The sequence below is a fragment of the Saimiri boliviensis genome, chromosome X, assembly GCF_048565385.1.
Source record: "Saimiri boliviensis isolate mSaiBol1 chromosome X, mSaiBol1.pri, whole genome shotgun sequence".
Taxonomy (NCBI): domain Eukaryota; kingdom Metazoa; phylum Chordata; class Mammalia; order Primates; family Cebidae; genus Saimiri; species Saimiri boliviensis.
In genome coordinates this window covers 75,431,674-75,575,852 of record NC_133470.1, presented here as the reverse complement: position 1 = coordinate 75,575,852, position 144,179 = coordinate 75,431,674, and the positions used below count along the sequence as shown (strand labels likewise).

Genomic DNA, 144,179 nt, shown 5'->3' with positions numbered 1-144,179 from the left:
TACTGATATTAAAATTTTTAATGCAGCAAATATTTTATCACATAAATTAGTACTAACAATCAAAATGCCATTAACATAATGCAACACATTTAACAAAATGTATGTTATGCAAATAATCATTAAAAAATAGACATTAGGGACTTCAATAAAATTGTCTGGTAACTTTTCAAAACATTATTTTCTCTTTTAAAAAACACTTCAAAATCAGTAAAAATGGCTAACTTAGAATTCTAAGAAAGGTATAGGTAATAGATATTGTAGGTTAGCCAAGGGGACAGTTCTTCTTTGCCCTGTTAAGGTTTGCTGAAAATCACTGATATAAGACAGGTTGATTAGTAAGAGAAAATACGTACAAATTTATTTAATGTTTATACAGGAAAGCCTTCATAACAAAGATTCAACTCCCCAATGAAGTAAAGAAGCTTATATACCGGCTCTAGGTTACAGAAAGAATGGGGATTTAGATCCTGGCAAGACAGATTATGAGATGGGGAAGAGGAATTACGGTGAGGGACAATAAATTAATAATAGGGAGAGTGAACGGATGGGGAACAAAGATCAACTGATAAATAGTTCTCTTTGGAATTTGAATACATTTGAGAGACAGCCATTATCATATACAAGACTCTTATCTTGTACAAGAGTCTGTTCTGCATGTGGTTACATCCTTGGTCTTCTTTTCGGTAATATATAATTTTATAACAAAGAAGAGAAAAACAACAACAATTGTTCTCCCTGGTGAGTCTGGACTTTGGGCTGGTAGAGGAACTTCAGATAACAACTTTGCCCCATGCTTTGGGCGAGACTGTAGTGGAGGTGAGGTCAGTGGGACTTGAGGCTTTTTTTTTTTTTTTTTTTTTTTTTGAGACAGAGTTTCACTCTTGCTACCCAGACTGGAGTGCAATGGCACGATCTCGGCTCACCACAACCTCAGCCTCCTGGGTTCAGGCAATTCTCCTGCCTCAGCCTCCTGAGTAGCTGGGATTACAGGCACGCGCCACCATGCCCAGCTAATTTTTTGTATTTTTAGTAGAGACAGGGTTTCACCATGTTGGCCAGGATGGTCTCGATCTCTTGACCTCGTGATCCACCCGCCTTGGCCTCCCAAAGTGCTGGGATTACAGGCTTGAGCCGCCGCACCCGGCGGAGGCTTCTTAAGTTCAGCACATTAAAAGATCATATCTTTGGGATATCTGTATCTGAGCCCACAAAATACAGAGGTCTATAAAAATGTCCTGTATTTATGTAATGCCACCATCATTTCTGCTTAGTTGCACTCTAGCTGTTATATAAGATCTATTTAAACAAAAAATAATAAATAATATGTTAACTAATTTTCTGTGGGGGGTACAGAATTGGTGATTTCTTTCCTCCCCCTAAGGGTCACAACTGACATCCTTATTACAAAGACAGGTTAACAAGAGAGAAGCAAAATAATTATATTTAATTACAGTTTTATGTTACATGAGAACCTTCAGAATAACGACCCAAAGACATGGGTGAAGCTATCAATTTTTATGCTTAGGTTTAATGAAGAATGGTCGACTGTGCAGAGCAATGACTGAAAAAGAGCCGATAATAGCTAATGCTAATAGACTAAGTAGGGAAACAGCAAGGCCTGTCTACTCATATTTGTCCTGGCCTGTCTGTGCAGCATTTCTTACTTCTGGGTGTGGGTAAGGACCCTTTTTTAAAAGGGGATCTTAGGATCTACAATCAAACAATGTAGGTCAAATATGTTCTTTACGGCAGTTAGACAGGATGAGTAATGCAGGAGAGGGCTCTTTCTCCACCCATTAGGAATGTTGGGTGATGGTTCAGCAATTATCACATTGAAAAAGTGATAAGTTGACAGCCATTGTCAGGGAGAGGTCATTTCCTGATGGTCCACATCTGTTGCACTAAAGTATTAATTGCAAATACCACAGAGATGCAACTTCCTGGATATACGCATTAAGAGACAAAATGGCAAAATATGATCTTCCAAAGGCACTCCACCAGAAAAGGGAAGGAAGTCTCAGATAAGCACCCATACAACTTCCTAAAAATACTGTATGTGCTCATCTCCCAAGGATAAGGAGGGCACTGTGCATGCAGGAAGCCCACTCTAAATGAAGAATCATGGGAAAGGGGCCAGTCTATAAAGTTCTAGCATAGTGGTTAAACATAGCACTTGACCTTCACATGCCCTTCTATGTCTATTCCAAACGTACTTTCCTTTCTTTCCTGTTCAAAAGACTTTTAAAATAAACTTCCACTCCTGCCTTGATCTCTTTTTCTGCCTTATGCCTCTCAGTCGAATGATTTCTTCTAAGGAGGCAAGAATTGAGGTTGCCGCAGACCTGTACGGATTCACCACCTATAATTCGGATACCTTCCGCCCCTAACATATTTGGTGTCATGAGACTCAGATATGTGCCACCAGTAACATATCTGTTGCTGGAAGACACAGATATTTGCCACCCCGACATTTTCAGAAGCCCATCTACAGCATCTCTTCCAGAAAGGAGACATAGTGTTAACTGTCTCATATGGAAAAGGAATTCTAGTTTCTATGGCGTATCTTGAAGAAAAGGGGTTTTAGTTTCCATGGCTTCCCTTGGGAAAGAATGAGGGTGTAACAGACAGGAGTGCAGTGCAGAAGGAGGACAGAGGAAACCTCTGCTTCCGAAGATCTGCTTCCGAGGTCTTCATTTTGGGTTATTGTTTTATGAACCTCAATGTTCTCCAATTTGAAACTTCCACAAGAGGATTTGAAGACCAGAGATTGGGTTGGTGGGTTGTCTCATAAGCCATTGTCTCTGTCTCTTAATCCCAAAATAGGCCAGTCCAGTTAAACAGTTAACATTTAGGTCTCGTTTCAGGAAGTGGTGTTGTAGATGGGCTTCCAGAGAAGTCAGGCCTCTATATGATTTCAGTAATTAAACATTTAGGAAGAGCAATTTCTATGGAAACAAAACAAAACAAAAAAAAAAAACAGTTCCTCAGATATTTTATGATTATCTACTACTTAATTTAACATAACATGACTTTAAGATTTTAAATAACTGAATTCCTGAAACTCTGACAAATTCCATTTATAAATATATAAATGTTTATTTTGTTTATATTTGCTTAATTCAATTTTTTTATTCTTGGCTTGGTCCACTTTGTTTTATTAATTTATATTTTATTTTAATACATTTTGGGGTACAAGTGATTTTCTGTTACATGAATGAATGATGTAGTGGTGAATTCTTTTTTTTTTTAAATCTCAATAGAATTTTTATTTTATTTTATTTTATTTTATTTTATTATTGCATTTTAGGTTTGGGGGTACATGTGAAGAACATGCAAGATTGTTGCATAGGTAAACACATGGGAGAGTGGTTTTCTGCCTTCCGTCCCCTCACCTGTATCTGTCATTTCTCCCCATGCTATCTCTTCCCACCTCCCCACCCCCCCGTCCCTCCCCCATTTCCCCCCAACGGACCCCAGTGTGTAGTACGCCCCTCCCTGTGTCCATGTGTTCTCATTGTTCAACACCCGCCTATGAGTGAGAACATGCAGTGTTTGATTTTCTACTCTTGTGTCAGTTTGCTGAGAATGATGGTTTCCAGGTTCATCCATGTCCCTACAAAGGACATGAACTCATCGTTTTTGATGGCTGCGTAATATTCCATGGTGTATATGTACCACATTTTCCCTATCCAGTCTATCATCGTTGGGCATTTGGGTTGGTTTGGGCATTTGCTATTGTAAACAGTGCTGCAATGAACATTCGTGTGCATGTGTCCTTATAGTAGAATGATTTATAATCCTTTGGATGTATACCCAGTAATGGTGTAGTGGTGAATTCTAAGATTTTGGTGCACTCATCACACAAGTAGTACACATTGTAACTAATGCATAAGTTTTTAGCCCTAGCTGCCCTCCCACCCTCCCCCTTCTGAGTCTCTGAAGTCCACTACATCACCCTGTATCCCTTTGAATATTGACAGCTTAGTTCCCAATTATGAGTGAGAACATACAGTTTTTGGTTTATCATCCCCATGTTACTTAATTTAGAATAATGGCCTCCAGTTCCCTACAAGTTGCTACAAAAGACATTATTCTCTTCCTTTTAATGGCTAAGTAGTAATCTAAGTGTATCTACCACATTTTCTTCATCCACTCTTTAGTCAATGGGCACGTAGGTTACTTGCAAACCTTTGCAATTGTAAATTGTGCTGCTATAAACGTATGTGTGCAAGTGTCTTTTTCATATAATGACTTTTTTTCCTTTGGGTAGATACCCAGCAGTGAGATTGCTGGGTTGAACAGTAGATCTAGTTTTAGCTCTTTAGGGAATCTTCATACTGTTTTCCATAGAGCTTGTATTAATTTACATTCCTACCAGCAATGTGTAAGCATTCCCTTTTCCCCAAATCCATGCCAATACAGATTTTTTTTTTTTTTTTTTTTTTTACTATTTAATAATGACCACTCTTGTAGGAGTAAGGTAGTGTCTACAGACCTTTCAAAGTCCTGTTTAGTACCTGCATTGCCTCTTGAAAAAGTTCACAATGTGATTCTGTACTCACTACTTTGTCCTTTCAATATGCTAGCAATGCTTCTAGTGTGCCATCTTGAAAAAAGTCAAAAATAAATTACTTATTTTTGACAATTATATTTTAATTGCCCATAGGAAAAAAAAAAGCTAGCTTTTTAAAAGTTATTTTCTTTCAAGCAAAGCAAAGTTTACCCTAAATCAGCCAATTCATCCTAACTCATGCATGTGAATCACTGGAGGCAGGATATGGTCACACTGAGCTTGATTTTGCCCTGTTGCTGGTGGCCCAGCTGGTTTAAACACACACATGTTCCCAGGGTTTACAATTGCCATCTGTCTATATCCCGGAATACAGAGGCTCAGATCTAAGTACATAAGCTCATAGGAAGTTGTATAATGTTCTCTGGGAGCCCAGCATCCAGCCTCCTCAGGTTCCTCCTCCTCACACAAACCATGTATCAACAATATAAAAGCACAGATAACAAAAAGCTAAAAGTTAAACATGGTTTTTCCCTCTCCTTTAAATATCTAGGAGGTAACAAGCTTGTTTGAATAGAAACTCTAGGCTTGAAAAAAATATGCTTGTATAATAATACATTCTGACTCTTCCGAAGATATTTTTACTTTTATTTCACAGAGTTTTAAAGCTAGGTTTATTCACCTAAGGTTATATCAGATCACTTAAACTAAAATGCATTTGAGTTCGTTTTTATTTTTTATCTTTACAAAAGACTAAGATATGTTGTCTACTACTAAAAATAAATTTATGTAGGCTGCAGACTAGATTTTAGGTTTGAATGTTTCTACACTCATGTGGGCGGACAAAATATTCATTACTGCTAAAACTAGATTTGTTGCATTTTTTTCTAACTTGGTCTTCAGGTTTTTCTCTGGATGGTGGTTATAAACTCTAACCCTGGCCTGGCAGGTTTATCAAGAGTGTAACTGAATTGTTTGCAACTCAATGGATAAATGCTGTGGAGATGGATACACTATTCTCTATAATGTGCTTATTTCACATTGCATGCTTGTATCAAAATATATCATGTACCCCATAAATACATATACCTACTATGCAGCCATAAAAAATTTTAGAAAAAAAGCTATCAACTCTCTAGGAAAGCCCTGATAGAGGGCCAGGTGAGTGGGATAATTAAATTCAAGTATTTCAGTTAGATGAGACAGATGAGAGACAGGATAATTAAAAAATGGTAACAAAAAATCGTAGGAATTTAATACAAGATTTTACACATAAATACACAAACGAGCCTAGGAGAAAATTAAGATATCATTGCCATTTACTGCCAATTTTGATCTGACTTGATCAGACATCAGACATCTGAGACTTTTTTTTTTTTTTTTTATCTAAGCATGTGAAGAAACTAAGAGGACAGGAAGCCAGAGATTTCCCTGGAGTAACACCCATTTTTTGCAACCAGTGTCAGTTACCTTGGAAATGGCAGCTCTTGACAGCGACTTTTTAGTGACTCTAAACGCAAAGTTCTGGTGTTCTGTCACACTATAAAGTAACACTTGTTACTCCCAAAAGCCAGAGATCACGGAACTCCAGGCAAAAGATAAAAGAGCTTCACACTTTAGAGGAACCCATCTATGACTCTTGGGACTCCATGAGAAAGACAGGATCTCCAAAGAGGGTTTAATGGTGTCCATTTTGTGTTCCTCAAACGATCTCAAGGATGCTACAAGTCTACTTGAATTCCCTACATATGGTAGCCAGGACTCTAACGTTACCCATTAGAGTTCTTATTCATTGACCACCAAATGGAGAAAGCAGGGGCTGAAAAAAGCCAGTGAAAGGAAAAAAGGAGGAGAATCAAATTGAATTAGTCTTAAAGGAGTCAGGTTAGGGAAAGTCCAAGTTTTCTATAAAGGCCAATGAAGTTCCAGTTAGCAAGGTTTCAAGAAAAAGGGGTTCACTTGACTTAGACGTTCCCATGGAAGAAATATAATTCAAAATAGAAAGAAGAGAAAGGCGTTCTTTTTTTTTTTTTAAAGTATAACTTGAACATCAGCTTTTAATTAAGCTTACCTTTGACCATAGAGATCTTTTTGAAAAAAATATTTTTTAAATCTCTTAACATATTTTAGCAAGAAGGAACATACAATATTTCCGGTTTTCAAAACATTTTTTCTTCTTCTTTTTTATTTTTATTTTTTTTAATTTGAGACACAGTCTCAGTCTATCACCAAGGCTGGAGTATAGTGACACAGTCTCAGTTTATTGCAACCTCTGCCTCCCGGGTTCAAGAGATTATCTTGCCTCAGCCTCCCAAGTAGCTGGGACTACAGGCATGCAACACCACGCTGGGCTAATTTTTTGTATTTTTGTAGAGACAGAGTGTCACCATGTTGGACAGCCTGGTCTCAAGCTCCTGACCTCAGGTGATCTGCCTGCTGCAGCCTCCCCAAGTGCTGAAATCACAGTCGTGAGCCACCACTCCTGGCCCCCTTTTTTTTTTAAATTGAAGGTTTCTATGAATTGAGTCAGATACAAAACCAATAACACTTTTATGTCTTAACCAAGAACGCACAAAGTGTCTCCAAAGAGGATTAAGAAGCAGGGCTTAGAAGATCCAGTGCCACTCCCAAAGACAATTAAAAGAAAAGAAAAGGCTTAATTAACTCCTTGATAGCTGGCAGTAAGCAATATGCTAGCTCAAAATGAAATCCAACTCATATTCTGTAGGGCCACATTATTTTAATGAGGGCCACCAACCTTTTGATTGGCTGCTTGGACACACAGGCCCAACAGTCTGCATGCTCATAAGGAACAACAAACCAAACCAAGTTCTTAGGACACAAGATGAGACAAGCAGGAACGCAATAGCTCTTCATGGAAGAGAATGGATCAATAACAAATGGGTGCCTCAAAACTAAATGTACAGAAGAAGAGTCACAATACAAATGCTTTTCTCCTGCTAACCTGAGTTTGGAAAGGAAGAAATGAAGAAAGAATGAGAGCTTCTCTTCTTAACTGGGCACTACAGGCAGAGATCCAGAACTGACCCTGGTAGAACTTCTAACCTTACTTTGCTGGCTTTTTGTCAGTTCTCTCAGAACCTCATTTTTAGGTTTCTGAGCAATCAGATGCCTAACCATCTCATCATCATCATCATCAGAGCTGTAGAAGTGGAAAGGGGATGATTCTTTTCCTATTTGTCATAAAGGTCATGGCCAGCACCCCTATAACAAAGACAGGTTAACAAGAGAAAAGCATAACACAATCATTTGAACATAGTTTACATGACACGGGAGGCATAAGAATGAAGAAAACACACAGGGGAAACTATTCATTTTATGCTTAGTTTCAATAGAGAAATGATAGCTGTGTAGACTGGACAAAAAAAAATATTATCTAACACTAATAGACTGAGGAATGAAACCCAGCAAGATGTGTCCGGCTTCTTTGTGGCCTCTCCGTGCAGCATTCTTTCCTTCCATTTATGGAGCAGGACTCTTTTATTCTTTCTTTCTTTTTTTTGAGATGGAATCTCGCTCTGTTGCCCAGGCTGGAGTGCAGTGGCATGATTTCAGTTCACCACAACCTCTGCCTCCTGGGGTCAAGTCATTCTCCCTCCTCAGTACCTTGAGTAGCTGGGATTACAAGCACTTGCCAACATGCCTGGTTGACTTTTTGTATTTTTAGTAGTGGCCGTGCATGGTGGCTCATGCCTGTAATCCCAGCACTTTGGGAGGCCGAGATGGGCAGATCATGAGGTCAGGAGGTCGAGACCACACTGACTAACATGGAGCAGGACTCTTTCTAGAATGGGGTACCTATAACCTAAAATCAAACAAGCTAGGTCAGAGAATTTCTTTATGGCCAATTCTTATGCCAAAATTAGGGGGAAAGTTAAGGTAATAGTTTTAGGTTTTATAGCTGGCTTTGGAGAAAAGTTCTGGTTTTGATGTCCTACCTTGTGGAAGAAGATTCTAGTTTCTATAGCTTGCCTTGGAGGAGAATGAGGTAGAGAGATGGCAAGGCAGGAGACAGAGTTTCTGAGGCTTTTACTTTGGAGTGTTGTTTTCTGATCTCTTACACTCTATTAAAATTTGGTTAGAAAGATACATTATGGTCTTTTTTTTTTTTTTTTTTTTTTTTGAGACAGAGTTTCACTCTTGTTACCCAGGCTGGAGTGCAATGGCGCAATCTCGGCTCACCGCAACCTCCGCCTCCTGGGTTCAGGCAATTCTCCTGCCTCAGCCTCCTGAGTAGCAGGGATTACAGGCATGTGCCACCATGCCCAGCTAATTTTTTGTATTTTTAGTAGAGACGGGGTTTCACCATGTTGACCAGGATGGTCTCGATCTCTTGACCTCGTGATCCACCCGCCTCGGCCTCCCAAAGTGCTGGGATTACAGACTTGAGCCACCGCGCCCGACACATTACTGTCTTTATACTAACCATCAATGTGCACTCAAATAAGTGGTGTCATTCTTCAGAAGGGTCCTGCATTGTACAGTTGTGAGCATTTGGACACAAAATTTAAAAGGACATTTTTCTTGTTGGGTCCTATTGTAGTGCTTATGTGAGTCACAGAAAAACACAATTCCAATCTATCACTGTAGTATTTTCTGTTTTTGGTGTATACAGTCTGGTTTAGGTTGATTTTAATTTTTTCGGTCTATGAATGTCCAATTGTTCCAATACTATTTATTGAAAAAAAAAAAACCCTCCTCCATTAGGTTGCATTTGTGCAAACAGTTGGGCAGTCTCCAACTGCAAGATCCACTCTTCCCTTAGTCTTCAGCCTGCCAATTTACCTTTCAGACTTTCCAGTTTCTATAATCACATAATCATGTGAACTGATGTCTTAAAAGTCTCTCTCTCTCAGTAGACATATAGATAGATAGATAGGTATAGATAGATAGAGACATAAAAGGATACAAATATTATGTATATTTTCATGCATCTATACTTGTAAATATCCTGTCGGTTCTCTTTCTTTGGAGAACCATGACGACTATGGATTTTGTTACCAAAAACGGTTCTAGAGGAACAAAGTTTTAAGGATGAGTTTTCTGAATAGCTTCTGGAGATTTTTGAATTAGTTCTCTAATTGATTTAAATTTATAGACACTGCTGTGCTATCAAATAGTAATGAGTCTATTTCCAAAGGTGAAGAGAGTACTGAGAGTCCATGGCATATTGTGGCAATAAAGGTACACAAAATATCACAATTGGATACTCCTAATCAAATACTTATAAGTGGTAAGATTTTGAACAACTATGTATCTGGTATTTTAGAACATTCTTAACAAACTAATGACTCTAAGGAAACAGGCTGATTGTTCCTATTCTTGCTGAAGAAAGTGGAGAAAACAGAGTATAAGCTCAGGTATTCCAACTGTCAGCCCAAGTGCCACATAAATGACCTGAAAGTTTCGATGTCTGCCCTGAAATAAACCTTTATTGTTCACACCCTCAGAGATGAGATTGCTGAAAACCAAACCCAGAGTTTCATTTGGTGAGTGACTGAATCCACAACCCAAATTGAGTTTCTGACCTCAGAAAGTGTCTGCTGTTAAAGTGTGATCATTGATTGGAAAGAAATGAAGTCCTAAAACTTCAAATGGGATATCTGGGCAGACTGTGATGAACCTAAGGGCACTGAGTCCTTGAATTTTCACGAGCCTTCTCTGTAAGTAGAGAAGCCTCTGGAACCCCATCTAAGGAGATTAATCCTACATTGCCCAAGGAACCTGTAATGGCTCCCTTAAGGTTATTGCCTTGCAAGATACTCCCGATTCTTCTCAGGATCCACCTTCAACACTACTCTTTGCTTCTACACCTATAACTAGACTCAAGTCCCAAAAGGGACTGAAAGGTGAAATACAAAGTGTGATTCATGTGGTGTGTTACACTTCAAAAAAACTACATTTTTTTTCCAATTTACATATGTGATATCATAGTGGAAGAAACTTAAGGTTGGAATATGCTACATTTATTGATAGAAGCCCACTAAGCAGTGAATCTCAATTTACGTTTGTAGTCCAGGAGTTTACAAAGTGCTCCAGTAGTTTATTTGATTGGTTGCCTGAAACATGGATCAAAAGATGGTCCTCAACAAATGAAGGAGAGATGTCAAAACTTTTTTTGGTATGCTGTGGGTGAAGGAATTAAAGCACTTAGAGAGATTGGCAAGTAATTTGTCTTTTAAGACCTGCTAATCCATCTCAGTAGGGTCCAAATAACAAACCTTTTACCATGAGAAAAATGTTAGGGGACCTTTAGCATCCTTGAAGAGCTCTATAGTCATCCTTCTTCGTGAATCAGAACTTACAGTGGAAACTACTGTTACTGAATTGGGAAATCTAAATGCAATAAGGGAAATTGGATCTTAAGGTGGCAGGGGCCAAGTGGCAGCACTCGATTCCCCCCAAAAAGTGGGCATGGTTATCCTAATGGACAACATAGTCAAAGAAGTAATCAGAATAGTCTGATTTGAAGAGACCTATGGCTCTGGGTATTTAATCACAGTGTTCCTAAAAAGTGAAATTCATAGAAAACTTACTAAATTCTCACATTATCTGTACAAACAGAAAATGTTTAGGTAAAGTGAACAAACATCTAGCTTGAATCATAAAAAGAGATAGTAGTTGTGACCTTTTAACCAATTCCCAAATATGAAGCCAGTTTACAGACTCAGAACCCCTTTGATAAAAGAAAGACCAGATCCACTTGAGAAAGGAATCTGTTACATTGTCAAAATATTTCACAGTTAATCTTACTACGAACCTTCTCCCAAGAGATATATGTCCTTTCACCATGATAACTGTGCAGTGAGAAAAAGGATATAATCAGAAACTTTCAGGAATTACCACATATTGGCTCTGAATTGACACTAATAACATCACTCTGTTGCACCAAAGTAAGAACTTACGGAGATCAATGATGTTTTAGCTCTGGTCCATCTTCAGGGTCTAGAGGATGCCCCAAATCATTCTGTGGTTAATTTCCTATTTCCATAATCTACAATTGGTATAGATAATCTCAGGAACTGGCACAGTCTCCAGATGAGTTCCCTGACTTGTGAAATAAAAGTTATTATGGTAGGAAATGTCAGGTGGGAGCCAGTATGTATAAGTACATTCTTACACTGCTATAAAGATATCACCAAAGATTGGGTAATTTACAAAGGAAAGAGGTTTAATTGACTCACCGTTCTACATGGTTGGGGAGGCCTCAGGAAACTTACAATCATGGTGGAAGGTGAAGGGGAGGCAAGAATCTTCTTCACATGGCAGCAGAAGAGAGAATAGTGAGCAAGGGAAATGCCAGATGCTTATAAAACCATCAGATCTCATGAGAACTCACTCACTATCGCAAGAACGGCATGGGGGAATTATAGCCCCCATTATCATGTGGGGATTACAATTCCCAATGCTATTTGGGTGGGGGCACATGTGGGGATTTGACATGTTGGGATTATAATTCCAGATGATATTTGGGTGGGGACACAGAGCCAATCCATATCACAGTGGAACTGCCACTACCCGGGAGAATAGAAAACAAAAAGCAATGTCATACTCCTGGATAGATTCTAGTAACTAGCATTACCACAGTGGGCATTAAGGATGCAGGAGCAGTGATAATCACCATATCTCTATTCAAGTCACCTACTTGGTATGCACACAAAACAAATTTTGGATGATTACAATAGATTATCATACTCTTAACCTCGTGCTGACTCCAACTGCAGCTGCTGTACCAAATGTGATTCTACTGCATGAAAAAATCCATATATGGATTTATAATTTCACCTGATACGACCAACAATCAAACTTCACTGTCCTAACTCAGGAGTATATTAACTATTTGGTCTTAAGTCATAATTTTTTCAGAGATTTTGACCACATATTTTTTCAGAGATTTTGACCACTACGAAAGTCACACTGGTCCAATACACTGATAACATTATGATGATTGCATCTATAGAACAAGAAATAGCAATCATTCTGGGTTAATTGGTAAGATATTTGCCTGTAAGAGAGTAGAAAATAAATCTCAATAAACATCAGAGACCTTTATTAGAGTGAAATAGCTATAGTACTGTGATTGTATCAAGTAAATATGTCCCTTATAAGCTAAAGAATAAGTTTTTGCATGTGACCCCTCCCACAATCAAAAAAAGTGGCACAATGCTTATGGATCCATTTTGGACATTAAAGGCAACGTATTTCTCATTCATGTATACTATCTTGGCCTATTTATTGAGTAACCCAAAAAGCTGTCAGTTTTGAGTGGGGTTCAGAGCAAGAGAAGACTCTGCAGCAGGTGCAGGACGCTGTGCAAGCTTCTCTGTCACTTGAGCTATATGATGAAGCAGATAAAATGAAGTTTGAAATGTTCGTGTCACAGTTGCTGTTTGGAGCCTTTGGTAGGACCCTATAGCTAAATCACAGTGCAGGGCCTCAGGAATTTGGAGGAAACTCTGCTATTTTCAGCAGATAACTACTTTTCTTTTGAGAGACAGCCCTTGGCCTACTATTGGGCCATGACAAAATCTGAATGCTTAACCACAGGCCACCAAGTTACCATGTAGCTGAAGCTGCCCATAATTAACCAGATGTTCTCCGACCTACCAAGCCATAAGGTTAAGGAATTATAGCAGCATTTCATTATGAAATGGAAGCAGTAACTCCAGACTGAGCTTCAGCAGGCTCTAAATGCAAAGATGGGTTATATGAAGTGGTGACCTAAATGCCTATGGGCCCCACTCCTGCTGCATTGCCTTGTCTCTCTCAGCCTGCACCTATCGCCTCTTTGGAAGTTTCCTGTGATCATCTGACAGGGGAAGTGAAGATCTGGACCTAGTTTGCAAATGGTCCTGCTTGATATGTAGGCATTAGCTAAAAGTGGATAGTTAGAGCACTGCAGCCCCGTTCTGTACATACCTGAAAAACAGTATTGAAGAAAAATCCTCCTAGTGGGCAGAACTTTAATAAGTGCACCAGGCTGTTTACTTTGTTTAGAAGAAGAAATGGCCAGATTTGCAGTTGTATGTCAACCCATGACAATAGTTTGGCTTAAAGGTTAGAAAATTCATAGAACATCATTTGAAAATAGTTGACAAGGAAGTCTGGGGAAGAGGTACGTAGATAGACCTCTCTGAATGAATGAGAATTTGAAGATATTTGTATCCCATATGAATGCTCAACAATGGGTGACCTTAGAAGACAAAATTTTTAATAATCAAGTGGATAAGATCACCCATTCTGTGGAAGATACCAAACAGCCTCTTTCCCAGCCATCCGTATAATTTCCCAGTGGGCTCATGAATAAAGTGGCTCTGCTGACAAGGATAGAGTTTATGCCTCGTCTCAGCAACATGGTCTTCCATTCACCAAGGCTGGCCTGACTATAGCCACTCCTGAGTGCGCAATCTGCTAGCATCAGAAACCAACACTGAGCCTTTGATATAACACCCTTCTTTGCAGTGATCAGCAAGAAGATTACATTGGAACACTTCCATTATGGAAAGTGTAGTGTTTTTGGTTTTTTGTTTGTTTTTTCTTACTGGAACAAAAACTCATCTGGAAATGGATTTTCCTTTCCTGCACGTGCAATGCTTCTGCTACAACTACCATCTGTGGACTCACAGAACACCTTAGCATGCATTCCACACATATTGCTTCTTATCAAGGAATCCACTTCACAGAAAATAAGGTGTGGCAATGGGCCCATGTTTATGGAATTCATCGATCTTACTATGTTTCTCACTATTATAAAGCAGCAGGCTTAATAGAACAGTGGTATGGCCTTTTGAAGACTCAGTTCCTATGCCAACTAGGGTTACTATCTTGAAAGGCTGGGGTAGGATTCTTCAGTACACTTTTTATTCTCTGAATCAGCATCAAATTTGGTGCCATTTTTCCAAAAGCTAGGATTTCTGTGTCCAGAATTCAAGGAGTAGAAATGGTAGTGGCACGATTAGCTATTACGCCTAGTGATGCTCTTTGCATCCTGTTGCCATGACCTTATGCTCTGTTGGCCTAAAAGTCTTATTTCCAAAGGGAAAATTCTTCTTCCAGGAGACATTATAATGATTACTTTGTACTTGACTTTAAGAATACTACGTGGACACTTTGAGATTCTTATCCCATTTAATCAACAGGCAACTAAGTGAGTTATTGTGCTGCCTGAGGAGATTGATCTTGATTACCAAGTGGAAATTAAACTGCTGCTTAACAATAGCATAAGAAGTACAGGAGTCTGAAATACAGGAGATCCCTTGGAGTATCTCTTAGTGTCACCATTCACTGTGATTAAAGTGAGTGGAAAACTACAACGACCCAATTCAGACAAAACTACTAATAAAGCAGGCATTTCTGAAATGAAGTTTTGTTTATGCCACCAGGTAAATAGCCATGACCAATCAAGGTGTTTGCTGAAGGCAAAGGAAATGTTGAATGGGTAGTGTAAGAAGGTAGTTGTAAATAGAAATGCTTCTCCAGTTACAATGGAGTTTCTTCCTGATAAACCCATTATAAGTTGAAAATATTGTAAGTCAAAAATGCATTTAACACAGGTAACCTACCATACATCATAGCTTAGCTTAGCCTACCTTAAACATGCTCAGAACAGTATTATGAGACAGTATCGTACAACATATTGCTGGCTTGGGAAAAGATCAAATTTCAGAATTTAAAGCATGATTTTTACTAAATATATATCACTCTCACATCATCATCAAGTTGAAAAATTGCCAGCAAAAAATTGTAAGTTGGAGATTGTCTGTATATACCATGACTATATGATGAGTTACAAAAGTGAGGATGTAATTATAAAAAATATTTTTTCTTATTTTACTGCAAATATATTTATATGTATTTGTAGAAATATATATACATATATACATATATACATTCAACTATCTCTACAATGTTGAGTAAATATCATTTTTATTCTATCTCTTATTCTCTTTTTATATAATGTAAGGCATTTTTACTTAATAGCATAATATTTGAGCATTTTAACTGTATATTATAATAACTAAATTCTGGAATATCAAGAAGAAAAGTGAATATTAAAGATTTTGCATCCTTTTCTGGAGAAAGTGTTGGTGTATTTTTGGTTGTATGAAGTAAAATGTATCATGTTAGGCAGAAGTATAACTTTTTAATTTTGTGTATTTTGAGATTATAGTTTGATATGCATGTGCATGCCAGATGGACAAAGGGTAGACTTGTGATGGTTAATTTTATGTGTCAATTTGGATAGGCTATGTACTAGCCTATTTAGTGAAACATATTAGGATGTTGCTGTGAAGGTATGTTTTAGGTGAGATTAACATTTAAGTTAGCAGACTTTGAATAAAGCAGATTACCCTCTATAATGTGGGGGAGCCTCATGCAATCATTTCCAGGATTTAAGGAAAAGGCTGATCTTCTCTGAGAAAAAGGGAATTTGCCCACTGACTTCCTTAGCATTTGGGCTGCAACATAGACTCTTCCAAGAGTCTCTAGCCTACTTGCTGTTCTACGAGCCGGGACTTGCCAGCCTCACAATTTTGTAGACAGTTTCTTAAAGTAAATGCTTTCTCCTCCCCTGACCACCCCCACCCCCCACCCCCCCCACACACACATTCTATTGGTTCTATTTTTTTTTTTCTAGAGAACACTGTCTACTATAGGAACAAAATGCCATAATCAGATTGCACCAATCACAATTTATCCCTGAAACAGGAAGAAGCCTAATGTCTTCTAATGCCTGGACAGAACTGGGGATTTGTTGGCAAAGAAAAATATGGAGAGTGTATATTCAGTGGAAACAAATTGTGTCTGCTACAATCGTATTTTTGATGTCTGCAATCTTGACTGTGAAATTGAATATTTTTACTAAGCACAACTTTGTACCAAAAAAGAATACATCCTTCAATGAGGAAACACAAATGATCAGACTGCTTTCCTTATTTCTTTTCTCCTGCCCCAATTTTAGGGATATGCAGAGGGAAAGACTATAGTGAAAGAAAACCGTCAATTCTATGGGAATTTGTCCAGTTAAATAATGTGTACTGGCATAATTGTACCAACAGTTAAAAAACAAACAGTAACAGATCTTTATTGAGCACCTCTTGTTTATAGGTTCTGGAGACATAATATTTGATAAAACAGGAAGAAAAGAATAGCCCCCAGAGATTACATTCTAGTGTTGTGCAAATTCATTGTATTAATCCCTAATGTGCCAAGTAAATACGTCTCTTTCCATCTGATTCTTAAAGTATTTTTAATGGCTTTATTAACACATAAATCACATGGATAATGGGTACAAAAAATAGTTAGAAAACATGACTAATATCTAGTATTTGATACTACAACAGGGTGACTATCATCAATCATAATTTAATTGCACATTTTATAGTAACTACAAGAGTATAACTCGACTGTTTGCAACACCAAGGATAAATGCTTGAGAGATGGATATTCCATTTTGCATGATGGAATTATTTCATATTGCATGTCTTTATCAAAATATCTAATGTATCCCACAAATATGTATACCTACTATGTACCCACAAAAATTAAAAATTAAAAAGATGTAATTTACATGCCATACAATTTATGCATTTAAATTTTATAGTTTAATTTTTTTGTGTGTATTCAATAATATGTGAAACCTTCATCACAGTCAATTTAGACCTTCCCATCAGCCCCCAAGGAAACCTCATTCTATTACATTTTTGTGGATTCGTCTGTTTCTCTATTCAGCTCCATCGGTTTTGATTTCATTTAATTTTAGGTTATCTTGTTTTGTGCTTACCCATTTAAAATCATCATAACATTTTGGTTTGTTGATCTATTTATCATTATCTAATGTTCCTCATTGTCACTAGTAATTTTCATTGCACTAAAGTTTTACTGTTGCCACTGTGGCTGTAAACCCAACCCCTGCATCACACCCACTGCTGCATACTGGTGTGATGCAGGGGATGAGTTGGCCCCTGGATCTCTGGTGGTGACTTAGCCATAGGCAGTTCAATCATCTTGTTCCAGCAGGTACGGGTTTTCTCATTAAGTCCCAGCTAGGATTCTCATTCCCCTCCACCACATGCCCCACCCCCCATTAACTGTTGCCCCAGAGCTAACCTCTTGGCAGTTCTGGGTTTCAGATATCTGTGATGTTCCATCCAGGATATACGGAAGATAAAAGAAAGAAAAAAAAAACCACAAAATTCACCATGATTATGTTCTTCAAGTCCTGATATCCCTAGGCATTCCACCTTTCATTCCACCCTTCAGAATTCTTCATTTTGAATTATTTCTAGGGCATTTGGTTTTATTAAGTGGGAGAGAAAGGAAAAGGAAAGTCTAGGCCATCTTGTCTCAGAACCAGACCTCTACATCCATATATAAAATATGTATCTAAGGTACGCATGCAGGAGGTTTACTGAAAAGTGTTCTTGTGATTAACACCTGTAATAGTGAAGGAAGCAGGATTGGCAGTGGCAGAAGTTCAATAGCAATGCAACCACTACAACTCCCTGTTGTGTATACAGGGAGTGCTGGAGCTGAAATCATCTTTCAGAGTTTCTAGGTGAAGCAAAGGATGGAGCATTTGGAATCTAAGCAATAATCATTGGAAGTAAGCTACCTGCAGGATGGAAGTACAATCTTGGGAGAGGTAGTTTACTTTCAGAGGGTGATTTTTTTAGAGTGTCTAAGCTGTGAGCCATTGGCAACCAACATTCCTGACAGTTTAGGGAATGAATTCCCAGATCTGCCAAATAGATGTGAGCACCCACTACACTTAGGAAACTTGCAAAACTTTCAGAATGAGACTCTAAAACAGGATATTCTGATTAGGAAAATCTATACTTGAACATGGGATATCTGCAATTTAAAAATCTCCACAAGTATTTCTGGTATACAATCAGGGTTGAAAACTGCCTGTCTATTTGGTTAATTACCAGCATGGTTCTGATGGATACAGGCATGAAGGAGATGGAAAAGAAGAAAAAGATAAGTATGAAGTGGGATGAATCTGTGAACATGTTTAGAAAGCGTTCATCTTTTAGTGAGTCATGAAGGAAATATAATGATTTAATTGATGGTGATAAAGAGAATTTTCAGTGAATGTGTAATCAAGCAGTATAAGTGAAAACACAACATGCACAGAAAATTCCAGAAGTAGTAATCATATAGTGATTTTAATTATATGCTTTATACACAGATCTGGGACTAGATTTCTGAGATGTGAATCATGTGCTGTGTGACATTCTATAAGACAGTGGTCCCCAACTCTTTTGGTACCACGGACCTGTTTTGTGGAAGGCAATTTTTCCATGAATGGGTATAGGGTAGGGCTGGGGTTCTACCTCAGATCAAATCATCAGATATTATATTCTCATAAAGAATACACAACTTAAATTCCTCACATGTGCATTTCACAATAGGGTTCACACTCTTATGAGAATATAATGCCACCACTGATCTGACAGGCAGTAATTCTCACTAGCCTGCTGCTTACCTCCTGCTCTGCAGCCCAATTCCTAACAGGCCACAGAGCAGTACCAGTCTGTGGCCCCAGGGTCAGGGATCCCTGCTGTAAGATACTGAAACTTTCAAAGTCTTCCTTCTACATAATGAAAAGTTCCTTCATTCAATAATGATTTATTGAATGCCTACCATATATGAATCATATTTTTAGGTACTGGTGTACTGTGTTGAACAACACAGTCATAGTCTCTATTCTTGTAGGCATAATATGTACCTCTTAAAATTGTTGCCTGGATATAATATATTGCATATACAAGGACTTATCATGCTGCTTAGCACATATGAGCTCAGTGAATGCTAGCTGTTTTTTGTGTTAATAGTATCATTATAGCTGGAGCAGGATGTCTAGTGACCTGTAAATAGATAGTAAATATGAGGTACAGTAAGATATTTCAAACCAAATTTAAGACTTTTGACTTAAATTCATAAATTACAGAAAGGAGTTGTGGCTTACTTTTCTTTTTTAAGTTATATTTGATTTCTAATTGCAAATAATAATTTTACGTGTGTATGGGTACAATGCAATGTTTTGTTACATGTTTACATTGTGGAATAATCAAATATGGTCAATTAACGTATTTATCACACACAAATACTATTATTTATTTGTGGTGACAGCATTTAAAATCCTTTCTTTAGCTGTTTTGATATAAACAATACAGTATAATCAATTACAACTTAAGTATAGTAGAAAAGTTCCTGAACACAAGAAAATTCATGTATGAAAAGCCAACAGCAAACACCATACTCGATGTGAAAAGTTGAAGGGTTTTCCTCTAAGATAAGAAAAAAGACAAGAATGTGGCCTGTCTTTCTAAAACTTTTTTTTTAAACATGGCAAATACGTTTAAAATTTAACTTACTGTCCAAGACACCAAAATAGTTAAATGGAGATAATTTATTTAAGAATGGAAGATGGAAAAATTGCACATTTATATGAAGAAAAGAAATTCCACATCCTCACATCATATGTAAAAAATAATTCAAAATGGACCACAGAGTTAAAGGTAAAATTTCAAAATACAAGGTATGAGAAAACACTACAATACATCCATTAATTAAGTGAAGGTAAGGAAATCTTAAGTCATAAGAAATAATAAGCATAAGAAAAAATACTGAAAAACTAGACTTCACCAAAATGTAAAACTTCTTAGCAAAATACCTTGTTAAGAAAATTAATACGTGAGGTGCAGTGGCTCATGCCTGTAATCCTAGCACTTTGGGAGGCTGAGGCAGGTGGACTGCCTGAGCTCAGGAGTTCGAGACCAGCCTGGGCAACATGGTCAAACCCTGTCTCTACTAAAAATACAAAAAATTAGCCGGACATGGTAGCATGCACCTGTAGTCCCGGCTATGTGGAAGGCTGAGGCAGAAGAATTGCTTGAACCTAGGAGGTGGAGGTTGCAGTGAGCCAGATAATGCCATTGTACTCCAGCCTGGGCAACTGAGTGAGACCCCAGGTCTCAAAACAAAACAAAAAAACAAAAATTAATAGGCAAAACAAAACTCAAAAGTAGCAGAAAATATTTAAAAAGTATACATATGACAAAATACTGGTATTGCTCGTATATTTTAAACAAACAAATCTATTTAAAAACAACAATTTTTTTTTAAATAGAGAAATATTATAACACAGTCCATTTAAACAAACCTTTTTTTTTTTAAGAAATAGGGAAGGATTCTAACAGACACTTTACAATTAACATGAAAAAGTCATCAGAAAGATTTTTTTTCATATTGAATATACAGTGTGGTACATTCAGCAGAGTGGCTAAAATTACAAATAAAGACTAACAATACTAAACACCATTTGAGTATGAAGCAAGTGAACTCTGAGTGTTAGTGAGAGTGTAAAAAACCACACTGCATTTGGATACATTTAGCAGACTCTTAAAAATCTAAATAGTACCTATTATTAACAGTCAAGAACTGGACATATAGGCATCCATCAATAGGAGAGCAGATTAACATTATGTGGATAACTAATATTATTAGATCTATTAAAATCTTCATCTACCCCTAAATCCTTGTCAACCATGGGTCTTTTCAACATCGTTATAGATTTGCCTTTGCTGGTGTCTGGTATAACTGCAATCATATGGTATGAAGCCTTTTATGACTGGCTTCTTTCACTTCACAATATGAATTTTAAATTCATCTATGTTTTCTGTGGTTCGATAGCCCAATTTTAAAAATCAATAGACTTTTTTAAAGCGGTTTTTGACTTACAGAAAAATTGAGAAAAAATTACAGAGAGCTTGCTATAAGGTTTCACCCCTTCCTCCAGTTCCCATTATTATTGGTGTCTTACATTAGTGTGGAGCATTTATTACAATTGATGAGTTAATATTAATGTGTTGTTATTAACTAAAGTCCGTCATTCCCATTAGGGTTCACTCTTGGTGTTGTATATACTATGGATTTTTACAAATTCTCATATACAGTGATATGCATCCACCATTATAGTTTCATAAAGACAGTTATTGCCCTGAAAATCTACCATGATCTGAGTATTCATCTTCCCTCCTCCTCCCTAAAACCCTGGAAATCACTGATCTTTTTATTATCTAATTTTAAATTTTTCCAGGGTGTTAAAAAAGTGAAATTACATTCTATGTATCTCTTCCAGACTGGTTCCTTTCAATTAGCAATGCACATTGAAGACGTATCTAAACATTGACTGTCAAAACTAATCACCTAGATTTTGTGCTATCATCCTGAGTTCTATAGTTTTGTATTCCATATTTCTATCTATTATCCATTTTGAGATCTATGATCCATTTGTGTGTGCAAGAGAGAAACATGTAAAATATGTGTTTCGGTTCATACTTTTTGCATATGGGAGACCAAATATTCCAGCATCATTTGTTGAAAACACTATTCTTTCTCCAGTTAATTGACTTTGCTCTCTTGCCACAGGTCAGTTGAATATGTTAGCATGGTTGATTTATGGAATTTTTATATTGTTACCTGGATCTATGTTTCTGTTATTTGCTAATATTATGTAGACTTAATTACTGTAATTTTATAGTAAGTCTTGTCATCATGTGGTGTGTGTCCTCAATTTTTTTCTTCTTCAGTATAGTGTTGTCTATTCTCTTTTGCTTTATATATAAACTTTAGAATCCATTTTTTAATATATACAAACAATTTTCTGAGTTCTAAAATGGAGTGCATTGAATATACAGATGAAGTTCAGAAGAATTTGAGGCATGATAAATAAGATTAGGAGCCTATACTGGCTTGTCCCCTTGTATATAGCCTGGTGGGCTCAGTATCCCTTGCACACTCATGCATCAGCACCTAATTCTTTTGCAAGGTAAGCAGTCCTACAGGATACCAAAATACTGCCAAATGGTTACATGTTCCTTATACCTAGTACAGCCAGAGAAAGAGAAAAAAAAAGATCCCTTATTCCTCATGTAACTTCCCCAGTCTCCAATCAGTCAGCACCAAAAGTCCAAGAAATATTAACTACAAATTCCTGCCTGGGTAGGGGTGGGGGGTAGCAGGAGATTCTCTGGAGTCCCATATGGGCAGCCAGGCTCAAGGTTTAATTCAGTAAACTTTTCCTCATTTTTAACAGTAAAATAATGTGCTCCCTAGGTGGAGATTGTATACCCTAATAATGCATGTGATGCATTTTAGAGCACATAGTAAGCACATTTACCAACTGCAGGCCCACCTTTACGTACTTGATCTCACCAGTATTTGATGAATGTATATGTACAGTTCACATAAAGAGAATTCCCCTGAAGACACTGGGGCTGTCTGTCTTTTTGAGCAGCGCGCTCTGCCTCTCAGAGTGTAATTTTGCTTTGCAATTAACTTATTTGCTCACTCTTACTTTGGACTTGCAGTGAACGCAATGACTTGAACCAGGTGACTGACAACAAATGGACATCTAAATACTGAGTCTTCTAATTCATAGACACAGAGCAATGCTCCATCCATTCCTTTTTTGATTTATTTATTTTTCTCCATTTATTTAGAGGTTTGATTTCTTTCATAAGATTTTTGAAGTTTCCCCGCATAGATCCTGTATACATTTTAATAAATTTATATCTAAGTATTTCATTTCTGAGTACAATAGTGGTGGCATATTTTTTAAATTACAGTTCTTATTTCTATAACGAATTGCTGGTATATAAGACATCAATATATTTTTATTTATTATCCTTTTACTCTGCAACCTCACTATATTTATGTATTAGTTCCAGTAGTTATTTTGTCAACTCTTTGGGATTTTGTTAATTCTTTGGGATTTTCTACATAGAGAACATGTCATGTGTAAATAAATACTGTCATCTTATTTCTTCCCAGTCTATACATATTTTCTGTACTTGTCTTGTACAAACTAAGACATTCCAATAGTACGATGTTGAGTAAGTGAGAAGAGAGGACATTCTTGACTTATTCTTGATGGTGGGAAAGCATACAGTTTCTCCCTTTTAAGTATGATGATAGTTATTTGTATGGTGAACAGTGTTTTGTTAAGTGTTTTTCAACAAGTATTCTCTATTTCTTCTTTGCTGGAAGGGTTTTTTCTTTGGATCTATTGATATAATCATAAGATGTGATTCTTTTTCTTATTCTGTTATGGTAGACTATATTCTTATTAGAATGCTGAAACAGACTTGCATACCTAGAGTAAATTTTAGTAAATTTTACTGAATTTAGATTTTTAGATTTGCAGGGTTTAAAAAAATCACTTTAAATATTTTATTACACTCTCTTCTTTCTTACAAAGTTTTTGATGAGAAATGACTGTGGTTCTTATCTGTATTTCTCCATAGTAGGGTACCAGTTTTTATTATGGTTTCTTTCAAGATGTTCTCTCTTTACTTTTCTATAGTTAACATACATGCCTACGAGCTTGTTGTTAAGTTTTCCAGCTTGGTGTTGTCTGTGTTTCTTGAAACTATGGTTTGCTATGTGTTATTAATTTTGAAAGTCTTCAAGCATTATCAGTTCAAATATTCTGTTCTCCTTTTTTCTTTTGCTATTAGAATTAAGCATATGTCACACCTTTTGAAGATGTTCCACAATTCTCTTCGTTTTCTGTTTCATTATTTTGTTTAATCTTTGCACTCTAGTATGGAAAGTTTTTATTTCCTTATCATCAAGCTTGCTGATTCTTTCCTTGTACATATACTGATAAGCCTGTCAAGGGCCTTCATTTTGATTTTTTTTTTTTTTTTTTTTTTTTTTTTTTTTTTTGAGACGGAGTTTCGCTCTTGTTACCCAGCCTGGAGTGCAATGGCGCGATCTCGGCTCACCACAACCTCCGCCTCCTGGGTTCAGGCAATTCTCCTGCCTTAGTCTCCTGAGTAGCTGGGATTACAGGCATGCGCCACCATGCCCAGCTAATGTTTTGTATTTTTAGTAGAGACGAGATTTCACCATGTTGACCAGGTTGGTCTCGATCTCTGGACCTCGTGATCCACCCGCCTCAGCCTCCCAAAGTGCTGGGATTACAGGCGTGAGCCACCGTGCCCAGCCCATTTTGATTTTTAGAATGGTTTTTATTTCTGGCATTTTCTTTCTCTGTTCTTTTGTGCTACTTTTTCTTTTACCTTTAGTATCCTTAACATTTTAGTCATAGTTATTTTTATATTGTCTATCTTGCAACTCCAGTATCTATCCTGGATTTGAGTCTGGTCCTGATTCTTCCTTTGATTCTTAACATTGTGTTTCACTTGCCTTTTTGCCTGTTTTATTTTTCTTTTTCTTGAAAAGCGGGCATTGTACCAGGTAATAATATTGTGGAACTTTTTCCTTAGTTCAGCTAAAGACGGAGTCCTTATCATAGGGCCATGAAAAATTAGGCTTGCTGATAATTTGAAGTGTTATACCCAAGCGAGTTTAAACAGAAGCGACATGCACTGAGTTTGCTGAGAGTCCATCTTTATGCCGGTATCTGAGAGTCAGCTAGAGCTCCAACATCTCGGACAAGAACAAAGGGTGGTCCACATTTTTATACCAGTTTAGGGTCAGGGGGCGGTAATCAGATTATTACAGAAGCAGAAGGAGCAAGTTAGGGGAGAAGAGGGGGCCTAACAAAAAGTTCTACTTCAAATTTTTTTTTTTTTTTTTACTCAGGATGTGGAGCAGCAGTGTGGAGTAGCAGTTACACGGTTACAGATACAGGATGTACAGGGCCGGTGGGCCCTGTTTCTCAGAAAATTCGTTACAAAGATGCCAGGTGTCTCAGATCACAAGCTTTCGGAACAGAATGCCCTACTTAACTCAGGGTGGGCAAACATAGCTCCGGGTGGGCAAAATGGAGTTGGCAGGATTATTTAAAATGTATTCATTATAGCCCAACTCAAGCTAGGGTATTTCAGAAGCGTGAGGAGGGCAGGGTTTATTAGGTGAAAAGAAAAAGAAAGAAACAGGGACTCTCCGCGAGGCCAGAGTCCCTGCTAGAGTCCTTCCTGCCTGGCAGATTGAACTCCGGATTCCACCCAGGAAGAGGACGGGCCGAGCTCCTTCCCTTGGCAAACAGCATGAACCTCCGTGGCTCCACCCCAGCACACTCCACCCAGTGTGCAGGCGGGCTGGAGTTTTTCTGGGGACCCCTTTCACCTGGCTGTCTCAATAAGAACTAAGGTAAGTACACCTTTAGAAACTGGCCTTTGCGTACTGTTTGCTGTTTGTGCAGGTGCCAGAGGCTTCAAATTTCCCCACTATCCTTGTTTTTATCTTCACTGTTGTCTTTTGCTCAGAGAAAGCCTGTGCTGTTGAACTCTTTAAAATTAAACCGTTACTGTACTGTAGGCTTTTGATACGGTGGTAAGTTATGAGGAAGTGCATTGTTCTAGAATCATCGGGCTAAACTTTAGTCTTTAAGCGGGCCTGTGTCTCAGGTCTACAGCTTCACAAGTGTGAAGTTTCTCCTGTGGTGTAGCCTTTTTCCCTGCTTGGCCCCTACTCCCTTCTCTGGTTGCAGTATTCTGAATTTATTTACTACAAGCACTGTTTAGTATTATGTCATCCTCTTCGGTGTGAGATAGTAAGTCTGGAGAGGACTGGAGTGGAATCAAAACCCTTGCCCCAGTTGGGATAAGGTTCTGGCAACGTATTTCTTCCTGGAGAGTATGGCTTTGTCAAGGAGAAGGCTTTGGGATTATTCTAAGATGATTATTTTTCTCTCCTCATGCCAAAGCCATAAGCAAATATTTCTCAGATCTTCTCCTTGTTAACCTGTTTTATTTCTTGTAGGTAAGGCCTGAGAAAGTGCAGGGGGTTCTAAAAATGTGGTCCGTCAAAAGATTCTAATTTTTTAAAATCTATACTTAGTTTTCAACAATTCAGTAAAATTACCATATAACTGCCCCTAAGAGTTTATGGCTCCAGCAGCTTTCCTCCTAATTCACCATACACGGTTTGTCTCTTTGGGGTCATCTAATTCTCTAGATTTCAAGTTGGCAGTTTTTCCTGGGACCTTAGTTCTATCATTGATTTCCAGTTGATTGAACTTTCTCTTGTAAAGACTGAAGTGAGGACTCTAAATTTTACATGTTGAAGCTGAAATCAAAAGTCCCTGAAGACTTCAAATATATTTTTTAATCCTAAAATATTTCATATTACATACAGTTACTTTAAGTACATTTTAAAATACTCATATATAAGCAAAAATTTTGTTTGTAGTAGTCTATTATAAACAGGTCATTAAAGTAAAGGACTACCCAAATGATGGCTAGTACAGTGTCCTTTTTTTCTTCTTTTTTTGAGATGGAGTCTTGCTCTGTCACCAAGGCTGGAGTATAGTGGCACGATCTCAGCTCACTGCAACCTCTGTCTCCTGGGTTCAAACGATTCTCCTGCCTCAGCCTCCCGAGTAGCTGCCATTACAGGTATGTGCCATCACAACCATGCTAATTTCTGTATATTTAGTAGAAACGGGGTTTCACCATGTTGACCAGGCAGGTCTCAAACTCCTGACCTCAGATGATCCACCCGCCTTGGCCTCCCAAAGTGCTGGGATTGCAGGCATGAGCCACTGTGCCTGGTGCCATTATTTTTATAACAACTTTTTCTTCTCCTAGACTCCATTCTTTCACACACTCATACACACAAATATATATTTTATATGTATATATTTGTACACACATGTCTAACATATAATTTATTTAATAAATGAGAAAAATAATGAATAGGAGCAGCACAGATTTAAAAAAAAAAAAAACAAAACCAATACATGTTAACTGAACCCTGCTATGCATAATTGTTTATGTATTACACAAAGCAGTATAAGACACATTATTGTCAACTGAAGAATTTCAATATAATTGTGCCAAAAAACACTTATGAAAAGGTGAACTCAAGAGTTAACAATACATTTACACATATAACTAAGATCTTCATTTTTCCCTTCATTTTCTGACCATTTTGGTCCTAGTCAGTATGCATAGCAGAGAAACGGAGGAGAGTGCACCAGGGATAAGTGCTTCTGGGACATAGGTGGGATTTGAGAGCCCCAGCAACGTGAGGAGGGCATTGTCCATCCAGCGTGCCTTGCTTGAAGTGTCAGAACCTGACAGTAGTGAGGAGAGTGATTATGCTCAGAAAGGGACAGTATGGCATAAAGTTTAGCCTAAATAGGTTTAGAAGGATTCTACACAGATGCGTGAGCTACTATGGGGAGTTGGAGTCCATGTATAGCGAGAAGTGCATCCATGTGGGTTGCAGAGAATAAAAGTGGACAGAGATGGGAGACTATTCCTATGTATTATTGTCACAAGTTTTATTTTCTTGAATGGAAAGATAGTGCCTCCTGCTGCTTTGTATAGCACATAGCAAGTAAATATATTAAGAAGAATGGGAGACTGAGTTTTCATCGTCAGAAAAGATAATTACTGATATAGAAAAAAAAATTACTGCAATGCACCAAGTACCATTAATATGAAATTAGAGATATTAGTGTAAACAAATTGTTTTTACCCTATAAAGGTTGATTAAAAGCTAATTAATATATTTGGATGTGCATATATGTAGATGGACGATGCTCCCATAACAGTGAGTATACAGATCACCAAAATCTATGCTTTTAAACACTATTCTTCACCAATGGGACCAGGTTTCTGTGGGGGAAATGGCTCATTTCAAGGATAAGGAGGAAAAATACAAGATGCATCTAAAATATCTTGTGCCAGGAAGCAAGGGAGTACTCAAAGAATATTGGGGCATATAAAAATAACATATAAAATGGACCTTCATTGGCCAAACTGGGGAAAAATTAATAATCAGATAATGCCTCATTATGTCACCAGCCACTATCAAGTTAACAAGTGTTTTGTGAAAATAAGAGTAAAATACAGCTTGAAGAGTTATAAAAGACAGGTTTTCTCTGGGGTACAGAAAAAAAAATAAAGACGCAGAACCAAAACCCAAATAGAAGCAGACATTGAGAAAATAACTTCTGGTAAACCACTCAACCTTGTTAACACAATATATAACTGAAGGAATTTACAGCCTAAGATGCAGTTGGCATGACCTTAAAAATACCAGCTTACTCCTTATTAACACAAACTTCAGCAAAAGTCTAGCTGAAGATGTGTGTTCATCAGTAAGCATAAAAAATATTTACCTCATTATTTACTTCCCTTCCTAACATGGCTGGTTTTCACAAAAATTATAAGAAATATTAAAAATGAAGAAAAACACACTTTAAAGTGCTATGACAATTATTAAAACAAGACTCAGATATGGCAAAGATGTTGACATTATTTCACAGAACATATTTAAAATAATAATGAAATGTTTGTCTCTAATGATAAAAGTAGATGACATGAAAGATCAGAGTACTTTCAAAAAGCTCATTGATAACCTGAATATAAATGAGGAAAGCATTCGTGAACTTGAAGATAGATCAACTAAAATTGCCCAAATCAAAACACAGAGAAAACTGTGTGTGTGTGTTTGTGTGTGTGTGTGTGGACTGGGGGATCATAACAGTACCTTTCAGAAATGTAGTGTTAACAAAATATTATTAGACTTGCAGAAGAAAAAAGAAGGACTTTACTTTCTAAATTAAAAAACAAAGGAGAAAAACAATAACGGAGACGTGCATAGGAGAAAAAACAATCTGAAGATTGAAGAGGCATAGCTTTCATTACAAATGAAAGTGTGCTCTCTGAAGAAGAGAGATCTGGCTTAAATAGGGAAAGTTCTTGTCTTGTTCTCAATCGGGTTCATTTATGTAAATAAAGGATTCAAACTTGTTCATCTATGAATGCTCAAAATAGTCGAGCCCTGATTGGGTGGTTTTCAAGACCCAAACCAAAGCCTTATGTCAGATGTTTCTTTCAAACAGCAAGGAGGAGGAGAAGAAGATTCTGGCTGTAGTTTATCTTGGCAAAAACAGAGACTGGTTTGGCTTGATTGTAAAAAGGGAGGTGCTGCGGTGACTGTCTGGTTCTGTTTTAACTTGGAATGCCTCAGTTACCCATGGAGAGTCTATTTTGTCTGTTGGCCAGGAGAACATTTTAACAATGAGAAAATGTAAAACATTCTAAAATAGGTACAATCAGAAGCCCAGATGTAAAGAAGAAAGATAACAGAGGATAAAAATAAATATATTTGATTAAAAATAAACATACTGAATAACTAAAATTTCACCCAAATTGATAACAGTCTCCAAAATCAGGAAATAACTGTGACGAGCAACCAGCAGCCCTCCAGGCTACTCTGCCTATAGAGTAGCCATTCTTTTATTTCCTTACTTTCTTAATAAACTTGCTTTTACTTTGCCCTATGATCTGGCCTCAAATTCTTTCTTATGCAAGATCCAATAACCCTCTCTTGGGGTATGGATTGGGACCCTTTTTGGGTAACAACTTTCTGGTGAACGCTGAAGGGACAATTTAGTGAGGAGACCCCCGTAACCCAAAAGAAATAGACTGCAGCACTGATTGGTCAACTTCGGGTAAGTGGTGGGGTATCCGGGTAGGGGATGGGATTGGGTTAGAGACCCACTTAGGGGAGTAAAAGTCTGTCCTAAGACAGAGAGGGTTAAAGGCCTATCTTAATAAAAGGCCAGGATGCTTAATCAAACATGGATTCAAGGCTCAAGGTTTGAGTTATTCCTAAGATTTACGAGGTTGGATGTTTGTCTCAGTAAAGTTCCTCTCAGCTAAGAACAGGTTTGGCACTATGAGATGCTAACTGCTATTCTCTTTGGATTAATCTACCTTACACTCTTTGTTGACAGGTATGGGTGACAGGATTAGGCATATACAGGATCACCAGACATGGGGAGATTTTTTTTCTCTCCCCAAAGGAAGAAACTTGATGGCTGATAGGGTTGTCAGAAAAGATCCTTTCATGACTCACAAGCAGCTGCCTGAACGTTTGATTCAGCATCACTACAATGGTGGGTCTTTCAATGGCCTCTCTGAGCACCTCACCTTCCCCATTCTGCTACAGACAATCTTTTGTCTCTCTCTTTCTCTCCTTTCCTTTTCTTATCTTTTCTGTTACTCAGGGCAACCATTATTGCCAAGAAATCCCATGCTGAAACTCCTAGTAGGAGGTTGAATTAACAATGATGGGGCCCAACCTAGAGCAACTTTGAGCCTTACCAGTTTGATATTGAGTGCTTAAGCAGAGTGGCTAATGTCTGTGTTTTTTCACATATATTTTACTCTGGCCAAAATGGAAAATGAGAATTTTCCTTTGTGTTGCTGCTTGTCCCCCAAAGCTATGGTGCAACTGTTGTAACTGAGAAAGTTGTAAGGAAAGCACCACACTCTGAGTTTAAATCAGGCATCCTTTATTGCCGGTGACCAAGAGATGGCTAATGCTCAAAAATCTCTTGGCCCCGAAGAGGGGGCTTGATTCCTTTTTATGCCTTGCTTAGAGAAAGAGGGTGGCAAAGCAGAATTTTACAGAAGCAGAAGAATGCTGATTAAGGGGAAATGGTTGTGGGCAAGGGTATTTCCATACAATCACCAGGGGGGGTATTCACAATAGCAGGGGAACTTGCCAAGCAGCATGTTGTTACAATGGTTACAAGGTTCTGAGTACAGCGTGACCCAGCTGTGCACTCAAAAGAGAAATGGTGGGGAGGGAAAGGCTAAAATCGGGTTGTCTGGCTCACATCTAAGATGGGGTCTTTTAGGCCAGCACATTCCCCACTTGCATTTTTGGGGAGTCAAAGCACTGACTCTTCAGTTACAACTAGGGGGTTATATTGGGTTCTAAGGTGCATGAATTTGACGAAGGCTGTGCGTTGTCTTATGAAATTAAGGATCCAATTTACTATACAGGGTCCAAAGATTAAGGCTAACAGGAGGAGAAAAAGAGGTCCTGCTAACCCTGTTAATAATGTAGTTAGCCATGGACTCCAATTATACATGTTTTGGTACCACGGGGTGCCATTTTCCCGTTCCTGTGTATGTGTATCTAAATTTTCTTGAACTCTTTGAAGAGTATCTTTTATGACCCCAGACCGGTTGGCATAAAAACAACAGCTTTCTCCCAAAGTAGCACATAAACCCCCTTGGGAGAGGAACAGTAGATCTAGGCCTCGGCGGTTTTGGAGAGCAACTTCAGCTAGAGAGTCCACCTGGGTGTGTAACATATTTACGGTTGACTGGAGATTTCCTAAGTCAGCATCTACTTGTTGAGATAGGGACATTAGCCCAGTTTCTCCTTTGACCAGAGCTGCAGTGCCAATAGCAGCTGACCCAGCTACACTAAGGCCGACCAGGACAGGCACAAAGAGTGGAGCAGCTCGGCGGAACCTGGAGTGCAGTCCAGGGGAAGCGATGAGATGTTGTCCTTCTGGTCCACTGTACACGTAGACCTGGGGAAGCACTTGAACCAGCACGCACAGGACAGGGCCAGGTTCAGTTCCATTGATGCAGTGGGTGAGGCCTGAGGTGCAGGCCAACCAAGTATTGTTGGGTGCCTGGTAGGAGACTGAGGCATTTAAGGAAGTAAGTAGAGACTGGTTACAGGTAGCCTGAAAAGGAGAAGCAGATAGATTATACCCAGTGCTAATTAGGCAGGAGGCATTTCCTGAAACATCCCCTAGCGTAAGGGAACGGGGGAGTGTCTGACAAGAAAGAGGACTGATGTTGAGAGTGGCTTCAACTCCCAGTCCAATGTAGTATGGGGGTTTGGCCTTTAGGCATAGCCAACAATCCTCGGCCAGTTTAGGCTGAGTAACATTAAGAAGTTGATGCATTCCATTTAAAATGGACATTAGGCTGGGTTGGAGGTATTGATGCTGAGGCTGAGATGGAGGAGCTGGAATTGGCAATAGGACAGTTGAGCTGACTTTGTCTGGGTGTTGGTGGAACATGGGGTCGCCTAAATCAGTTAAAGGTCCAATTGGCTTAGGAGGGCTCCATGGGACCAGAGCTCTCTTTTGGATGGTGAACAGAGTGCCATGATCAAACCCTGTGACATAGAGTCTTAATCCCCATGTCATACCAAAGTACCAATGAGCTGAGTTAGGGTTATGAATAGTTATGGTAAGAGGATTGCAAGTTCCTATAGTACATGTTTTAGGGAGGGAATTGCGAGCTATGGAAAGACTTGAGGACTGGGTTGGTCCTCCAGAGTAAGTGGCCAAGGTTACACAAGTCCAGTAAGGGCAGAAAAATTCGTAAACTTGCTGGCAGCTAGTATCGGGGTGATCTCCTGGACAGAGGTAAAAGTCAACAGACTGAAGTCTCTTTTCTGCGTTTGTAGATTCTCCACATCCAGTTTGGCCTTGGGGGTATCCAAAGTCGGTGGCAAAGTTGATGGTGCCCATTCTGGAAATAACACCGGAGTTGTGGGTAGCAACACTGGGGCCAGGTCCTGGGAACAGAGCACACAAATCGACCACCAGAGAGGCCTTATTGGAGACACCTGTCTTCCAAGCCCAGGTGGTATTTGCAAACACACGCCCAGACTTAAAAGAAGTGAGGAGAAAAGAGTAGGTAGGGGTAGAGGACATAGCTGGAGGAAACAGATAAAAAAGAGAAACAAGAAGCATTAGTTGGAGGACTTCAATCGACTCAGGCGTAACTTTAAGGGGCCTGGCCCAGGTTTGGGGACCCATGTTTCTTGTTGGGTTTTGCTGGGCTTTTTGATGTGGGAGTGGTGGATCCAAGCAGGAATGCCGTCAACCTTTAGGGCCGTTGGTGTGGTCAGGATGATGGTGTCAGGTCCTTTCCAGGCAGGAGTGCGTCCTTCTTTTTGAAACTTTTTGACATACACCAGGTCACCAGGATGGAAAGTGTGGCACAGCCCGGTCTGGTCAGGAACTGGATTAGGGTTCACTCCCCAGACAAATGGCTGGATGATGTCTTGAACCTGTTGGGAGAGACTGTAGGTACTGTAACAAGCTTGGGATATTTCTGCTAGATGGGTATCTTTTAGTCTGGGCAAAATAGATGGGGCCCTTCCATACATGCTTTCAAAAGGAGAGAACCCTGCCTTGTAAAGGGTGCATCTAACTCTAAGAAGGACTAAAGGAAGTAGGTTTGTTCAACTTTCACTGGTCTCCAAGATCAATTTTGTAAGAGTACTTTTTAAGGTACAATTCATGTGTTCTACCTGTCCAGAGCTCTGGGGTCGATAGGCACAATGGAGGTTCCATTAAATGTTTATAGCCTTGCTGACTACTGAGCTATGGGGGAGGTGAAGGCTGGCCCACTATCAGACCCTATGGCAAATGGCAGCCCATGTTGAGGGATGATTTCATTGAGGAATAATTTAACTACCATGGAGGCAGTTTGGTTTCTGGTGGCAAATGCCTCAGTCCATCCAGAGAAAGTGTCTACCATTGCCAGGAGATATTTATATCCCACCTGGTGTGGTTTTACTTCTGTGAAGTCTATCTCCCATCTTTCTCCTGGGTTGCATCCTCAGAGATGGCAGCCCAGTTCAGGCCTCAGATCTTACTTGGCGTTTACCTGTGCATAGCCGTACATCAGGAGGCCACTTGGTTACACCTCATCATGGAGGTGAGGAATTTTGAAACAGCTTCTCAAAAGCTGGGCTAGCTTTATTCCTCCAAAGTGGGAGACAGAGTGGAGGTGACCAACCAAGGCTTTTCCAAGGGCATAGGGCAAGAAAATTCTGGAATCTGGGAGAATCCACCAACCATCTGGATTTTAACTGGCCTGAAGATCTGATGTTTGGTTTTCTTCTTCTAGAGGGTATGCCGGGCAGTCAGGTAAGTCAGGCTGCGGGAAAGATATGGTGGGTAGTAGGATTAAAGGTGTGACTGGGAGCCGGGCTGCCTCTCAGGCAACAGAATCTGCCTTTTTGTTTTCTTGGGCAACTGCTATATCTTCCTTTTGATGTCCTTTGCAGTGGATTACAGCCACCTGTGGAGGGAGCCAAACAGCCTCAAGAGGGGCTAGAATTTCTTCTTTGTTTTTGGTGGTCTTTCTAGCTGAGGTGAGTGGTCCACGCTCTTGATAAATGGCTCCATGAACATGTACAGTGGCAACAGCATACCGGTTGTCAGTGTAGATGTTAATACATTTGTCCTTACACCACCGGAGAGCCTGAGTGAGGGCAACTAATTCAGCCTTTTGTGCAGAAGTTCTGGCTGGTAGGGTCTGGGCCCATAGTGTCCGTTTCTGTGGTGATGGCTGCACCAGACTTTCACACTCCTTGCTCAAGGAAGCTGCTACCTTCCGTAAATACGGTGGCATCGCCTTTTCCAAGGGAACATCCTGGAGGTCAGGTCGGACAGTTTCCCTAGTCTCTAACAGCTCTTGGCAGCCATAGACAGGTACAGTTAAGTCTGGATCAGGGAGTAGAGTGGCTGGATTTAAACACCTTGTTGAGGAGAAAGTTAGGTGGGACTGGTCTAACACCAAACTTTGGTACTGCAATATACAAGCATTTGACATCCATTTGCCAGAAGCACTGCACAGCAATGTTTCAATGGCATGAGGAGCTGTGAGGGTTAAATTTTGACCAGGGTTAGTTTATCAGCCTCCTGCACCAGACTTGCTGTTGCTGCCATGGTTCGTAGACAATTTGGCCACCCAGAGGCTACAGGGTCCAGTTTTTTGGGCAGATAGGCCACTGGGCATCACCATGGCCCCAAGGTTTGAATGAGTATCCCTTTTACCTGACTCTCATGAACAAATATATGAAATGGTTTTGAGATATTTGGAAGGGCTAGGGCAGGGGCCTCAGTTAGTACCTTTTTTAGGTTTTGAAAGGCTTGTTCTTCCGTGTCAGTTCAAACCAGCAGGCCATTTCCACCTGTAGCTGCATACAGAGGCTTGGCGATTTCTGTGAATGCCAGTATCCACAGACAGTAGTACCCTGTGGTCTCCAGAACTTCATGTACCTGTCTTTTGGAGGTGGGAGTGGGGACTCGCAGGATGGCCTCCTTTCGAGCACTGGTGAGTGCCCTTTCCCCCTTGTTTATTTCGAACCCCAGGTAGGAAACCTTAGAGAGGCAAAGCTGGGCCTTCTTGGCCAAGACCCAATATCCGAGCTACTGAAGGAGGTGAAGTAAGTCTCTAGTGTGCTGCAGACAGCTGTTGGTAGTTTCAGCGGCCAGTAACAGGTAATAACAGGCCAGTAACTCTACATACTGGAGTAGAGTACAGTTAGGATGGCTGGCTTGAAAAGGTATAAGATCTTGTTGAAAGGCCTCTCCAAAAAGGATGGGGGAATTTTTAAACCCCTGGGGTAGCTGAGTCCAGGTGAGTTGGGTGGTATCACCTGAACTGGAATCTGTCCATTCAGAAGCAAAAATCAGCTGGCTATGGGGAGCCAGAAGGATGGTGAAGAAAGCATCCTTTAAGTCAAGTAGAGTGTACACTGTATGTTCTGGTGGGAGCAGACTGAGGAGTGTACAGCTTAGGGACAGTCAGATGGACTGTGACTGTCCACTTGTTGACTTCCCACAGGTCCTGTATGGGTCAGTAGTCCTTTGTTTCAGGTTTCCGGACTGGCAAAAATGGAGTATTCCAGGTGGGCTGGCAAGGTGTGAGTATATTGGCCTGTAATAGCTGTTGAATATGGGGATTGATTCCCTCTCGAGCCTGCTGACTCAAAGGATATTGTTTTACCTGGATGGGTAGAGCCGTGGCCAGGAGTTCTACAATGGCTGGTGGATAGTGTTTTGCTACCCCGGGAGGATCTGACTCTGCCCAGACTCAGGGGAAAAGAGTTTGCAGATTCAGTAAGAGAGGGTTAGTTTTACCCTCCAGTGGTTGGGAGGATGAAACTAAGACATACTCCTCTGACAGGGGGACAGTTAGTAGGTGCTGAGCAATAGGAGATGTTGTGGCCCCCAACATGTGATGGGCTTGTTGGGCCAAGAAAGAGATGGATGCTTGTAGTTTATGGAGTAGGTATTGTCCTAGGAAGGGGAAAGGGCACTCTGGAACTACAAGAAACAAGTGGGTTGACCCAAATTTACTTCTCATGAGTGGCTGACAGGGTATTCCTGGATAGTTCTGGTAGCCCCTTGCATGGCAACCTTTTTGTTAGAGACGCTACCCAAGGGTGTTTGCAGTACAGAGTGTTCTGCCCATGCTCCAGTGTCAATTAGGAAGCATACAGGCTGGACCCCCACAGTAGCAGTAACCATGGGCTCCTGGGGGCCAAGGGAAAGGGAGCCCCAGCCCCATCAATCTTCTTCAGGATCCATTGTTTTTGGAAAAATGAGAACCTTTTTCTCTGGCTTCACTGGGCATGTCTTTTTACAATGTCCGATTTGTTTACAATACGCATATTGAATTTTGGAGAGGTTTTCTCTTTTCATTTTTACGGGAGTCTTGAGTTTTTGAATCAGGCTTCCCCCCAGTATAACTTTTTCATTTAGTATTCTTGCTTAGTTTCCTGGAGTGCGGCAACTAGGATTTTTGCCTGCCTTCTTGAAGCCTTTTTAGCTGCCAGAGCAGCCTCCTTCTGTTTTTCATGATCTCGATTGTCAAAAACCTTTTGAGGTATTTCTAGTTGGGCAATATTCATTCCAGCAAATCCCTCAAGTTTTTGTAACTTTTTAGGAATATCAGGAGCTGCCTGGGACACAAATGCCAAATTAATAGCACAGCTATTTTGGGGAGCCACTGGGTCAAATGGGGTATAAATTTGATAGGCCTCCTGGAAGCATTCTAAAAATGCTCCAGGTGACTCATCAGGCCCCTGGATAACTTAAGTCAGGCTTCCCCAAACTACCGGCCCCCCCGCCGCACTTCAGGAAGGGGCACCTCTTTCATTGGTGTTCAGTGAGAGGAGCACAGTATGTGGCAGCCCTCCAATGGTCTGAGGGACAGTGAACTGGTCCCCTGTGTAAAAAGTTTGGGGACGCCTGACTTAAGTTGTCTTAGACAGATTCATGGGTTTCTAAGCGGCTCCTTTGATACCCACAAGGAGAAAACGGTGGAAATTGTCCAAAGCTCTCCTCCCTCCTGAGGTATTTGGGTCCCAATCAGGCCAAGTAGAAGGAAAAACCTCATCTCAAGCCTCCTCCTGTGGCCTACTGACTGAAGTCAGGAAAAACGTTCTGGCTTCCCTTCGAATATGGTCCCTCTCTTCAGATGTAAAAAGAGTCAGAAAAAGCTGCTGACAGTCATCCCAGGTGGGCCAATGAGTCTGGAGTATGGACTCAACCAGTGAGGTTAGGACCTGAGGTTTCTCAGATAAAGGTGGGTTTTGAGCCTTCCAGTTGTACAGGTCAGAAGTAGAAAAGGGAACATAGACTAAAAATGGGACAGAATTCTCACTACCTGGTGGGGATGGTGCCTCCCTTGAGGGGAGAAGTGCAGCAGCCTCCTCTGGCTAAGGCCATAGTCAGGAAGCAATAGGCAGAGAGGCCACAGGAGATGAGGATGAGGAGACAGAGGGGGATCCCATGGGAGTGGGAGGATTATAGGGTGGAGGCAAGAGGTGAAGAGAGTTTTCCTCCTCCTCAGAAGGGGCAGAACAGGAGGAGCAGAGGGTGCTGAGGGTCATGGCAAAGGAGAAGTCCGGCTCAGAAGAACCTTGGATGAAGGACTATGAACTCAGGGCACAAGACCAGAGCCAAGTGGGAGGGTTCTGGACTAAGTCTAGCTATTGATCAATATAGAGAAATTGATCAGGGTGTCCAGGCGTTCCAGTGATGACTCGCCAAACAGTCTGGACCATCAGGGGATCCAAGGACCCCATCGAGGACCATCCAGTTCCAAAGTTTGGCCATTCCACTTCCCAGAGAGTCCAGAGTCTACCTTTTGTAAGGCAAACTCCATAGTCATCCAAAAAACCTTAGGAAGAAATTCTTTAACATACATTGAAGGGGAGAGGAAAGTCAAGATGAAGACGTTCCCATTACTGAGTTAGAACTTAACAGACAAAATAAACGGGAGGGAGACTAAATTTAAATAGATAGAATGTTTTGTCACTAACAGGTGGGTGTTGAACAATGAGAACACATGGACACAGGGTGGGGAACATCACACACTGGGGTCTGTTGGGGGGAAATAGGGGAAGGACAGCAGAGGGATGGGGAGTTGGGGAGAGATTGCATGGGGAGAAATGCCAGATATAGGTGAAGGGGAGGAAGGCAGCAAATCACACTGCCATGGGTGTACCTATGCAATAATCTTGAATGTTCTTCACATGTACCCCAAAACCTAAAATGCAATTAAATAAATAAATAAATAAATAGAATTAATGACAAGACTGGGACTCTGTCCTCCAGCATCCTGGAGTGTTGACAGACTCATGAGGGAGGACAGAGCCAAGTCTTGGAGATGCTGGACTTATTGGGACATGGGGAAAAGAGTTGTTAGGGGTAAAAGATGGAGAAGAGGAAGATAAGGACTACTCAAGTCTTCCTGAAGATTGGAGAGTTGCCACGAGGGATGTAATGTGAGTGTAGAAGGTGTAGGGCTATATGGTCATAGGTCTCCCGGCACAGTGCCTTATTTAAGGGCACGGGGAAAGTTATAGGATGACAAAAAAGGTGGGCAAGGAGGTCAAAAGGATGGCTATTTTGGTTCCACCACTGGTCTAAGGAGAAGTCTGACCAGTCGTTGGGGTGTGAGGTATGACAATCTAGTCGCCAACAACCTTTATGATGCCAGAAATCCCAGACAGGCGGATGTTTTGTACAATTTTCTCCGTAACAACACCTGATTTGTTTTTGACAGAAAAGACAGGACTGGGATGGCCAGCCAAAATGACTAACGAGGGATCTCCGTTCTGTAAAAGGAAGTCTGTACTGAGGACCTTAAAGAAGTTCTCTCCTAATTGTCTCAGGCAGTAAGGACGACAGGACATACAAATTAAGGCATTAGAGACAAACAGGACAACAGACACTGGAATAGACAAACCATTATGGCAGTTTCAGAGACAGACAAAAAGAGGGGGGGTCCCATATAGGAACACTCAGATGTCCATCTGGCTGTACCCCCTGCAGGGACTTTAGGCACCTCATGGCATAAACAGTTTGGTATAAACCCCCGACTCAGATCAGGCCTACCCCCATGCTGTTTTTAAGCTGTATGAGGTCACCACAGAACCACAGGTTAGGGCCCACTTGGACTCCGTAGTTTTCACTGTGGAGCCACAAACTGGATCCTCAGAGGCAAGCCTCCAAGGTCCCCATGCACTCACGCATACACTCAGAGGCTATGGAAGTTTTTACAATTTTGAGAATACAGGCTTGCAATTTATTAAGCCAGTCAGAATACAGGAGTCATTCTCGGTGTCCCAGAGAATTGATTGACTCATTTGAAGATTGACCCTTATCAGGGTTTGCCACCAGAAATAACCTGGGCAGATCTGTCTTACCTTCTCCGCAGAGCAGGACTGAGGACTTGAAGGAATAATTTGGTTGGGTGCACTGGGAATTGATCTGCTCTCCTCCAGAAAGTGGTGGCCTCTGGGGCCCTGGAATGTCTCGGTGTGCCTCCCGTATAGCCCACCTCTTAATCTGGGGGAGCATGCTGCAAGTTCAGTCCTGGTGGCAAATCTCTCTGGGGCCTCCAAATGTTGTAACCAAGCAAGTTGTAAGGAAAGCACCACACTCTGAGTTTGAATAAGGAGTCCTTTATTGCCGGCGACCGAGAGACAGCGAATGCTCAAAATTCTCTCGGCCCCAAAGAAGGGGCTTTATTCCTTTTTATACCTTGCTTAGAGAAAGGGGGTGGCAAAGTGGAATTTTACAGAAGCAGAAGAATGGTGATTACGGAGAAGTGGTGGCAAGTAGGGTATATCCATACAATCACCAAGGGGGATATTCACAGTAGCAGGGGAACTTACCAAGCAGGATGTTGTTACAACGGTTACAAGGTTCTAAGTACAATGTGACCCAGCTGTGCACTCAAAAGAGAAAGGGTGGGGAGGGAAAGGCTAAAATGGGGTTTATCTGGCTCACATCTAAGATGGACTCTGTTAGGCCAGCACACAACAAGCCAGGTCACTAGGGCCACTCAGGGAAAGGGAACAGAGCCTAGCATGCTAACAAAAGGGTAAGAATTTCTTACCAGTTAGACTTCTGGCCTCTCTCTCTCTCTCTCTGTTCAAACTGGTTAAATAAATGGTAACAATCACTGTTTCCTGTGTAGAATTTTGATTAATGGGAAAAAGGATTTTCAAGGCTAGTCTTAAGCTGTAGCAAATCTGGTGTGACTTTCCGTATTGTTTTGTCACAAAGACTAGTACCTTAGGATAGAATGTGAGCCTAGGACACCTGTAAGCTTGCTGATTAAGATGGCCCAGCAAACTAGTCAGTCATGTCCTTGGGAGCTCAACCTTGTAACCATGTGGCAGTACTTTCTCTTGGTCTCCACCACTACCATGGTAGCCTGGGTTCAGGGTTCAGTTCCCAGTTTAAAGAATGAGTCCTTTCTGGTTTGACATCTGCGTGATCTTTAACATTTGTTGATTCTCCTCCCCTCCACAGACTGTCTTGAATTTCCTTTCTCTGAGCACAGAATAAATACTATTTGGCCTGACTAAAGTCAGGTAATAAAAAATTTAAAAGGACTTTTATAAACAGTGCTATATTTAAAAGTCAGCTTAATTAAAACCAGATATTGAAGCTCTAATAGACTTGGACTTCTTGGAAAAGACAGAGGAGGCACCACAGACCCAGTTTTGGGGAAAAACAAAACACTTCTCTTTCCCTCATGAAACCCTAGGAATTTGAAGTGGACAGATTCCTTTCAAAATCTAAAGTTTTGTTTTGTTTTGCATTACATTATCTGACCTTTCTGACTTTTGGGAATATCAGAAACTACTTCAAATTATGAGAGAACTTTGGTGTGTAATAAGTAGGTAGGGAATACAGTTTGGGGGATTGTTAATGGCAGTTATGGGGTGAAACTCAGCTCTTTCCACGTTTGGATCAGAGAAGCATGCTCTTGACTACCTGGAAAGTATAGAAATGTACCGACCCCACATTGAGATACATGACTTCCATGGAAGATGGTCTGATTTCCTCTTTTTGGGATCCAGAATCTGGTATAACTATGGGACCCTTAATTTCTAGAGATCTGTTTTGCCTTCCAGTTGTGCCTGACTATTAGGCTGTAGAAACTGCATGCTTTCCTGGCCCTTTTCCTCCAAAGATTCCACCCTAAAGCCAATAATCCAATTAGGAATCTGGCAAATGAAAAATCTTACAAGCACTGGCTCTTCTTCTGTACCTGTATTTATATGTGTTGTGTGTGGGATATTAAAAAAAAACTTTAATTGGTTTTAAAATAGTGTTAAAGTACATATTTTATCAAAAAATTAAAAAGTGCAATGCATTTTAGTTCACATGACTTAAATAATCTTTGAGAAATAAAAACAGCTTTAAAGATTTTTGGTAAAATAAAGATATTTGGTCTAAATCAGGCAGGCCAGATATTAAGTTTACTAAATGCTTTAAAGTCATAAACTTCTTCTTTGACTCTTGACAATTGTTCATTTTACTTACTGTGAAGCATTAGATTCTTGATAACGCATAGGGACATGTGGAGAGTCATGTGCCCTAGCAATACTGGAAAAAGTAAGCCTTTATCGGCTCTTCTTTCTGATGTCCTAAGCTCCACACCTGGGACATAATTACAATCACCTACAAACCAGGTTTTTCACCAAGAGTAAAAGTTGCTAGGAGTTAGCAGAACATGTGTTTGAGACTACCAAAGAAACAGCTCTACATGCAAGGCATGTAAGGAATACAGAATACATTTTTGGTGAAAGATTATAAGAAGGCATGGGAGTGTGGATTTCTTGCTTAAGTTTAGAGGTTTAAATGATTGTTTTAAGTTGGAATTGTGGAAAATAAACACTATGTCTGAACATATTGGCTAAATTTAAAGGGGTGTACAGTTTTCCTATAAATTCAAGATTTATTGAGCAATTGAAAAAGAATAAAAGCACAACAGGTTCTTCTTAACACTGATCTGCTTTTTAACAAAATCTTGCAATATGTTACAAAAGGCTTATGAGAATCTCACCTTATGGTCAAACATTAAAATTGGATAGAAATGTCTGTAAAGTTGTATTAAGGATAAAGTTTAACATTAATCATGCATTTATGCAAAAATGACCTTTGGCTTAGTTGGTATAAAAATCATACAGAAAGCATTGTCAAATATGAAATGTTGTTTGGCTTTCTTTGGGCTGTATTTGTATAAAAGCGTTATTGGTATGTGTTCCAAAATTATGAGAAACTCCCAAAATTGTGATATGGCTTAGTGTATGTTATTAATAGTTATAATTGTTATGGGAAATTGTTGTATGCCACAGAAGTAAACAGAATTCCCAGTCAACTGTGGCTTTAATAGAGGCTTTCCTAAGGCATTTTTTTTTTTCATCCACAGACAATTGTTTTGTTTTAGTCCTCTTTATAAGGTGGTTTTACAGTCAACTATAGGATTTTAACAGGTCCTCTTGAATGGAGGTTTCTGATAGCTTTGGAGACTATAACATCAGAGGAAAAACTTTCAGGACTCTCATGGAGAGCTGAAATGTTCATGAATATCAAGAAGAATAGGAGTCAACTGCATGAACTAGACTAATAGAAGATGGAAGTAACTATTTTTTTACTTTGCTTAAAAACATTGCCCATCGTTTGTTTTGTTTTTAAGAGTCAGGAAAACTTTTGAGTTATTTATGGCCTTTAATAACTGTGTAAAGTATACTCCTGTGAACAACATTTAGAGCATATGTTTCTCACTACCTGATTTCTCTAAAATTTGGAAATATGTTTGTGAGTATCTTAAATTGTGGCAATATAGTTATTTGCATAAGCTCCCTAAGAATGTTTTATTTTGCAACAGGACACAATTGGATAAATTGTTTATTTCACCAAGGCTTTGACTGGAATAACATGCTTTCTTTTAAGGAATCCAATTTTACCTGTAGAGCCAATAGAAGCCCCTTAGGAAAACTGGCCTCATATCTTGTCTACAGAGTTCCTGTACAGGGTTCTTGACACGAGATAAGAATGTCACTTTCTGACAAGCCCAGGAGCCCCAGATTGTCTTGAGACCTCAAGAGGAGAGGAATTTACCCAACTCACAGGTATTTGACCGTACAACTCCATGGCTGGGCTCAGCTTTAAAAGAAAACAGTCTTGTATGAGATTCCTTATGGAACAGAGTTCAACCAAAACCAATTTTAAAAGCCTATGTGAAAAATAATTGTTCTTGCTCCACTTTATACAAATAATCAAGCCACGTATAATAAAGCAAGTCAGTCTTACTATGATTTCTTTTTAGTGAAAATGGAAGACTGGAGAAATAAAGTATGTCTCAAGAACTGTAGTACACATGTTATTAGATTCTAGTCTCATCAGAGGTTTTTATGGTTTTTTTTCCTGCATTTTAGATGGACTTTGCTTATTCCTGTGACCCAACCAATGATCTCTGGCTGCTGCTCAGAACAAACAAAAGAGATGGATAATGTAAAAACCTGGATCGATATTCTAATTCTGGGCATTTATTTGAACAGCTAGTGACCCCATTTGAGCTTGGTTCTGACAGTTGCCCAGTTCATGGAAAGCCTTCTAATTTTAGTTTACCTGGGATCATTTTGCTTATTTTACTTTACTTTAGTGGAATATATTTGCCATTGTGCTCTTTGTGCAGGAATGCAGATAAGCTTACTCAGTATTTTCTTAAATTGAACACTTATTAAAATATCATCTTTTGTAGGAATTCATAGTTATGAATGACCTTCACCACACTGATACTTCCTGACTGGGCGCCTATCTATCTGTAATACAAGAGACCCTAATAGCTAAGCAGGAATAACATCACCCCTATTCAGCCTGAAGAAGTTACAGAAGATGGATCTTTGCTCCTCTACAACCCTTAAGATTAAGGTATGTCTTATAAAAGAGATGAAGGAAATGTCAGAGGTGTTTGAACCAGAGCAATCCCACCTTAAATGGGGTTTGGGCAAAATAAGGCTGCGGTATAGTGGGCTGCATTCCCAGATGGTTAGGCATTCTAAGACACAGAATTAGATAGGAGGTTGGCACAAGGTACAGGTCATAAATACCTTGCTGATAAAACAGGTTGTAGGAAAGAAGCTAGCTAAAACCCAGCAAAACCAAGATGGAGATGAGAATGACCTCTGGTTGTCCTCACTGCTACAATCTCATCAGTGCCGTGATTATTTATAAATGCCATGGCAATGTCAGGAAGTTACCCTATATAATCTTAAAGGGGGAAGAACCCTCAGCTCCTGGAATTGCCCACCCTTTTCCTGGAAAATTCATGAATAAAAGAATGGGTATAAAAGTGGGCAACCATTTTTATGGTTATTTCTTGATAAGCCATTCTTTTATTCATTTACTTTCTTAATGAACTTGCTTTCACTTCAGTTTATGGACTCGTCACAAATTCTTTCTTGTGTGAAATCCAAGAGACCTCTCTTGGGGTCTGGAGTGGGATCCCTTTCCAGTTACAGTATCAGTTCTAGTCTACTTCAGATGGTAAAAAATCAGGAAGAACAGATATAAGAAAAGTCAAAGACTTGATTCTGTACAAATTAATGAAGAACGCAGTGAACAGATTAAATAAAAGTAGAATTAAATGGGCTATCTTAATTTTAATTGTTCTGAAAGATAACACAAAAATAGAAACATTTTATTAGCATATTAAAACTAAAATATATGACAAAAATAGCACAAAGAAAATGTGGGAAGAATTGAACAAATATTGTAATAAGTTTCTTCACAATAAGAAAAAAACATTCAAAATCAACAAATCTTTGATCTATTAGAGAACTGAGGTCATAAGACAAACTGCTGCTCAGAACACTGCAGAGACAGACAGCTTACTGGACGAAAGTTTAGGAGCAGAAGCCCACAACTGGATTTAATATTAGTAGGAACACTTGAACTGTAATTGACATATTGCTGGAGGTTAGATGTAAACAGACTTGACAGGAGGCCCAGTGGGTATAATCAACTTTGACTTTATGAAATTATGCCTAATTTTTCCCTAAAGTAGCTATATCTCTTTATATCCCTACCATATGTGTCTGAGAGCACCCAGGATTCTACATTGCTGCTAACACTTTATACTATCAAACTTTGTTTTGCTATGTTCATAATAAACAAGACATGGCAACAGTGTGATTTTGAGTTTACCTGATTATCAGTGAGGTTGAGAATTCATCCATACTTTTCAGTCATGTAAGTGACTTGTGTAAATTGACTCCCTATATCCTTTGCTTATCTTTCATTTTTAAAAATACATTGATTTGGGCTGGATGCGGTGGCTCACGCCTGTAATCCCAGCACTTTGGGAGTCTGAGGCGGGCGGATCATGGGGTCAAGAGATCAAGACCATCCTGGCCAACATGGTGAAACCCTGTCTCTACTAAAAAATACAAAAATTAGCTGGGCGTGGTGGTACACACCTGTAGTCCCAGGTGCTTGGGAGGCTGAGGCAGGAGAATTGCTTGAACCCGGGAGGCAGAGGTTGCAGTGAGCTGAGATCACACCACTGCACTCCAGCCTGGCGCCTGGTGACATAGCGAGACTCTGTCTCAAAAAAAAAAAAAAAAAAAAAAATTGATTTCTAGAAATTGTTTATACGTTCCAGAAACTAATCACTTCATGTATATAAGCACTATATTCCCTAAGTGTTGTTGGTTTATTGTTAAATTATGAAAATAATGTCATTATGCAAACTTTTAAAAATACTTAAATTTGTCAGTACAACAGTGCAATTATCAGTCTTTTCCTTTATGCTTATACATTCTTTATGTCAGGAAATTTTGACTTAAACCAATTCAACAAAATGCTTACTAAAATGTTCTTAAAATATTTTAAAGTTTGCTTTTAACATTTAGGTCTGTGATCTTTTTGCTGTCACTGATTTCTTATTTGTTTTGTTTTCTGTTTGTTTTTATGCTACAATTAAAGGCTCAGATATTTTCCCATTTAGAGAATCTGTAGTCCCAATACCAGTTTTAAAACAATTTTCCTGTCTATTTAAAAAATATATTGTATGTTGAAAAATTACAGTTGTATATATTTATAAAGTATGAAGTGGTACTATAATTTTAATACAATGTGAGGTAATTAGCATATATGTAACCATTCATATTTTTTGTAATGAGAATGTTAAACATTTACTCTTTTAGTGATACTGAAATGCATAGTATTCAATTATTAGCTATATTAAGCACATTATTCTATTGATCAAAAAGATAAGCATTCTTCATATTTAACTGAGACTTCGCACTCTTTAATTATTATCTGTTCATTCCTGACCTCCTGGCCTTTGGTAATCACCACTCTATGTTCCTCCTCAATTAGTTTATTTTAGACTATACATATAAGTAAGAACATATGATATTTATCATTCGGTATTTGACACATTTTGCTTAGCATAATGCTCTCTAATTCTAATTCTGGGATTACAGACATGAGTGCGGTGGCTCATGCCTGTAATCCCAGCACTTTGGGAGGTTGAGGTGGGTGGATCACCTGAAGTCAGAAGTTTGAGACCAGCCTGACCAACATGGTGAAACCCTGTCTCTACTAAAAATACAAAATTAGCCGGGTGTGATGATGGTTGCCTGTAATCTCAGCTACTTGAGAGGCTGAGGCAGGAGAATCACTTGAACTGGGGAGGCAGAGGTTGCAATGAGCCAAGATCATGCCATTGCACCCTAGCCTGGGCAACAAGAGTGAAACATTGTCCCAAAAAAAGGAAAAGAAAAGATTTTATTTCTTGTTTAAGGCTGAATGGTATTCTATCATGTGTATATTTTACATTTTCTTTATCCAATCATTGTTTTTGGACACTTAGGATAGTACTATATCTTAGCTACTGTAACTAGTGCTGCAATAAACAAGGGAACACAATATCTCTATGATATACTGATTTCAAATCATTCAGGTAAATAGACATGGGATTGTGGATCATATGGTAATTCTACTTTTAGTTTAATGGAAAACCTTCACACTCTTTCCCATAATGGATATGCTAATTTATATTTTCACCAACAGTGTCCAACTGTTACATTCCCTACACATTCTCACCAATACTCTTTTTTTAACTGTAGTTATTCTAACCAGTAAAAGATTGCATTATGATTTTAATCTGTAATTCCTTAATTTGTAGTAACATTGGGTATTTTATTATCTGTTAATGATTTGTATGTATTCTTTTGAAAAATGTCTACTAATGTCTTTTGCTTATTTCTTTACCTTTTTTGTTGTTGTTGTTGAGACAAAGTCTCATTCTATTGCCCAAAATGAAGTGCACTTGGGTGAACATGGCTCACTGCAGTCTAGACTTTCCAGGTTCAAGTGACTGTCTCACCTCGGCCTCCAGAGACACTGGGACCAGACACTGGGAACACACATGTGCACCACATTGCCTGGTTGTTATATATATATATATATATATATATATGTATGTATTTTGTAGAGACAGAGTCTCCCTATGTTGCCCAGGATAGTCTCAAATTACCCAGCTGAAGTGATCCTCCTGCCTCTGCTTCCCAAAGTGTTGGGATTATAGACATGAGCCATCATACCAAGCCTTGCTAATGTATTAATCATATTATTGTTTTATGTCATCAAAACATTGAATTGTCATAGTAGAATAAAAATAATGCCTTAAGGTAGCTTTTTTGTTCTTTTGAAAAAATATTATTTTTTCATGTGATTAAGGAATATTAGTGTTTATTTCTATGTATTATGTATGCATTTATAATTCTCTCCTTGCACAATTTATGTGTCTGACTTTTTAAATGTTGTTACTTTCTTAATTTGTATAAGCTCTTTCTATACCAGGGATATTACATATTGCTTGTGATACAAAAATTGTAACTTTTCCAGTTTGACATTTCCATTGATTATTTCAACTATGTTTCTTTTTATTTTTAGATAATAGAAGTTATAAAAATAAAGCAAAAGGTAGTGACTAATAAGCATGGGGATAGAAATAAATAAAAAAAGACTAGAAAAATAATAGACACAAATCAATACAACCAAAATTTGCTTATTTGAAAACATTAATCATTTGGCAACTATGGCTAGACTTACCAAAAATGAAAATAGAGACGACTCAAATGTGTTAAATTTAGAATAAAAGAGGGGTATTTTTTTACTGATGTTACAGAAATAAAAAGGATTATAAGAAATAACGTGAACAACTGTATGAAAGCAAATTCGACACCTTAGATGAAATAGGTTACCACAAATACAAAACTTCTAAAACTCACATAAGAAGAACCAGAAAATAGAAATCAATCTGTAACAATAAAGCTTTTGTAATGGCAATTTAAAAACTTCTCATAAGTAAGAGTCAAGGAGGAGGTTCTCTTAACGTCTAATTTTACCAAACTCCTGGGTGGGCAGTTGGGGAGGGATAACATGGGGAGAAATGCCAGATATAGGTGATGGGGAGGAAGGCAGCAAACCATAGTGCCATGTATGTACCTATGTAAAAATCCTGCAGGTTCTTCACATGTACCCCAAAACCTAAAATGCAATAAAATATATACTTTAAAACGTGTATATTTTTTCCAAAAGCTTAAATAACACCAATCTTAAATAAACATTTACGAGATAATAAAAAAGAAAAAAATAATAATCCAATTATATATGGCCTGATGAAAAAATAGACAATGTCGTCTCAAGAAGAGAAAAACAGCTACATACCAATATTTCTTATTTATATATAAGCGGTAATCTTCAAGAAGATATAAGCAAACCAAATCCGACAACATATAAAAAGATTAGAGGCCACTGGCATAGGTGCAAGCAGGAATGCTGCAGCCCCACTCCCTGCAGTATGCCACACCAGCCCACGCATGTGTACCCTGCCACACTGCTGGCACACGCAAGCAAGCATGGATCCCACTGCCACTATGCCAACAAAATGCTTTGGCCAGCACGGCCAATCTAAGTGTTGTAGCTAGTAAACTGGGGACACATCGGACCCTCCAGCACAGCAGGTTTTTCAACTTGAGGGGCCACAGAACAAAGCAAGGAGCCATATAGCAGCCGCTCAGAATTAGCACACACAGCCTAAGAGTGCTGAGTTGAGACTTATCCCCTTAAAATCTTCCAGATCTGAAACTAGTTAATTGAACCTACTTTATACCACAATCAAGCCCCCGAAGGCATCAAAGAAGATAAAAGCAAAAACCCCATCCAAAGGAAGACAACTTCAAAGACTGGAGGAACAACAGTCTACAATGATAAGAAAGAATGAGCACACGACCTCTGGTAACTCAAAAAGACAGTGTCCTATTTTCTCCAAACAAACCCACTAGTTCCTCAGGAAGTTTCTTAAACAGGCTGAAATGGCTGAAATTGAGGGACTGTGTTAAGGGAAAAAACACTTCTCTTCCTAGGTCCGTGAGGGGCATTGTTTCAAAGGCAGGACTTTCCCAGAGCCACACCTCCATTTACGCCCCCATCTGGGAACATAGAGTTCTTTGTTTGGGTTTCCCGGGAGCAGGTTAGGTAGAGGAATCCAGGTGGGCTTCTTTGTCCAAAATCCCCCGAAAATTGAGGAGGGGGCTGTATTGCGGATCAAGTAGCCAATCTGGTATCAGAGTCAAAGATCAGTCACTCCAGAGGATGTTTGAAAGAACTCCTCTCATTGGATGAGAACATGAATGAGGAGGGAGTAACTCCAGGGTTAAAACTCTGCTGCTCCTTACCTATATGGATATCCCCTCCAGATTCCCCTCCCGCAATAGCATGGGATCTCTCTCTCTCTCTCTCTCTCTTTCTCTCTCTCTCTTTCTCTCTCTCTGCCTAACAAATTGCTTTTCTGCAAAACTCCTTGAGTCCACTATATTTACTTGAACAATAAGCTCACCACACCTTTGAGGCCCTTTTCCCCATTTTGGGGGTAAGAGAGGCCAAGGACCTCAGATTGGGGAACTGGGAGCATCTTTGGGATGCCCTGCTCCCTCCCTGGTTGCAAAATGACAGAATTCAGAGAATGGATAGGAATGAAGATCATTGAGATTTGAGAAAATTTGAAACCCAATCTAAGGAATCTAAGAACATGATAAAACAATGAGCTCAACTAAACTGACCTAATAGTTGAAAAACTCATTTCAAAAATTTCGTAATACAATCTAAAATATTAACTGTAGAATCAATCAACTGGAGGGACAAATCTCAGAGCATGAACACCAGATCTTTGAAAACACCCAGCTAAAAGTAAAGAGAAAAGAATAAAAAAGATTGAACAAAATTTCTGAGAAATACAGGATTATGTAAAGAGACCAAATTTATGACTCATTTACATCCCCGAAACAAGAAGCAAAAATAAGTAACTTGGAAAACATATTGGAAAATATCAATAAAAATTTCTCCAATTCCGCTAGAGAGGCCAATATGAAAATTCAAGAAGTGCAGAGACCCCCTGCAAGATACTATACAAGACATCTATCCCTAAGACACGTTGTTATCAGATTCTTCAAGGTAGAAATAAAGAAAAAATGACAAGGGCAGCAAAAGAGTAGGAGAGGGTCACCTAAAAATGGTATCCCATCAGGTTAATAGTGGACCTATCAGCAGAAACACTGCAAGCCAGAAGACATTGGTGGCACATATACATTATTCATAAAGGACATACATTCCAACCATGAATTTTATTCCTGCCAAAATAAGCTTAATACATGAAGGAGAAATAAGATTATTTTCAGAAAAATAAATGCTAATGAAATTCATTACCACCATTTCTGCTTTACAAAAAGTCCTTAAGTGAGTGCTAAATATGGAAAGGAAAGATCATTACCAGCTACCAGAACAACACATTTAAGTATATAAACCATTGATATATAAAGCAAGTACACAATCAACTCTGCATATTAGCCAGCTAGGAACAGGATGACTAAATCAAATCTGTACCTATGAAGATTAACCTTGAATGTAAATGGGCTAAATGCCCCAAATAAAAGGCACAGAGTGGCAAGTTGGATAAAGAAAGGAAGACTCAATGGCATCCTGTCTTCAAAGCATCTTTCTCACATGGAATTACACCCATAGGTTCAAAGACAATGGATGCAGAGAAGCCCAGCAAATAAACAGAAAACATAAAAAAGCAAGGATTGCTATTCTAATTTCAGACAAAACAGATTTTAAACCAACAAAGATCAAAAATGCCAAAGAAAAGTATTACATAATTGTAAAGTATTTACTTCAACAAGAAGATACTACTATCTTAAGAATATATGCACCCAAAACAGGAGCACACCAATTTACATAATTAGTACTTAGAAACCTATAAGGAGACTTACACTGCCACACAATAACAGTGGAAACTTTAGCACAAAACAGACTGTATTAGACAGATCATGGCAGCAGAAAAATAACAAAGATATTTGGGACCTGAACTCAACCCTTGGCCACATAGACCTATTAGACATCTACAGAACTCTCCATCCCCAAACAACAGAATATACATTATACTCTAGCACGTACTCTAAAATGGAGCACAAAATCAGTCATAAAACAATTATCAACAAATTATAAAAAAAAATTATACCAAGCATACTCAGACCACAGCACAATAAACATACAAATCAATACTAAGATCATTGCTCAAAACTGTACAATAATATGGAAATTAAGCAACATGCCCCTAAATTACTTTTTGGTAAATATTGAAATTAATGCAGAAATAAATTCTTTGATACTAATGAGAACCAAGGTTCAACATACCAGAATCTCTGGTACATAGATAAAGTAGTGTTAAGAGGGAATTTTATATTGCTAAATGCACATGTCACAAAGTTAAAAGACCTCAAATTAACAACTTAACATCGCAGCCAGAAGAACTAGAAAAATGAGAGCAAATCAACTCCAAAGGTAGCAGAAGACAAGAAATAACCAAAGTAAGGGCCGAACTAAAGGAAACTGAGACACAAGAAACCATACAAAAATCAACAAATCTAGATGTTGATTTTTTCAAAACAATAAAATTGATAGGCCACTGACTAGACTGATAAAAAAGAGAAGATTTAAATAAATAAAATCGGAAATGACAAAGGGGTTGTTACCACAAATTCCTAGAAATACAAAAAAAAAAAAAAACACAAAAAACCCTCAGAAATTGCTTTGAACACCTCTACACACCAAGCTAGAACACTTGAAAAAAAAAATTCCTAGAAACATACAACATCTCTATATTGAACTATAAAAATATTGAATCTCTGAATAGACCAATAATAAGTTCCAAAATTGAATCTATAATAGAAAACTTACAAACCAAAATAAGCTGAGGACCAGATGGATTCACAGCTTAATTTCTACCAGTATAAAGAAAGGCTGATACCATTTCTACTGACACTAACCTAAAATATTGAGGAGGAGGGACTCCTACCTAACACATTCTGGGAGGCCAGCATCACTCTGATACGAAAACCTGGTAGAGACACAACAAAAAGGAAAACTTTAGACTAATATATTTGATAAACATATATGGAAATATCCTCAACAAATTACTAGCAAACCAAATTTAGCAACGCATCAAACAGCTAATCCATCATTATCAAGTAGGCTTTATTTCTAGGGTGAAAGATTGGTTCAACATATGAAAATCAATAAATGTAATTCATCACATAAAATGAACAAAAAACCGACACAATTATCTCAATAGATGCAGAAAAGGCTTTTGATAAAACTCAACATCTGTTCACCTTAAAATCCTCAACAAGCAAGGCGTTGAAGAAGCATAAAAACAAAAAAAGCTTTCTATGGCAAATACACAGTCGTCAGCATACTGAATGAGCAAATGCTGGGAACATTCCCCTTGAGAATTGAAACAAGACAAAAATGTCCACTCTCACCACTTTTACTCAATGTAGGATTGGACTGGATGTTCTATGCCAGGTAAGAAAAAGTAATAAAAGATATCCATATAGCAAGAGAGGAAGTCAAACTATCTCTTTGTACCTAATATGATTCTATACCTAGAAAATTTCATAGTCTCTTCCCAAGAGCTCCTAAGTCTGATAAACAACCTTAGAAAATTACGTGGATACAAAATCGATGTGCAGAAATTAGGAGCATTTCTATACAGCAACAACAACGAAGGTGAGAGTCTAATCAAGAATGCTATGCCATTCACAATAGCCAGAAAACAATAATAAAATACCAAGGAATACAGCTAACTAGGAAGGTGAAAATCTACAATGAGAATTACAAAACTCTGCTCAAAGTCAGAGATGACACAGATAAATGGAAAACATTTAATGCTCCTGGACAGGAAGACTCAATATTGTTGAAATAATCATACTGCCCAAAGCAATTTATGCAGTCAGTGCTATTCCTAATCACACTGCCAATGACATTCTTTACAAAATTAGAAAAACTAGCATAAAATTTATATGGAACTAAAAAGAGCTTGAGTAGCCAATCTAAGAAAAATGAACAAAGTTGAAGAAATCACATTGCCCAGCTTCAAACTAAAATACAAAGCTACAGTGACCAGAAAAGTGTGTTACCTGTTGAAAAATAGACACACAGAAAAATTGAACAAAATAGAGACCCTAGAAATCTGCATATCTACAATCACCTGATCTTCAACAAATTTGACAAGAAAATAGCAATGGGAAAAGCACTCCCTATTTAATAAATGGTGATACAATAACTGGCTAGCCATAAGTAGAAGATTGAAACTGGACTCATTCCTTGTGCCATATACAAAAATCAACTCAAGGTGAATCAAAGACTTAAATGTAAAACGTAGAACTATAACACCTTTGGAATATAACTTAAGAAATATCATCTTGTTCATAGGACCTGGCAAATATTTCATAATAAAGATGGCAAAAGCAATTGCAACAGAAACATAAACTGACAAGTGGGACCTAATTAAATTAAGAACCTCTATACTATGAACGAAACTATCAACAAGGAGACAACCTACCAAATGGGAGAAAATATTTGCAAACTATGTGTTTGATGATGGTCTAATATCCAGGATCTCTAAGAAACTTTAACAAACAACAAAAAAGACATAACCTCATTAAAAATGAGCAAAGAACATTAACAGACACTTTTCAAAGAAAACATATATGCAGCCAAGAAGCACACAAAAAATGCTCAACATCACTATTTGTTAGAGAAATGGAAGTCACAACCACAATGAGTTACCATCTCACACAAGTCAGTATGGCCATTATTAAAAAGTCAAAAAATAACAGATGCTGGTGAAGTTGTAGAGAAAAGAGAATGCTTATATATAGCTGAGGGCTGGGGGGATGTAAAGCAGTTCAGTGACTGTAGAAAACACTTGTCAATTTCCTGAAACACTTAAAAAAGAACTATCATTTGTCCCAGTAATCCCCTTATTGATTTTATATATGCAATGGAATATAAATCATTCTACTATAATGATGCCTACATACATATATTAATCTTGGCGTTAATTGATAGTAAAAAAGACATGGAATTAAACTAAATGTTCATCAGTGATCAACTGGATTTATTAAAAATGTGAAAGATATACACAATGGAATACTATACAACCATAAAAAGGAATGAGGTCATGTCTGTTGTGACGACATGGATGGAGCTGGAGAAGATTATCCTAAGCATACTAACACAGGAACAGGAAACCAAATACTGCATGTTTTCACTCATAAGTGGGAACTAAACACTTAGTTCATATGAATACAGAGAAGGTAACAACAGACACCAGGGCTATTTGTGAATAGAGGGATGAGAGGAGGGTGGGGATTAAAAAAAGAAAACAAACTATGAGGTACTGTGCTTTTACCTAGGTAAGAAAATCTGTATATCAAACTACCCAAGTAATTTACCTATATAATATAAGTACACATGTACCTCTGAACTTAAATGAAAGTTAAAACAATAAATTATAGAATAATTGAAAAATGCAAATAGTTTGTATGTCATGAAGTGAGATTCACTTCAATTTTGTGTAATATAACATTTTATATAATAAAGAACAAATAAACACTTGACCATATCAAGAAGAAAAATTATGACGAAGTTATTCACCCATTCATTATTAAAAACCTTTAAATTTTTAATGGAAGTGAACTTCCTCGACCTGATAAAGAACATCTGTAATAAACTCATAACTAGCATCGTAATGAATTTTAAAAGAATTTGAGTTTTTTCCTAATATCAGGAACAGGATTAAAATGTTTTTTTCTCATTGTTCAACACTATTGAGCAGGTTATAGCTATGACAATGAGGTAAGGAAAAAACATTTTTAAGTATCCAGATAGGAAATAAACTGATAAACCTGTCTCTATTTGCAGATAAAATGATTTTATACAAAGAAAATTCTAAGAAATAAAACTTAGAAACTATTAGAACTAATAAATAAATGTGTACTACCAAGTTGCAAGACACATGATTAATATACAAAAATTAATTGTTTTTCTATAAATAAACAATTCAAAATGGGAATAAAGAAAAAATTTCATTTAAAACAACATCAAAGAGAACAGAGCCATTAGAAATGAATTTAACAAAACACGTGCAGGACTTGCACGTTGAAACGAACAAAATATTATTAAAAGTAGTTAAGATCTAAATAAGTGAAAAGATCTTCCTGGTTTATGGAGTGAAAAACAAAATATTGCTAAAATGACAGCAGTTTTAAAATTAATCTCAAAAATCAATGCACTCCCGATAAAAATCTCTGCTGATTTTTCCAAAATTGAGATGATAAGTATACATTTTATATAAAGATTTAATTGGCCCAGAATAGCCATAAAAATTTGAAAAGGAAAACCAATTGGGAGAACTCACACTTTCTGATTTCAGAAACATACTACAAAGCAGCAGTAAGTCAAGACACTATGGTACTGGCATCAGAATAAACATATAGATAAATTCAACCACTTAAAAATCTATAAATAAATTCTTCCAGTTTCGGTTAGACTGATTTTTTTTTTTTTTTTTTTTTTTTTTTTTTTTTTTTTTTACTGTTTTCTAGAGAGATTATTGAGGAAACCACAGTCTGTTCAATCAAAGTGCCGGGACAATTAGATACCCACATACTGAACAGGATCCACACACACTAACAAAAAAATCAGAGAAACAGGACACCACCTAAAGAAAATAAATTTCCAGCAACTGACCTCAAATAAATGGAGATCTATGAATTGCCTGAAATATAATTCATACTAATAAATGTGAGGCCACGTGCAGTAGCTCATATCAATAATCCCAACACTGTGGGAGGCCAAAATGGGAGAAATGTTTGAGGCCAGTAATTTGAGACCAGCCTAGGAAGCAAAGTGAGACCTCATTTCTAAAGAAATAGAGTAGCTGGGTGTGGTGGCATGCACCTTTTAAGTCCTAGATACTCATGGGGCCAAGAAGGGAGACTCACTTGAGCCCAGGAGTTTGAGGCTACAGTGAGCTATCATTGCATCACTGCACACCAGCCTGGGTGACTGAGTGAGATCCTGTCTCTAAATAATAGTAATAATAGTAATAATAAATGTCATACACTATATTAAATCATGCAAGATAAAAACCATGCGATTATCTTCATAGATGCAGTAAAAGCATTTGACAAAATTCCATATCCTAATAAATATCCTTTGCAATTTATGTATAGAAAAATGTATTTCAACGCAACAAAGGCTGTATATGACAAGCTCCCAGCTGTCATTATACTCAATATTTTACTGAAATCCCAGATGGTTGATCTAGGTCCCATTGCTCACCACACGGAAAGCCAGCCACTGAGGTTAGTGTTGCCAGGGAAGAAGGCTTTATTCAGGTGCTACAGCAGAGGATATGGGAGATAAGACTCAAATCCATTCCCCAACCAACTAAAATTGGGAGTTTGAATAGGAAGAAATGTAGCTATATGAAGGAAAACGAAAATTAGGGAAGGGTAAGGAAAAGGAGTTGGTCAACAGGAAGCGGGTGGCCAGTTAGGAAAACAGAAATTAAGGAGTTTCAGTGTCTTGACACTACTTGGGAGGCCTCAGGATCAGTTGCCTGTGGAAAAAAAAACTCCTAAGACAAATGTAAGTTAAAGCTTTAAGACTAGGATGGTGTTCTGTGCGGGAAATGCATGAAGGGAAAAGCAAACACATATACACAATACCTTTAAGGGTAAACAACTTTTATCCTACATAAATGGCAATGCAGATATAATAAGCAAATGTTATAATAAGCGAGGTGCAATGGGAAGGGGAGAAGAAAATATATACATATATATATTTAGGCTCACCGGGCTATGAAGTATTCATCACCAGATCGGGAAGCAACAGCCTGGGATTCAGAGTTGTCCACTCCTCTGTGCATAGATGAGGAGAAGTCTCATAAAGCTTCTGCAAGGTCTGGGACTCTAGCCCTTTTGTAGTATTCCTTTCTTGCCCTGAAGCCCAGGAACAAGGGCCCTTCGTGACTGGACTCAGGGAACATAGGGTGACTGGACTCAGGGAGCATAGGAAGATTAGGAGATTCTCCAGATTCTGTTGTTTATTTGCCTTAAGGCAGAAAATGCACCTTATGAGAACAATCAGTAAAGGTTATTAGCTCCTGGGCAGATCCCTAGGGGCTATTTACTGGCACATAACCATTCCTTGTGTTCAAGTTCAAATTGAGTTAAAATTTAATATTTAACTGTCTTCCACAGATGGTCAATTTCTACGGTTATAAAAAAAAAAGTAAACATTAATTTCATGGGGAAATTGGGCCAGTTTCAAATGGAGAAAAGCTTAAAGCCATTATGAAAAACAGTATGGAATTTCCTCAAAATGTTAAAACTAGAGCTACCATAAAATGCACCAATTCTACCCCTGCATATAAATACAAAATAAATAAAATGAAGTTTTTGAAGTGATATTTGCACTCCCATGTTCATTGCAGCATTACTAACAATATCCAAGTTAAGGAATCAACCTAAATATCCATCAAGGGATGATAAATAAAAAACAATGCGTCATACATAAAAAATGGAATACTATGCAGACTTTTTAAAATAGGAAATCCTGTCATTCGTGACAACATGGATAAACCTGGAGGACGTGATGTTCAGTGAAATAAGTCAAGCACAGAAAGCCAAATAGTGCATGATCTCATTTATATGTGAAATCTAAAATAGACTAATAGTAGCAGAGAATCTAATGGTGGTTACTATGAGTTAGATGTTGGAAGGGGGTGAGACTGAGGACATGTCTGTCAAATGATACAAAATTTTAGTCAGTAGGAGAAATTAGTCCAGATCAATTACACAAAAAAGGGTGATATAGCTGAGAGTAGATTTTAAATAATCTCATCCTCCAAATATGGTAAGTATGTGAGGCAATAGATATGTTAACTAGCTTTATTTAGCCATTCTCCAATGTGAGCTCATTTCAGAGTATCATGTTTCATGTGATAAATTACTATAGACTTCAATAACTAAAATTTTAAAATAGTAATTTTCAGAAAAAAGAAAAGAAAAAAGAACAAAGGAGACCCAAGAAGAATATTTATGAAATACTACTTAAAGACTTTAATTCATAATTTGCAAGAAATTTTTACAACTGAATATTAAGAAACAAATAACCGAATCAAAAATGGGCAAAAGATTCGAAGACAGTTTAACAAAGTTGATATACAAATGGCTGATAAACACATTAAAAATGTCTATATCATAAGTCATTTGGCAATACAGATTAAAACCAAAATGAGATATTATTGCACATTTATTTCAATGGGTTTAAAAAATGATAGGCCATAATGCATGCTGGTAAGTGTGGAGATCTTCATATATAACTGACAGGACTGTAAATGTTACAGCCACTCTGCAAATTATTTTGTTTCTTAAGAAAATACCAGGTAATCCCAGCACTTTGGGAGGCCGAGGCGGGCGGATCACGAGGTCAAGAGATCAAGACCATCCTGGCCAACATGGTGAAACCCCGTTTCTACTAAAAATACAAAAATTAGCTAGGCATGGTGGCATGCGCCTGTAGTTCCAGCTACTAGGGAGACTAAGACAGGAGAATTGCTTGAAGCCGGGAGGCAGATGCTGCAGTGAGCCGAGATTGTGCCACTGAACTCCAGCCTGGTACCTGGGGACAGAGTGAGACTCTGACTCAAAAAAAAAAAAAAAAAAAAAAGAAAGAAAAGAAAAGAAAAGAAGAAAATACCAGGATTCAGAATTCTTAAGAATTTCTGATATTTTACCAGTATTGTTAAAGGTGATATGCAAAGTTGCTTTTATTTGTCTGTTTTTTGGTTTTGGTTTGTTTGTTATATTCCTTGCTCAGATTGTTTGTGAGGACTTTAGAGATTTTGAAAAAATCTACAGTATTATCATCACTTTGCCCAAACCAGTTAGGTTAAAAATTTTTAAGTTTTTTTTTTTTTTTTTACTTTAATTTTATTTTATTAACCCACATAATCTGAAAGAAAAGCAAAAAGTAATATAAATATTACATAGCTATATGCCTTAATTTAAAGATTAATATTTAGTATAAGGAAGCCAATGTCCTTTGAAACATTTTTTATTAATGCTTTATTATGTTTTTGTTAAATTTATTTGTAAAATATTATTCCTCTTATGCTCTTGCAGATGCCTAATTGAACATTATATAAAATATATGCAATAATAATGAATATTTAATGTATCAATACCCAAACTGAATTTTAAGTTTTTGCTACTCTTAGTCCAGATACCTTTCGTAACTTCACAGCAAGATATCTTCCTACAAATTAATTGAGTCCATACTAACCTAAGAAGATATTTTGCCCTAAACCCAGAAGTTGTTCTTGTCTTGAGGTGTAAGAGTCAGCTTTCTAAAGAAAAGGTAGTAATAAATTGATAGAAATCTCATCATAGTCTTCTAAGTTTACCATCATAAAATTCAAAAGAGACATAGTATTTTCAAATTTTATTTAGTGATACACTTAAGTTTATCACCATCGACATGTTCTGAGACTAAAAAACAAAATTTAATGTGTGAGGAGCTACTGCACAGATGTGGATCTTTTCAATGGTTAAGTCACAATATGTGTTTTCTCACTTATAAACTGTCCTATTAAATGCATATTTTCTTATGATGTATTTTATAGAAAACGTAGACATAAGGTACTGCCGTTAATTTTTATTGGTTAAGTTCTAAACTCTGTTGCTACGTACTTGACAAAAACAGTTTGAAACAAGAACTTACCTAGATACAAGAAGTAAATAAACCTTCCAATGCATTACTCTCTATACCCAATATGTTGCAAAAATCTGTGTTTGTCATTTTATACTGATTCCTGATAGATAACATATGTCTACAAGTTCAGAGCAATGCCATTTTCTTTAAGTACCAAAGTACTCAACTGGTTAATTAAAAAACAAATAATTGCCCAAATCACTAAGTGACCTTGGTATGATTTGGATCTCTGTTTCTGCTCAAATCTCATGTGGAATTGTACTTCCAAATGTTGGAGGTGGTGCCTAGTGGAAGGTAATTAAATCATGGAAACGGATTTCTCCCTTGATTCTGTTCTCATGAGATCTGGTCATTTGAAAGTGCACAGTTCCTCCCCACTCTCTCCTCCCTTGCTACTGCTCCAGCCACAGAAGACATGCTTGCTTGCCACTCACCTTCTGCCATGACTGTAAAGCCCTCTCCAGAAGCGAAACAAATGCCAGCATCATGCTTCCTTTACAGCCTGAAGAAACTTCAGCCAACTAATCCTCTTTTCTTTATAAATTACCAAGGTTCAGATATTTCTTTGTAAGAGTACAAGAATGGACTTATACAGAAAAGTGATACCAAGGAGTGGGGCATTTCTAAAAAGATACCTGAATGATAGAAACAATTTTGAAACTGGGTAATAGAATGAAGTTGGAAGAGTTTGGAGGGCTCAGATGAAGAAAGGAAAATAGGGGAAATTGTGAAACTTCATGGAAACTGGTTGAATGATCAAGACCAAAATGCTGGTAGTGATATAAATGGTGAAAGCCTGGCAGAGGCGGTCTCAGACGGAGATGAGGATTTATTGAAAACTAAAGCAGAGTTCCCTTTTGTTATACTTTAGCAAAGTGTTTGGTTAAATTGTGCCCTGGCCCTAGGGATCTGTGGAACTTTCAACTGTAGAGAGATGATTTAGGGTATATGGCAGAAAAAATTTCTAAGCATCAAAGCATTTTAAGATGTGATCTGGCTGCTTCTAATACCCTATGCACATATGTGTAAGCAAAGAAATGTTTGGAAACTGGAATTTATATTTAAAAGGGAAGCAGAGTGTAAAAAATTGGAAAATTTGTAGCCTAGCCATGTGGTAGAAAAGAAAAGCCCATTTTCAGAGGAGAAATTCATGCAGAAATATGCATTACTGGAAAAAAAAAAAAGGGAAGTGCTGATATCCAAGACAATGGATAGAAGGTCTAAAAGGCATTTCAGAGACCTTCCCAGCGGCCCCTCCCAGCACAGGCCCAGATGTCTAAGAAGGAAGAATGGTTTCATGGACAAGGCTCAGGGCCCCACTGCAATGCACAGTCACGGGACACTGCTCAGTGCATTGCAGCTGCTCCAGCTCCATCTATAGCTATAGGTAAAAGAGGCCCAAGTACAGCTCAGGCTTCTACTTCAGAAGGTGTAAGCCATAAGCCTTGGCAGCTTTCAGGTGGTGTTAAGCCTGTGGGTGTGCCAAATGTAGCAGGTGAGACTTAGGAGCTGCTGCCTAGATTTCAGAGGATATACAGAAAGCCCTGGATGTATATATAGGAAGAAGCCTGCTGCAGGATCAGAGTCCTAATGAAGAACCTCTACTAGGGCAGTACAGAGGAAAAATCTGAGGTTGGAACCCCCACACAGAGTCTTCAGTGGGGCACTGCCTAGTGGAACTGCGAGAGAAAGGCCTCCATCCTCCAGACCCCAGAATGACAGATCTACAAGCAGTTTCCACTGTATGCCTGGAAAAGCCACAGGCACTCAACACCAGCCCATGAGAGCAGCTATGAGGCTGAGCCCTGCATAGCCACAGGGGCAGATCTGCCCACCCCTTGTGCAAATGTGCCCTGGATGTGTGACATGCAGTCAAAGGAGATTCTTTTTCAGCTTTAAGATTAATGAGTGTCCTGCTGACTTTTGGACATGCATGGGGCCTATAGTCCCTCTTTTTTGTCTGATTTCTCCCTTTTGAAAGGGGATTACCCAATACCTGTACTAATATTGTATCTTGGAAGTGACTAAATTATTTTTTATTTTATAGGGTCACAGGTGGAAGAGATTTGCCTTATCCCAGCTGAGACTTTGGACTTTTCACTTTTAGTTACATATGGCTATATTTTAGCTCACTCTAATAAATCGAAGGACAAATTAGCCAGAGAGGATCACTAGCAGAGATGTAAGACAACAATACTCAAGGAACTATTTTAGAAAAAATATGTATCAGTTAAGACCAAAATTTACTGGTCTGCAACAGGGAGGAAAACCTTTAGGAACTTGGGGAGATTTACAACTATGGTAGAATAGACAATAAAATTCAAATATACTGCTGGGCACAGTGGCTCATGTCTATAGCCCCAGTACTTTGGGAGGCCAAGGCAGGTGAATTCCTTGAGTCCAAAGGTTCACAGCCAGCTTTAATAACATAGTAAATCCTTGTCTCTACAAAAACTAGCCAGATGTGGTTGGTTGTGTGTGCCTGTAGTCCTAGCTACCTGGGAGGCTGAGGTGGGAGGATTGCTTGAGCCTGAAAGGTGGAGTTAGCAGTGAGCCAAGACCATGCCACTGCACTCCAGCCTAGATAACAGAGTGAAATCCTTTTCCAAAACAAAACAAAACAAAATGCAAACAATCTTGTATAAAAGGAACGAAAGTATGAGTTTGATTTGCAAAAAGTCATAAAATGTGAATATCATATTTTATGATAGCCCAGGAGTCCAATCATACAGATAAAAAAATTATGTTAACTTTTATAGAATGATTAAATTTCACACCAACAAATGTAGGAACGAGAAGGGGAATCCAGAGGATGACTCATTCCATTAACATCATACATGAGGTGAAATTCATTTAGATAGGAAATTACAAAGAAGAAATTTTAGCTTCCACATTAAGTTTTTATACTTATTGTTTTACATTTGAGACATGTATTATTTAATAATTACTTAGTTTAATATATAGTTAACTTTATGGGAAATATTCCATATACCAATCCTAAATTACAAATAATTACAACAGCACTGGAGGTTGGAAGTTAGTATGTTGGCAAAAGTACCACTCCACAAGATGCAATGTCTGGAGAATTGATAAAAATACATACAAGCATGGCTCAAATGTAACCAAATTCTAAATTGCGAAATGCACACTAAGCATCAAGAAGTTCATGAATGAGAGCATACAGTCATGAAACGCCCAAGCAACACATTCTCTACCATTTGTAAAATTTCACATTTGAGACTGCTTGTTAGGTTTTTTTTTTTTTTTTTTTTTGTCCATTTCTACTTTGCAATGCCTCAACTTCTAATTCTTCTGGGTTTCACAATGAATGCTCAACTATGTTTTTAAGATGTTTTCTAAGTGCGAAAAGAATTCACATATATTTCAAGCAAGTAAAATATGAAATAAGGCAACAAATATCTACACAAAAACATAATTGCACATAGGCATAGACACGCTAATGTATGGTATGCATTGATTTTATAAAGTGTTGACTGTGATCAATAAAAGACACCAACACTAATTGTGTCTTCTCTCTTTTTGCTGAAATGGATAAATACATGTGTGGATCATTGGACATCATACAAAAAATTACAATATATAATATATTAAAATATTAGATTTTAAATTTATTACATGAAGGTTGGTATATTTCAAAACTGTTGACAGCAAATGTAGATAAAATCTAGGTTAAAAATATAAATTTGAACGCCTACTTATAATTATATAAAAATTTAAATTTCAGATTACTCATTTTTTACAATAAAATTATAAAAATAATATTTTAAAGGTAATCTTAGACTAGTATGTGTTATAGATTAAAATCAAACAGCCTATCCTGTAAACCATAAATTATATATATATATACTTAAATATACTTAAAGGCTATATGCCAATAGTTATCTTACGGAGCTTATAGTGGAACACAATAATACAGAGGGGTTATGAAGCACATTTAATAAACACAATACAATACATCTCAAAACTAATAACAAAACTAACCAACAAATTTCAAGACAATCTTCAAAATTACTTGTTTAAATGTATTACTTTAAAAAATAATCATAACACTGGATATCAAAATATATGACAAAATCAAAATGTTGCCCATAAGGAAATTCACAGATTTACATATTTTCAGTATGTCCACAGAGTATGAAATTAAATAACAAAATATTAAATTCAAGAGCTCAGATTGTAACAGTATAATACAGTGAAAAGGTAATGGGAGAAATGATTAGTATATCTAACAAAATAAGTAAGAAAATAGATAATAGAAGCCAAAATGAAGATTATAATAATTCGAAGTATACTATCAAAAAAATCAAATACACAGCTGATATGGTTTGGCTGTGTCCCCACTCAAATTTCATCTGGAATTGCAGTTCCCATAATGCCCAACTGTCATGGGAGCAACCCAGGGGAAGGTATATAAATCATGAAGGTGGTTACCTTCATGCTGTTCTTGTGATAGTCAGTGAGTTACCATGAGATCTGATAGTTTTATAAGGGGCTTTTCAACTTTTGCTCAGCACCTTTTCTTCCTGCCTCCATGTAAAGAAGGATGTATATGCTTACCCTTCTGCCATGAATATAAGTTTCCTGAGGCCTCCCCAGCCCTGTAACTGAGTCAATTAAACCTCTTTCCTTTATAAATTACCCAGTCTCAGGCTATCTTTATGGCAGTGTGAGAACAGGCTAATACAGTAAATTGATACTGCAGAGAGCAGGGTACTGCTATAAAAATACCTGAAAATGTGGAAGTGATTTTGAAATTGTGCAACAGGCAGAGGTCAGAATAGTTTTGATAGCTTAGAAGAAGACAGGAAAATGTGAAAAAGTTTGGAAGTTCCTACAGACTTGGAGGCTTAGAAGACAGGAAGATGTGGGAAAGTTCGCAATTTCCTGTAGACTTCTTGAATGGCTTTGATCAAATTGCTGATACTGATATAGACGATAAAGTCCAGGCTGAGGTGGTCTTAGATAGAGTTGAGAAACTTGTTGGGAACTGGAGTAAAAGTCATTCTTGTGATGCAAAGAGACTGGTGGCATTTGACCCCTGCCCTGCAGTTCTGTGGAAATTTGACCTTGAGAAAGATGACTTAGGGTATGTTATGGAAGAATTTTCTAAGCAGCAACGTATTCAAGAGAAAGCAGAGGATAAAACTTGACAATTTGCAGCCTGACAATTGATAGGAAAAAAAAAAAAAAAAAACATTTCTGAGAAGAAATTCAAGCTGGCTGCAAAAATGTGCATATGTAACGACCAGCCAAACGTTAACTGCCAAGGCAATGGGGAAAATAGGCATATGGGAGACCTTTACAGCAGCCTCTCTCAGGCCTGGAGGCCTAGAAGGAAAAAAGTGGTTTCATGGGCTGGGTCCAGGGCCTTGCTGCTTTGTGCACCTTTGGGACTTGGTGCCCTGAATCTCAGCCATGGCTACAGGGCGCCAAGGCACGGCTCGGGTTGCAAGACCCAAGCCTTGGTGGCTTACACTTGGTATTGGGCCTGTGGGGGCACAGAAGATAAGAACTGAGGTTTGGGAACCTCTGCCTAGATTTCAAAAGATGTATGGGAATGCCTGGATAACCAGGCAGATGTTTGTTTCAGGAGGAAAGCACTCATGGAGAACCTCTGCTAGAGTGATGCGGAAGAAAAATGTGGGGTTGGAGCCCCCACACAGAGTCCTCACTGGGACACTGCCTCGTGGAGAAGATGGCCATCATCTTCTACACTGTAGAATAGTAGATCCACCAACAGCTTGCACTGTGTGCCTGGAAAAGCCAAAGTCACTCAATGCCAGCTTGTGAAAGCAGCTGGGAGGAGAGAGGTACCCTGAAAAGCCACAGTGGGGAGAGCTGCTGAAGGCTATGGGAGCCCATCTTTTACATAGCATGACCTGGATGTGAGACAATAAGTCAAAGATCATTTCAGAATTTTAATGTTTGGGTGTCCTGATGGATTTTTGACTTGCATGGGGCCTGTAGATCCTTCATTTTGGCCACTTTCTCCCATTGGTTATGGTTGTATTTACCCACTTCTTGTACCCCTATTTTATCAAGGAAGTAACTAACTTGCTTTTGATTTTACAGGCTCATAGGCAAAAGTACCTTGTTTTGTCTCATAAAAGAATTTCGAGGGGTGGGGGGAATCCCAAGATGGCCAAATAAGAGGCAGCTCTGGAGGCAGCTCCCAGCAAGAGAGACACAGAAGCTGAGTGGTCTCCACAATTCCAAACGAGGTCCCAGGTTCATTGTCTGGGTATGTTTGGACAGTGGCTATAAACCAAATAGGACAAGTTGTAGCAAGGTGGGGCACTGCCCCACCCAGGAGGAGCATGCAACCAACTAGGGGACCAGGGGATCTCCAACTCTGGGACTTCAGTTTGGATACAGCATTCCACCCAAGGCCTCTACAACCCACAGAACAGGAGATATTCACCAGGCTGAAAAGCCTTAGTGAGCTGCCTGAACAGGGCAGAACAGCAACTTTGGCTGGCACCAGGGCTGTCTGCAAACATCTAGGTGGAAGCACTGGCTGATGCCAAAAAAGCCAAAAAGCTGGTGAAACAGAACTACCCAGCTCCCAGTAAGAAGGGGAATGGAATGCAGAGAAACAGCCCGAAGGGCAGGATGGGTTCCCCCTGCCACACAAAGCCCAGCAGGCCAAAAAACTCTCACTCCAGAGTTAGGCACCCAGAACGTCAGTTAGAGAATGACAAGGAATGATCCAGTTCAGCAGACAGAAGGGAAGCTGCCATGGCAGAAGTGGCCTAATTTTCCTGAGGAAATAAAAGGCAGAGCAGCTCCACTGAATCTGTGGCAGCCCAGCAGTGCCTTGGCAGGCAGACAAAGAAAAGGCCACCTCCACAAGCAACTACCTGAGATCAAAACTATATAAATCCAAGAGATGGGGAGAAACCAGTGCAAGAAGAATGAAACCATGAAAAACCAGAACATCCTTCCCCCACCACAAGATCACAACTCTTCACCAGCAAGGAAACAAAGCAGGATGGAGAATGAATTTGACAAATTGACAGAAGCAGGCTTCAGAAGGTGGGTAATAACAAACTTCTCTGAGTTAAAGGAACATGTTCTATTCCAATGCGAAGAAACTAAAAACCTTGAAAAAAGTTTAGATGAAATGCTAATGACCAGCTTAGAGAAGAACATAAATGACTTGATGGAGCTGAAAAACACAGCACAAGAACTTCATGAAGCATATGCAAGTTTCAATAGCTGAATAGATTAAGCAGAAGAAAGAATATCAGAGATCAAAGATCAACTCAATGAAATAAAATGAGAAGAAAAGAAAAGAGAACAATGAGTGAGAAGAAATGAACAAAGCCTTCAAAAAATATTAGATTACATGAAAAGACCGAATCTACACCTGATTGGTGTAGTGGAAGATGGTGGGGAGAATGAATCCAAGCTGGAAAACTCTTCAGAATATCATCCAGGACAACTTCTCCAACCTAGCAAGGCAGGCCAACATTCAAATATAGGAAATACAGAGAACACCACAACAATACTCCTCTAGAAGAGTAACCCCAAGGCACATAATCATCAGGTTCACCAGGGTTGAAACAAAGGAAAAGATACTAAGGGCAGCCAGAGAGAAAGGTCAGGTCACCTACAAAGGGAAGCATATGAGACTCACAGTGGATCTCTCGGCAGAAGCCCTACAGCCAGAATAGAGTGGGGGCCAATATTCAACATCCTTAAAGAAAATAATTTTCAACCCAGAATTTCATATCCAGCCAAACTAAGCTTCATAAGTGAAGGAGAAATGAAATCCTTTATGGACAAGCAATTGTTGAGAGATTTTGTCACTACGAGACAGAAAGAAAAAACCAGTACCAGCCACTGCAAAAAATAACCAAATGGTGAAGACCAACGATGCAATGAAGAAATTATGCCAACCAAAGGGCAAAAAAAGCAACCTGTAATAAAATGGTAGGATCAAATTCACACATAATAGTATTAACATTAAGTGTAAATGGACTCAATGCCCCAATCAAAAGCCACAGACTGGCAAATTGTATAAAAAGCCAAGAACCATTGGTGTGCTGTATTCAGGAGACCCATCTCACATGGAAAGACACAGATAGACTCAAAAGAAAAAGATGGAAGATTTACCAAGCAAATGAAGAGAAAACAAAAAAAAAAGCAGGGGTGACAATCCTAGTCTCTGATAAAATGGAGTTTAAACCAACAAAAATCAAAACAGACAAAGAAGGGCATCACATAATGGTAAAAGGATCAATACAACAAGAAGAGCTAACGATCCTAAATATATACACACCCAATACAGGAGCACCTAGATACATAAAGCAAGTCCTTAACAACATACAAACAGACTTAGACTCCCGCACAGTAATAGTGGGAGACTTTTAAACTCCACTGTCAATATTAGACATATCTGTGAGACAGAAAATCAACAAGGATATCCAGGACTTGAATGCAGATCTGTACCAAGCAAACTTAATAGACATTTACAGAACTCTTAACCCCAAATCCACATAATATACATTCTTCTCAGCGCCACATTACATTTACTGTAAAATCGACCACATAATTGGAAGTAAACCATTTCTCAGGAAATGCAAAAGAACGGAAATCATAACAGTCTCTCAGACCACAGTGCAATCAAATTAGAACTCAGGATTAAGAAACTAACTCAAAACTGCACAACTTCACAGAAAATGAACAACCAGCTCCTGAATGTAGACTGGATAAATAATGAAATGAAGGCAGAAATAAAGATGTTCTTTGAAACCAATAAGAACAAAGACACAACATACCAGAATCTCTGGGACACATTTAAAGCAGTGTCTAGAATAAAATTCATAGAAATAAATGCCCACATGAGGAGCAAGGAAAGGCCTAAAATTGATACCCTATCATCAAAATTGAAAGAGTGAGAGGAGCAAGATCTAAAAAACTCAAAAGCTAGCAAAAGACAATAAATAACTAAGATCGGAACAGAACTGAAGGCGGAAGAGACACAAAAACCCTTAAAAAAATCAGTAAATCCAGGAACTGGTTTTTTGAAAATGTCAACAAAATAGATAGACTGCTAGCAAGACTAATAAAAAAGAGAGAAGAATCAAATAGATGCAATAAAAAATGATAAAGGGGATATCGCCACCAATTCCACAGAAATACAAACTACCATCAGATTTCTACAAACAACTCTATGCACACAAACCAGTAAATCTGGAAGAAATGGACAAATTCCTGGACACTTGCACTCTCCCAAGACTAAAGCAGGAAGAAGTTGAGTCCCTGAATAGACCAATAACAGGGGCTGAAGTTGACGCAGCAATTAATAGCTTACCAATTTAAAAAAGCCCAAATCCAGACGGGTTTACAGCTGAATTCTACCAGACATACAAAGAAGAGCTGTTACCATTCCTTCTGAAACTATTCCAAACAATACAAAAAGAGAGAATGCTCCCCAACTCATTTTATGAGACCAACATCATCCTAATACCAAAACCGGGCAGAGATGCAACTGAAAAAAAAACTTCAGGCCAAGATCCATGATGAACATTGACACAAAAATCTTCAATAAAATACTCAGAGACAGAATGCAACAGCAAATCAAAAAGCTTATTCATCATGATCAAGTAGGCTTCATCCCAAAGATGCAAGGCTGGTTCAACATACAGAAGTCTATAAATGTAATCCATCACATAAACAGAACCAAAGACAAAAACCACATGATTATCTCAATAGATGGAGAAAAGGCCTTTGACAAATTTCAAGAGCACTTTATGCTAAAAATCCTCAATAAACTAGGTATCAGTGGTACATATCACAAAATAATAAAACCTATTTACAACAAACCTACAGCCAATATCATATTGAATGGGCAAAAGCTGGAAGCATTCCCTTTGAAATCTGGCACAAGACAAGGATGCCCTCTCTCGCCACTCCTATTCAATATAGTATTGGAAGTTTTAGCCAGAGCAATCAGATAGGAAAAAGAAATAAAGGGTATTCGATTAGGAAAAGAGAAAGCCAAATTGTCTCCATTTGCAGATGACATGATTGGATATTTAGAAGACCACATCATCTCAGCCCAAAGTCTCTTGAAACTGATAAGCAACTGCAGCAAAGTCTCAGGATACAAAATCAATGTGCAGAAATCACAAGCATTTCTATACACCAATAACAGACATAGAGCCAAATCAAAAGTAAACTTCCATTCACAATTGCTACAAAGAGAATAAAATACCTAAGAATATAACTAACAAAGGGTGTAAAGGACCTCTTAAAGTAGAACTACAAACCACTGCTCAATGAAATAACAGAGGACACAAATGGATGCAAAAATATCCCATGCTCATGGTTGGGAAGAATCAACATCGTGAAAATGGCCATACTTCCCAAAGTAATTTACAGATTCAATGCTAGACCCATCAAGCTACCAATGACCTTCTTCACAGAACTGGAAAAAACCACTTCAAACTTCATATGGAGCCAAAAGAGAGCCCACATAGCCAAAACACTCCTAAGCAAAGAGAAAAAAAGCTGGAGGCGTCATGCTGCCTGACTTCAAACTATACTACAAGGCTACAGTAATCAAAACAGCATGGTACTGGTACCAAAACAGAGATATAGACCAATGGAACAGAACAGAAGTCTCAGAAGCAACACCACACATCTACAATCATCCAATCTTTGACAAACCTGAGAAAAACAAGCAATGGGGAAAGGATTCCCTGTTTAATAAATGGTGTTGGGAAAACTGGCTAGCCATCTGCAGAAAGCAGAAACTGGACCCCTTCCTGACACCTTACACTAAAATTAACTCCAGATGGATTAAAGATCTAAACATAAGACCTAACACCATAAAAAAAAAAAAACCCTGAAAGAAAACCAAGGCAAAACCATTCAGGACATACAGCTAGTACTCAACTTACGGCCACGATTGGTTCCCTGACAGACCGGTCATAACACGATTTGGTCGTAAGTTGAGTAGGCTACATGTACAGTACAGTACTGTGAAATGATGTTATAAAAATCTTTAAGTCATATTTTATCATAATTTTCATTCATTGTTGTTATATATCATAATTTTCTTTGTTCATTTTATGTGATTCGTATCATCTCTACACCATTCTGTTTCTTATTTTTACATTCATCAGGTTTAAGTAAAACACTGCATTACCAGTACAACTGGTTTAATATTTGCAAAACATACAAAATTACAAAATACAGGTGCATACAAAAATACAAAATACAGGTGTAAAAAATACCATATTATTTTCCCAATTGCAAAACATATCAAAATATATAAACATGTACAAAACATTTTATTGGCTGCTGGTGCTTGGCTGCGGATGGTTGATGTCATCATCTGAGGCAGCAATTTCTCCATTTCATGGATGGGCCCGCTTCGTTGCTTTGTTATAACTGTTGATGGCATGGGTGCAGAACCTTTCACAGCTTCACGAATTCTTTCTTTATTTTTCAAAATAGTCAACACAGTCGAGTGTGATAACTTTGTATCACGTGCAATCACATTCACTTTCTTTCCTCCTTCATACTGCTTAATTACCTTCATTTTCATGTCGAGATTGATGGCCTTTCTTTCCTTCTTGGCAGGCTGAGGCGTAGACAAAGACAATTTCCTCTTGGTAGACATCTTGGGAGGGGTGTGATGAAAAATATCCAAGACACAAAACACAAATTGCTGTACTGAGTCTGGGATAACAGTTGAAATGGTGCACATGGAGATGGTAGTGCTGCCGGAAGCTGGTCCGCACTGTTGTACACCCAGCTGGGCAACGTTTGTGCTGCCAGATGCAGGGCAGTCGTGGCTAGTGATTGTGGTCCTAAAGTCGAATGGTCATAAGTTGCATAGGTAGTAAGTCAATCAATACCTGTAGGCATTGGCAAGGACTTCATGGCTAAAACACCAAAAGCAATGGCAACGAAAGCCAAAACAGACAACTGGGATCTAACTAAACTCCAAAGTTACTGCACGGCAAAGGGAACAATCATTAGAGTGAACCGGCAACCAACAGAATGGGAAAAAAAAATTGCAATCTACCCATCTGACAAAGCGCTAATATCCAGAACCTACAAAGAACCACAACAGATTTACAAGAAAACAAACAAAAGAACACATTCAAACGTGGGCAAAGGATATGAACAGGCACTTTACAAAAGAAGCAATATATGAGGCCAATAAACATGAAAAAATGTTCATCATCACTGGTCATTAGAGAAATGCAAATCAAAACCACATTGAGATACCATCTCACACCAGTTAGAATGGTGACCATTAAAAAATCTGGAGACAACAGATGCTGGAGAGGATGTGGAGAAATAGGAACACTTTTACACTGTTGGTGGGAGTGTAAATTAGTTCAACCATTATGGAAGACAGTGTGTCGATTCCTCAATGACCTAGAAATAGAAATTCCATTTGACCCAGCAATCCCATTATTGGGTATATACCCAAATAATTATAAATTGTTCTATTATAAAGACACATGCACATGTATATTCATTGTGGCACTGTTTACAATAGCTAAGACCTGGAAACAACCCAAATGTCCATCATGAATAGACTGGATAAAGAAAATGTGGCACATATACACCATGGAATACTACGCAGCCATAAAAAATGATGAGTTCATGTCCTTCATAGGGACATGGACAAATCTGGTAACCATCATTCTCAGCAAACTGACACAAGAACAGAAAACCAAACACTGGATGTTATCACTCATATATGGGTGTTGAACAATTAGAACATGGGGACAAAGGGAGGGAAGCATCACACACTATGGTCAGTGGTGGTGGCTAGGGGAGGGACAGTCGGGGGTGGGGCAGGTGGGGAGGGATAATGAGGGGAGAAATCCCAGATATAGGTGATGGGGGGGATGAAGGCAGCAAACTACCTTGCCATGTATGCACCTATGCAACAATCCTGCATAATCTGCACATATATCCCAGAACCTAAAGTACAATAAAAATGAAGAAATTAAGTTTATTGCTAAAACATCCCCCCCGCAAAAAAAGAATTTGGATTTGGACATTTGGGTTAGTGGACTGTTAGAAAGGCATGATTGTGTTCTGAAATGTGAGGCCATAAGACTTGGGATGAGCCAAGGGCAGAATGATGTAGTCTGACTGATTCCCCACCCAAATATTATCTTGAATTATAGTTTCCATAATCTTGACACGTTGTGGGAGGGAGCTAGTGGGAGGTAATTCAATCACAGGGGCAGTTACCTCCACGATGTTCTTGTGTGACTGAGTGAGTTCTCAAAAGATCTAATGGTTTTATAAAGGGCTTTTCTTTTTTTGCTCAGCACTTCTTTTCCTGATGCCATGTGAAGAAGGTTGTGTTTGCTTCCCCTTCTGCCATGAATGTATGTTATCTGAGGCTTCCCCAGCCTTGTGGAACTGTGAGTCAATTAAACATCTTTTCTTTATAAATTACCCAGTCTCAGGCAGTTCTCCCGCATTCAGAAGCAGGAGAATGGACTAATACAACAGCTAAATATCTTGCTAATTTTATATGGAGAAAAAAATTACAATATCAGGGATGAAAACAGTAAAATATAGGTAAACAAGAGGATTATTAACAGTATTATAAAATAGTTATGTAAACTGGCAAAACTGTGTATGATTTTTCTCAGAAAATTACTTTTCTAAGGTATATTCAGGAAAATTGGCATACTTGAACATTCTAGGAATTAGTATAACTGCTGGAAGCAGACCATTATATTGATCATCAATTTTAATATTTATTAAATATATCATTGCTCATAGAATGTAATTTGTGTCACTGGGAATAATCAGGTGGTTCTATAAAATTATATTTTTATAGGGATAATAAATTGGTCCCCTAATACGACCACTTGAAAATATTTGTTTCAGTGCCATGCAAACATTTGGATGTGCAATGTTCATATTGATTATTTACTTTGCTTATGCATTATTCCAGAGACCCTAATTCTATTTTATTGTTCCTTCTCCTAAGTTGTTATCTTCATCTGCATGTTTGAAGCTGGGTCAAAGAAATATCCCTCTGAATTAAGGGAAGTATCCCCACAACCCTAGCAGAAACCTACAAACAACATTATCCAAGTGGTCAAAAATAACATGAGACGATTCTTATATTTATAATATGAGAGATGACAACATCTATCTGAAGTATGAGTCTAATTAGCAAGTTATACATAAATGCAAAAATACAATTCAATATAAAAATAAAGCCTTTAGAAATTTTAAATATATAAATACCATTGATATTTTATTGCAAAAGTGAACATTATATGATACAATTAACTATATATATGTAAGTAGTATACAAATAAATTAAAATTGGGAGTTCTTCTAAGTTCCTGGATGAAAACTATGCATATTATGATGTCAATTCATGACTAAATATAATTATTATAATTTACTTCAAATTAAGTAATAGTTATATTTTTAAAATCACAAATATAATTCTCAATTTTTCTTGAAACCATAAATAGAATAACAACAAAGAAAATGTATATTTAGAAACCTATTTAATCATGGTTGTGTCAAGAGTTCTGAAAATATACCATTAAATAAGATGATCAAGGACATATAGAAAGATTAAACAGAACAGAATGTCCAGAACTATTATATAACAAAGTATAATTATTTAATATATGATATATTTTATATATGACCTCCATCAAATGCAAATGCATATTATCTTTTTGGGAGTGGTGATTTTTATTCTAAAGAGTAAATATAAAAACTAGTAAAATATAAGATTGATTGATCTGACTATAAAAATGTAAACATCCATGTGTGGATTTGCAGAGACATACATACTACTTTGGTAAGAGATCCTTAGGAAAGACTGAGCTCTAATTTTTATTTTTATTTTTATTTCTCTCTCTTTCTTTGAGTCATGGTCTTGCTCTGTCATCCAGGCTGGATTGCAGTGACACAATCATAGCTCACTACAACCTCGAGCTTATAAGTTAAAGCAATTGTCCTGCCTCAGCCACCTGAGTTATTGGGACTACACAGGTGTTCCACGACACCTGGCTAACTTTTTAAATTTTTATTTTTAGCGACAGTGTCTTGTTATATTGTTCAGTCTGGTCTTAAACTCCTGACCACAAAAGATCTCACTTTGACCTCCCAAAGTGCTGGGATAACAGGTGTGAGCCATCATGCCCAGGCCTGAGGTTTAATTTTCTCTTCTTCCACAAAAATAGGAAATTTAGTGTATAATTAGGTTTATCTGAAGAAACTAAACAAAAGGTACATATCCGTCAGACCTCAATTAGTAAACTGATGTTGATTTTCAAAGATAAACATGGATATAGAAATGCTCCAAAACTTTTCAGTTCTTAAATTCACATAGTGTGAATTGAGATTGTCATCGATACTTGTATGGGTATAGATACAGATGTATGTTACATGTAAAAAGAAACTATCTTAGTACATTTTTGTTCTATAACACAATACCTGAAACTAGGTAATTTACAAATAACAGAACTTTATTTCTTACAGTTCTAGAGACTGGGAAGTCCAGTATTAAGGAGCTGTTATTTGATGTCTTGTGAGAACCTTCTTGCTGTGTCCTCAAAGGGAAGAAGGTAGAAGAGCAAAAGGAAAAAGAATCTAATCTCTCAAAACCTTTTATAATAGCCCCAATTCCATGCATGAGGGCTCCACCCACATGACTTAATCATCTTGTAAAAGCACCCACCTATTAATACCACCACATTGGTAATTAAGTTTCAACATACGAATGATGGAGGCCATACTCAGACCAGAGCAGAAATAAAGCAAAATATAGATATTTCTGCATAGTGCCATATTTAACAAATCATCTGCTGTAAATCTGTGTTATTTGTATTAGCAAAAAATATATAATGTTTAAACGAAATTTAAAGTTTTCATTGAGTACAGAATGATAAATCTTTTTATGGGTCTATTACAAGCCAAAGTATTCTGTTGGATTTCTGTTCAAAACTGAAGTCATTTTTACAGCAAACTAAATAGTCTTCAAAATTAGTTTCCATTATATATGTATTATATTATTTATTATGTTAGTTACACAACACTTCCGCAAGTGCTGACTTCATGATTGAGCAGGAAATTTGCTAGGTTATTGTATAATAATAGGCAGTATTTGAGGTTACTCTGAATGACATTTACATATAAATTGGAAATCAGCAAAGTCAAAAAGGCTTCACTACCTACTAAAGTTATTTCTGTGTGTAGTGGTGGTGATGGAGAGATGCATAAACAACTTTAAACAGTTGGGCCCTCCAAACCCTCTTAAATTTAACTTTTATATGATCACTCACATTGCTAATGTATCAAATCCTGCAAAAAAATATTTAAAAATTTCATAAAAATTAAAAAGTTAAATAATTTGAATGAAATGTAGAATACTTATTTTAATCATGAAAACACTCACAGAACATTTTCTCCTCTTACCCAGAACAGTTAACAGTGAAACTGTATTTCAGGAATACTGGCAACTTATTACATAAGAAACGAAAACTGGAAATAATACAAAGCTCCCCAATGGCCAAGTCAGAATGAGAGAAATCTCATTATGTAAGATTAGCATTTTATATTCCTATGAATGTACAAGTTGTTGCTGAAGAAACAGAAAAACAAGTGTTGGGGGCTAACTATAATTTTACAAAGATAATGACAAATTTTAATGACTACTTTAAAATATGTGACATTTAAAAATATGGCAGCATATTAAGAATGAGTAAATCCATTTTTCATGAATTATTATCTGCAACACATTTCTACTTTTATGCGGCAGAGATTTTCAAACCATCAAAAACAATGGCACAGGAAGACAAAAGGAGCTTTGCTGTTTTTCAAAGGGCAGAAATGTTTACTCCTTTAAGAAAAACCATTCTAACTGCAAAGTACCTATTATAGGAAATATGAAATTCTATGTCTTTACTTAGATCTGTAGAATTAACAGACAAAGTGGTCTTAGATGTATTAAAACTCAACACTTCTTATTCTAATTTGGAGGCCTAAAGATACTTGCCAGATAATATAGTTTGAATATATGAGCCTGCCCAATCACATGTTAAATGGTAATACTCAGTGTAAATGTGGGGTGTGGCAAAAGGTGTTTGGGTCATGAAGGGGGATCCCTCCTGGCCTGGTGCTGTCCTCACAATAGCAAGTTCTCTTGAGATCTGGTTGTTTAATTGTATGTGACACTTCCTCTACAAGTCCCTCTTGATCCTGTTTTCACCATATGAAGTGTCTGCTCCTGTTTTACCTTCCACTGCTAGTAAAAGCTCTCTAGGCCTTCACAGGAGCTGAGAAGATGCTTGCACTATGCTTTCTGTACAGCCTGCAAAAAAAAAAAAAATGTGAGCCAATTAAATCTCTTTTCTTTTAAATTACCCAGTCTCAAGTATTCCTTTATGCCATGTAACCATGGCCTACTACAGAAAACTGGTACCAAAAAGATACCTGAAAATGTGGAAGGAGCTTTAGAACTAGATAACAGGCAGAAGTTCAAAGACTTATGAGGCCTAAGGAGAAAACAAGAAAATGAGATAAAGTTTGGAACTTCTTAAGGACCGGTTACATGATTGGAAACAAACTGCTGATAGTGATATGGATAGTGAATTCTGCATTGCCGTGGTCTCAGATTCAAATGAGGAATTTACAGGAAGCTAGAGTAAAGGTGTGCCTTAGCAAAGAGCTCAGCTACATTCTGTTCATGCCCTAGGGATTATTGGAAGTTTTAACTTGAGAGTGATTACCTAGGGTATGAGGCAGAAGAAATTTATAAGCAGCAAAGCATTCAAAATGTGGCCTAGCCGCTTCTAACAGGCTATGCTCAAATCAGGAAAAAAGAATGCCCACAATTTGAAATTTATGTTTACAAATTTATATTTACAACAAAAACGTTTGGAAAATTTGCCACCTGGCCATGTAACAAAGAAAGAAAAGCCTTTTTAGGGAGAAGAATCCATGTAGGTTGCAGAGCAACCACTTGCTAAAGAAATCTTCATAACTATAAGGGAGAAAAACGTGAATAGCCAAGTCCATGGGAGAAAGACCTAGAAAGTATTTCACAGATCTTGCAGGCAGCCTACCTCACCATAGACCCTGAGGCCTAGAAGGACTGAATGATTTCATGGGCCATGCCTAAGGCCCCACTGCTCTGCTCAGCTCAGAATCAGGACGCTGCTTCCAGCATCCAGGCCACTCCAGCTCCAGCCTTGGCCCAGAGGGAATCAAATACTGATTGAGCTTCTGCTTAAGAGAGCACAAGCAAGAAGGCTTGGTGACTTTCCAGGAGTGTTAACCTGTAGGTGCAGAGTGCAAAAGGGAAGGAGGCTTGGCAGCTTCCATCTAGATTTCAGAGGATATATGAGAAAGCCTAAGTGCCCAGGCACAAGCCTGCTGCAGGGGTAGAGCCTTAATGAATAAATTCTGCTAGGGTGGTGCAGAAGGGAAACATGGGGTTCAAGCTGCCAAACAGAGTTCCCAATAGAACACTGCTGAATGGAGCTGTGACAGGGGGACACTATTCTCCAAACCTAGAAAAGTAGATCCACTGGAAGCTTGAACCCTGTGCCTGGAAAAGCTACAGACATTCAACTCTAACATGGGAAAAAAGCCCTGGGATCTGAACCCTGCAAAGCCACAGGGGCTGAGCAGTCCATGGCCTTGAGAGCTCACCTCTTGCAACAAGTGTGCCCAGGATGTGGGACATGGAGACAAAGCAGATTGTTTTCCAGCTTTATAATTTAATGACTGGCCTGTTGAGTTTTGAATTTGCATGTGGCCTATAGCCCCTTTCTTTTGACTGATTTCTCCCTTTTCTAATGGCAATGTTTGCCCAATGCCAAAACCCCCATTGTATCTTGGAGGACACAAATAGCTTGTTTTTGATTTTATAGGCTCATAGGTAGAAAGGCCTTGCCTTGCCTCTAATGAAACTTTGGACTTCTGAGTTAATGCTGGAACAAGTTAAGACATTTCAGGACGGTTGGGAAGGCAAGATTATATTTAGCAATGTGAGAAGCACATGAAATTTTTGAGGGGTCAGGATTGGAATAATATAGCTTATATGTTTGTTCCCACCCAAATCTGATGTTGAATTTTAATTCCCAATGCGGGAGGTGCGGTCTGGTGGGAGGTGTTTGGGTCATGGGGGCAGATCTCTCGTGGCTTGGTGCTATCTTTATGATATAAAGTGAGTTCTCATGAGATTTGGCCATTTAAAACTTTGTGGCACCTTCCTCCCTATACTGATCACTCTCTTGTTCTTGCTTTTGCCATGTGATGTGTTGCTCCCCCTTTGCTTCCCCCATGAGGCCTTCCCAGAAGTCAAGAAGATGCTGGTGCCATGCTTCCTGTTAAGCCTGCAGAACCTTGATCCAATTAAACCTATTTTCTTTACAAATTATCCAGTCTCAGGTGTTTATAACAATGCGACTACAGCCGAATACACTGTATTAGCTGAACATGTACTATTTACAGGTCACGATAGGGGACCCAAACATGAAAAAAAGGGTGCTTACATTCAAAATGCAGCATCTAATGAAAGATAGGTATGCAACTAATCACCTTAATTTTTGCCCTTTTCTTGAAACTTCATAATGCACTCATTAGAAATGTCTTTTATTTTTACATTTAATGTACTAAAATGTTTCTAGCTCATTATTGTTCAACAGGAATTTTTTTGTTGAAATGGTGATATATAACTGCACTGTTCAATAGAGTAACTGCTAGCCCCATAAAACTCCAAGACAGGAAAATGTGGTTAGCAAAAGAGAGAAATGAAATATTAAATTGTAATTATTTTAAATTTAAATCTAAATAGCCACATGGGCTGTTTACTAGACAGTAGACATTGAAGTTCTTTTTATTCCCTGTCAATGTCCCTGTATTTTTGATTTTGTCTAAAAAACTTTTCTGACACATTTTTGTAGGGATACAGTCTTTTCATCCGTAAGATTTAAGCTCATGCATCATTTTCAAAGTATGTGTGTTGTCAGTTACACCCTTACTTAAAATAGACATCAGCCCATTCTTTTATTTTCTGTCAAAATATTTTATTTCCTCAAAAGTACTGCATTTATCTAATTTATTCATTTGCTGTTCATTTCTTTTTTTGTTTGTTTGTTTATTTTACTGGAAAATGAGCTCTACAAAAGGAAATGGACATGTTGCTCTTGTGTATCACTCTATGTCAAGAGGTTATCATAGAGTATGAGGCAGAGTAGGCACTAAACACTTATTTTATTGAGGAAAATATGAATAAATTAATGATAAATGTGTGACTTATTTCTTTTCAAAAAAATAACATTTTTATAGCACTAAAAGTATAGAAAAATTGCTAAGAAGCCAGAAGAAAGAATTAAATTATAATTAATTAAGGAGGTTGGGATCAAGGTGGTAAAATAGAAAGCTCCACCATTTATCCCCTTGCAAAGACACCAAGTTAACAACTATCTACACAGAAAAAAAAACCTTCGTAAGAACCAAAAATCAGGTGAGCACTCAAGCACTTGGTTGTAACTTCATATTGCTGAATGAGGCACTGAACAGAGAGAAAAATAACTGTGAATCACCAAAGTCATCCCTCTCAATCCCAGCAGCTATAGCTTGGTGCAGAGGGCATCTCACTCTACCTATCAGAGGCCCAAAAGCTTAGGGAGATAAATGGTTTTGTGGGCCAGGTCCAAGCCCCCCACCCCTGCTTTGTGCAGCCTAGGAACTTGGTGACTTCAGTATCAGCCACTCTAGCCATGGCTGAAAGAGGCAATAGAGCTTGGGTCATGGCTTCAGAGAGTGCAAGCTTCAACCCTTGGTAGCTGCCACATGGTATTGAGCCTGAGGGTATACAGGAGTCAAGACGTGAGGTTTGGGAACCTCCACCTAGACTTCAGAGAACGTATGAAAATGCCTAGATGTCCAGGCAAAAATTTGTTGCAGGGGCAGGGCCCTCATGGAAAACCTCTGCTAGGGCATGTGTAAGGAAAATATGGGGTTGAAGCCCTGACACGGAATCCCCACTGGAAGACAGCCTGGGGGAGCTATGAGAAGAGGGCCACCATCCTCAAATCCCAGAATAGTAGATTCACCAATAGCTTGCACTGAGCACTTGAACAAACCACAGACACTCAACCCTAGCCCTTGAAAGCAGCCAGGAGTGGGGCTGTGCCCTACAAAGTCACAGGAGTGGAGCTGCCTATGACCATAGGAACCCACCTCTTGAATCAGTGTTATTTGGATGTGAGCCATAGAGTCAAAAGGATCATTTTGGATCTTTAAAATTTGAATGCCCCACTGGATTTCAAACTTGCCTGGGGCTTTTAGTCCCTTCATTCAGGCTGATTTTTCCCATTTGGAGTGGGTGTATTTGTAAAAAGCCTGTACCCCTATTGTATTTAGGAAGTAACTAACTTGCTTTTGATTTTACAGGCTCATAGGTAGAAGGGACTTGCCTGGTCTCAAATAAGTTTGGACTGAGGATTTTTGAGTCAATACTGAAATGAGTTAAGACTTTGGGAGATTGTTAGGAAGGCATGATTAATTTTGAAATGTGAGGACATAAAATTTCAGAAAGGCTAGGGAATGGAATGATATGTTTTGACTGTGTCCCCACCCAAATATCATCTTGAATTGTAGTTCCCATAATTGGCATGTGTTGTGGAAGGAACCTGGAAGGAATAATTGAATCATGGGGGCAGTGTCCCCCATACTGTTCTCATGGTATTGAATAAGTCCATGAGAACTGATATTTTTATAACAGGGTTCCCCCTTTCACTCGGTTCTCATTCTCTCATGCCTGCCACCATTTAAGATGTGCCTTTCACTTTCCATGATTGTGAAGCTTCCCAAGCCATGTGGAACCGTGAGACCATTAAACCTCTTTTTCTTTATAAATTATCCAGTCTTGGGTATGTATTTATCAGAAGTGTACAAACCATCTAATAATTTCAGTTCGATAGACACACACAACAACTGTGAATTTGGGTGACAGATAGATTTGGACATCTTGAAATTTAGACAGCAGTATGAAAGTAGCCACATGCAATTGAAAATGCATGATGGGATCTCAGCAAAGGGGACAGAATTAGAAATGTGGTTTTGCATACAAAGAATTGACAGTCGAAATTTCAGTAGTGGTTTAAATTGCTCTGGTTGGTAGTAAAGGCCAAAATAAGACATAGTGGCTGAATTTTAAGAATGATCTTTATTTAAAGTAAGAATGAATAAACATGAGTCAATGCATGAATAAGATTGAGGTAGAAGGAAAAGCAGAAAAGTGCAGTGACACTAAAGAAAAGGAAAAAATAATTCCAAAAAGTGGGTGATCATCAGGATAAGAAGTTCCAGTTTTAAATTTTGTTGAGTACTGAGAATAGGCTTTTGAATTTGTATTCAGGATACTTTTCATTACTTCTGAGACAGCAATAACTGTGACAAAAGCAGAATTCCATGGATGAATATTACTTCTAATATTGAAATAAACATGTATAACTTAAGCTTTTGATATATCCATTGATAGAAGAAAGAAGATATAGAAAACTATAATTTCAGGATTAAGAAAACTAATGGGAGGAGTATTTGTTTTTGGAGGTGACGTAGTGATTAATTAGCAGATATAAAGGAGGAAGGAATGAAGAGAGTTTGGAGATCAAAGAAGAAGCAGGGATAAGTGAATATTGAAAGTCTCAGGAAATACAAAATTAAGCATAAAAGCAAGATTATTTTTGTAACAGAAGAGCCCTTTTTCATAAAAATAAAAGATAGATAAAAATGGCTGAAACATTCTAAAAGACTACAGAAAATTGAGGGAGTTTTTTGAAAAGTATTTCTTACTTTTATCTTCATGGTTAAAACAGATGAAAAGCTGAAAACTCCTTCATGTGAAAAATCATTAAAGTATCCTCATGGTTAAAACAGATGAAAAGCTAAAACTCCTTCATGTGAAAAATCATTAAACTATTGTTCTAGCATATGTAATTATGCAAATGTCCAATTTTGTGGCAAATGAAGCTTACTCACTCTTGAAACCAAAGAAGTTTTATGAATTTATACCACCATTGATTTCTCACCACCTTCTTAACTTAGCCTCCATTAGTTGGCTTCATCTATGCTATGTAAATACCATCTGTAGAGTATAAGGATCTATTGAGATAAATGACATATCCTCATTGGCATCACTTATTGACTCATAGAGCAATTATGAGACACAATTTGAGAGAAGAATAAACCAGCTGCTAACAATTAGTAAGTTTTGGCTTAGATGAAGAATCAAAACAGGACGCTCAATTTTGGCAAATAAGGTTTGGTAAAAGTTTGCAATGAACTTCCCTCTTAACACTGCCTTAGTTATGTCCCAGAGATTCTGGAATATTGTATCATTGTTCTCATTAATTTGAAAGTATTTCTTGATTTCTGCCTAATTTCATTATTTATTCAAATCAATTCTGGAGCAGATTCTTTAATTTCCATGTAAATTGAGGGATGTTCTTAGTATTGATTCCTATTGTTATTGTGCTGTGGTCTGAGAATGTGGTTGGTATGATTTTTTTAAATTGCTGAGCATTATTTTATGTCCAATTTTGTGGTCAGTTTTGGAATATGTGCCAGGTGGTGATGAGAAGAATGTATATTTTGTTGTTTTGGGGTGGAATTGATAGTGACAGGAGACAGACAAATTTCTGGGCAGACAGTGATGGGTGCTTGGCAAAACTTAACCTTCAAGCCAAAGACAGACTAAAACCTAAAAACCGAGCTACCAGTTCCAGACATCCAGAGGGAGAATTTCCATCCCTGTCCTACCCATCTCTCCTTCAATTAATTCTTTATGAATGATGCCTTTTAACTAATCAAACAGTGCCTTTTCCAAGCCCATCCATAAGCCAATCAGCATGCATTCCCCCATTGAGAGCCCACAAAAACCCTGGACTCAGGCTCACAGATGACTGCCCACTTTCAGGAATTAAGCAAATTTACAAGCAAAAACAACAACAAAAAAACCTCATAAAAAGTAAAGAAAAGACATGAACAGACACTGTTCAAAAGAAGATATGCATGCAGCCAACATCATATGAAAAAAATCCTCAGCATCACTAATCATTAAAGTAATACAACTCAAAACCACAAGAGATACCATCTCACACCAGTCAGAGTGACTATTATAGAAAAGGAAAAAAAAAATCGATGCTGGTGAGGTTGGTGGAGAAAAGGGAACATTTACACACTGCTGGTGGGAGAGTAAATTGTTTTAGCTGTTGCAAAAAGCAGTGTGGCAATTCCTCGAAGAACTTAAAACAGAATTACCATTTGACCCAGCAGTTCCATTATTGGCTATATACCCAACTACCAGAAATAGACATGCACATGTATGTTCATTGCAGCACTATTCTCAATAGTAAAGACACAGAATCAACATAAATGCCAATTAACAGTATATTGGAAAAGAAAATGTGGTACATATACACCATGAAATACTATGTAGTCATAAGAAAGAATGAGATTATGTCCTTTACAGCCACATGGATGGACTTGGAGGCCATTATCTCATGCCAACTAACACAGACACAGAAAAGGAAATACCACATATTATCACTTATGAGAGTTAAACCATGACCACACATGGGTACTAGGAGAGGAACAGACACTGGGGCCTGCTTGAGGGTAAGAGGCAGAAGAGTATCAGAAAAAAACAAACAAACAAACAAACAAAAAAAAACAGAAAAAACATATTGGGTACTTTATTAGTCAAGGTTCTCTAAAGGGACAGAACTAATAGCATGAATGAATACATAATGGGGAGCTTATTAGAAGAATTGACTCACAAGGTGAAGCCCCACAATGGGCTGTCTGCAAGATGAGGAGCCTGGAAGCCACTCCATGTTTCAAAACATCAAATGTAGGGAAGCCAATAGTGCAGTCTTCAGTCTGTAGCCAAAGGCCCAAGAGCCCCTGGCAAATCACTGGTGTTAAGTCCAAGAGTACAAAAGCTGAAGAATTTGGAGTCTCATGTTTGAGGGCAGGAAGCATCCAGTACAGGAGAAAGATGGAGGCCAGAAGACTCGGCCAGTCTAGTTCATACACATTCCTCTGTCTGATTTTATCTTATCTGTACTGGTAACTGATTGGATGGTACCCATCCAGACTGAAGGTGGGTCTTCCTCTCCTAGTCCACTGACTCAAATGTTAACCTTCTTTGGCAACACCCTCACAGACACACTCAGGAACAATGCTTTGCATTGTCGAATCCAGTCAAGTTGAAACTCAGTATTAACCATCACAAGTCCACCCCATGTCAACTTAAACCCATACACATCCTTGATATAGTACAAAATCTTTAAATAAAGACAATAATAAGATATAATTACACCAAGCACAATACAGCTTTCATCTGTACAACTGGAAATGCACCAACCTCCAACACAAATGCTATTACATTAAGTTAACAAAACTTAAATGCTGATACGAAGTCAATAAATCTTATGTCATATGATAAGAAAAAGAACATAGTTTCTTAGTACAATTGTATACATGCACAAACATGTTCTTAACAACACAGGGAAGAAAATACTCTTGACAATTACAGTCCTCGTTTATGCAACTGGTCACATGGTCACAACTGGTATTGATGAATACCTTCTTCTACCATCCATTCTGTATTCCCTTTGCCTTTAGCAAGCACCTCAGCAAGTCATGGAGTTTTACCTGGTGGAGTGACCCAAACCTTCATTCCTGAAGGGTCTGAGCCATTTGTAGTCCTGCCTGGATTGGGCTGTTGTAGTTTCCCGTTGACCTTAATCACAGGGTATGGTAGTAATACTAAGAGACAGCCTACACGGATCTCCTGTATTTCATGCATATGCTTCCTTACTTCTATTGTAGAGTAGTAGACTGATTTCATCTTGATAGTCTGGGTCAATCACCCCATTTAAAGTTTGAGAATAGGCTGAGATCATTTTGGCCCCATTGGTTCCTCAGCCAAGTACATACATGGAATGTCTGAACCTGTGGTTCCTCTCACACTTAGCAGGATTACCAAGGCAAAAACTATTGTTGCACCTGGGTAGGATTCTGACTTAAAGGTGCTCAGCCATAATACCACAGATGGTGGTACCATGCTTATTTTCCTGGTCATAAAATTTTCTGCACACCAAACCCCCATGACACAGTTTACCTATATAATAAACCTGCATATATACCTCTGAACCCAAAATAGAAGTTAAAACAAATTTAAAGCTAAAATGTCCTTCAATTGTTGCATCCATCATCAAATTAGGGTGCATCCATTCAATGGAATACCACTCATAAAGAAAGTATTGAAGTATCCACCCATTCAAATACATGAATGCATCTCTCATAATTATTGCTATCTGAAGGAAGACAGTCTGATGAAGCCACACACTTCATATCCCTATTTATATGACATTCTGGAAATGGTAAAACTAAAAACTACAGAGATGGTAAACAGATCAGTGATTTCCCGGGTTGGGATTGTGAAGTATTCTGTGTGGTTCTTTAATGTTTGATATCTGACCTTATGCATTTGATAAGATACATAGAATTTTGCATCTCAAAGAATAAATAACAATCTGTACCAAAAAGCAAGTGTTTGCCATGAGAAAAATCAATGTATGAAATGACTGGCAACACTTTGGATTTATTCTCAGGATGTTTTCTAAAATAAGCCCTTTGTTTTCTCATTCTTTTGAGAGTTTGTAAAAAACTAATTTTCACTTAGAGAAAATTAAGTGATCAAAGCTCACAGAAAAGAGAAGCTTTATCTCCACTGATAAAGTAACAGCTGATGTTCAAACTGCATGTCCAGAAAGCTTTGGTATAAAACACTCATTTGCTGGAGAACAGCATTGTTTCACAGTTCTTGCATCTACCTAACATTTTTGTCAACACTGCCACTCCCTGTTTCTCTCCCAACACTTTGAAAATTTAGACCAATTTTTCCCCTTAAGGGTTCACTGAAAAACAAATATTAGTCTATAATTTTGTTGTTACTGTTTCTCCCGAAGGAAAAGAAATATACAATATTAACTGTAAAAAGCTATTGAAAAACAATACTGTTTTACTTGTTTATTATTTATTGAGGACATAGTAGAAGTATTTTAAGGTGGCTCTCCTTGGTTTTCCTTTTCAGATTACCTTGAGGAGAAAGTTTGCAAAAAGAAATTTTTATAGAAGAGACTGCTTATTAGAAAGATGTATTAAACAGAAAATAGGCATCATACATTATGTTAATGCTGGATAGAAAGGGAGAACACAATAGATATGATACTGATGCTTACAGAGTTTATATTTGAGTGTAAAGACAGAACATAAACAAATGTATAAAGGTGAATAATTTCAAAGTGATGTGAAATAAACAGGGTAAAATGATTGATGAGCCTCATAATCTAAGAGAACAACTCATGAGTGAAATGGCAGGCTTCATTGCTTGCTACTACTTTTGGTTAACTCAATGCAATTGTTGTGATAAAAGTCACGTTTTTCAAGGTTCTTCAAAGTGTGAGAAAATAGACAATTCTTAATAAGAGAATAATAGCCAAAATCAACAAAGTCTACATATCATCTAGTTCTTTCAATATTTTAAATTGAAGATGAAGATGTACTAGAAGTCTTGTAAAAAGTATAAATGTCATAGGCAATATCTAAGCTACCCTCAACCCTTTTGACTTGTGGTTTGATTATACATGTGTGAAGTTATTTTCTTATTATGCAATAATCCCCATAAACAAGAAGGATTAATATTCATAATGGATCAAAATAGCTAGGCAAAGCAGAAAGAAATTTTTTAAATTCTTAAATTAATCTGCTAGTAAGGTTACCATTATAATTTTTTGATACAACTCATGAAATCATAGATGATTAGACATATTGAGCATTGTGTACAAAGTCACACTCTAATAAATAGCAGAACTAGGACTAAAATTACAGTATCTCCTAATTTAATATCTGTGCCTTTGATTCTACAATATGCTGCTATCTTCTCCCAGTGTCAGTTCTGCTATAAATATGTTATTTCTTAGTAGTGAGAGGAGCATCTACCATTTCGCTACCTTGTGTTTCTCATATTCTTTTGGTAGTAAAATAATCTAAATGAGATAAACAGAATTTTTATTCAGAGAAATGAGTATAGATTTATTTCTATGAAATAGAAAACACAGGCAAAATGGTGAAGTAGTATGTGTTTTCTAAATTCATTCTACGTTGCATTCTGACCTCTTTATTTCTCTCTACGTCAACCTAAGCACCCACCCTTCAGGTTCTACTTTCACTAACTAGAAAATTTCATATTGCCCTAGGGTTTTCTTGGTAATAAATACATTCTATACTAACTCTCATACTTTATAGGACCAGTTTGCCAATGTTTTTCACAGTTACAATTGTCTCATAAAGGTAAATACACATATACCCCAAAGCTAGGGATGGGTGGTAATGGGATAATGAATTTGAAAAAGATATTTGTCATTTTCTTATCAAGTTAATATTAACTTAGCCTATATTCTTAGACTTTCACTTTTAGGGATTTAATCAAGAGAAATGAAAATGTGTCCACAAAACCACTTGTCACTTGAGCAAAAATTATAATAGTTATAAAAAAATAATGGCTACAGCTTTAACAATCAACATGTCCATCAACAGGAGAAATAGATGGAAAATATATGGCATATTCAAACAATAGAGTAACACAAAAGTAAATAAAAAATACTGATACATATTCAACTTAAATCAAGTTTTAGAAAAAGATACATAGAGTTAGAAATCACATCAGTGCTTGTTTGCAACAGAGGTCTATGGACTGACTCCAAGAGAAGAAATAAGTCTTGGGGTGATAAACATTTTCTATGCCTTGATTAGTAGAATTATTACATAGATGTACATATTTGTCAAAACTCATGCAACTCTATGCTTAAAGTATATACATTTTATTGTATTCAATTATATCTCAATAAAGTTAATTCTAAAAATGTCTGGAAGTTCTTGACCATTTCTGACACTAACCAAACAATAGCTTTATTGTTTTGAATATATGCAATATATAAAGTTTAAAAAGAAACATTACTTTTTTGGTTGGTTTATATTCGGGATCAATTCTAATCTCTTTATATTCGTTACTTTCTGCTTTATACACATAAAGGAATGGTTGAATTCATTTAGTTTTCAGCAATCTGGACCTGAAGTACAAAATATCACTATAAAATATGATGTGGGGTGAAATACATGTTAAATTTTAAGAACAGCTTTAGTATAATTGTCTCAATAGTCTCTTTTATGGAGGATAACAGCATAATTTTTAGAAGTAGATTTAGAGCTTCAAAAACCTCCAAAAAATGAGGATTCATCCTAGGAGTCATATGATGAATGTATTAGGAGCATATTTTCTTTCGTATTTTAACAAATGTGAGAGAAGACCAAAATCTTACCCACAATCTATCATATATGTACAGAAACGAAATAGGATGCACTGCATTTGACAACTGAGAAAAAATATATTAAATCAGACTAACCTGGAATTTCTTGTATGCACTGTCATCACAGAAATGAATGTCTGTTTTGTAATGTATTTTTAGTCCAGTGGAAATTAGCAGACTGAAAGTTTAGTCTAATTAACAAATAAATTATCATTGCAAAATAATAAAAATATGGCTTAATGTTGGAATCCATGAGCCCCACACATTGGGTGCTAGAATATAGGGATCCATGAGCCCCATATTGGGCACCAGAATGTAGGGATCCAGGCCTACATCTCCCATGGGTACCCCAAGTTCGAGGGGAATGGAAGACAGATTAAGAGAGACAGTGGGCTAGGGGGCCATCACTTATTACTTTGGAGGAAACAGTGAAGGCCCCGAGCTCTGATCACCCACACTATTTATTGGTTACAATCACTTTGATCTATAGGGGTGGGGTGGAGTAATGGTGTGGAGAGGGTAACGTGATAGTGGAGTGAATCAGTGAGCCAGAACTAGTGTGTCATTCTAAGAACTAGTGTGTCATTCTAAGAACTGGTAACAGCGGCAATTTGGGAGTTTCACCAAACAAGAACATGTGGTTATCTTTAGCTTATTATCTATGTACAGCTGATGGAACGGGGACCTTACAAGGAGCCTACAAGTCTGGCTACGTCATGGTACTACAAAAAGGATTTATGTCCTTGAGCACAATGCATATGGTAACAGAGTTTAGGTCATCCTGCACTGGAACATGAGGCATGGTGAAGCCTTCCTCCTCAGAGGCCTCCTGAGGCCTTTTGCACTTTGTTGTTCCTTGTTTATGTGTTAGGCATCACCAATTTATGTAGGCACTCTGTAACTCCTTTCTCCTTTTTTGCTTCTCCCAACAGTTTAATATGAATCAATAAAAAAAAAGAAGTATACTTAAAAATTCTAAGGAAGGTTTTAATAAAGAACAAATCTTAGACACTAGACAAAATAGAATGTAAGTGATGAGAGGCTGAATCATGGTTAAGGGAGTTAAAAGTCTTTCTCTTGTATAGAAAAGGCACTAAGGTATTATCTTCAGACCGTGTTATATACGTAAGGTGGAAGGTCTTGGAAGGGGGTAACTACTAACAAAATAGATGTAAGGTATGTAACTCCCAAGCCAACAGACCAGTAAAATAAATAAATAAATAAAACCAAAAATACCTTGAGTAAAAAGAATAAAGAAATAGGTAAAGAAAAATTTTAAATAGAAAGCAAAAAATAATATGTGTGAATATCTAAAAATGCCATACTTCCAATAAAAGTAAATGATTTAGTATTTCACCTGTAAGACAGAAATAATCAAATTTAAACTAAAAAAACCCTATATACTACATATAAAAATGCAGATGTGCAAAATTATTTATGCAATATAAAGTTTGAAAAGAAAATGAAAGTGGGTACATTAATATTAGACAAAATAAAATTACTAAGAAAAAGCATTAATAAGAGACAGTGTCATCTCATACAGTATACAGAATAATGGACTCCAAAGATCCTATGAACTTGTTAACTTATCAGGTCAAAATTACATTAAAATATGTTTAATGTAGTAATATCCTGGATCATTTAGTTCCACTCAGTCTAATCATATTAGTCCTTAAAAGTGGATAAACTTCTTAGGTTGTAAGCAGAATAGAGATGTGTCAAAAGAGGATGCATAAAGTAAGTTCAAAAACATTTGAAGCATGAGAAGGACTCAAACCACTGTCTAATTTGAAGATGAAGAGAGTCATGGTTTAGAGCATATAGGTGGCCTCTAGATGCTGAGAAAACCTCCCTGGCTGACAGACAGCAAGGAATCAGGGATCTCAGTCCTGTAACTATGAGAAACAGAATTTACTCCACATCCTTAATAAGCTTGGAAGTAGAATTTTCCTGAGAATCAACATTAAGGAACACATTCCTACAACACCTTTATCTCAGCTGAGCCTGCCGAACTTCTGACTTACAGAAATGTGAAATAATGAATGGTTGTTGTTTATGGTAATTTGTTAGCAATTAAAAAAACTGATAAATTTAGAACAATGAAATGATCAATCCATCAAGAAGATTTAATAATTCTGAACTTGTATGCACATAGTAAAACCACCTTTAAATACACAAAGCAAAACTTGATAGAGGTGCAGAAAAATATTGACCAAGTCACCATTATAAAAATAATTATTTTTAAAAAAACTTATCATAGACTTTACAAGATGGCATAGAGTTATTTCTTCCTGCTCTTATTTATTAAACATAACTTTATATTCTGGGAATAATGCAAGAGGCAACCAAAAAAAAAATTCTGAAAGGTGATAAGAAGAAGAAAAACTGGTAAGGGATTCCAGAAATGGAGGAAAACGAAGCAGGATGTCTTGATCCTCCCACCAAACAATGGAAGGGCATCCAGGCCCACGGTTTCCTGACTCCAAATCTAATAGCAAAAGGCATCCTGGCCATTTTATTCCTCCTCTGGAATCAATAGAAGGCCCTATGACATAATGGGATCCTGGCAGGAAAGCATCCTGTCTCTTCCAATCCTGTGACTTTCCCAACCCACACGCCTAGAATCACTAGAGCAGCAATTTCTATCTAGAATTCCTAGATGGAAAAAGTGACAGTGCTGAAAAATGAGAAACCTCTTCTTCCCCAAAAAGCCAATGCTATATTTCCATCCTAGAGAAACCAAGGTAGGAAGAACTAGAAAATGGGATACAGTTACAGTAAGCATTGTTACCTGCAGGCTCAAGATTATCTCCTGCATAGAGACATCATAATTGGTGGGCTAGTGACACAGCTACAGCAAGTGGCCCAAGCCAGAAAGCCACTGTGTCCCTGCAGGCTGAGACTCTTCTCCCATAGCCAGAGATAGGTGGAGAAACCATTAGGGTAATCCCACTGAAACCAGCCCCCACCAAGAGACACTCAGAAGCCTACCTTGAAACTCCCTTAGCACCATAAGGCAGCACCAGACGGAGCCATTGAGAATTCCAATGGCACCACTACAAGGGTTCTTAAACTGCCCTTTGAACAGTAGCCCATAAAATAGGCTAAGACCCACCTATTAAAATCCATGCTGCAATAAACATGGGAGTACAGGTATCTCTTCAAGATGCTAATATCAATTATTTTGAATATATGCCCAATAGTGGGATTGCTGGATTATACAGTAATTATATTCATAATTATTCCAGAAACTTCTGTACTGTTTTCCATAGTGGCTGAAGCATTTTGCATTTTTACCCAAAGTAAAAACAGTTCCAATGTTTTCACATTTTCACAACCACTTTAACATTAATTTTGATAATATCCATTCTAACAAATGTGAGATAATATCTGATTTGTATTTCCCTGATGATTAGTATTGTTGTGTATCTGTTTACATACCTGTGAACAATTTGTGTATCTTCTTTATAGAAAGAACTATTCAAGACCTTGATCATTTTTTAAAAAAAAAATCTGGTTTTTCTGTTCAGATATATGTTACTCATATATTTTGGATTAATATTAATCCATATCAGATACATGGTTTAAAAATATTTTCTCCCATTCCATAGGCTGCCTTTGCATTCTGTTATTTTCTTAGATGTGCAGAAGCATTTTAGTTTCATTTAGCACCACTTGTTTTTGTTTTTGTTGTCTGTGCTTTTGGTGTCATATTCAGGAAATCATTCCCAAGCCCAGTGTCATGAAGCTTTCCTCATAGGTTGTCTTCTAGGACTTTTATAGTTATAAGTCTTAGATTTAAATCTCTAACAGTTTTGAGTTGATTTTTGTGTGTGATGTGAGATAAGATTCCACTTTTATTTATTTATTTTATATGGATAACTAGCTTTTACTACACCATTTGGTGAAGAGTCTATCCTTTCCCCACTGTTGGATATATTCTTGGCCCCCCTGTAGAAGATCACTTGACCACCTACTGATGGGCAGTCTTTATCCCTCACCCACCTTGTATCATTCCTCCTGAGTCCCCAGAGTCTATTATATCATTCTGATACTTGCATCCTCATGCCTTAGCTCCCACTTATAAATGAGAACATATGACATATGGTTTTCCATTTCTGAGTTACTTCATTTAGAATAATGGTCTCCAACTTTACTTTGATTGCTGTGAATATCATTGTATTGTCCCCCCTTTTATGACTGAGTAGTATTCCATGGTGTATATATGCCACATTTTCTTTATCCACTTGTTGGTTGATAAGCATTTAGGCTGGTTTCATATTTTTCGGTTGTGAGTTGTGCCACAATATACATGTGTGTGCAAGTGTCCTTTTCATATGATGACTTCTTTTCCTCTGTGTAGATACCCAGCAGTGGGATTGCTGGATCAAATGATAGTTCTACTTTTAGTTCTTTAAGAAATCTTCATACTATGTTCCATAGTGGTTGTACTAGTTTACATTCCCACTATCAGTGTAAATGTATACTGTTTTCAACACATCCATGCCAACATATATTATTTTTTGATTTTTATCATGCTATTCTTGTAGGAGTAACGTGGTATCTCATAGTGGTTTTAATTTGCGTTATCCTTATCATTAGTGCTGTTGAGCATTTTAAAAATATAACATGAGGTTTCTAGAGAGCTAGATTGCAGTAACTGTTATTCCTCTTCTGGGTCTAGTTACCCAGCAGGGCTACACGGCTCCAGGCTCATGCTGGGGAATGTCTGCAAAGAGTCCTGTGATTGGATCTGTCTTCAGGTCTCCCAGCCATGAATACCAGCACCTCCTCTGGTAAAGGTGGCAGGGAAGTGAAATAGACTGTGTGAGTCTTTGGTTGTAGGTATATTAAGTGTGCTGACTTTCTTAAACGCTGGTTATGCTAGCAGTGAAGATGTCATATTAGCACACTCCGGAACTCTTTAATGAGGATGTTGCAGGAAGACAAATTAGGTATTGTCTTCTCCTTCCTGGGGCAGGAACTCATTCTGTAATAAGTTGCTGCAGTGGCCTGTGTTCTTTGGCCAAGACGTGGTGCTTTCTGGAGAGCACCCGCTGCAGTAGTAGTGGTGGTTCTTAGCTTGCCCTAAGTTGGTCAGGGTGATTATTTCGATTTCTAATGAGATGGGCAGGATTATAAAGCTCCCAAGAGTTTCTGTCTCTTGTGTTTGGCTAAGAGAGCAGGTAGAGTAATACCATCAGACAGGGCAAGGGTAAGTAGATCTGGGCTCAGACTCTCCTTAGGCAGGGCTTGCCACAGCCACTTGGGTGATTTAGCAGTGGTTTTCAGTCCATCGGGATTATGTTTGAGAGAGGATCTTGGCCATCTCCGCTGTGACATATAGATCACCAGGGAAGTGTTGGTTAGGCTGTAGAGAGAGGCCTCACCTAGCTTCCATTCAGTTCACAAGGCCAGTCTAGGTCCCAAAGTGCCCCATTCAGACCTTCCCCCAAACTGTGAGTTTCCCTGCTGAGAATGCCAGCATGACTTTCTCTTTCAGACCTTTCTCCTCCTCATCCGCCCACTTTGTCTGGGCAGCTACTGTGCTCCTGCGCTTTTATCTGTAGCGTATCTTGCATGTTCCCCAGAATCCACTGACAAAAATTTGTTCTCAGTCAAAACCACTACCAATTTTAATTGGAAGCTTCCCTTGCCATGAAACCCCTCCTCAATTCTGCCGGCTGTTATTCCTGGGGGTCTCTGTAAGGTATAGTCAAGGACGCTTTTTCTGCGCTCCAGCTAGAGACTGTGAGTATCTGCAAGACACGTCCAACTGCTACTTCTACTTTTATATTTCACACAACTCCCTAAATCTGTTTCAGCTCTAGGTACAGGTAAATCCTTCTCCATGATCTAGATTTTTAAATTCCCCAGTGAGGATGTGTTTTGGAGGTAGGTTTTCCCCCTCTCACACTTTGGGAAGTCACAGTTTTTCACCTGTTTCGTAGAATTTGCAGCAGTGTGCTGCTTCTTTCAAAGGATCTGTGAATTATTTTCTTTTTCAGTAGTTATTCTATTCTCTCTTTCAATTATATTTTCTGTAATCTGTATTATATTGTTACTTCTGTTAATTTTGGCTTAGTTTTTTTTGTTGTTTGTTTGTTCATTTATTTTATAGTTCCTTGAGGTTAAAAATTAAGCAGTTTGTGTAGACTTAAAAAAAGATTTTAATGTAGGTGTTTATGTTATGAACATTTTTCTTAATACTGCCTTTGTTGCATCGTATAAGCTTTGGTATGTTGTATTTTCATTTGTATTTACCATGAGACATGTTTTAATTTCTCTCTTTTTGTCTTTTTTGACCCACTGGCTGTTTAAGAGTATATTGTTTATTTTCCACATATTTTTGAATTTTCCAGTTTTCCTTCTGCTATTGATTTCTTGTTTCATTCCATTGTGGTCAAGAAGTTGCTCGATATAATTTCTATATTTGTACATTTTTAAAACTTGTTTTGTGACCTAATATATAATCTATCCTAAGGAATCTTTTGAGTGTGCTTGAGAAGAATATGTATATTGCTGCTGTGGGGTATAATGTTTGAGAATTTAGCAAAAAAAACTGAAACTAATTATGAAAAAACAAACACAAGCTACCAAATCTCAACCAAGATAAAATAGTCTGAATAGACCAATAATTAATAATTGATTTGTAATTTCAAATATCCCCAAAATGAAACATTCAGATCTAGTAAGTTTCACTGAAGAATTCAACCAAATACTTAAAAAACTAACAACAGTTACAACAAACTCTTCCAGGAAATAGTCTAGGAGAAAATATTTCCAAACTAATTTTATAAGGCTAGTATTACCCTCACACTGAAACTCCAAAAAGGTTATACAATAATAGAATACAACAAACCATTATCACTCAAGAACTGTAATGAAAAAACTTTTAACAAATATGAGCAAACTGATTGTAAGCATTAATTTTAAAACAAATTTTACAGGTAGTAACATTAATTAAAATGGCAGTGTCAGGACATCTCAGGGCTCTAACCTTCACAGAAACTTAAAAAAAAAAAAAAGGCAAAAACTCTCAGAAGCAACTTTGTAGGAGTTGCCCTACCGCTCTTCCTAGCATGGAGGTGAGCTACATGTGGGTTCCTGGCTGTGGAGGAAAGTAGAGTGAACTTTGTTCTTAAGAAATTGTGTCTGTCTATCATAATAAGTCTGATGATTCCCTGAAGGACTAGTACAAGGGGTTTGCCTCTTTGTCTACCTGGGAAATCTTCCCAGGTTAAAAAGAAAAAAAAAAAAACTGGCTAGGAACTACTTTACAGAATATGGACTTGTTAAAGATCCCATGTGTAAAAGAGGAGCTACAAACCTACAAAATTTGCGTAAGGTACACTGAAATCTTATAATAGACTTAAAAAGACCATAAGATATTTCCTGTGTGTGACCTTTAGCCTCAGAGCAAGCAAAAAATGAAAGCTAGGAAAGAGTCTGTAAACTGTGGCTAAGGGATTAAATAATATCCTGATGATATCGAGCCAATCTGCAAAGATCAGGAGAAGTGTAATATTGAACGTTGTTTAAGAAAATGTCTGTCATATAACTAGCGGTCTATATCCCGAATAGATAGACTTAAGAAATAAAAATCAGTTTTGAAACTTCACTTAAAAAAAACAAACAAAATCTACTATTTACAGCAAGCAACACCACCAAACAATTAGGAGGGAGAAAATTTTATTACCAGAGTTCTCACAATATAATATTTTAAATGACCAGTTTTTGACCAAAAATAGGGGCTTGGAAAGAAATAAAAATTATGGACCATCCTCAGGAAAAAATAAATTAACAAAACCGTTTCTTGAGGAATCGCAGACATTGGACTTATTAGACAAAGATTTCAAATAAGTGATCTTAGATATACTTAGGAAGCTAACTAAAACCATAGACAAAGTACTAATGAAAATCAGAACAATGCTACAAAAAATAGAGTATATCCATAAAGCACTATAAATGAACAAAAAATATAAATATTGAAAATAAAAAGTATAATAACTGAAATAAAACACCCAACAGAAGGTTTCAACAGGAAATTTTGGCCAGGAAGAAGAAATAATTGCTATACTTGAAGATCAAGTTCAACTGAAATTATACAGTTTGAGACTAAAAAATCGAAATAAGTGGAAAAAGAGAGTCCTCTTAGACAAGATAAAGATCACCAACTTATGTGTAATTTGAGTTCCTGAATTAGAAGAGAAAAAGAAAGAAAAAATACTTGCGAAAATAATGACTGAAAACATCCAAAATTTAATAAAATATATGAATGTATGCATACAAGAGGCTCAATGAGATATGAATAAATAAATTCAAATAAACCACACTGAGGAATATTATAATCACACTGTGGAGAATCAAATAAAAAGTCAATTTTAAGAGCATGAATAAAAGAGTGACTCCTCATATACAAAAAATTTCAGTAAGATTAATAACCAATAACAAATGCTGGTAAGAATGTGAAGAAAAAAGATCACTCATACATTGTTCATGGGAATACAAATTGGTACAGCCACTATGTACGAGAGTATTCAGGGTCCCAAAAGAACTAACATATGACCTAGCAATCCTACTGCTAGGTATATACTCCAGAAAAAGAGAATCAGCATATTAAATAGGTATCTACACTTTCACGTTTATTGCATCACTATTCATAGTAGCCAAGATGTGGAATCTCTATTAGCAGATAAATAAATTTTTATACACACACACATACACATAAGAGTAATATTCAGCCATCAAAAAATAAAAAAAAGACGCCCTGTCATTACAACAACATAAATGAAACTGGAGGTCTGGTTCAGAATATCAGAAAGACAAAGTTTTCATGCCCTTACTCATTTGTGGGAGCCAAAAATGAAAGAAAAAAAAAAAAAAAACTCATTAAGATACAAAGTAGAAGGATGGTTACCAGAGTCTCAGAAGGGTAGTGGGGAGGTGGGGTATGTGGCAATGATTAATGGATAAAACAATACAGTTAGGTAGAATGTATAAAATCTAGTATTTGATAGCACAACAGAGTTACTACACTCAATAATGATTTATTGTATACTTTTAAATATATAGTAAAATTGCCATGTTTATAAAAAAAATAATGATAAATGCTTGAGGTGATGGATACGCCCTTTACCCATGTGATTACTACACATTGTATTCCTGTACCAAAGTATCTCAGGTACTACATAAATATATACACCAACTATCCACCGATAAAATTAAAGACTTAAATGTTGAATAAATAAAAAGATTAATCACTAATTTCTCATTAGAAACCATGGACCAAGGGGACGTAGAAAGAAATATTTTAAAGTGTTGAAAGAAGAAACTGTGTCATCAGCAACCAACAGAATGGGAAAAAAATTTTGCAGTTTACCCATCTGATATCCAGAATTTAAAAAGAACTAAAACAGATTTACAAGAAAAAAACAAACAAGCCAATTCAAAAGTGGGCAAAGGATATGAACAGATACTTTACAAACGAAGACATACATGAGGCCAACAAACACATGAAAAAATGCTCATCATCACTGGTCATCAGAGAAATGCAAATCAAAACTACATTGAGATACATCTCACGCCAGTTAGAATGGTGATCATTAAAAAATTCGGAGACAACAGATGCTGGAGAGGATGTGGAGAAATAGGAACACTTTTACACTGTTGGTAGGAGTATAAATTAGTTCAACCATTGTGAAAGACAGTGTGTGGATTCCTCAAGGACGTAGAAATAGAAATTCCATTTGACCCAGCAATCCCATCACTGGGTATATATCCAAAGGATTATAAATCGTTCTACTATAAGGACACATGCACACGAATGTTCATTGTAGCACTGTTTACAATAGCAAGGACCTGGAACCAATCCAAATGCCCATTGATGATAGACTGGACAGGGAAAATGTGGCACATATACACCATGGAATACTATGCAGCCATCAAAAATGATGAGTTTGTGTCCTTTGCAGGGACATGGATGAATCTGGAAACCATCATTCTCAGCAAACTGACACAAGAGCACAAAATCAAACACCACATGTTCTCACTCATAGGCAGGTGTTGAACAGTGAGAACACATGGACACAGGGAGGGGAGCACTACACACTGGGGTCTGTTGGGGTAAAATAGGGAAGGGACAGCGGGGGGTGGGGAGTTGGGGAGGGATGGCATGCGGAGAAATGCCAGATATAGGTGATAGGGAGGAAAGCAGCAAATCACACTGCCATGCGTGTACCTATGCAATAATCTTGCATGTTCTTCACATGTACCCCAAAATCTAAAATGCAATAAAATAATTAAAAAAAAAAAAAAAAACATGTCAAGCAAAAATCCTGTATCTAGCAAAAATAACTTTCAAAAATTTAGGAGAAATTAGGACATTCCAAAATAAACAAAAGTTGACTTTGTTACTAGCAAAGTTGACACATAAGAACAGGTAAAAGATAAAATGAAAGATCAGTAGAGAACAAATTCAAGTCCTATGAAGAAATAAAGAATACAAGAAATGATAAATACATAGGAAAATATAAAGGTCATTATTATTTTTGGTTGGCAACTATACTTTCTTCCTATAAGATATGAAAGACAAATAAGACAATATAATAAATCTGTATTAATTAGTACATAATAAACAAAATGGCAACAAATTAGGAGGGAAAGATAGTTGTATGGGAGCAGTTTTTGTAGAATATTGAATCTAAGTTGGAATTAAATTAGGCTACTGTAAATTTAAGATGTTCATTGTAATCCCTCAGGTAACCATTAAGAAAAAAAAGAGAATATATATATGTATACAAATAAAAGCAAACAAATATTTAAAAAAAACACAAAAATGTAAATGAGAAGGGAATCAAAATGTCTATGTAAAAATAATTGAACACAAAAGAAGACAGTAAGAAACAAATGGAAGAACATAAGAGATACAAAACCTACAAAAAATAAACAAAACAATATGGTAGTGTTAAGTTTTTCTTTAACAGTAATTAATTTAAAACTGTATAGGTTAAACTCTCCAATTAAAAGGCAGATACTAAAGAAATGTATAAAATATACATAATCCAAATACATGCTGCCTATAATAGATTTACTTCACTGTCTCCTCAGCTTTATTTAAGTATAATTCAGAGATAAAAAATATATATCAAGATATATTACTTTATATCCAAAAACCCAAATGCACTGAAAGTGAAAGAATGGAAAAATACACTCTATGCAAATATTAATCAGGTGGGAGGTAAGGTAGTTATACTGATAGCAGGCAAAATCAACTTTAACATCCTTACATAAGACAAAGAAGGATATATATAATAATAAAAGTATCAGTTTATTAAGTACTTATAATAATTATAAAACATATATACACATAAAAACACAATCTTAAAATAGATGTGGTGAACTTTGGGAAAAAATATCAAAGATGATATCTTTAAATACAATATTAAAGACTTCTATACTCTATTTTCAGAAATAAATACAGTAAAATTGAAGAAAACCATAAACCAAGACCTCTCTGACCTATAGAGAATACTTCAGGCAAAACCAGCAGAAAACACGTTTTCACAAGTGCGTATGAAGTTTAGTCAAGGAGATACCATCTGTTGGCACAAAACAATGCTCAGTACATTTTAAAAGATTGTAACATACAAAGTAGTTTATTTGACCCCAATGGATTGAAATTAGAAGTGAAAATCATAATAACAATTAGAGATTTCATAAATACATAAAAATAGAACAACCCACTCTTGAATAACTATTCAATAAAAAATAATTAAAAAATAAAATTAGAAAATATTTTTTTAGATAAGGGAAAATAAAAACATGGTACACCAAAACTTATGCGATGCACCATAAGCAGTACTTTGAAGAAAATTAAGAACTGCGAATGTATACATTAAAAAAGAGAAAGATCCCAAACGAATTTCCTAACTTTACCCTATAAGGAACTAGAAAATGAAAAGTAAGCTGAACCAAATTCCAGTAAAAAGAAGAAAATAATATAAAGTAAAAATCAATAAAATAGATAATAGAGGAAATAGAGAATATTAATAAAACAAAAATTTTGTTTAGTGTTCTAAACAATTAAATATCTTTGACTAGTGGATTAGTCCAGCAAAATATATTGTCCCTGAGTGTCTAATATCATTTATCAGATGGTGAAGTTCTGGTTATGTGCACGATTAACTTGGTATGAGATCCATTTTAGAAGAATTCTCTTTAGTTGTTTCTAGAGTTTCAGACCTTGAAGATATGCTTACCTATAGCTTCTGCCACATGAAATAGAGCAGATTAGAAATGCTTGTAGCCTGCCACTATCAGGTACATATTATAACCCTAGACTTGGAGCAGGGCACAGGACAAGCCCTGGTTTCCTGGCTCTACCCATCTGGGTCAAATGTCCCAAACTCCTTGCTGCTCTTACCAAAGGCTAGTAGATTTCCTAGTATTTTGCCGCTTGCTGCATAAACTTAGAACAATTTCCACAGCCCTTACATGATGATTTTTATCTATTTTCTCTGGTCTCTTCATTTTCATTCATCTAATTTTTATGGTTTGATTCTTAGCTATTGTCTTCAACACATCTGCAGACAAAAGTCAGAGAATTTGCATGTGTAAATGAAAGAAATGTGATATAAGTTTCGGTCAGCCATTCTTTCAAGCAAGACCACGCTGAGAGGAGGGAGGCAAGGCTGACGCCTTGGACCTCTGCAGTGGGACAGTTCTACTGTAACATAGGCGTGGAGGCCCTGGCACGTGTAATTTCTTTCTCTTTTTTTAACTTTCATTTGAGGTTCTGGGGTATATGCAATGGTTTATTATAGAGGCAAACTCTTATTACAGGGATTTGTTGTACAGGTTATTTTATAATCAAGCTATTGAGCCTAGCATTCAATAGTTATTTTTTTCTCGGCCTCTCCCTTCTCCCACCCTTCATCCTCGAGCAGCCCCCAGTGTCTGTTTTTCCCTTTTTTTGTGTGTTCATGAGTTCTCTTAATTTAGCTTCAAATTATAGGTGAGAACATGTGGTATTTGGTTGTCTGTTTCTTCATTAGTTTGTTAAGAATAATATCCTCCAGCCCTATCCATATTTTGGTAAAAGGTATGATCTTTTTTAATGGCTGCATACTATTCCATTGTGTATATGTACCATATTTTCTGTATCCAGTCTGTTACTGATGGACATTTAGTTAACTTCATGTCTTTGCTATTGTGAATAGTGCTGCAGTGAACATTTGCCTGCATGTATCTTTTTGGTAGAATTTTATATATTTATTTATCTATATATCATTCTATCTATCTATCTAATAGATAGATAGATAGATAGATATAGATATAAACATTCCTCTGGGTATTAATTCAACCACTGTGGAAAGCAGCATGGAGATTCCTCAAAATGCTCACAACTGAAATACTGATCAACCCAGACACCCCATTACATGATGGTTTTGAAATGATTTTTGTTATTTGTGATTGTTCCTCTAAGGACATTGTTGGAGACCTTCATGCTACTTTTCTGGCTTATATAACATGTTTGAAATCATACAATTTAAAAAATGGAAGATAAAATGGTGGTTATCAAGGATTAAGACAGAAAGGAAGGTGGGAATTATGAGTTCGTTATTATAAAAGGGCAACGCAAGGAATTATTGTACGATTAAAAAGGTGATTATTTTGACTGTGTCATGAACACACAATTTGCACATGTGATAAAACTGTATGCAAATCAGCATGCACAAAAACATACAAAGGCCAGGCACAGTGGCTCATGCCTGTAAGCCCAACATTTTGGGAGGCTGAGTCGGGTGGATTGCTTGAGGCCAGTAGTTCGAGACCAGCCTGGCCAACATGGTGAAACACTGCCTCTACTAAAATATAAAAATTAGCCAAGCTTGTTGGCAGATACCTGTAATCCAGGTTCTTGGGAAGCTGATGTGGGAGGATCCCTTGAACCTGGGAGTCAGAGGTTGCAGTGAGCTAAGATCACATGCCACTGCACTCCAGCCTGGGTGACATAGTAAGACTTTGTCTTAAGAAAAAAAAAAAAAAAAAAAAAAAAAAAAGAAAAGAAAAAGAAAACATCCACAAATGAGCACAAGTAAATCTGGGAAAATCTGAGTAAGATCGGTGGGTGTTATCAATGTCAAAATTCTGTTTGCAATATTATACTATAGGTTTGCACAATGTTATCAGGAGGAAATTGGGCAAAATTTATAAAACCATCTCTGTGTTATTTTTTCCAACTGCCTGTGATTCTACAAAAATATCAGTAAGTATTTCAATTGTGAAAAGTGTTAAATATTGCAAAATAGCCATAGCTATTTAAAACTAATAGATAACACTTGATCAATGTCACTTTGTGTAATTCATATCAGAAACTGGCTAAAGTTCGTTATCTTATATTTTTCTTATGTATATTAATAGCACCTGTAATAACACCAGAAAAGTAACTTTGTTTGCCTGTAAGTCCATTTTTTTCTTCTGAACACTGCAATGTAACTTTAATAAAAATAATATTAAAATATTTAACAAGACAACAAAAAATTGAATTACATTGAAGAGTGTCATGTCATGGAATATAGCAACTTAGATATAGCATAAGTTTAACTTAGGAATTTTATGGCTTCAAAGTGTGTCTCTGTGTGTGTGTGTGTGTGTGTGTGTGTATCAAAAACAAGGTATCTGACTTAAAAACTTCAAAACCATACAGATAAAATCAAGTAAACAAGAATAAAAGAAATAATAAAATATATAGCAGAAATCAATGAAAAATAAAGCAGAAGCTCAAAGTGAGGTTGTAGAGAAAACATTTTTGTTTCTGCACACTGGGGTTTCTTTTGAGTAAATCTTACAAAACTTTGGAATCTGAGCTTACCAATGAGTCTAGAAGTTAAATTATAGCAGATAATATAGTGAGAGACCACCTATAAAGAGTTTCCTTCTGAAAATATATATGTTGAGATTTCAAAGGAGGGTGAACCTTGGATTATAGAGAGACGTCCTGGGTTATAAAGATGGAGACATTTTATAAAGACACTAGTCCTATCTTTCTACTGCAGAAACTTATTTACATTACAAAGTGTGAGAGTAGAAACTAAGAATTCTTCCCAAGGAGAAAAGTATTTTTCTCCTCCTTTTATAAGGGGATGAGAAGAAATTCTCTCTTCTATAGAAATGCTCAGGTTTACACTTTTTGTATTTTTTACCTACTCCATTATGCATACGATGACATTCATCTCTCATAGTTTTATGCTAGGGTTAAACACTGAGGCAAAGGGAAACTAGCATAGCTACTATTACGTATATGATAATTATCAACCTGCTCTTATCCAGAAGCCTGGTATTTGCATTCAGGACAATATGTATATGATTATTAAAAATATAACACAGATTAAAAACTTGGTTCTTTGAAAAGATTCATAAAATAATTTTTAAACAAATAATTAAGTAAAATAAGAATTCCAAAGAAACACTAATACTAATGAAAAGATATAACCACAAATACAGAAGAGGTTTAAAAGAGAATAGAAACATAGTGTGAGAATCCTGATGTCTGTAAATCTGAAAACTCAGATGTTATGGACAAATATCAAAAACTGATTTAACAAGTAGGAAACCTGATTTGGCTTTATTTTTAAAAACTCTTCACACAAAGATTTTTTTGGTAGGCCTAAATAATCTTCATGATCAATGCCAGATTACTGTTTATTGGAGTCTTCTGATCATCCAAATTTTGGTGGCTTACCTAAAATTTGGTAGGGAACTATTACGAAGATTTCAAGGGAGAAATTCCAATTTTATATATTCTAGTCAAAGAAATTAGAAAAAAATAAATTATTCTTCAACTATGCTATGGAAAAATACAATCTTAATACCAAAATGAAACTTACAATATTAGAAAAAATATAGACCCGTGTTACTTATGAATTTAGAATTAAATGCTCTAAATAAAATACTAGCAAATCATGACTATTATGATTACAGAGTGATATTATATAAGAAAATTTGCAAATGTTATTTACTACTTTAAGAGATTTGAGTAGAAAATTGTATGAGATCAAATCAAGAGTTACAGAGAAAGACTGAAAGCCAGATTTTCCTGGTCAAAATAGAAATTTAAAGGGTATTAATGCTCATCCCAAATTATATCTCACACATCAACAGCAATCATAATTTATCATAACCTAATACAATCGTGCTCATTTAAATGAGGAAAAATAGAAGAATATTCTCCATCTTCACTTCAGTTCAACCATGTCTTGGAAAGCTCAGCCAGTTCACTAAATCAAGAAAAATGCAAAGAAAAGCAATAATGCATTATATTCATCTGACATTCTATGTTACACTACTTCAATAGTGTCTCCACATAGCTCTAAGAAAAACAGTTGTCAACTCCAGGTTCCAAGATTTCAGGATATTATGTAATATATCAATAAAATGCTAAAATCAAATGAATAACAAGTTTTACAAATATTTCCTTCTGATAAATTACTAACAGATTTTCTTAAATTGTTTTCCTTATTTTTACAATTATTAGGTATAAAAATAAAATATAAAAATACAAACTTACCAATTTGACATTGAAAGCAAATAAAAATATAAAAATTATATAAATTATATAAATTATATTTTTATTCATTTGCTTCCAATGTCAAATTGGTAAGTTTAATAAATAATTATACATCATTCTTGAATGTGAATTTAAGAACATATTATTTCATGCAAGTATTACCATTATGACACGAAGAGAATTATAATAGTTATATTACATATGCATTAAACATTTTCCACAAGGTCAGTCTGAGAGTCCATAGCAAACATAAGCTATTCCTGATTATCCTGCTAGCGTGATTTTCTTTTTTCGTAATTTTTAAAAGTTATAGCCTATTAAATTGGATGCATTTAATAAACAGACTTCCAAACAGTTATTTCTGAGTAGCATGTTGAAATAGCTAAAGTGAACTTTACATTTCCTGAAATTTTGTACCACTTTGAGTTATTTTGTTTTCTAACTGTGAAAGTAGTCTGCATCAGGTTAAGTAGATGAATGGATGTAAAAACAAGACATAATGATTGCGGCCTACAAGAAAAACACTTCACTTGTAGTACACATACACTGAAAACAGAGATGGAAAAGGATATTCTATGTCCATGGACCAAAAATGAACAGGAGTAGTTATATTAGACAAAACAAATTTCAAGACAAAAACTATAAGAAGAGACAATAAAGTCATTATATAATCTTAAAGGGCTTAGTTCAGCAAAAGGAAATGACAATTATAAATCCATCCAACATTGGAGCACCCAGATATATAATACAAACATTATTATAGCTAAAGAGAGACATATACCTCAATAAAATAACATTTTATTGAGTATGCTGTAGACTTCAACACCCCACTTGCAGCACTGAACAGTTGCTCCCAGACAGAAAATCAACAAACAAATATCACATTTAATCTGCAACATAGGCCAAATAGACCTAATAGATAAAGACTATTTCATCCAATATTTGCAGAATACACATTATTCTCCTCCTCAATACATCAATCATTCTCAAAAATAGATTATGCATTAGGTCATGAAAGAAGTCTTAAAGCATTCGAAAATTTTAAAATACTATCATGCGTCTTCTCTGACCACAATGGAATACAACTAGAAATTCATAACAAGAGGAATTTTGAAACTAAACAAATCATGGAAATTAAACAATATGCTCCTGAAAGACCAGTGGGTCAATGAAGAAATTAAGAAGGAAATTGTAAAGTTTCTTAAAAAAAAAATGATAATTAGAATACAACACTTCAAAAACTATAGGATATAGCAAAGGCAGTGCCAAGTTGGAAATGTATAGCTACAAGAGTACACATAAAAAAATTTCAAATAAATAATATAGTGATACATCTTAAAGAATTAGAAAACAAGACCAAACTGAACCCCAAATTAGTAGAAGGTAAGAAATAATAGAAATCAGAGCAGAAATAAATGAAATTTAAATGCATAAAACAATACAAAAGTTCAGCCGGGCAAGGTGTCTCATGCCTGTAATCCCAGCACTTTGGGAGGCTGAGGCAAGTGGATCAGGAGGTCAGGAGTTCAAGACCAGCCTGGCCAAGATGTTGAAACCCTGTCTCTACTAAAAATACAAAAATTAGCTGAGCATGATGGCAGGCACCTGTAATCCCAGCTACTTGGGAGGCTGAGGCAGGAGAATTGCTTGAACCCAGGGGCTGGAGGTTACAGTGAACTAAGATTAGGCCAGGCGTGGTGCCTCACAGCTGTAATCCAAGCACTTTGGAGGCCAAGGCGGGCGGATCACCTGAGGTCAGGAGTTCAAGACCAGCCTGACCAACATGGTGAAACCCAGTCTTTAAAAAAAAAAAAAAAAAAAAAAAAAAACAAAAGATTGTGCCACTGCACTCCAGCCTGGGTGACAGAGTGAGACTCTGTCTCAAAAATAATAATAATAATAATAATAATAATAATAATAATAAAGGTCAATGAAAGAAAAAGTTTATATTTAGAAAAGATAAAATTGGCAAAAACCTTACCTAGCCTAATTAAGAAAAAATGAAGAAAACCCAAATACATAAAATCAGAGCTAAAAAAGGAGACATTACAATTGCTAACACAGAAATTCAAAGACTCATTAGTGGCTATGAAATCCTGTCTCTACTAAAAATACAAAAATCAGCCAGGTGTGGTGGTGAGCACCTGTAATCCTAGCTACTCAGGAGGCTGAGACATGGGAACCGCTTGAACCCAGGAGGCAGAGTTTGCAGGGAGCCGAGATCATGCCAATGCACTCCAGCTTAGGTGACAGAGTTAGACTTTGTCTCAAAAAACAAAACAAAAAAAAATCACTCATCATGACCAATGAGATTTACCCCAGGGATGCAATGATAGTTCAACATACACAAATCAATCAATATGATACATCTTATCAACAGAATGAAGAACAAAAACCCTATGATCATTTCAATTGATACTGAAAAAGTTGGATAAAATTTAACATCTCTTTATGTAAAAAAAAAAAAAAACCTCAAAAATTGGGTATAGAAGCAAAATACCTCAAAATAAAGCCCCATGTGACACACTCACAACTGCTATCTTACTAAATGGAAAAAACCTGAGAGCTTTTTCTCTAAAACCTGGACAGGGATGCTCACTTTCACCACTCTTATTCAATATAGTAATAATATAAGTCCTAGCTAGAGTAGTCAGAGAAGATAAAGAAGTAAAGGGCATTCAAATTGCAAGGGAAGAAGTCAAATTATCCTTGTTTGCAGATGCTATAATCTTATATTTGGAAAAACCTAAAGATTCCACAGGAAAATTATTAGAATTGATAAACAAATTCAGTAAAGTTTCAGGATATGAAATCAACATAAAAATCAGTCTCATTTCTACATGCCAACAGTGAAAAATATGAAAGAGAAATGTAAAAGCTAACAGTTACAATAGCCACACATAAAATCAAATACCTAGGAATTTACTTAACCAACGTGAAATGTGTCTACAATTAAAATTATAAGGTACCAATACAATCAATTGAAGAGCGAACAAAAAATGGAAATATATTTCATGTTCATGGACTCAAGGAATTAATTAAAATTAATTAAAATGTCCATACGACCAAAACCCGTCTAGAGATTCAGTGTGATCCTTATCAAAATACCAATGGTATTCTTCACAGGAATAGAAAAAAAAATCCTCAAAATTATATAGAACCACAAAAGACCCAGAATAGCAAAGCGATTCTGAGAGTTAAAAAAAAAAAAAAAAAAAAAAAAAAAAAAAAAAAAAAAAAAAAGCCCTGGAAGAATCACATTAACTGAGTTCAAATTCAAATTAAATAACATTACCTGAGTTACAGTAAACAAATAACATAGACAACATAGTAGTACCAGCAAAGATACAGACATATGGATCAATTGAATAGAATAAAGAACTCAGAAACAAATCCTCACACTTACAGTAAACTCATTTTCAATGAGGGTGCCAAGAGTATACATCAGGGGAAAGGTCTCTTCCCACAGCCCGGTATATACCCCAAAGAAAGGAAATAATTCTATCAAAGGAATATCTGTACTCCCATGTTTATTGCAGGACTGTTCATAATAGCTGATTTTGGGAGCAATCTAAGTGTCCACGAACAGAAGAAAGCATTAAGAATGTGTAGTAATCATACACAATGTAGTACTATTCAGACGTTCATCATTCACTCATGATGAACTCCGATTTCTTGTATTTTTTTTAGAGATGGGTTCTCACTGTGTTACACAGGCTGATCTTGAATTTCTGGGCTAAGGCAACACTCCTGCCTAAACCTCCCAATATGATGGGATTATAGGCATGAGCTGCCATACTGGGCCACAGCTAACTTTAAAAAATAAGTTCGCTCTTTTTTTTTAACCAAGAATATTTTATATATTATAACTTGCCTTCAGATTCGAAGAAATATTATATAAAATACATCAATCCCAATTATTTTTTTATTTTTAACTTTTAAATCATGAGTAAACTCCAATTCACAATTGCTACAAAGAGAATGAAATACCTAGGAATAAAATTATAAGTATGTAAAAGACTTCTTCAAGGAGAACTACAAATTACTGCTCAAGGAAATAAGAGAGGATATATAAGAGTAGTTTATAGGTTTAGGCAGGAGTGCTGCATCCTAACTGCTTGTGGTAAGGAAGAATCAACCTTGTGAACATGGTCATACTGTCCAAAAAAATTTATAGATTCGATGTCATTCTCATCAAGCTACCATTGACTTTCTTCACAGAGTTAGAAAAAGCTACTTTAAATTTCATATGGAACCAAAAAAGAGGCCATATAGCCAAGATAATTCTAAGCAAAAAGAAGAAAGCAGGAGGCATCACACTACCGGACTTCAAACTATACTACAAAGCTACAGTAATCAAAACAGCATGGTACTGGTACCAAAACAGAGATATAGACCAATGGAACAGAACAGAGGCCTCAGAGGCAACACAACATATCTACAACCATCTGATCTTTGACAAACCTGACAAAAACAAGCAATGGGGAAAGGATTCCCTGTTTAATAAATGGTGTTGGGAAAACTGGCTAGCCATGTGCAGAAAGCAGAAACTGGACCCCTTCCTGACACCTTACGCTAAAATTAACTCCAGATGGATTAAAGACTTAAATGTAAGACCTAACACCATAAAAACTCTAGAAGAAAATCTAGGCAAAACCATTCAGGACATAGGCATAGGCAAGGACTTCAGGACTAAAACACCAAAAGCAATTGCAAGAAAAGCCAAAATAGACAAATGTGATCTAATTAATCTAAAGGGCCTCTGCACAGCAAAAGAAACTATCATCAGAGTGAACAGACAACTTACAGAATGGGAAAATGGTTTTGCAATCTATCCATCTGACAAAGAGCTAATATCCAGAATCTATAAGGAAGTTAAATAAACTTACAGAAAAAAAACAAACAACCCCATCAAAAAGTGGGTGAAGGATATGAACAGACATTTCTCAAAAGAAGACAGTTATGTGGCCAACAAACATATGAAAAAATGCTTATCATCACTGGTCATTAGAAAAATGCAAATCAAAACCATAATGAGATACCATCTCATGCCAGTTAGAATGGTGATAGTTAAAAAGTCAGGAAACAACAGATGTTAGAGAGGATGTGGAGAAACAGGAACACTTTTACACTGTTGGGAGTGTATAAATTAGTTCAAGCATTGTGAAAGACAGTGTGGTGATTCCTCGAGGATCTAGAACCAGAAATACCATTTGACCCAGCAATACTATTATTGGGTATATACCCAAAGGATTATAAAGCATTCTACTATAAAGGCACATGCGCACATATGTTTACTCTAGCACAATTTACAATATCAAAGACTTGGAACCAACCCAAATGTCCATCAATGATAGACTGGATAAAGAAAATGTGACACATATATACCATGGAATACTATGCTGCCATAACAAAGAATGAATTCATGTCTTTGGAACCAACCCAAATGTCCATCAATGATAGACTGGATAAAGAAAATGTGACACATATATACCATGGAATACTATGATGCCATAACAAAGAATGAATTCATGTATTTTGCAGGGACATAAATGAAGCTTGAAACCATCATTCTCAGCAAACTAACACAGGAATAGAAAAGCAAATATTTCATGTTCTCACTTAAAAGTGGGAGTTGAACAATGAGAATGCATGGCCCCAGGGAGGGGAACATCACACACCAGGGCCTGTGGGGGTATGAGGGGGCAAGGAGAGGGATACCATTAGGAGAAATACCTAATGTAGATGATGGGTTGATGGATGCAGCAAACCATCATGGCACATGTATACCTATGTAACAAACCTGCACGTTCTACACATGTATCCCAGAACTTAAAGTATAGTTTTAAAAAATACAAAAAAAAAAAAAAAAAGCCAGATGTGGCAGTAGGTGCCTCTAACCCCAGCCAGCTGGGAAGTTGAAGCCAGAGGAGTTCTTGAGTGCAGGAAGTCAAGGCTGTAGTGAGCTGTGATGGCATTATTGTACTCTAGTATGGTTGACAGAGCAAGACCCTGTCTCAAAGAAAAATAAGAAGCTACATTATTAAGAATAGTCACTATAGAAAATATTATTAGCTCCTTTTGCTTTAAGAGAAAACAATATATTGAATTTGTGTAAATGAGACAGTTTTTTTTATGTGGGCACATATTTAACACTAATCTAACTGTAAGATACAGTAGTCCTCCATTATCCTTGTTTTTACTTTCTGGGATTTTAGTTACCCACCATCAACTACAGCGTGAAGATATTACATACAATAAGATATTTTAAGAGAGAGAGAAAGAGAGAGAGACTACATTTACATAATTTTTATTACAGTATGTTACATTATGATTGTTCTAGTTTATCAGTTTTTATTAATCTTATTGTGTCTAATTTATACATTAAATATGATCATAGATATGTGTGCACAGGAAAAAACATACTACCTATAGGGTCCAGTATTAACAGTAGTTTCAGGCAGCCACTAGGTATTTTGGAAAATAGCCCCTACAGATAAGCAGGACTGTAAATGTGTTTTGGGGTGCTGGGGAGGCACAGCTCCCCCAAGAGAATGTTGTAGGTTCTTGGTCTCTTGCCCTCTCAGGAATGAGAGGGGACCACAGCAAGTGCACGGTAAGCTCGTAAATACTGAACCCAAAAAGTGTTGCAGATAAGTTATTTATTTAGAGAGAGAGAAAAAAAAAAAAAAACAGGAGAAGAGAGAAAACTTCCACATGAGAGAGAAGTGTGTGGAAGGCGATCCAAACATGGAGTCCAAAGGGGCGTGGAAGAAGGGGACTTTCAACCTGGGAGGAACCCCCACCTTCTCCAAGACCTCTGGCCAATGAAAGGACTTCCTTTAAACCTCTGCTGGGGTGATTGACTTTTGACCCTTTCCCAAGCCTACCAAAATTTAAACATAAACTGTTAAATCTCCCGGATATAGAGAGATGGGAGTGGGGCATGGTGCTGGGAAGTTCTTGCCCTTAAAACTACGCCCCCTTGTGGACCCTGGGAAGAGACCACATTCCCTCGGGACCACTATAATGTTTTCCTCTGAAATAATTTTTGATAAATTACGTTACTTGTTTTTATCTGTATCTTTTTTATATCTTCAAAGCTATTTTTAGTCCTCATTAAAAACTTGCCAATTGCTTGATTTGCCACGTGATTCTGAGAGATCACACTCATGACTGTGTCAAGGCTTCGAAAGGACTACACTGAAAAATGGCACCTTGGTTGAGACTCTCTGATCTGACTTCTCCCCTAATGATCCTCATGGGACATGTGTCCTGCTCCATACTCTAGGGGAAGAAATGTCATACGGAAATGCAGGAAATAATCTGAATAAACAGTCCTTGCGGAAGTTTATCTCAGCTTATATAATATCACTAGATTCTATTCTTTTTTCCCCAATCATGTTTTTTCACAACTATTTTTTTCCATCATACGCAGCATAAAAATATATCATTTCCTCTGGGTCTTTTGGTTTTCCTTTATTTATGACGGCTCTCATGTCACATAAAACTTTGGTTATATAAATAAACCATGATTTTCTCTTGTTAATTTGTCTTTCGTTATAGAGGTGTTAGCTATCAACACCATTGTGATGGGTGAGGAAAACCTATCACTTTTTCTCCCCTAAAACAGGTGATCAATCTTTCCTTCAATTCTTCTCTAGTATTTTAAAAGTAGGGTTTGTGTATCTTTAAGAGCCCATCTCTCTGGATGTCTAAAAAAACAAGATATGGTACAAGGTTTAAACATTTTTTTTCTCAAGATAAAGAGTTATTCTGAGGGGAAAGAGATAAACATACTGAAAATGAGATCAATTATTTTAATTTTAGCTCCCTAATATAATGGAATTGTTTGTAGCACAAAGGATAAGTGCTCAAGTTGATGGATACTCCATGTACCCTTATGTGCTTATTATGTGTTGCATGTGTGTATCAAAATATCCCATGTAACCCATAAATATATATGCCTACTATGTATTCACAAAAATTTAAGGTAAACACAATTTAAAATACAAAACAAAACAAAAGATTGGACATGTAGCGAGAAATAGAGACAGGTGATAAAGAACTCTGGTGATAAATCACTGGCCATCTTTGTTTTTTCTCTTTCTGTATTTTTATTATTTTATAAGGTCCCTGAGATCCTCCCAATACACTTTGATTTATGCTTAATTTTGTTTTCTGTAACTTGCAATCAAGGGTCATTGAAAGAACAGAAAAACCAAGCTGACACAGGTGACAGTTAATTTTCGTTGTAGACTGGATTGAAGGATGCCTAGATGACTGATGAAGCATTGTTTCTGGATTTGTCTGTAAGAGTGTTTTTGGAGAATTGGCATATGAGCCAGTCAACAGAGTGGGAAAATGCCATTCTCAATGTGGGCAAGTCCAATTGGCTAAGAGATCCTATAAAACAAAAAAGGTAGAAGGGCCAATTATATCTTTCACTCTTTTGAAATAGGACACCCTTCTGCTGCCATTGAGCATCAGAACTCTAAGTTGTTCAGTCATTTGACTCTGGGATTTGCACTAGCAGTCTCCTGGGGCTCTCCTGCTGCTGGACTCAGATTGAGACTTTCATCATTGGCTTTCTCAGTTCTTGGACCTTCCAAATTGGACTGAGCCATGCTAGTGGCTTCTCTGGTTCTTCAGGTTACAGATGATCTAGTATGGGACATCTGAACTTCCATAACAATTTGAGTCAATTCCCCTAATAAATCCCCTCACATATATGTATATATCTATTTTCATATCTATCTATCATCTATGTATCTATCTATCTGTTGGTTCTGTATATCTGGAGAACTTTGACTAATACAGACCATAAATAAAACATTTTTGTGTATCTATTCATGAAATGATTGCTGAAAAAGTATTCTTATGACCAGGCCTAATCTTAAAAGTTTTTATTAGCCTATTAATAGAGCTGATGTCATCACAGTTTAAAACTCTGTTTTAAATTGGAATCACTCATACTTTCCTGTATAATTTTAAAAGTGCTCATTGAAGAAATGATTGAATCAACAGGATAAACTGCCCACACCTGGATGGAGCAACAGGCATACAATAAGTAAGGTAATAAAGTAGAGTTGCAGCAAAACAAAACAAAACACCTATAGGATTAAGGTGGGGAAAGGGGTAGTTTGCAGAAAAATAGTTTTAGTTTCTCCTAAAGATAAAATGGGGATGTGAGATTAGACCAGGAAACAATACCTGTCTACTACAGCTTTTCATACCATTTGTGGATGAAATATAAAGAATGACATCCTGTCATTTGCAACAATATGGATGGAACTAGAGGTCATTGGGTTAAGTGAATAAACCAGGTAAGAAAGGCAAACTTTGCATGTTCTCACTTATCTGTGGGAGATAAAAATTAAAACCATTAAACACATAAAGAGTAGAAGGATGAGTACCAGAGGCTGGGAAGCATAGAAGGAAGACTGGTGCAGAATGAGGACAGTTAATGGGTACAAAAAATAGATAGAATGATTAAGATCTACTGTGTCATAGCACATCAGGGTGACTGGAGTCAATAGGAATGTATTATACATTGAAAAATAATTAGAAGCATAGAATTAAATTGTAATACAAAGAGATGATAAATGCTTGAGGTGATGGATACTCCATTTACCCTGATGTGATTATCGTGTTTTGTATGCCTGTATCAACATTGTTCTTGTGCCTCGTAAATATATACACCTACTATGTACCCACAGAAATTAAAAAGAAAAAAATATTTTAGAAGATCAAAATGGTAAAAGTGAATCTATCTCAAAAAGCCTAAGAGTAGGATATCAAGGAACTCATAACATAAACATCTATTTTGCTTTGATAATTTTGTTACCAGCTAACATCTTGGACTACCTATATAATGTAAAGACATAAACTAAATTTAAAGACGTTTATTTACCCAAGCAAAATAAACACATGAGAAAATAAAACCCTTACCTAACTGTAACAAAAAGACAAAAAAAATTTTTAAACTTGCCAAAATGTATGACTTTAAGTACTCTATTGAATTAAAAGAAACAATTTGAACAAAAGAGCAGTATTGCTCCTACAAAATGCTTTCCAGTTTTGATTTTAAACAAGGACTCAGGAACCAATTTAAAGATGCAATTAATCATATTCAAAGTCAAAGAGCAAAACCATAGGCTGACCGTATTTTATTTTTTCTTTCCTCCCCAGTCTTGATAATGCCATGACAACTCATCAAGTAGAAAATGTTTTGAATATAGCAAGCATGCACGCACTAGTAATGCTTTAATTACCTTAATGAGTGTAAAAGATTTCTTGTTACAGACAAGTGAACAAAATAACTTTTTATAGATTTACAACTGAGAACAATGAGAAAGCTAATGAGCTACTTATGAGAAAATGCATTTTAGAGCATAATCTAGATTCTCATAGATGTAAGAGGCATCTGTCACAAATTTCTAGTATCTTGAAAATGTTTCAGAGTTATTGGGAAATCATATTAATTTTGGGGCCTAATGGCAAATTATCATATGCCTAATATTGTCTGTGATAACTATATATAATGTAAACAGAACACACTTGCAAATTAATTAATATGTCACAGTTATCTTCGTGAAGACACAGGTATAATCAAGCTTAATGCATATAACATATTATACATATCTGATTATAAATTAATCTTTAGATGTAGAATGACTGCAAAATGGCAGTGTAAGTGTGGCACATAGGACATGAAATGTTAATGAGAACTAGTCATACTTGCCTCTCAACAGCATCTAAATAGAATCTGTTTGCAGATCTTGAGTGGTTGTAGCACATTTCTGCTACAGAAAAGAAAAGAAATACAGTGAACTTTAAAAAATGTCAGCAAGCCAGCCTTTCAAATGTATAATTTACGATTTTATTGGCTGCTTATAAGTGGATAATAAACTGCTGGCTGAATGCAAGCTCATAAATGCAGGACCAAAAATGGAAGAATGCCATAAGATGATAAATCTCTAATTTTATGGTACTAATTTTCCTCTAAGTAATTAAAGTGGGAGTAAAAAAAATACAACTATAGTGTTAAAATGTGAATAGAAATTTTGATATTCTGTTTTTGCAGAATAAGGTTTCTATAGGAAAAGAATTTTGGAAATATAAACGTTCATACTTCTGTAACAATGCAGGATCAGCAATACTAAAATTGCTGCTTAGGTTGAACAGTTTCAATGGGTAATAATTTTCATATTTATTAATATCTGCTTTTTTGATATATTCCTAAATCTCAAGCATGTATAGATTAGCTACTCATGTTAATCAACGGTCATGAATATAGAAATATTTTCTCTTAGTGTTTTGATATAACAATTAATATTTTCATTCATGATAAATGCTCACATATTTTTAAATACAAAAACACGTATATATATATATATATATATATATATATATACACAAATGTGTGTGTGTGTGTTTACTATATATCTATTTTGGTACTAATGAACATTGTCACAAATAAATTGTAATAATGTAATAGAATTAATGATTTTATTAGTATTTTATTTATGATACTAAATATAATAGAGTCCAAGCTGACTTAAATACACTGGCATCCAGAATATTACAAAGATTTGAAGATGGCAACTGAAATCAACTATAATTTAGTAAATCTTCATTGTGATGCCACTGTGGTAAGAGAAAATAAAGACAGGCTATTTATCCATTTTTATACATTAAATATGAACTAATATTTAACGGATTACACAAAAAGAAAAAAAGACAATGATTTGATTTTTTTAAATATATAAGTAACATTTGGGAAATTATGAAGTTTGTACTGGCTTTAGACATCACTCCCAGGTATCTATGCATTTAACATAATGATCTCTAAGACTCATTAATGATCTCCAGACTCCTATGCCCAGATATCCACTAAAAATTTGTACACAGGTATCTAATGGGCATCAAAAACTTAATGCATGCAAAACTGAGCTCCTGGTTTTCCCTCAAAATCTTCTCCCAATTGCCTTCTCTTTTTCAGTAAATAGCAAGGCCATTCTTTGAGGTCCTAAGAACAAAAATCTTGAATTCATTTGTGTTACTTAGAATTTAAGCTATGATACAAGTAACAGAGACCTGATTCCAGTGGTTTAAACGTACAAGAATTATTTTTTCCAATTTGACAAATATTTTAGATATAGACAACCACTGTTATCAGTTTAGGGCTTAAAATGCATCATTTACCAGTATCTTGGCATTTTAGTCCATATTCCAAATAGCAGAAAGGAACAAAAAATGAGTACATGCTATATAATGTGCTTATTTCACATTGCATGATTATATCAGAGTATCTCATGTACCCCATGAAGATATAACTCTACTATGTAACCCTGCAAAAATCTTAAAAACAAAGAAAATTTCAAAAAGTAGAGTACAATAAAGTAGATATTCTAGCTAAGCAACTCATTTTAAAGTACATACCCAAAAGATCCATCAGGCAACGTTATCTTTGCATTTTGTTTGGATACTTTCATGTGAAAGAGAAACTGAGAAATGTATCCTCTTTCTCCTCTTCTTTCTTCCCCTCCTCCTTCTCTTCCTTCTTTTATAACTTGAAAACATTGCCACCTCCACTAATAAGGATATAAGAAGGCTAACTTTTTACTAAGAAAGAAGAAAATGGCAAGCAGTCGGCAGTCACTTCTTAATTATTCTTGAAGCCTTCTCTTAAGCCCTACTTCCAGTCTACAAGAAAATACTGTCATCTATTCCATTAAAAAAAAAATCTGTAATTCAATACTTTTTATCTCTTCAACTACTACAACTTTGTTCCAAGCCAGTATCTCTCACCTGTATTATGGCAATAGCCTCGAATTAGTCTATTTTGGCCACCAGTGCACTCTGATCTATTCTCAGTGTGGTAGCCATGTTGATTCTTCTAAAACATTTTGTCATACCTCCCCACTGCTCAAAACTTTCCAATGGCTTTTTTATTCCATTAAATGTAAACTTAAGAGTCCTAATAGGAAGTTAAAAGGTATTACTTCAGAACTTTCTATATTTCAGCTCCTACTGTACTCTTCCTTTCTCTCTTATACGTTGGAAAACACCAGGTATCATTCAAGGGCAGTGTCCACCATGAAGGGAGGCAAAAAGAATACTACATGGGCATGAGATGATGATGGAAATATTTAAAAGAGACAATATTCGCCCCCCTGGGCACTGGGCATATGGATAGATAGAATGATAAGATTGACAGTGTCAGCGAAGAAAACAAACAAAAAAACCAGAATGTGTTTCTGTACCACTTGTTATTTGGAACTCTGAAAGAAGACCTCATTACAGTCTGTTACATGCCAACATGAGATAGCTACAGTGGAGTACAATGGGATAGATATTTTATGTTTTGGTAAATAGACGATTTAAGATGATTTCTTTCTTTCTTTCACATTACCTCAATGGGCCATGGAGAAGAACCAGAAATTTCTGCATGCCCTACATAATGGGAAGGTATAAGAGTTTTGAGAGAACTGATGGCCAAAATAGGCCTGGGCTTATGACGAGGAAGGATCGAAGTCTGTGGTTCTTATGAATACAGGCCGCTGCCCATTCCAAATATATCAGCAGTCAATGTTAGCCTATGTCCAAAACTTAGGACAAGCTCAGCTGCAACAAAGCGATTAAGGCAGGGACAGAGGAAGGCACAGCAGACCAATTGTGATAAAACACTCTAGCAGACATTGATGATGCTCCAGAAGACAGTACATAAAGAAGACATCACTCCCAATATTTTGCAATTTCTCCTGCACCCAGACACAAGCAGAAACAAGAATATAGGAGTGTAACACTGATAAAGGCTTGTACTGTATAGGATTTTACTCTATAGAATTTTTGATTTATTCACTAAAACTCAAAGTGCAGAAATATTCTTGTATTTTCTTTATAAATGATGTCATAGACAGCCATGAGAAAATGGAAAAGTAGACAGAAGAGGAAGTTTGCCTTTTAAAATAACATCACTTTTTTTTTGTATTATTTGAACCCCTTTCAGTAAGAAGGACTTCACAGGCAAAGGAGCAACACATCTGGTTAAGAAAGAAAAATTATATTTCTTTTTAAGGAACTGAATATGTTAGATCTCTAGAGGACATCTGAAGTTTAAAATGAAGAGCATTTGTAGGTATGATATCTTATACAGAAGAAGTTAGTAGGGGATTTTAGTATTTCATTATACAAGTCATATATATTTAGCAAAGAAGCTCTGTATTGACACAATTCTCATCAAGCCATATAAGGCTAACTCCCTTGCCTATTCTGCCTATGCAAAAATTCTGTCCATAAAGGTGGAATAATATATTTGCTACTTAACTTCAAAGGAAACAGAAGACCTGCTAAGCCTGGAATTGAAGAATATTTAAGGTACTATTCCCCAAGTTACGGCATAACTAAGAGAACCAATGAGACAGATTGACGCATTTGGTAACTAGCAACAGAAAGACGTCATTGCAACCATTAGCTCTCATTGCAACCATTAGCTCTCACTGGACAAAAAGGAAGAAATGGTGATATTGAAACATTGCTAGAGCTAAAGCTATATAAAGCATACAAAGGAGGTTGCCAAACAGGAGCTACATTTATTCATCTTTTTTTTTGTTCCATGCAACTCTTTGTCAGAAAAAAAAAATGTTGATCCTTTGACAGAATACTTATTTTAAATGCCAAAATAAAATATATAGGATTAAGAAACATAAGAAAGTATCTCACAGTTGAGAGACAAGTATTTCTTAACATAATAAAGTAATCTCAGAGTTGAGTGACAGGTATTCCAGAATCAGAGACTTGTTTTTTCCAAGCAGTAAGTACATTAGTTTGTAGGATAATATTCTCTAAATATAATCAAATGCAAAGTTTCTAAGTTTAGTTAGTCTTTGATATTTCCACAGAGAGGTGAACTTTGGGGGCTTATTTTCTTAAGTGTTGTGATTAGAAAATTAGTTGTGAATTATATCAAATTTACTTTTATCATTTATTAAGATCATTTTTCATTTTTATAAAAATGGTGAATTAAGTAAAAATGAGAAAACTATGACTGTATGATCTCTGGATTCCCAGGTTGATCCAAATTGTTCATGATGTAATTTTTATGCAGGTATTACAGAAGGCTATTCAGTTACATATCATCAAAAATGTATGTGTTAATGTCTATCAGGGAGCTGGAATGTTTTTTATATTTCCCTTAGCTCTGTCTTTGTCAGATATTGGCTTCAACGCTACGATGATTTAGTAATAATGAAAATAACCAAAGCAGCAAACTCTCAGTGTGCTAAGCATATTTCACTTATTCTTGAATCTTCAAAAATGCATAATTTTTCTTTGTTCTCTATAGTTAGAAATAGTAAATAGCAACACAATTATCTGTTCTTAAACATATTGCAAAAACTGCTTCCAAGATTTTCTGGGCAAGAAAATTTTCATCATATAACCCTTTGAAAATGTGCACAGTGTTATATATAATACTTATCTGATTAGCTTTTCTATTGCTGCTTGGGTCATTTATTGGTAACTGTAGTTTTCTTATAAATGAATCATTTTACTCAACTTTGTATAAATTCAGTTCAAAAAATAATTAATTTTACTTTTATTTGCTTTGTTGAGGGTTTTTCTGTTATTCTTTGTTTTTCATTGTAATTGTGGGCCTTTCATAAATTTTGTTTTGTAATTGATCTCATTTAGAGTAATTTATTGTCTATTAGTTTACTTTTTCAATTACTTCAATATAATATGCATATTTCTTCAATTTTACTTAGGTTTTTATCTTAATCAAAACCATTAAATTTCTCCTTTTATTGTGTTTAGGAAGAAATTTGTTTAAAAGCTATCACATATTTACTCTGCTTATCTCATAAGGTTTGATCATCTCATGATTATTTTCTGGATAAATGTTAAGTACTAGTGTTGAATTACTCATAAATCTACAAGTTTTTCAAAAGAGAGCTCCTCATTGTTCTATCCATGGTTCAATGTTTTTGTTGGCTTACTGAGTACTAAAATTTTCAGTTCATCCATTATATGAGACAAAAATACAGACCTCTCACTCCCATCAATGCAATTACAACTCTGTATGTTTGTCTGATAAATTTTCTTTCCTTGCATACATGCTCATTTTAACAAACCAACTGAGTGTTTTTCTTTCAGAATGATGATATCAAGTGTCTCACGGAGACACTCCCTTGTGAAATAAGCCTAACTAGCATAAAAACATTTAAAAAACACAACCATTTAATGTCCCTGGAAATTGTCCTAATTAATAAAATAAATTATTCAAAAAAATCGACTAAAACTTAATAAGAACAGAGAGACCCCGTGATATCTGAGACTTTTTCCTTCACACACCCTGTGCTCATCCTGACAAAAACTTTACATTGGGTGGATATAGCCAAGAAGATAGACTCTCTACTCTCAAATCCAAATTAAGGTTTACAGTATATATCTCACCTAGAGGGGTAGGTCATCAAAGTGTTTTTTTTTCTCCCCCAAATCCTAGTTAAAGAGGCCAAATTAATAGGGAGTATGACCAAGAAGTGGGACCTTGTACCTACACCCAATGTCTACATAGAAGATAGAAACTCTAACCCAAGTGCAGTAAGCTTAGAATTCTGGGACCCCCCCGAATGCTCTTGCCCTAGCTCATTTATTGAGCAAAGTTTCCATGTCAGAAGACGCAAGCATAAGAGAACATAAGTGGTCTGCCTAGTGCCCAGAGTAGTTACTCATATAGTTAGCCAGAGTGAAAGGAACAACATAAGGAAAAAGAGCTATGTAGCTCTCCTTACAAAATCTGACTTTATAGAACATGTGGGAGTTTAAGATTAAGGACACTCTCAGTAACAATGGCTCTTCTCAATCAAGATCAGCAATCTGAAACATAGGCCAGATACTTTACCAGAATGTATGAAAAAATATAGATAAGAACAGCCACCCTAAGGTCATAACAGAGTTTAAAGACTGGCCTTAAATACTATTCTTGACCCAACTTAACTGGACCAAATTGCTGAGCACTTCTTCATTCAGGGTATTGCTGAAGACAATAGAGAAAACAGCTGTTAATTAGTGGAGTTTAATTAGAGGGAAATAATGCCAAATGTTTCAGAGTTTTACAGGAAAAAATATGAAAAGTGATAATCAAAGAGATCTCTGACAAAGTCACTACAATCTGAGGGTCATTATACTCACCCATGTAGGTGCCTTCCAAGGAGGAACACAAAAGGCTTCAAACTGCTGTGGCAATCAATTTCACTACCATAGCCTAGCCAGGTCAAAGGAAAAAAAATAAATAAATAACAAAGCAACAAGAGAAATAAAGCCAGAAAAAAAAAAAAAAAAAGAATTAGTACTCCAAATTGCCACAATATATGACCTATAACGTTCAGTTATCAATAAAAAACTATAAGATATGCAAATAAATAGGAATGTGGGAATGACACACAGAAAAAAGAAAACAACGGGAAAAGTATGTAAAAATGAAGAGTTATCAGATATAACAGAAAATGACTTAAAGCAGCCATGATAAAAATGTTCTAATAACTATTAGGAAGATCTCTATTAACAACTGAACATTACACGAAGAAGAAAAAGAAAAGTAAGAGCAAACCAACTCAAAAGCAAGCAGAAGACAAATGATAGAAGCAAAATTAGGGCTGAACTGAAGAAAATTGACACAAAAAATAAATTTATTATAAAACTAGGTTTGTTTTTTGAAAGAATAAATAAGATTGATAGACCACTAGCTAGAAAAGTAAAGCAAAAAAAAAAAAAAAAAGGAAAGAAAGAAAGAAAGAAAAGAAAACAAAATCCACCGTAAATACAACCAAAAATGACAAAGATGACATTATTGCAACACAGCCCTCGCATAAATACAAAATTTATCAGAGACTACAGACACCTCTATGAACACAAAGTAGAAAACCTAGAAAAAAATGAATAAATTCTGGGAATTTTTGAGAGAGCATACAATCTCTCAAAATTGAACCAGGAGGAAATTCCAATGCTGAACAGACCAATAACGAGTTCCAAAATTGAATCAGTAATAAAAAGCCTATTAACCACAAAAAGTCCAAAACTAGATGAATTAAAAGCTGAATTCTACAAGATGCATAAAAAAGAGCTGGTGCCATTCTAACTGAAACCGTTCCAAAATCTTAAGAGGAGGGATTCCGGCCTAACTCTTCTATGGGGCCAGCATTATTCTGATAACAAAACCTGGCAGAGACACAATGACAGCAACAACAACAAATACTTCAGGCCAAAAATTAAAGAAAAGAAAAGAAAAGAAAAGAGACAAAAGAAAAAAAGGAAGGAGGAAAGAGAAAAGACTAGCAAAATGAATCCAGCAGCCTATCAAAAAGCTAATCCACCACGATCAAGTAGACTTTATCCCTGAGATGCAAGGTTGGTTCAGCACATGTCAATCAGTAAATGTGATCCATGAGATAAGCAGAAGTTAAAACAAAAACCACATGATTTATCTCAATAGATGCAGAAAAGGATTTCAGCAAAATTCAGCATCCCTTCATGTTTAAAACTGTCACCAAATTAGGCAGTGAAAAAACATACTTCAGAATATTAAGAGTCATCTATGACAAATACATGGCCAACATTTTACAGAACAGGCAAAAACTGGAAAAATTCCTCTTGAAAAATGGAACAGGACAAGGACGCCCACTATTCCGCAATCCTAGTGAACATAGTACTGAACGTCCTAGCTGGAACAATTAAGCAAAGGAAGGAAATGAAAGGCAACCAAATAGGAAGACAGGAAGTCAAACTCTCTCTCTTCGTAGATGATAGGATTTTATACACAGAAAACCTCATAGTATCTGCCCCAAAGCTCCTAGATGTGATAAACAGCTCCAGAAAAGTTTCAGAATACAAAACTGTTACCGGTGGAGGGTCTTTGCTACACACTGTCTGGGTCCTAGGCGCTATAAACAAAGAACTGAACAAAACGCACACAGTAGCAGAGAAATGAAATGCAGGAACGAAGCACCAAAAGCAGAAATTTATTAAAGAGAGAAAGCACTCCGCGGCGAGGGAGTGGGCCTGAGCAAGCGGCTCAAGGACCCAGTTATCGAAGTTTCTGGGCTTCAAGAACTCCGTTTGAGGCTGCCGCTCATCTAGATGAAGGATTTGGTCTGTGGCTAATTAAAGGCTAAGGTGAATTGTTGCCCTATGCAGATAAAAGAATGGTCCCTGCTGGGCCTATGGCTAATCCAAGGCACTCTCCCTTACCTTCGGAGATGTGGTGGAAGCAGGAGGGAGGGCTGTTGGGAAGAGCAGCCTTCGATCCTTTGTTACTCCGGGTGAGAGTTGGGGTTTTTCCTTTTGGTTTAGCTTTAGGAAGTTGGTGTTAATTGGCCTTAGGTTCCGTGCCCCTCCGAGACCCAGGTGTTTTCCTTTTGATCGAGCTCTGAAGTCTGAGTGAATCGCCCTTAGATTCCCTGCCCGCAGAGCTTGGTGTTTTTCCCTGATTCAGCACGAATCGGCCTTAGGTTTCCTGCTTTTCTAAGCCCTATTCTCCTGCCTCAAAATCAATGTACAAAATAAGTAGCATTTTATACACCAGCAACATCCAAGCTGAGTGTCAAATTAGGGACACAAACTTTACTCAATAGCTGCAGAAAGAATAAAATATTAATACCTAGGAATACAGCTAACCAGGGAGGTGAAAGATCTCTTCAAGAACTACCAAACAGTGCTCAAAAATCAGGGCACAGTGGCTTACGCCTGTCATCGCAGCACTTTCAAAGTCTGTGGCGAACAGATCGCTTAAACTCAAGAGTTCGAGATCAGCCTGGGCAACACGATGAAACCGTGTCTCTACAGAAAAATACAATTAGCCAGGCAGGCGTGGTGGCACGCAATTGTGGTCCCAGCCACTCAGCAAGCTAAGACCATCTCTTGAGCCAGGGCGGTAGAGGTTGCAGTGAGCTGACATTGCAGCACTGCACTCCAGCCTGGATGACAGAGTAAAAACCCTGTCTTAAAAAAAGGGGGAGAGGAGGGGGAGAGAGAGAGAGAGAGAGAGAGAAAGAAAAGAAAGAACAAAAAACAAATGGAAAAAAATTCCATGCTCATGGATAAAAAGAATCAATATCATAAAAATGACCATACTGCCCAAAGCAATTTACAGATTCAGTATTTCTATCAAAGTACCAATGACATTCTTCAGAGAATTATTAAAAAAAAATTTTTAATATATATGGAACCAAAACAGAGCCAGAATAGCCAAAGGCATCCTAAGAAAAAACAAACAAACAAAAAATTAAAGCTGGAGGCATCAAATTACCCAACTTCAAACTATACTACAAGGCTACAGTAACTGAAATAGCATGGAAGTGGTACAAAAACAGACACATAGATCAATGGAACAGAATAGAGAGCACAGAAATAAAGCCACACAGCTACAACCATCTGTTTTTTGAAAACGCAACAAAAAAAGGCAATGAGGAAAGGCATCCCTATTTAGTAAATACAGCTGGGATAGCTGGCTAGTAATATGCAAATGATTGAAACCGAACTATTTTCTTATACCATATACAAAAATCAACTCAAGATTTATTAAGGACATATGTGTAAAACCTCAAATTATAAAAACATTTGAAGAAAACCCAGGAAAACACATTCTAGACATAAGCCTTGGCAAAGATTTTATGACAACGACGCCAAAAGCAATTGCAACAGAAAGAAAATTTGACAAATGGGACCCAATTAAACTAAATAGTTTCTGCGCAGCAAAAGAAACTATTAACAGTATAAATAGGCAACCCACAGAATGAGAAAACATATTTTCAAATTATCTATCTGACAAAGGCCTTATATCCAGAGTCTACAAGGAACTTAAAAAAATCAACAAGCAAAAATCCTCAACATCACAAATCATCAGGGAAATGCACATTAAAACCACAATGAGGTATTACCTTAGAGTAATTACAACGACTATTAGTAAAAAGTCAGAAATTTCCAGATGTTAGCATGGATGTGGTGAAAAGAGAACAATTACAACATTGTTTATGGGAATTTAAATTAGTTCAACCTCTATGAGAAACAGTCTGGAAATATTTCAAAGAACTAAAAATAGAACTACCATTCAACTGGCAATTACACTACTGGGTATCTACACAAAGGAAAACTTTCATGGAGAAATCCATGAAAGTGGAAAAAAAATGTGTAATCAGTAGAGAAATCAACAAAAAAATTTTGCTTATTTGAAAAGGTCAACAAAATATGTAAAAAGATGTCTGTACTCATATATTCATCCCACCACGATTCACAATAGCAAAGATACTGGAATCAACCTAAGTGCCTATCAGTGATGGACTGGATAAAGAAAATGTGGTGTATATATAAACCACGGAATATTTCACAGCCATAAATTTAATGAATTTATGTTCATTTTAGTAGCATGAATGGAGCTGGAGATCATTATCCTAAGTGAACTAACTCAGAAACTGCAAACCAGATACTGCATCTTCTCACTTAAAAAGGGAAGCTAAAAAAATGGTTACTTGTGGACATAAAAATAGACATAATAAACACCGGAAACTTCAAAAGGGGAAAGGTTGGGAGGGAAGGAAGGGAAGAAGAAGAGATCTAAAATCAGTAACCTTAACCTCCACTTTAGGAAACAGCAAATAGAAATGTAAATTGAATTAAGTGTGAAAGAAAATAGAACCTAGGGTTACCACACTCACTTTGACAGAGGGAAAGTTAAGCTTGGGAAATGAGCCATACAGAAACTTCTTACTTTTTGTTCTCAAATACCTAGTGGTAATTTAGAAAACCTGTGACATAGCTTTATTTTCTCTACTCCCTCTTATCATATGTTTACTTTATCTTATGTAAAGTATAGATTTAATGACCATGAAGTAACGCGCAATTCGCTTTTTCGCTTTTTCCTCTCCTCCCGCTTTCCACTTGTAAAATGTGGACTTACTGAGGCTAATCAGAGCCTCAGAGGAATGTAACTCTGTCTCCCGGTCTACCCTCCCTTTAATGATTCTTCTGCTTGCTCTTTCCGCTTTAAATACTGAAGTTCCCAAAACTCCCTACTGGAAAAAACACAAGTCACAGATGCTTTTGTGATTTCTATTTTTTCCTAGGTGCATCCTTAATTCTGGCTACATAAAACTCTGAAGATTGAGACTTACCTCAGTCAATTTTTGGTTTATAAAAGTAAGCAAAAAATAATAATAAGAGTACAAATTAGAGGAGAAATCCATGAAAGTGGAAAAAAAATGTGTAATCAGTAGAGAAATCAACAAAAAAATTGTGCTTATTTGAAAAGGTCAACAAAATATGTAAACAGCTAGCCAGGTTACCTATAACAAAAATGAATGCGGACACAAATTATTAATATCAGAAATAAAACAGGGAACATTATTACTAATGGCCCCATGGACATCATAAGTATAGTAGACGAATATTATAAACAATTTTATAACAACAAAGTTAATAGCCTGGGTAAAATGAATGAATATTTCGAAAGACGCAATCTACCAAAAGTGAAACAGGAAATAGATAATCTATATATAGTCATAGTTATCAAATAATCAAATGAAGAATTTAAAACCTGTAACAGAGACCACCAGTTTCAGATGGCTTCACTGGTAGAGTCTGCCGAATAGGTAGGGAAGAAATGACACCAAATTTCTACAACATTTTCTAGATAATATAAGCATAAGGAATGCATCCTAACTTATTCTCTAAGACAAGCATTACACTATAACTAAACCAGGCAAAACCTTGTAAGGAAGAAAAACTACTTAATGGTATCTCTCATGAACATGAAGTCTCATGAGAGATACTTTATTGTCTCTGCTCCCTCTTATTATATGTTTAATATTTGTTGATATCTCTCATGAAGATGAAGTCTCGTGAGAGATTCGACAAATATTAAACAGAATTTAACAATCAACAAAATGTTAGCAAATCAAATTCCACAATATACAGAAATAATTATTCACCACAACTAAGACAAATTTATTGCAGATATACATGGTTGTTCCACATTTTAAAATAATTTATGTAAATGATCTTATCAACAAGTTAAAATACAAAATATATAATTACATAAATAGGGAAAATTACAAAAGGTAACACTCTACATGGCAAAGCCTCTCAGCAAACTAAGTATAATGGGAAGATTCACCAATTTGATAAAGAACAAGTTTTTCACAGTAAAGGTAACTCACAGAGAGTGATGCTATCAAAATGACAGATCAGGAAGGCACAAGGCCTCATTTTCCTATTCAAACCTCAAATAAACCAACTTGGAGGCCGGGTTAGCTTTCTGGGAACTCTAAAAACCGATTAAGAGATGTACCAACCAAGTGACTATTTAATCAAGAAAAGGCCAGGCTCCAAATGGAAGAACATGTGGGGCACTTTGCTTGCCCTTGTTCTACCACCTCCATGGCATCTGCAGCACAGGTGGGAGAAAGCTGACCAATTCCTGATCCCTCTCTCAGAATAAAGTGAAAAGAAAAGAACTTGCTTGCAGTGTTTTCACTTGACTTGGGGGTGTCCAGCCATATTGCCTCACCTGACATAGAGCACTGACAGTCCTAGTTACATAGTTTATATATCAGATTGGAAGCCGCTAAAGCAATTGTATTTTAAGTTCCATAACACAAGAGAGCTGCTGGAGCACTTCAGACTGTTAGGTGCCTGTGGGCATGAGATTACAAGCACAGAAATAAACTGTAATAGCTAATACTCCAAGAGGAAGCAAGGGTGACACTTCTCAGGAAATTAAGACATTTAGAAGTGTTGTTCTAATGAAGAAATTGTGTGTTTGGGAGAGCAAAGCACACGCACAGTCCCAGAGAAGAAGAACTCCCCAAAAAGACCTGGGAGAAACTTGAGTCTTCAAATCAGTCTAATTAATGTAGGCATTTTCATGCAAAAACCCAATCTGCTAAAATTGTGTTCTGTGCAGGGAAATGTGTGAGGGGAGAAGAAAAGACACACACGCAATACCTTTAAGAGTAAACAACCTTACCCACATTCATGGCAATGCAGGTATAATAACCAAATGATATAAAAAAACAAATTGATATAATAAAAAATTGCAGTGAAAGGGGTGAAGGGAAAATGTATATATTTACACTCACCAGACTATGGAGGACTCATCACCAGACCAGGAGGCAACAGCCTATGCTCCAGAGTCGGCCGCCTGTCCGTCCACAGACAAGCAGAGATCTCATGAAGCTTCAGTGTGGTCTGGGATTCTAGCTCTTTTTGTAACGAGCTGTTTGGCATGAGGCCCAGTCACGAGGGTCCTTCATGACTAGGCTCAAGGAACACAAAAGGTCAACTTGTTTTGGGGATTATCTGTTGTTTCTCATGAACTAACTTATAGGAACAGATTGAAATAGAGATTTCTCTGAAACAGTGCTGGATGAATGCCTCAAGGGGCTCACACAGCCTGTTCCAGGACTTGGTGACCATTGCGTCCACGTTCGATTGAGTTCAAATTTAATATTTAACTTCTCCTCCACAAACTGGTAGACGTGGGTGTCTTTTCAAATAGTCAATTTTCAACAAAACATCAGAAGACATATGAAGAAGTGGGAAAATATGGCCAGTTCAAAGGAAAAATCTCTGTGGTTTTCCTTGCTGCCCTTGGACAGCAGAATGAACAAAGACCCTGAATGTTTTAGTTACGTCCGCAGCATGCCACAGATGTCATCGAGAGTGCAACCTAGTGTCTTATCCCTGTGGGCCTCTGACCCCCTGCTCTTCACCAGGCCAGGCTCCCAGCTCTGGCCCACAGTGCAGCTGCCCCATTCCCAGCTGAAGACTCCCGTTAGCAATGGCTCTGCATTTTTCTAAAGCGGAGCTCCCAGAGGTAATTGAAAGTCTCTTTGCCACTGCTGCTGCAGTAGTACTGCCCTTGCTCTCCTCGGGCTAGGGAGGGAACAAAAACCCTGATTGCTTAACTTGAACCTCCAGCATGCCACAGCCACCTTATAGAGAAAAGGACAGTCTGTCTTCTGTACAAATTCCCAATCCCCCATGTTTATCACCCGCCAGAGCCTCCCCAGCTTGGGCCTGCAACACAGCCACCCCATCCTGGGCTGATCATTCTGATTGGCGGCAGCTCTGCATTTCACTGGGCTGGAGCCCAAAGAGACAAGTGAAAGGCTCTCTGCTCTCTGCCATTGCCACAGCCAAGGCTTCCTTCCCTCATGCCCCCAAGCTGCGGAGGGGACATAAAGCCTGAGCTTTCGCCAGGGCCCAGGGGAGCAGCCTGGGAGTGCCAAGCTGAGATCTGCAACCAGCAGTTTAGTGGGAGAGAGTTCACACTCGCAGAGCACTAAAAGAAAGCATGGCTACAAATGCAAGGAGATACGGAGGAGCCACATGGATGAGCAAGAACGTACCTACCGGTCATCACAATTAAACGCCATTTACTGAATCACAGCCCAAACTTCAGTATCAAAAATCCTTTGCAAATATACTCCTCTGTGAAAAGGACCAGAATTTAGCCACAAATAAACACCCTGCATGTAGCCTCAGCTCTGTGAAAACATCCAGACAGAAAGTCAACCAACTATACTCAAATTACACTGCAGTTAAAGAAACATTAGCCCACATGTATGACAGAGAAACAGCACAAGGACTCTGGCAACTCTGAGAGACAGACTGCCTCCTTGATTCAAAACAAGCACACTAGCTCCCCAGAAAGGGTTCTTAACGAGAAAAAAATTGCTGAAATGACAGACTTAGAATTCAGAATCTGAATGGCAACAAAGATAAGATTCAGCAGAAAGCTGAAATCCATTCCAAGGAAATCAAGGAACCCAGTAAAACAATTAAAGAGATGAAAGATGAAATAGCCTTTAAAAACAAACAAAAACCAACAACAACCACAAAAACGCTGAATTGGTAGAGCTGAAAAAGTCACCACAAGAACTTCAGAACACAATTGGAAATATTAATAGCAGAGTAGCCCAAGCTGAGGAAAGAATCTCAGGGCTTAAAGACAGGTTCTTTGAGTTAAGTCAGTCCGGATAAAAAAGAAAAAAAGAAATTAAAAACATCAACAAAGCCCCCATAAAATAGGGGGTTGTTTAAAGAGACCAAATCTATGATTCATTAACATTCTTGAAAAAGAGAGAGAAAGGGATTTGAAAAACGTATTTGAGTATATTGCCTATGAAAAATGTCAAAACCTTACTAAAGAGGTCAACATACAAAATCAGGAAATTTAGCGAACCCCTGCAAGATACTGTACAAGACAGCAATTCCCAAGACAAATAGTGATCACCTTTTCCAACGTCAGTGTGAAAGAAAAAAAAAAAAATCTCACATGCAAGAGTGCCCATTAGGTTCAAAGTAAAGGGATGGGAAAAGACCTAGTAAGCAAATGGAAAGCAAAAAAGCAGGGTTGCTGTGCTTATTACAGTCAAAACTGCATTTAAACTAACAATAATCTAAAAGGACAAAGAGGGGTGTTAGATAATGATAAAGGGTCCAATTCAATAAGAAGACTTAACTATCCTAAATATATATGCACCAAACACTGGACCACCAAGACTCAAAGTAGAAGTTATTTGAGACTTTCGAAGAGACTTACATAACCACACAATAATAGTCAGAGATTTCCACACCCCATTGACCATATTGGACAGATTTCCTGCACCAGTTCTTTCTCATTTGTGTGGGCTGTGTTCCTTTAATCTTTCAAGGTGCTGTCCTTTGGATACAGCTTTTTGCTTTTATATTCTTTCACGCCTTTGAGGGTTTGGTTGTTATATAAGGTGGGTTCAGCAAAGTGGTTATATGTCTGAATGATTTCAGTGGGCTAGAGCTCAGCTCAGTAGTCTTAGGCTGCGTGCTCTAACCCTATGGGACTGAGATCAGGCCCGTAGCTTTTTTCTATATCCTTCGAGGTTAAGTATCTGTTGCACTGGAGGGAACACATCTTTCCCAGTCTGCTGGCAACAACACTTCAATAGGGGATGCCAGAAAAAGTGCTTCACTGCAGTGGTGGCAGCAGAATCTGCACTTGCGTGTGTGCCAGTGAAAGCAGGACAGCAGCACTGGTGGTAATGGGGCAGCAGCGCAGCAGGGTCCACAAACACCCACATGCTAGTGACAGCAGGGGAGTAGCAGCAATGTCTGCATGCATGCCCCAGTGGTGAGATCGTGGGCAGGTGCATGCTGGCAGAGGTTCATGTGCAGAACCTCTCCAATGGTAAGGTAAAGTTTGCCAGTGAAGGAGTTATAGCAGCAGCTGCCAGGAAGTGCCCTGGTTCAGCATCTGAGTCTGTGCTGCCAGCAGGTATGGCCAGACGTGTAACTGGGCAGAGGTTGGCAGACAGGGTTTTTTCAGATCGAAGGGGCTTTGTCCCATGGGCAAGACAACCCTGCTCTTCAAGTCTGACAGTCAATAAATGAGAGCGTGTTGAGCCTTGGGAGATGGGTATTCTTGGTTGTACTCAACTTCAGCTGCTCCCACACCAAACCCTCTGGGCTCTGAACAATCTGGAGTCCTGTGCTGCCAACTCTTTAAGAATATTTTCCTGGCAGCTCAAATGTCCACCTAGGTCATGGGATCTCCTGCAGCTAGGACCCCAGGGGTCTATGGCAAGAGTGGGCCACTCCATGGCTATTCAACTCACCCCTTCCCCAGGAGCTGCCATGGACCTCCGACATCTTAGCTGCATGGACACTTGAGCTGATAGGAAGAGCTGTTTGGAGAAGAGGCAGTGACAGAACTCTAGCCTGTATGAAGACCAAAGGTTTGGTGCAGAAATGATTGCAGTGGAGGATGTCCAGGGACACCCATCCCCCAGGGCTCACCGTGCTCTTCTAAGTGTTTTTGGTCTTTTTGGACAGAGAATGGTTGTCTCGCCAGGGGGACAGAGCTACTTTGCTCTGAGTAAACCCCAATCTGACAGCCTCTCCTGGGGTCAATGTGTGGCTGCGTCCACTTGCAGAGCAACCTCAGATGCTGAAAAGGCGTACTTCCTGGTGACTGCCACAATAACTTCTACACCAACACATCCTGTCTAACTATGGGGGAGCTTCAGCTGACAAGCCGCTGCCCATGCACTCCCACTCACAGCCTCTCACCATTTTTCCAGCATGCATTCACCTGGAGCCTCCCCTCCTGCTTTGAAAGTGTGTGTGCGCAGACTTTACCACCCTATTGTCACCAGCGTGCACGTACGTGGACCTCACCACTGCTGCCACCCCTATGCTGGTGTGCATGCACCTCACTATGTAACCACTGTTGATGGCACACACACACAGCCAGACACTGGCACATCACCACCACCAGCTTGAGTGTACAGGTGTGGTCTCTGCTGCCATTGGTGCACGTGCACAAGGGTGAAATCTGTTATCACTGTCCAGATGAAGCACTTTTTCTGGCAACCTTCATTGGAGTCTGGCTGCCAGCAGACTAGGAAGAGCTTGGCCATCCAGTGCAGCAGGTTCGTAATATAAATGGGCAAGAGAACAATGCCAGGGGCCTGATACCAGTTCTCCAGGATTAGAAGACGAAGCAGAGAAATATCAAGCTGAGGCTTGGCCCTGTGAAATCATCAATAAACAAAGCCAGTCAATTAAACCCAACTTACACCATATTCAAACCCTTAAGGACATCAAAGAATATAAAAGAAAAGAAAAAAAAAAAAAAACAGCTCCATCTAAATAATCTAAGGGATGCAATAAAATGACATAGCACTATTCACAATAACTAGAATAGAATATATGAAATCAACCATCTCAGTTGAAGCCAGAAATAGAGATGCAGTTATAAAAGAAAGACTTACGGATACTTCTCTTGGCTGACAGCTTACAACCCAGTGAACTGTATGGGAGGCCAATGAGGTTTTTAAGAATTTTATACAAGCAGAAATGCTATTAGCTTGGACTGAAGGAGTCAGAGATGGGACGAATTTTTAAAAGCTGTCAGACCTCTATAATTCTATAGATAGGACAATGGAACTATGTAACTGCAAACATGCATTACTCAAGAAAATGAAAAAATATTAAGCCTAGTACCTATTGGTTATTTTTATTAATTCTCTCCCTACTAAGCTTGTACCTGAGTAACAAAATAATCTATTCAACAAACCCCCATGACACAGGTTTACTATATAACAAACCTGCACATGTACCCTTGAACTTAAAATAAAAGTTAACAAACACACACTAGGGCCTATTGAGGGAGAGCAGGGGAATGGGAGAGCATCAGGAAAAAATAACTAATGCATGCCAGGCTTAATACCTAGGTGATGGGTTGATAGGTGCAGTAAACCACCATGACACACATTTAGCTATGTAACAAACCCTCATATCCTACGCATGTACCCAGAATCTAAAATAAAATAAAAGTGAAAAAAAGAAAATGAAAAAAAAAGTCCAAAGGCAGTTCAGAGCTCAGCAGGGCGGCCATTACCAGCATGGACCCAGAGAGGACAGATTTGGGGGGCAAAAACATCTCCTCCTCAGTTCCAAAAGCTGAGCTACATGCTTGGTTTCAGAGGGCCAGATCAAGGCTGAAGGGTCAAGGTGGCCACCAAAGGTGAGGACTACCACTCTGCTAGGTCTGAAGAACAGAGCACTGAGCCAAAGAGAATTATTCTCAAGCCTTAAAATCTAATAGAATTTTCCCTTTTAGGTTTTAGATTTGTATTCGTGTTTCTGCTTTCTATGTATTACTTGATTTTTTGTAGAGATTTACTTTATCTATAATGTTTCTAAGGGTATCTTTCTGTATAGCTTTTAGTAGTTGTTCTAGGTATTATATAATATATATACAATTTATCTGCATTCTCATTTTACCAGTTCAAGTACAGATACCTGCCTTTTGTTCATATCACTTTATTCTCCCTCATGTATAACTGTCTAATATATTTCATCTACATACATTCAGAACCACATCAGACATTATAATTTTTCTTTCAACAATCAACCATAATTTGAAAACCTCAAGAGGGGTAGAAACATTTATTTCTCAGAGATTCATTTGCTGCATTCATTTTTCCTTCCTAATATATCAGTATTCTTGTTTAAAAATCATTTTCTTTCTGTAAAGAAACTTTTTAAATACTTTATTTTAAACTTCAAAATACATTATTTTAGGACATGTCTGTTGGCAACAAATTCCCAAGTTTACTTTCATCTGCAAGTGTCTTTATTTCCCTTTGATTTTTGAATGATAATATCCTCATGGTATAGGATTCTGGGTGGACAGTATTTTTGGCACTTGAAAAATATGTGTCACCTCCATTTTCTGTCTATGATTTCTGATGAAAAAATCTGTTGTTCATACAATTGTTTTCCTCCCACAGGTGAGCTATTCTTTAACTGTTGCTTTCAATAATTCTTCTTAGACTTTTTCAGATGTTTCACTATGATGAATTTTTATATGGATTATTTATTTGTCTTTATTCTGATTAGATTCATTCTCCTTTCTGAATCAAAAGATTTATTTTTTCCAGATTTAGAAAGTTTTCAGTCGTTATTACAAATTTGGCAAGTCTTCAGTCACTATTTAAAATTTGGGAAGTGTTTAGTCATTATTTGAATACTTTTAAAGGCCTGTCCATTTCCTTTACTCCTTTTGGAATTCTGGTAGCATGCATTTTAAATATTTTGCTATAGTCCCATAAGTCCCCAAGGGGCTCTCTCTCTCTCTCTCTCTCGCTCTCGCTCTCGCTCTCGCTCTCGCTCTCTCTCTCTCTTTTTATCTCATTTTACTTTTATTTCTGTATTTCAGATTAGGCAATTGGTATGATCACTAATTCTTTTCTTTGCCTCTCTGTCATGCTGTTGAGCCCATTCAAAGTTTTGTTTAGTTTTTGTTCATCAGATTTTAGAGATTGTCTTAGTTTATTTTGTGCTGGTGTAACAGAATACCACAGACTGGGTAATTTATAAACAATATAAATTGTTCTGGCTTACCCTTCTGGAGGCTGGGAAGTGTAAGTTAGAGGGGTTGCATCTGATGAGAGTCTTCTCCCTGCAACATAACATGGCAGGAAGTATCACATAGAGAGACATCACATGTGCATGAGAGAGAACAAGAGGGAACCAAATTCACTTTTACAGCAAATCCACTCTCATGATAATGAACCCACTTCATTGATAATGGTATCAATCCACTTAAGAAGGCAGAGTCCTCATGATCTAATTATCTCTTAAAGGTCTTGTAATGTTGGGATTCAGGGGAGCCTTTAGCTCCCCTGAGAGGAATTTTTTTAGGTTTTTGGTTTATTACTTACCCAAGAATGGGAGAGGAGACCACGGTGCAGTGCACTTGTAAAGTAAATACCGGAACCCAAAACAGTGTTTGCAGAAAGTGACTTATTTAGGTAGAGAAAGAGAAAAAGGAGAGGAAGAGAGAAAACTTCCATGAGAGAGAGTGTGTGGAAGGGGACCCCAGAGGGGAAATTTATCCAGATGAGAGAGATAGGGACTTTTAACCTGGGAGGAATTTTTACCCTTTTTACGTTTCCTGGCCAATGAAGAGTTTTAAAACTTTTGCTGGAGTGATTGACTTTTGACCCTTTTCTGCTTCATCGAAAATTAAAACAGAAACTGTTAAATTTCCCAGATGGAGAGAGATGGGATGGGGGCATGGTGCCGGGAAGCTTTTGCCCCTTAAACTTAAGGCCCCCTTGTGGACCTGGACAGAGAACATATTCCCTTATTTTTTCCTTTGAAGAGGAAAGTTTAATTTTTGTTGGAACATGGGTGTTGATTGCTTTTTAACTACGTTTTCTGAACTGGGGCATAGAAAGGGCCCGGCAGTTGAGGTTTTTTTAGAGGGGAGCCTCTTAGGGTGCAGGTTGATTTAGAAGTTTATGATAGAGCCCATGAGCCAAGGACATTTGAGGTTTTAACGGTAGGATTATTTGTGACCTTATGGTTTTAGAAGAAATGAATGTGACAAGGTGGTTAGATGAGAGGCCCAGAGGCCTACAAATATAGAATGGTTATAAACGAGGCTAGAAGAGAATAGAGCTAGGATGGTTAGTTGTTAATCAAGCTTTACAATACTGTTTTTTGAAGGTTTTTAGCCCTGTGTTTGATTGATTCCTGAGTTTTTTAACTTTGTTTAAAACAGCACTTAAGGCCGGGCGCGGTGGCTCAAGCCTGTAATCCCAGCACTTTGGGAGACTGAGACGGGTGGATCGCGAGGTCAAGAGATCGAGACCATCCTGGTCAACATGGTGAAACCCCGACTCTACTAAAAATGCAAAACATTAGCTGGGCATGGTGGCGCGTGCCTGTAATCCCAGCTACTCAGGAGGCTGATGCAGGAGAATTGCTTCAACCCAGGAGTCAGAGGTTGCGGAGCCGAGATCGCGCCATTGCACTCCAGCCTGGGTAACAAGAGCAAAACTCTGTCTCAAAAAAAAAAAAAAAAAAAAAAAAAAAAAAAAAAAAAGGCAGCACTTAACTGGTTTACAAAGTAGCAGCATTTTTCCTAGAAAGAGACAGATTTCCTTTTCCCCATGAAAAGGATAATTGGAGTTTGAGAATCATTTTGGTTGGGCCAACTTTTCCTCCTACTACATGTAGGGTGCAGAGCTGGGGCATCTGGGTAACCTAAGATGCCCTGGCCATTTTGGCCCTTTCTGGCTCCTGCTGGGGTACAGGAGCTGAGGAGCCCTGATTGGCATTGGTGGAGGTAGTTGCCACAGGGAGTTTTACATGTGGAGGTAGTTTTGAGGAGGGCTGAATAGGGTACGGGGTACAGGTCTGACAGAGCTGAGGCTTATTCCTTAGGGACAAGAAAAGTTGCACATAGGGGACCTTAAACCCTTTACCCTTACTTTTACAATACAGGTTTAATTGTAGAATAGTGCTATAATTTATACTTTCCTTTGGAGGCCAGGTTTTTTTTTTTTACTTGGCAGGGGGCAATTTGGACAGGCTGTTTGGCAGAGGAAAATGAACCGCTTTTTTTTAAAGGGTTGTGTGTCAAATTGGCTTTAATTTTTTAGTATACGCTTTTTTTTTTTTTTTTTTTTTTTTTTGAGACGGAGTTTCGCTCTTGTTTCCCAGGCTGGAGTGCAATGGCACGATCCCGGCTCACCGCAACCTCCGCCTCCTGGGTTCAGGCAATTATCCTGCCTCAGCCTCCTGAGTAACTGGGATTACAGGCACGTACCACCATGCCCAGCTAATGTTTTGTATTTTTAGTAGAGACGGGGTTTCACCATGTTGACCAGGACGGTCTCGATCTCTTGACCTCGTGATCCACCCGCCTCGGCCTCCCAAAGTGCTGGGATTACAGGCTTGAGCCACCGCGCCCGGCCAGTATACACTTTAATGGGGACTTAATCTTGGGAAGATTGGCACCCATCTGAAATTGAACCCAAGGAATGCCAGCATTCCCGGTTAATAATTACAGCCGCTTGACCAGAGGCATCTCCCAGGTAAGATACTGGTAATGGAGTGTTTTTCAGGTAGTATTTTGAATTTTTGGTGCCCAAGATGCATGATTACTTTGAGGGGGGAGCCTTTCATGTACTGGATTTGAACTACGCCTACCAGCGTTGTGGGACCGCTAATGCTTACTGGTTGCATGCCTTTGGTGACCGTTATAGAGGCATGAAGGGCTGCTGGGTTGAGTAGTTTGTACTAAGGAGTCCTTGGAAAGTAAGGCTTAGGATATGGGTACCAATATTCCCCAGCAAAAGTTTAATTTATACAGCCCAATTTGTAAAACTGCCCCAGAAGGGTAAACTTTTAGGGAGGGGCCGTTGGAGCACACAGTTAAAAGAAGGCAGGCCAGGTGTGGCTGAGGCTGGAACAACACCCTTACGACCCAGGTCTTCTTTTTTTTTTTTTTTTTTTTTTTGTAACCCATTTTCCACTGTAGGAAAATGCCCTTAGGGATGTGAGATCTGCCATTAACTATTTGGGCCCTAGAGTCGGTTTAACTATGATTTTTTAGATGGAAAAATTTTGCCGTGGAGAGAGAGCCAATTTTAAGCAAGACAAATTATACACCAAACACCAAGTTCCATAGCCTTTAGCATTTGAATTTTCCAAAAGGGTTTTTCAATAGAAGACTGACTTCCCTGGGGATTTAAACCAGCAACCTTGCAGTTGCAGATCCTATGCCTTAACTAGCTGTGCCAGCAAGCCACTTGCGTTCAGGTAATGCAGAAACCTTTTTAAATCTGTATTTGAATGAGAATGCGGCACGCTGAGGCGGTGTGGCGGGCAGAAAGTGGGGCAGAAAGTGGCTAGCAGCTGTTTTTTTTTTTTCCTCTTAGCCAGCACGCCAAGAGAAAAAAAATCACTTGCCACTGGGAGTTTAAAGGCCACTTTTGCAGCCTCTGTTGGGCTGGCCTTGAGTTTTGGGAACCCTGCCCTGCCCCCCGCAGCTTTTGTTTTGCCATGTTGACCCTGCCAGAACCATGTGCAGACTCGGGCCACTTTTTGAGCCACTGCACACACAGGGACCCGTGGCCAGCAGATGAATGCCCCAAGGGAGCCTGTTCACACAGCTGCCTGCAACTGGAGACCCCGGAGAAGCTTGCTAGAACCATGTGCCAGGCTGCCCGTCCCAGTCCCATGCAGGCTTCGGTTTTACACAGGCTTGGGCTATACCCCATCCCTTTCCTGATGCATTTCTCGGCAGACTGCAGTTTGCTGCAAGCACTCAGGCCCACCGTGCTGAGCTGCGGGCGGTCCCAGTTTCCAGCTTAGCAAGGAGCAAAAGACCCAGAGGGAGTGCTTGCTTGGCCTCCTCAGGGGTCCAATCGCCATGGCACATTGGTGTGCACCCAGCAACTGCTGCTAGTGTTTGCCTGCCCCACCTCCCACAGGTTTTTGTTCCAGACATGATGGCCAAAGGACTGAGAAGGAGAGGGAATGCAGAGAGAGAGCTTGGAGGAAAAAACTATGTCTTTAATTCTGGCTGGCCCGCGCCACAGCTCCAGTGTTCTTAAAGACACAGGACAGAATGGGGCCGGTTTTACTTACTGTTTGAAGTCTTCTTCTCCTGGCTGGCCCACCAAATGTAATGCTGGGATTCAGGGGAGCCCTTGGCTCCCCTGAGAGGATGTATTTCCAGGTTTTTGGTTTATTGCTTCTCCAAGAACGGGAGAGGAAACCACGGTGCAGTGTGCTCATAAAGTAAATACCCCACCCCAAAACACTGTTTGCAGAAAGTGATTTATTTAGGTAGAGAAAGAGAAAAAGGAGAGGAAGAGAGAAAGCTTCCAGGAAAGGCAGAGTATGTGGAAGGGCACCCCAGGGGGGAAATCCACACAGATGAGGGAGACAGGGATTTTTAACCTGGGAGGAATTCCCACCTTCTCCAAGTTCCCTGGTCAATGAAAAGAGTTCCCTTAAATTTCCACTGGAGTGGATTGACTGTTGACCCTTTCCTGCGCCTGGGAAAATTAAAACGGAACCATTAAATCTCCCGGATGGAGAGAGATGGGAGGGGGGCATGGTGCTGGGTAGTTTTTCTCTTAAAACTCCGCCCTCTTGTGGACCCGGAAAGAGAACACATTCCCTCAGTCTCGCCTCTTGACTCTATTTCACTGGGTATTAATTTTCAAAACATTAACTTTGGAGGATACATTCAAACTATAGCACAGTTAACACAATTTTTATTGGCTGCTTCTTATATCTTCTCTTTTTAAGTTTAAAAATTCTATTTCTTTGGTGGAACTTTGTATTTTGTCATTTGTTCAAAACACTTTAGTAAGTGCTCATTGAAGTATTTTATTATTGCTGTGTTAGAGTCTCTGTCAGATAATACTAACATCTCATTTTTCTTGGTGATGTCAACCATTGCTTGTCTTTTTTTTTTGTTCATTGTGCAATCTATAGCAGCCCAGATTAGGGATTTCATATCTGTAAAATGTTGGCCATATTGGAACCCTAATGAAAAAAAAAAAAAAAGGCTGTGCTGATAATTTCTCTTTATTTTTACTTTGTTTCTGCGTGTCTGCTATCTTAAGCCACTATAATATATGTAACTGAAATATTTATTACATTTTTAAAAAATTTTTCATTTTTTAAGAGACAGTATCTCATTGTCACCCATGCTAGAGTACAGTGGCACAATCATAACCCACTGCAACTATGAACTACTGGGCTCAAGCAATGCTCCTCTCTCACCCTGCAGAGTAGCTAGAGCTACAGGCGCATGCAACCACACCATCTGTTTTTCAGTTTTGTAGAGATGGGGTCTCACTGTGTTGCCCAGGCTGGACTTGAATTCTTCACCTTCAAGGAATCTTTCTGACTTGGCCTCCCAAAGGGCTGGGATTACATGCATGAGCCACAGCAACAAGTGACATTTGTTTAATAGTGTTTTATGGTGCCAATTTTAAATGTTTAGAAGTTGAAAATAATATTTTATACTTTCATTCCAGGAGAAGTTTCTAACTTCCACTGTGCATGTATGCATATGTATATGTATGTGTTTATGTGTGTACATATATAATCAAAATGTATATATATACATAACATACATTATATAACACATATAAAACTGTTATTTACTATATATCTACATATGTAGTAAGATATCTTATTATACATGTCATTATAGATATGCATAGTACACTACAGTAGATTAATCTATATACTATATATGCAAGATATATATATATATGCTAGAAATGTGTAAATTCAGCAATGCTCTCTTAACTGTGTTGTTGCTTCTTATATGATAGTAATTAACTCCAGAAATAATGTCAGAGACAAATAATTTGTGATACAGATGAAAAATAAGTCCCCACCTTAGCTTATGGCCTAGGCCTATCAGCTAGACACTGATAAGAAATGATTATGAAATGATATTAGCTGAAGAATAATATGTTAATGTTTAATGAGAAATCGTGATGTAATAAAATGGCAAGACAGTTCTTGCCAAAAGCGAATAATTTCCTCTAGGGTTAAAGAATTCAGTCATGCTTAACTAATAATGCCATACTTAAACTGAATCTTACTGATAGTAAAGCAAATTAACACAAACACCTTTCATTGAAAGTGTTCTTTGCAGTTTATTCATGTCATCTTGTAATTATCTTTAAATGTTTATTTAAACCTTTACACAAAAATCAATGAGCTTACTTTTGCAAGACACATACATCTAATGTTTGGTGTTTTGATGCTTTCCAGCCTATGCAATACCCATCAGCCATGTATTTGTGTAATATTATTTGAGGTTGAGTTTAAAATTTCAAAGCACATGTTTCCTAGGAGTGAATCCTTAACATACGATGACTATATGACTAGAAAATGTTTTAACCACCATTTGTAACAACGGTATCCCCAAAAAAGGTCAATTTTATACACCAAGAGAATAGCTATTATATTCCTTGTCCACTATTCTCATCTTCCTCTGACTTTTTGCCAAATAGCTGCAAGCTGTTAAAGGAGGCTAAGTTATCTCTTCCCACTGTTACCTACTCGCATTATGAAAGCAGGAGAAGACTCCAAACTTTATAAATGCAGAATTTAACATCTACTTTTAATGTCAAAATATTCACCTGGTCAGTACATCTAGTTGACATATGCCAGAGTGTATCACACTTTATT

At 37.4% G+C, this 144,179-nt stretch overlaps 1 protein-coding gene across 1 annotated transcript; it reads right to left on the bottom strand.

Moving 5' to 3' along the window:
* Positions 1-30,826: 30,826 nt before the first annotated feature.
* On the bottom strand, positions 30,827-130,834 carry ERVFC1 (endogenous retrovirus group FC1 Env polyprotein). The gene is made up of 2 exons (XM_074391769.1): positions 130,751-130,834; positions 30,827-33,364 (listed from the first exon to the last, which is right to left on the bottom strand). Exon 2 carries the CDS (start codon positions 33,108-33,110, stop codon positions 31,209-31,211), a length of 1,902 nt encoding a protein of 633 aa, XP_074247870.1. The 5' UTR covers positions 33,111-33,364; positions 130,751-130,834; the 3' UTR covers positions 30,827-31,208.
* Between the last annotated feature and the right edge of the window lie 13,345 nt (positions 130,835-144,179).

Excerpts from the sequence above, each read along its gene's own strand:
- ERVFC1 (XM_074391769.1), bottom strand. The coding sequence starts at position 33,110 with ATGGGTCCCCAAACCTGGGCCAGGCCCCTTAAAGTTACGCCTGAGTCG.